At 42.1% G+C, this 144,179-nt stretch overlaps 1 protein-coding gene and 2 pseudogenes across 5 annotated transcripts; 1 reads left to right on the top strand and 2 right to left on the bottom strand.

The window, feature by feature from the left end:
• Positions 1–31,582: 31,582 nt before the first annotated feature.
• Positions 31,583–46,757, bottom strand: LOC123351142 (kelch-like protein 5). 5 transcript variants are annotated; one of them, XM_044990347.1, is made up of 5 exons: positions 38,843–38,879; positions 36,930–37,856; positions 36,755–36,833; positions 35,336–35,563; positions 31,583–33,363 (listed from the first exon to the last, which is right to left on the bottom strand). In XM_044990347.1, the coding sequence occupies exons 3-5, from the start codon at positions 36,820–36,822 to the stop codon at positions 31,917–31,919; spliced, it is 1,743 nt and encodes a 580-aa protein (XP_044846282.1). In that variant the 5' UTR covers positions 36,823–36,833; positions 36,930–37,856; positions 38,843–38,879; the 3' UTR covers positions 31,583–31,916. The 5 variants fall into 5 exon arrangements, with proteins under 5 accessions (XP_044846282.1, XP_044846313.1, XP_044846289.1 ...); XM_044990378.1 differs by lacking the exon at positions 35,336–35,563 and having other exon boundaries at positions 36,930–36,998; positions 37,410–37,856; XM_044990354.1 differs by having other exon boundaries at positions 38,597–38,873.
• On the bottom strand, positions 42,272–44,434 carry LOC123357022 (annotated as a pseudogene).
• Positions 46,758–56,197: 9,440 nt separating the features above from the next.
• On the top strand, positions 56,198–66,976 carry LOC123356496 (annotated as a pseudogene).
• Positions 66,977–144,179: the final 77,203 nt, after the last annotated feature.

Below are 144,179 nucleotides of genomic sequence, written 5' to 3'. Positions count from 1 at the left end.
ACTTTGAGGTCAGTGTCACTAAAGCGACTACTTGACTACTCATATAATTCTTTGTAGGATTCAGAGTCCAAGTTATTAACTTGGGTGCAAGTTATTATCTAGTGCTTAGGAAAAATTATCTAGATTCCATTTGGTCAAAGTGCTGGTGGGTTAAAGTCAGTGAAGGACATAAGACTGAAGTTGAAAGTAGTAGGCTCTACTGGACTCCCTCTCTCTCTATAGGCCTAGCCTGAGTGATTGCAAGTTATACTAATGATCATTTCATTCCCTTGGAGACTAAACATATGAGGCCAAATGTCTCATTTTTAAATTGATTAAGAGACTTGCTTAGAAGAATGCTAAGAAGGCACAAGTGTTTCCTCCACCCCTTTCCTCCCACAAAGGGTCCTTCTGCTCATCCTCCCTCCTTTTGCCCCAGTCATTTCCATAACATTATTAAAAAAAAAATCAGACTATTGTGGCTGCTCCCAACTCCATCAGTAAATCCTCCTTGGGGAATCCATAATAATAGGAGATATACCTATCTCCTAGAACTGGAAGAGACGTTGAAAGGTAATTGAATCCAGCCCCCTGCCTTCACTAGCAGGACCAAGTACTGATTTTTGCCCCAGATCTCTAAGTGGACCTCTCAAGGATTAAACTCACAACTCTAGGTTTAGTAAGACAATGCTCAAACCAGTGAGCTATCCCTCCCAGGCAGCGCTGCTTTTCATATGTCCTTCAGACTAGTGTTAGGGCTTGTTTATACAGGGAAATTTACCAGTATACTTATTCCAGTATAGTTATACCCCTATATCTACCCATGTAGAGATTTAATCATGATGGGTGCCACTGTTATTCTGAATAAAAGTGTCCACATGGGGAGCTATACCACTCTTGTTATACGAGTATAATACTGGTATAGTAATGCTGGTAAACTTCCCCCAGTAGGCAAGCCTTTAGGTCTACTGCAGGCAGTTTGGAGAGTAGTAACTGCCATGATTTGAGTACTGGAGGAATTGATATCATGCCAGGGGAAAGATTAAAAGGGTATGTGTAGCTTTGGCAATGGTGAATGTGATTGCATGTCAAGGGTACACACACAAAGGTAAGAGAGGTTATTTAGAGAGGTTATTTAGAGCGGTAACTAGGAGTAATGGGATGAAACAGAGAAAAAGGAAAATTTGGGGGAATCAGGGAAAAAAATCCATTGAGATGTTTTAAGCTGCAGCATAGTCTCTCAAAGATAGCAAAAGGTCCCATCACTTGATACATATAAAACGAGAGGTCAAAGCACTAGAAACTATATTAGGCTTGATACACACCTGCTGGCACTGGGGAATGCCCATTTCTTAGTCATACCCTTGACCAGGGGGAACAATTACAGGCAGAGAAATTCACCTCTTGGGCAGGCAGCAAACAGTGTTTACACCACTGGCTTGGAACTAGGGTTACACAAAAGGAGTCCAGCCAGCAGAAGCCTCTTATGTTGAGACATCACATCTCCATGACTGACCCAGCTTCAACCCTTCCTTGGCAAGTGCCAAGCTGTGGGGCTTATTTAAGGCAGCAATAGCTGGCTCCCAACCCCTAGTACTTTGGGGGTTGTGAGTAACACACGATATTATGAGTCCCCTACCCACAGCCTGTAGACAGTGTTCAACTGGCTTATGCAGGTGGAAACTTGAGACTGAATCAAACCTGTCCTATGGCAGGGGAAGGGATTAAATGCATAAAAGATCTTAGTTCTTTCCTGTCTCATTACTCATTCTCTAATTCATTCACACTTCACTGTAAGATAATATATATTGTATACTTTGTGTACATATATACACACATATAATACAGAATGCAGGAAAGCTAGTTCTAAGGCAACCATTACTCATGCTAGAAAGCATAGGACGTTTATTTCTCCATATATTCACCAATGTTACATGAAAATACAAATTATTTAAAAGATGTTACTCTGCACGGCTAAATAAAAATGTAGCTGCAGCGTAATAAATCCCAGTGCAGACTCTGCAGATTCAGATATCTGGAACAATTATTTTGGAAAAAAAATTTTTTTGGCAGTGCTGCCTGATAGCTGGGTGTGGAACTTCCTGCTGTACAAAGCGCCACCTTTTTAGGACACTGGTCTATATTGAAAATAATATCAAGATGCACAATCAGCAATTCATATCATTTTGATTTTCATTACTGGTATTAGTTATAATTTAACATGTACAGTACAGTAGCACTCAGAGGCCCCTGTCAGGGTCAGATCTCCACTGTGCTAGGCATGCATACAGCAAGAGATTGCCTCTGCCCTGAGGATCTTTCAATCTAAATTCTTAGTGCAACAACGTGCTGAGTGCTCTGGCTCAATATAGTGAAGCACACTCTTAACTTTAGGCCTGTGAATAATGTTAATTATGGAGCTGCATGGGGATTTTTCCATCAAAATGATTTTTTTGACTGACAAGGCAGATTCTGCAAAATTGAACTTTTCTGTGGAAAAAATTCAATTTTGCTGAAGTTTTCTATTTTTGTCAAGAAAATCAAAACAAAGTGTTTCATTTCAGGTCAGCTAGATTTAGATTGGAATATTTCAATTTGTTAAACTTATCTGAAGTGTTTTCTTTGAAGTTAGTTCAACATTAAACTTTTTTTCCCTATTATCATAGAATCATAGAAGAATTAGGGTTGGAAGGGACCTCAGGAGGTCATCTAGTCCAACCCCCTGCTCAAAGCAGGACCAATCCCCAACTAAATCATCCCAGCCAGAGCTTTGTCAAGCCAGGCTTTAAAAACCTCTAAGGATGGAGATTCCACCACCTCCCTGGGGAACCCATTGTGGCACATTTCCTCATGGTAGCTGTAGTTCTAGCCCCCTGCTCCCTTACCAAACTACAGCTCCTACAATGAAACACAGTCTCCCCTCTGACCAATCTACATGATTTTTTGATCAAAATGAAACATTTCAATTGAAGGTTAGGCAGAAAATTCCAAAGTGAACTATTTATCCATTTCTGGATCCATTTTTTTTCAGAATTTCTGTTCCATGAGAAATTTTGATATTTCACATTTTCCTCCAAATTTCAGACAAAAACAAGTGCTGAAATATCAGAATTTCTCAGGGGATGGAAATTCTGATTTGCCCTCAGCTCTAGTTAGTTATTTATAGCACAGTAGTGCTCACAACGTCCATCATAAAGTAGGACCCCAATATGCTAGGTGCTGTACAAACACATAACAAAAGACAGTCTCTGTCCCAGTGAGTTTACAATCCTAGTAATAGTCCCATTAAAGCTGACATTGGATTGGGCCAAATTGCTCAGCACTTTGCAGGACTGAATCCTAAAGCCCTGGTATCACAAACAAACCTGTGCTTTGAATTCGTTGGGACTACTCATCTTAAGAAGAAAACTTCCATAAATAGTGACAGAGCAGGTCTGCAAAAGGGAAAGATTAAGGTTAGAAATATGTACAGGTTGCATATGTGTTATGTACACAGATAGATTACCAGACAGCAGTTGAATTGAATTTATATAGGTATGGAAGTTACAAGTAATTCCAATTTGTCCTGAGTAAAAGCAGAGAGTGTAGCAGGGACTTCACTGGTGAGGTTCAGGCCCATCTGCTGCCTCAGTTTCACTATTCAGATGGACGAGCATCATCTTCCCCCCAGTTGTCCTGCAGGTTTCCAAACAATTAGGTCATTGAGGTGACTTAGCCTTCCAGCTAAGTCACAGAAGTCCACCCCTCTTCCAGAGTTAATCAAAGTCCAAAGGAAAACACCAAAACCATCCACCCACCCAAGACTTTTTCCAGCCACAGCACTCTCTCCACAGATCTGTCCAATTCCCCATCAGTTTCTTCTCTCTTAGGGTATGCCTACACTGCAAATAAACACCTGCAGCTGGTCCACATCAGCTGACTCAGGCTCGCAGGGCTATAAAACTGCAATGTAGGTATCCGGGCTCCAGCTGGAGCCTGGGATCTGAGACCCCATGAGTTAGGAGGGTCCCAGAACCTGGGCTCCAAGCTGAGCCTGGATGTCTGCGCTGCAGTTTTATAGCCCCACAGCTTGAGCGCTGTGAGTGTGGGTCAGCTGACATGGTCCAGCTGTGGGTGTTTAATTGCAGTGTAGCCATATCCTTAGCTGCTCCAACTTTCAGCTCTCTTAAGTTCTAGTCAGTCCCTTCTTCCCTTTGTTGAGGGGTGGCCATACTATCTCACAAGGTAGCAGCATAAGGGGAACCCACAGCCTACTGTGTGTTCCCAACTCTGGAACCCTAAACAACTGGGCTCTCTGCCCCCTCAGCACAAACTGCCCCTTGGTTCTTTCCCGGGGCCTTTTCCTGTGTGCTCAGTTTAGGCCTCCACATGGCCTTTTCCTAGCTATTCCCCCGGGATCACGCCTGCCCTCACTGAAGTCTCTCTTCAATTTGCACAGGCTTCTCTTTTATCTCCCAGAACGTTCTCAGTCACATGATCCCGTTGTCACATGACCCCCAAACGCCTTCCCTCCACCTGAGGAAGTGGGTAATCCTGTCACAGATAAGCCTGAGGCCCGGCCTCCTTAAAGGGTCAGCTCACCCTGTGGCAGAGCAAGCATAGGCTGTGCTGAGCATTGATCCAATACTGCACTTCTGTGCTTTTTTCAAATAAGAAAAATATATATATATTTTTTTATTCTCCATGTTCTTCCCTATATTACTAATGGTAACTTAGAACATTAGGAGCAAATGACACATACAAGTGAATGCCATATACATTCTGGCTCTTTTTCTGCTTCACTTGTTCTTTAAGGCACTTCTCATCTAGACTAATGTGTTCAAAAACTCATTTCAATTATTTTTATTATGCCTGACTACAGCTTCCTGCCATTAAAAATATGAGTGTACAGTTCATTTAAGGATTCAATATCCCTGTTAAACAGTCATTCATGTCAGTTTCCCCATTAACACTCCAGCAACTCATGGGGTACAGTTGATTTATAGAAGTACTTGGAGTTGATTCCCCTGCTTCCTCTGTCCATTGAATACTGTTTTGTAGAAGGAATATTTCACACACTAAAGCTTAGCAATTAATAATGAAACATTTTCCATTTTGGTCAGCCGCTAATATTATGTTTCCTGAGCAGCTAAATGCAACTCTTTCTCCTTCCACTTCCACAAATATTTTAAAATTATTAATTTAGATACTAATCAGTGCCATTTGCTATCCAAGAAATATTGGCCCTTGGGACAGGAATGGAGGTGGGGATAAAGTGACTTTCAGTCACTTTTGTTCTTCCCATGTTTGGGGAAATAGAGCACATAGTCAGTCCTTGGTGTAAGTTAGAGCAGCCTACAGCCTGTTCTATCAAAGGCTGTGCCTACAAGGTAGGGGTGTGATTCCCCTGTTTGTGTAAAAATACTTGCACTAGATGTCATTGAGCTAGTGCAAGCATAAATAGCAGTGTAGATGCAGTAGGGTGGGTAGCAGCAGCAGAGGCCCAGCTTAGCTGTGCAGTATACGTACCCACTGGTTTCATGCAGCTGTGCCTCAGCTGTTGCTATGTATGCTGCCATACCTACACTGCTATATATACTCATGCTCTATGAGAGCTAGCAGGAGCATATATTCATCAGCAGGGGAATCACATGTCTACCTTGTAGTGTAGACATAGTCTTATACTCTCCTTCCCTTGGCCCACTCTAGGTTCAGGGCAGCAGAGAATAGCTTCAGAATAGTTTGCTGCAGCCTCTGCCCTCTATACCCCCAGCTCATTGTTACTTTGGAAACTGGACTTGCATAGAGCCCTTATCAGTTCTACACCAAAGGAGGAGGCTCCCTGTTCAGGGAGTATTTTCATGAAGCTGCTCCTGTCACCTTTGAGGCCTATTTACACTGCCAGAGTAGCATAAAGGGGATCACTGAATACAAATCAGGATATTTATAGTCCCTGTTGGGAGTTGGCTCTGTGCTCCACACTGGCAGTATTGCCTAATGGCAATATTCCAGGGCATAATGTCTAACAGTGAGAGTCCCAGGATCAGCCATAGATTGAGGTAGTGCCACCCCATGCAAGATTCCAAAGGCCACTTTGCCTAGCAGTGATAGCTCAGGGTAATGTCACCCACTGGCAAGAGTGGGGGATGTTAGGGGAACCCAGGCCCACCCTACTCCACTGGGTTCCAATCCAGGGCCCTTCAAAGCAGTAGCTCTTATACAGGGCCTAGAGACTGATCTCCCTAAACACATACCCTGGGTCACTTCCTACCCTTGTTCCAGTCCCTCCAGCATCATCTTGGGCTGGACTTGAGGTCCCTCCTGAGTTCCCGCTGGCTACAGCAAGTTGTCACCTTCAGCTCCTGTGGTTGATGGGCTCCCAGCATCTTGGCTACGAGGCTCTGTCCTGGCAATGTGGAGCCCTGGCAGCTTCCTGGCAGGAGACTGCTGCACCCAACTACTGTCCTCCAAGGTCAGCCCAGACTGAGATGAGTCAGTCTCTTTTTAATGCTCCACTGGGAATGTGCCCAGAAGAGATGAAAGGTGTGTGGACTCTTGGGCTCAGAGCAGCTCTTTAACCTTTGCTTCACCAGTGCAAGGTTGGTACACCTGTCACAACCCCTTTGTAGAGAGGGAGCCAAGCAACAGTGAGAGAGGGCTTGTGATATTGCTGTCTTGGGTAAAGGGTGACGGAGTCAGTCCACCATACTAAGGAGCAACTAGAAGTCTGGTGAGTTGTTCAGGATGGAACAACTGGAGGTCATAACATACAGGCTATTCATTAGAGATGAACAAAGAGTTCATAATAAATAATTTATTCTGAAAATATCATCTCATCTCCTGTTTGTGAAATGTTTCCAAGTAGTTCACAAATTCTCACATCTGTTTTTCAATAATTATTTGCAATTTTTTTCTTGATTATTTCCCCCTTATAGGAATAGTTTGTAAAGTCACATGATATTGGTTAGTTACCTACAAGTCTCATGACTTTTATTGCTATTCCATGACTGGATGACTTATGTAACTAACCAGTGCAGCATGAGTTGGAATTCTAAAATTATCAGTCAAATATGCAATTCTTAATTTACTTTTGGCCAATATTTGAGCATTCATGCTTATGTAAGCAGAGTCAGGATGAGATCTACCCTGACATCTGGTGGTACATTATGAGGAGTGGGCAAAGGAATTTTAGGAATGTGCATTTGCATTGGTAAATCCACTCCACTTAGCATAACACACAGCAGCATGGGATGGTTATTTTCACACTGTGGAATCCCCAATTTCTTTGTTATTGGGTCAGGAAGGAAAAAAAGTGCTGTTACCTTCATTATGTGAATGAGGAACTATGAGACTGCTTTATGACAGAAATGACTCAACCTACGTTAAATAGTACTTGCTAGACAAGGGACATGGGTTCCAAAACCCAGTGAAGGAAGAGAGGCTGGGGACTGGTGTGTGTACCTGATGGTATGGGCCCCTTTTGAGGGCCTGGAACACCAATTGCACATCCTCCTCTCTCCACTGTTAAAGAGCAGAGCTAATTTTAAATCCTTTAGAAGTCCATCTGGAGGCTGCTGACCTGAATTCACGTTGGGCCAAGGTGGCACTGGGGCTCCTGTACTACAAGTTGAAACCACTAAGAGCTGAAATCACTAAAAGAGCTAAGCTTACTGAGCTGAGATCACTGAGTGGGGGAGCCTGAAGATCGATCGCTAAGCAGCTGGCAGAGCGGAGCAGTCTGCAGCACGTTGGCGCAGCCCGTGGAACAGTGAGCAGCGTGGAGCGGTTTGCGGGGACGGCTGATGTGGTTCACGGGTTGGCTGGAGGAGCGGCACAGCTGATGGAGTGGAGCCAGTCGTGGTGAAGGCTACAGCAGAACTCCACGGAGAAGCGGGGCAGTCGACCCTGGCCCACGTAAGGTGTCCCTTAACACCCTGTGTGTGCCCCCCCCATTTCCACCCAGGCTGGGGGGGTAAAACTCGGCAGATAAACTTTTGAACTCTTGGGTGGCACTGACCAGAGACAGAGACTCTTGGGTTGTTGGACTTTGGGGTGATTGGACTTAAGACCCTAAGGGGGAAAGGACAGTGCCAAATGTACTTGGAGGTGGGGTTTTTGCTTATGGTTTGTGTATAGTCCTGTTTGTGGTGTCTCTCCAACGTGATGCCGCATTGTTTCCCTCCTTTATTAAAAGGATTTTGCTACACTCGGACTCTGTGCTTGCGAGTGGGGAAGTATTGCCTCCTAGAGGCGCCCGGGGGGGGGGTGGTAGGTAATTGTCCCAGGTCACTGGGTGGGGGCTCGAGCCGGTTTTGCATTGTGTTATTGAAACGGAACCCCTGGATACTGAACCCGGCCCTTGTTGCTGCCAACTCAGAGGGGCAGAAGGGTTACACTTAAAATTCAGTTTGAGGGGCTGATTTTCCTCTCAGTCGTACCAATGTAAAATAGAACTAGCTTGACTGAAGTCATGTTAACTAGCATAAGTATGAGGAGAATCAAACCCTGTGTGTATGCATTTGTGTTAATAAATATGGACTGTTCATGGAAAGTGATCATAAAAGAGTTCCAAGTTCAACTTGAAATTTGTTTTCAAACACAAATGAATACTCACAAAAATCACTATTACCTCAGCTCTGCTAATAATATGTAAATATTCCATACTTACTATAGGGGTAGCTGTAGTGATAGCAACCTCTACATTAAGGTAATCTAATACGTCCCACTACAACCATCTGTTATCAGTGGTTTATAACTTTGCCAAACCTTACCATTCAAACTGAAATTCTCCATATTTGGTCTCTGTCTCTGGGCAGACTTACTGTTTTTTAATGTTTCAGCAATAACAGTGCAGCTGTTTTTGAGAATGAGGTTAGGAATAAATCAGTAGATTTGCAATGTCTGATTTTTTTTCAAGTGATTTAGTGCTTCAGGAATTTGGAGCAGGCACATGAAATATGACAGTAGTCCTGAGGTCAGAGAGGTGTTGTTTTCTGTTCCCATGACAATCCATCCAGATTTAGCCAACTTATTAAGCACAGAAAATCACTATTTTTACTTGTTCAGCAGAACCTATTAGGAGTTCACTCCTTAATTCTCTGAACATCCCAACTACACTGTGCATGCTCCCCAGTCCCTTGTACTTGGTTCTGAAGCAGCCACATAGACTATAACTGCCAGATGGGATACATGTGGTTTTTCTTTTTAGCAAAAAAAATATGACTGTTCACAGAAGCAGCTCAAACTTCATAAAAAGGCAAATTTTGAGTAATATTAATTTCAAGTCAAATATTTTGCACAGCTCTATTTAGAACCCAAAAGGCTCTTTTCCATACCCTAATACAGGGGTCGGCAACCTCAGTAATGCGGCTCGCCAGGGTAAGCACGGCCAGTTTGTTTACCTGCCGCGTCGGCAGGTTCGGTTGATCATGGCTCCCGCTGGCTGCGGTTCACCATCCCAGGCCAATGGGGGTGGCGGGAAGTGCCGCGGGCTGAGGGATGTGCTGGTTGCCGCTTCCCACCACCCCCATTGGCCTGGGACAGTGAACCGCGGCCAGATGGAGCTGCAATCGGCCGAACCTGCTGACGTTGCAGGTAAACAAACTGGCCCAGCCTGCCGGGGTGCTTACCCTGGCGAGCCGCGTGACAGAGGTTGCTGACCTCTGCCCTAATACAAAAACAATGGTGCCAAAATAAGATGAATGAAAACATGGTAGTTCTTCAAAATACTTTGTTCAAGTCTCAACTAATTATTATTTATCAGAAAATACAATCTTCAGAATTATCTCCTCTTCTAGTATCCACTCTGTGACAGTCTGCAACCCATATTCACCATAGTAGTATTACTATGATATGATTATGACCTAATTATGCACCTTGTACAAAATGTGTTGTGTAAGGTGTCAATGGAAAAGTTATGATTTGCTGAATATGATTATCCTATTTGTATGCAGGTATCATTTTTGTATCTGGAGTTACAGGTACCAAAATGGAGTTCAGGATCATGTGGTTGAATGGCCCATCAAAGAACACTTACCTCACAATGGACCGTGGAATAAGACTATCCACACCTGATAGACCTTTCCAAGGATGTTCTATCTAGAATATGGGTAATGGCCCCTGCTATGACTCAGTGAAGCATGCAAGAGCACGTGACTAAACCACATGATCCTGAACTCCATTTTGGGTACCTGTATTTTTCCACAAACTGGGCTAGGAACTTGGAACAAAGGGTTCCCACCATATGGAATAAGCTTTAAAAGGGGGAAGTGACATCACCAAGGGGCCTCACTCCCCACAGAAGGGAACACCTGTAAACACCTAAGGAACACAGACTGAACTGAGGAAAGTACTGGTTCCAGGTGGGAAAGAAGGAAGCCTGCCTGTGTATGAAACTTTGGTGGATTGTTTATACTATCTACCAGAGTGAGACATTGCTTGATTCAAATCCTATCTAGCATATTAGGCTTAGATTGCCTTTTTGTTTATTTGCAAGGTAATCTTCTTTGATCTGTAGATCTATCACTTAAAATCTATCTTTCTGTAGTTAATAAATCTATTATATATTTTTACCTAAAACAGTATGGTTTGAGTGAAGTGCTTTGGGAAAAAGCTCAGGAACAAGAGTTGGTGCACATCCACTTTCCTATGTAGAAGTGGTAGACTGGGTTATAACTCATTTACTGGTCAGGCTTTTGACTAGGGCAGGATGGTATACCCCCGGGGTCCTAGGCTGGGGGTATTTTGGCTGGAGCTTCTCTATATTGACAGTTCTTGAGTGGCTTAGGAGAAGCATTCATGTAACCGCAGCTGGGTGTGTCTCTGCCTGTGTCAAGGTCTGTGTAATTGCAGGATCAGGAGCAATCTGCAGCTTGTCACAGCAGCACAGTGTGAGAGGGAGCCCAGGCTGGTGAGACAGAGGGCTCAGCAGTACCCCAATTCCAGGTTGCACCCCGGGGGGGGCACCCATCACACACTCATCTGTCTCTAGATCATTCTGCTGACACCTGCATCCTAGCTCAAGGTACAGATATACCTGAAGAAATAAGAGGAGAAAGATGAGAACAACATCAAATGTGAAACTGTTCTTAGTAAGGACGGGAAGCGCAATAAGTATGAGGTTCGGTGAGCTTCAAAATTGTTTGTCAATGTTTTGCAGAGGAATTCAAGTTTTGTAATTTTTTTCCTGTAAATGAAATCCATGTCACTGTCAAGGGAATTTCAATTAAAAACTATGTTTTTTTCTGACAAGGAAAGCCTGATGTATGCAAACAACGCCAAGAGCCATGAAAGCTGATAACTTTGCATACAATTGTTTTTTCCAGAGACATAAATAAGATCAGCCTGTTTACCAGTTGCTTTAGAAATGGAATAGCTAATGGATTGCAGAAGATGTTATCACTATGCTACACAAAGAATATATTGGAAACCATCACTAATGTAAGGGCCAGATCCTTGTCCTCTATTCCTGCTTCTTTGCCATGCTCATACAGCTGGGAATGCCCCTGAATAAGGAAATGCCCAGATGGAGTAAAGCTGGTATAGCATGTGGTGTAGAGAACACATTGGAAGAGGCAGGGGCCATGTTTGTTATGGGTAGGAGGGATTAGCCATATTCCAGAGCACATAGTACTCCAACAGATCCTTGGCCAGTGGAGTAGTCCCTATGGGACAGCAACATGGAGAGGGGTGTTTAGACTGCTCTGAGTTACATTCCTCCAGGATTTGGGGAGCAGAAAGAGCCTCCTTTCCTCCCTCCTCAGCTGTACTGAACATAAGGACTCACCCCACGGTATTCTGGGCAATGAGGTAATTCTAGTTTTAAGTCAAATATTTTGAACAGCTCTAATTAGAATGCAAAAGGCTCTTTTTTATACCCAAATACAAAACCATTTATGTAAAAATATGTCGGTGCCCTTCTTGATGAATGTGTATGTGAGGCTCCTAGGTGAGATACTGGCATGGTTTGGATGGCAGTGATGACATCCTTATGTCTCTTTTTTAATCAGGAACTGTTGATTAGCATTCCCAGTGTCTGGCCAAGAGTAAGGCCTGTCTGAGGGCTAGCTGGACGAAGCTCAATCTAGATGGGACAAAGATGAACTTGGTTGGCTGTAGAAGTCAGTTGGAAGCAATGGCAGTGGTGGTATCTGCCCCTCCAGCTAAGTGGATTTGTCTACCTGTTGTGTCCAATGTTCACCATCTAGGAGTCTTGGACACTTGGCTGACACTGGATGATTGAGGATTGTGCGGGATTTGAGAGATGTCTCTTTAAGAGTGTGTGAGGAAGGGAATTTTTGGTCATGCCTACCAGTTATCAGTCTCTATAAGATCAGAGCCAGTTTAAAGTAAGGCACATTGTGAGTTGTCCCTCACTGCTTTAGAAAGTAGCCTATTTTTTCTCTCTCTGGTAATGGGTTCTTGTGTGTTATTGTTCTGAATTCTAAATAGTAAAGTAGTCTTATGCTGCAACTGTCCATCAATCGTGTGGAAAATTGACCACACAATTGATTTTGGATCAGACAGCCCGAGGCGCCTTTATTTTATATGAGCATATATGCAAGGAGAGTCAGCATGGCCCAGGCAAGGTGGCAAACTGCTCTGCCTTCCATAAATTTCTAGCCAGCTTATAAAGGTTAAAACCACAGACAAATTATACATACTTCCATATTAATTACCTTATTTGGAATACATTGCAAAATTAATATAGGACAAAAGCAAAAACGAGCGTCTCGCCCCCGCCCCTTACTCACTGTCTGTTCTTTTGCGGTCAGCGACCTTTCGAACACTGTTGTGGTTATATATTTAATAAGCCTGGCTACTGCAAATTATGCTACTTGCGGACTTTATCACTCTGCCCCCTCATGCCCTTTATACACACAAAGCCATTGTTCCATTTTGGAAACTTTCCACTCTGAATCCTTTTACCTCTTGACACACAGAAACAACTTTCCATCACTCTTTCATCACTCTGTCCCCCTCCTCTCTGCCCCTTGTACACAGAGACAAGCTGAACCAAAGTTTAACACAGCCTAGAAACAAGCTTATCCAAAGTTTAGGCCTAAAAGCCTGGCCAAAGTTGTAAGCCCACTGTATTTTCCCTCACAAGAGTATGCTGTGAACATAACAACAAAGTCACAGCCATTTTATCCTGATATGGCCCTTCCCATTATTATTCATACCTTTGTCACCACCACATCTGATTATTGCAATGCACTCTAGAGCTATACTTGAAGCCCAGCCAGAGACAACAGGCAGTGTAGCATGCATCTGCTCACATACCTAATGTAGTATCTCAGATGTACTACTTTGCACTATGTTAGTTTGTAAATTCCATGGAATGTGTACAAAACTTTCTTATGGCTGGGTCCTATCAGCCTCAGCATCCCCAGTTTATATGGCCAATTGTCACTTGCAGAACATTTAAATGTGGGCAATTTTTCACATTGACCTACACAAGCAGCTTCTCCTTTAGCAGAAGGCTGACAATTGCACAAAAATGATCTTAGAATATCAGGGCTAGAAGAGACTTCAGGAGGTCATCTAGTCCAACACCACTGCTCAAAGCAGGACAAATCCCCAGACAGTTTTTTAACCCCAGTTCCCTAAATGGCCCCCTCAAGAACTAAATTCACAACCCTGAGTTCAGGAGGTCAATGCTCAAACCACTGGGCTATCCCCAACCTTTCCCAAAGTCTCAAATCTTTAACAATACAAATTAAGTTCTCTTCAGTGCAGCTTCTGCCCAAAAATTGAAACAAGAAAGTAATTCTAACTCACCCTCTAGTGATAGCATAGATCACTGAGACTTTTAACTGGTGGTTTATAATGTTGCTAGAAAGCTAAAAGTAGACTATATTCTATCTCTCACTGTACGTTCTATGTGATATTCTCTCTTTCTACTGAATTATATAATGTTTGGGATTTCAGAATATCAAGAGCCATGTGCTATATTACCAGTTTTTTAATCAAACCATTTAGAAATGGAAATATTTCCTTTCTGTCAACTGAGAACACTATAATTAATAGTCCATTATGATGAAATTGAAGAAGCTGGAACACTGGACTAGGAAATAAACAGCTGTTTATTTTTAATTTAATATTTAACCATTCTGCTCAGCAAATCTACTTGTATTGTGCATGTGAATCTGCTTTCTTCCTATTCCTTTTACGAAATTATTCAAAAATACGACTGCAATAAGAATGGTCTCTTACTTTCATCAGTACACCCATTTTTAATTTTGGTAGCACAATGGATTTGTCCTGTTCTGTTGTGAAACTACTGGGTTTGAAAACATCTTGTTAGATATTTACTAAAAATAATATAGAGACAAATGCTGCCTCCAGACTTTGCAGGGCTGAGAAAATCCTAAATGGAATGGAACCACCACAGTCATACCACATATCTGGAGGGGGTAGGCAATGGAAAGGACTTGCAGTAAGACTTACACCACTATGTGCGCTGAGTTCTGGTCTGTGATGCCCTTTTCAAGGTGTGGCACCTCTCTTGGAGACATGTAAGGCACAGACTAATGGCCAAAATTGATACTGCAGCCTAAGGAAATGCCAAACTACTGGATGTAAACAAACCCCTTCTTCAAACTTGAGTTTGCAATCTAATAGATACACACAAAAAGCCCTCAATGTTAAGCAGAATTTGTAAGCTGTACATAGTCAGATTCCCCAAATCATTACAGAAGTGCTCAGGTACTATTGTTTGGATACTATAGGCAATCCTGACTCCCTCTTAGATTCCACACACCAAGACCATTTATGGGGATTGATGGAAAAGGCAGCTTTAGCCCACAGGAATTTGCTAAATATATAAATTGTTGAAAGAGATAGACATACCAAAAAGTTACTAAGAATTTTTCACATATAGTGATTACTGTGTCTATTATATGTGTGTGCTTATACAATATACATGAAGGTGATACCAAACTATACACCAAAACTATACAAAAAGAGAAATCCCAAGTGAGTTTAGTTATATAAAATAAAAATAAATGTCATGTAGAGGATGGTATCAAAACAGGCTGGTTACAGCTGAATAGTTATTTATGTTTTTCCATTATTATATATAGTAGAAATCTGTAGGAACTGCTGTACTCAGAAGGTGCAATGAAAACCATGCACCCTTTTCAAACAAGTCTTTGTCAGGTGTAACATTTCTACACAGTAAAAGCCATTCAACTTTCAGATGTATGTAATCTTTCTTTTTTGAACTCATGAACTCATAGATGCTTAGTATTATTGTTATACATTAAACCCTCAGAGAGTGGGGGAAGAGTTTGGAAGTGAAGTTTGGAAGAGTTCCATAGGCAGTAAGTGTCATTCTGTAAAAGCATATTAGTTTCTCAGCTGGTGTAAATCAATTTACAGCCAACTAACACCAGCCAACGATCTGGATCTTAAACCTGAGACCTCAGTGAGGTATTATTACACCTTATCATGGCAAATCACGATCAATGTGTTGACTTTTTATTTTAAGAACAATAGTAGGTTTCTCAGATGAAATGAAAATCTTTGGATTTTTTCCAGGGAAGAGTATAAGGTCTTTCAAACTGGATTAGGTGTGATATTTTTGATTCTACATCCCTTTGATATAAGTAAAGGCAGATTAGCATATTTGTTAAAGTATTTATTCTGGATGATAAGTTTCCACAAGAAACAAAAACAATCTACATGGAGTCTCTGTGCCTACATGTCAGCTCTGAGTGAATCTTTGGCAACACCTTTTTCCTCTTACACCTTGGCAGCACAGATGCACTGGAGCGAAGCTCCCAGGACTTTCTAAGCCAGCAGTTGCCCCTGGAACCCTTCGTAAAGAGGGAATTATAGCATCTAGCTTTAATATGGTATTTTTCATCCATAGATCTCAAAGCACTTTACACAGGAGGCAAATATCATTATCCTCGTGTTATAGACTGAAAAACAGAGGCACAGAGTGGTGATTTACCTAAGGTCACCCAGCAAAACAGACCAGGAATAGAACCTGGAGTGAAATCCTGGCATTAGTGACTACAGTGGAGCCAGGATTCACCCCAGAAACCCAATCCAGTACTTTATATACTAGATAACTGTTACAAAGAGGGCATAGTAGAGGCAATACAGCCTGGGGCTTATAACTGAGGTCTCAACTCCCCATCCCATGCTTTTCCACAAGACCACTGGATGTATGGTTCTTTATGCACAGGAACTGTGCCTGTGTTTAGGAATAATAGAAGTATCTTTATTTTTAAAAAACCTACACAACTGCATAATAAAGGTACAAACGTGTTACTGTAACAGGTAAGAACCACATCTGTAGACTAAACTAGAAGGTTTTATTCATTTTTGTTGTTTGTTTGCTTTCTAACTATGGGGGTATGTTAAGAATACAACCTATCAATCTTGGACAATTTTGAACTCCCATAAATGCTATAAATATGAAATTTCAATATAAAATAAAACATGTATGGCTGGAATTTTTACTAGCTAGTGGGAGTGGAGAAGTTGGTGAGAGAATTAATGAGCTGCTCATTCATCCTCACTGTCTTGGGTGAATTATGTTGGAAATAGAAAATTGGGACCTATTTCTTAGTAAGATTAAATAAAAACCTAGCTGAAGAAATACTTTCTCACTGTAGTTTACTGCTGGGTTTGCTTATTTCTACAGGTTTATTTTAAAGTTTCTGAATTGACTTATTTAAAAAAAAACTAAACAACTTGCCAGGCCTTATCTGAAACTGGGGTAAAATGGCCATGTTAGATCACAGATTTTTCTTTCTTTCTTTCTTTCTTTCTTTCTTTCTTTAACTTAAAAATCCACCAAAGAACATATCTAAGAACAAGAAGTGAAATGATCTGATGTAACTGCCATTACAATTGGATGTCTCAAGTGTACTACTTTTCAAATATGATAAATAACAAGAAGATCCAGTGTACTAATATGGCACCATCTATCCAAAAGGGTATTTGCGTCAGAGGGAGTTTGCTTTTTTTAAAGACCACAGTATTTGGGTCTTGGTGTTTTAAAAACAATCAATAACTGTCTGTAAAACCTAAATTGGGAGCAATTTTATAAAGTAATCTTGTACAAAGGCTGCAACAAAAGCACAGAGTGATACAGTATGAACCACTTTATGGGACAAAGCCTGGACAAATAATAAGAGAGAAAATTATTAAATCCTCTTGTTATACTGACATTCCAATTCAGTTATTCTGTGGTCTTCCTTGGATACCAACGAAAGGAATCTGTAGAGTTCTAATCCTTTGGCCTCAACCTTCAATATTCCAGGTTAAAAAGAAAATTATCCTTATACCTTTTATTATATTGGTGGTATTTCTCAAAATGGTAGATAAGTTTTCATGCTTTCTTTCACTCACGAGTAAGTGTCATCTTCTTTCTCTTCATTTTTATACTTCTTTTCTTATTCCCTGCACCCTTAAACTAAAGGTATTAATATGCTATATCTATATCTATATATTAGCAAAATAACCTAGGGAGTAACCAGGGATGCTAGACCCCAGCATCCCTAGTTACTCTCTGTATTATTTTGCTAATTATAGTACAAAATGCTATTATCAAGGATCAGAAACAATGTTTTTTATTATCAGCCTTGATAGTCTTAATGATAAGCAGCACTGCTAAGAAGTGGCTGCAGGATGAGAAAGTTCAAGTACTGAGAGATAATGGGTGATGATATAAACGGCCCCTCAGCTTAACAAGAATTTTATCAGACTGTAACAGTCTTTTTCATGCACGATTTCTCTTGTAATCAAAGTGCCCGGAAGGAAACACAACATTTAGCTCCATACTAATAAAAAAAGTGATAATGAGAGTAAGAAGGAGCAAAAGGCAGAGGGGGAGGGCCTATGCAATCTTTGACTGATATATTATGTAAGAGACCATTGTTTCAGATAATCACCATTTAACTTTTGTCTGGGTGATGGAGACTTTCTTTTAGTTTCTCGGGAAGCATATCTGAAGCTTCTGGGATTACTCTGTCAGAAAGCAGTAAAACTTTGAGTGCATTGCTCCAGTTAGTAAACAACAATAAATTACCTCTCTTCCACAAGTTCTTTGAAACAGGGGCAAATTATAATTTACCCATTTTTTACTGCCTCTTTGAAGGATAATCAGCACTATGCTAGCACTGTGTGACTACCCCTTTAAGGGGGTTACTGAAATTTAGACATGCATGAGTTTTAGAGTTTTCATCATGAAAGCTCTTCTTTCACAATATCTTAGTCCCTTCTCTGTTTCACCTATTAAATGATACCATTCTGTTTTATCCTGTAGGGAGTGAGATGCAACTGAATCTGCCATCACATTATGGTTCATTTTGATGACCTAAAAGTACAGAATTTCTTTAAGATCTTTGTTTAATTTGTGAAGCTTTTGTGTAAACATTTTGTCCTCCTTTTCCAGGTCACATATATACCTGCAAGCAGGAAGAACTCTGCTTCATATAACTGTTACAAGCTAAAAACGTGAATCACTCTCTTTTACTGAATGCCAATAAACTTTTGATATTACATATTACTTTCAGCTCTGTTTACCCATGTACCCACAATCTAGTCACAGACACCTCTGTAACATGGGTCAGTTTTATCCTGACTCTCAAGAAGTTCATCTAAGATGACATGTTTTGTGCAGTGAATGTGCTAATGCTCCATTCTAAGTAAGACATATTAATATATGTTCTCTTTTGTCTATTGCTATTACAGCATGGTTAGGCATGAACATCTCAAAAGAATGGAGCATATCTACACTTCAAACCAGAGATGTAAATGCCAGCCATAGATGTACCTACCTTAACACTGGTGGAGATAGCATGCTAAAAATAGTGTCACTTTGGCAGCGTGAGTTGCAGGAAGTGTTAGCTGCTTTATATGTAATCCCGTTCAACATGGTAGGTATGTGAGGTTAGGCAGCTATACTCCATTTTAGTGTGATAGCTTGATGAGAGCTAGGCCCTGTATGTCTCCTTAGGCTATAATTAACACCTCCAGCTTGAAGTATAGACATACCCTGGAAGAAACATCATCACCTCTTTCAATGTCCATTGTGCAAAGGTCACTAGAAGTTTCATTATGAGTGAATGTCACAATGGACCACTCCTATAGCCACATTTAGAGTTATACATTTGCACAAAACTCATTAATGTATCTGTCAGTCCCCTCTTGTAAAAATTACTGGTTCATTTATCAAAACAGTCATCAGGTGTTTTTAATGCTGGGGATGACAAGAGAGCCTCATGACAGCTATAGGACCTTCAGTATGTTAAGGAATTCATCCACTGGTCAGTATAGGCTTTGCTTTTGAATTTATCTGGAGGTTATTCGACCTACTTTGGGACAGTGTCTTTATTGCAAGAGACTGCCCTGTGTGCACCAGCACTGAGGATCCCCCACTAACAGCTGAAATCACTGAGAGCTGTGTTAAGTGTGGGGGCCCTGAAGACATCTTGGTGAGCAGGCAGCTGGTGGAGTGGCGCGGCCAGCAGGGTGGCTGGCAGAGCGGTGTGGCAAGCAGCCAGCAGAGAAGCTGGTGGAGAGGGCCAAAGCAGATCCCTTCAGAGGCGTGGCAATCAGCCGTTGGGGCAATGAGCGAGTGCCCAAGAAGTACATGATATAAGGTGCCTCCTTAACACCAGCTTCCACACTCTTCAGATGAACCTCTGAACTCTGGGGCTGCACTGGCCAAGGACAACAACTGTGAGTAGGGTACAGAGAAGGAATGGGCACTTAAAAGGGACTTTTGGGTTGCTGGACTTAAGACTCTGAGGGGAAAAGGACACAGCCCAACTTACTTGGGGGTGGGTATATTGCCCAGGGTTTGTGTTTATGGACTCTAGTTGCAGTGTTTTTCCAAATTAATGCTGAGTTACTTCCCTCCTTTTATTAAAAGTTTTTGCTATACTCAGACTTTGTGCTTACGAGAGGAGAAGTATTGCCTCTTAGAGGAGCCCAGGGAGTGGTGTGTAATTGTCCCAGGTCACTGGGTGGGATCTCAAGCCAGTTTTGTGTTGTATTGTTGAAAAGGAATCCCTAGATACTGAACCCAGCCCTTGCTGCTGCTGGCTCCACCTGGCAGAAGGGTTACACAGAGATTAAGTGACTTGTCCCAAGTCATCCAGAAAATTACTGGCAGAGTAAGGGGTTGCAACCCACATCTCATGGTTCTCAAGTCAGTTCCTTAAACACAAGATCATCCTTCCTTTTTAAGGACAGCACATAAAACTTTCCAAAACATATGTGTATGTCTCTCTCTCTTCCTAGTAACTTTGAACACATGAGTTTGCACTTTGTGTAAATGGAATCTGTTGCAACATAAGAGGCAGGTCATTTCCATTTCAAACTGAACTTAGGATAATCTAGCTAGTTACCTGTGAGTACAGCTGTGAAAATAATCGATTTTTTTTTGTTTGGTGTCTGAAAAAAAAATTAATTACCCTGCACTGAATTTTTTCAGTTTTTCTCACTAAAACAAAAAAGTGAAAAACAAAATTGTTTTGGGTCAAATGAAACATTTTGTTCCAGCCAAAACAAAATATTTTTTCAGTTTTTTAATTTGTGTCATTCCATTTTTGTGTGGTTTTACTTTTTAAAAATAATTTATTAAACAATCCAACTAAATTTCAAAATAAAATTTAAAAAATGAAAAGTCAACACAAATTGTTTAAATTTTTTCTATTTGCCATCTGACTGAAAAATGTTGCCTAGCTCTAGCCATGAGTTCTTCCAGGGGCTGACAATGCACTTTCTTCTGACTGCTCATGTGGGCTCCTTCACATTGTTGAATATTTCAAACATGTCTTTGTTTTTTAAAAAACGAGGCAGGTGCACCAAATGGAATGGGGGAAGCTGGATTCCATATTTAGCCTCTTGACACCATCTTTAAGTGGTAATTTAAAAAGTGAAAACTGTATTCACCGGCCTGCTATGCTATTTTTTATCAGGTTTCCAAAGGCACTCTGCTAAATTTTATTGGATAGTTACTTTTTACATTGCCAGCAGTGGATAGTGTATGAAATATTACAATAAAGTGTGTTTCTTCAAGAAGCAGTAATGAAATAAAATGCATCACTAGTTTTTATTGCATTGATGGCTTGTAGGAATAAAAGTTCCTTTAGGGAGATGGGCTATCTGTTCATAAGCAACAGAGAAAACTCTTTTTTTGCAGGGAAGTAAATGCATTAAAACTGTGGGAGCCATTAGGTTTATATAATAAAATCTTGTAAACACAGATAGTTTTATGGCTGGACTTTTCAACAGCTGTTTTGTATAGGACACTATGGATGTTCTTAGCCAGTAATACTATTCAAAAGGAACACATTAGTTATTTATTAACTCAACTTATATTTCTCAGTCTCCTGGTTTCGACAGTCTTGAATAAAGTGTTCCAGTTTCAATCAATCAATTTCAATAAAAAATTATTTTCAATTGTCGGGTGATTTGAAATAATTTTTGGAGGAGTCATTAACTTTCAAGCATTGGTATTATTTTACAGTTAGGATCTACAGGCAGAGAGCTCTGCTGAAAGAAGTGATATGTGAAAAATACTTAGACAATGGAAAGGAAATTCAACTTAGCAAGGAAGAGGTTGCTGGTGACTTTACAGAATTGTTCAAGACAAGGGGATTGGTTTGGATTTACATCAGTGTAATGGAGATGAAAATCTGATTCAATGGATATGTAAAGTGCACCTGGGGATAGAAACTGAGGACAGAGGAATTGCCCAGATATTATTGTGGGCAGGATGTCTCCTACAGATTGTTTATTATTGATGCTGATCAACAAGCAGTTTGATTTTCAGATCCCAGGATGGCTGTTCAAAAACCACCACAAACAAAATCCTACTTTTCAACTGCACAGATGGGATAAAGAGTTAATGAGACAATAAACATGGAACCCCACTGTGAAGTATTTAGAATCATTCTTCAGAGAAGCACCACATTTTTGAGCCTGGACCAACTCTCGTTCAAGTCAATAGAGTAGGATTGAATCCTTTAAGCAGATAAGTATGTTTCTTCCCCGAAAGACCACTAAAAGAGAGAGATGTATTTATTATTTTCAGTTTATTATTCTAAAAGATATTCTGACTAACAGGCATCCATCCTGTGCTCCCTGCACCTTGGCATAAATTAAAACAAGCAATATCAAACCAGTACTGCATAGAAAAATAGGCTGCCTGTTCCACCAAAAGTAAATAAACAACTCATCCGTCACTGCTTCAGTGATGATTAAAAACATCCTCACTCAAACTATCTCATGTCCAAATACCCTAGGAGAATGCATAGTTTAGCATGATGACCAAAAGGTTAACAAATCCAGGCCCTGGTAAATCAAGGGGGAAGCAAGTTCAAGCATTGGCAAATACACTTGCAGGACTTCCCCCATTCACTGATCTCATCTGTGACCATATGGTACAAGGAGAGAGGCAATCTCCCAGAGAACTATCCAAACTTCAAAGAGGGCAGTAGTAAGGGCTCTGAGATAGAATGACAAAGACACCACCACATTTAACATTGGGAAATGCCAGAAGAGCTTTACAAATAATTCAAGGCCTTTTATAAATCTCTTTGTACTTCCTTCTCTTTTCCCTCTATCCCATGTAAGTCAAGGATTCTAATAATCAAAGAGTTTCTTTTTATATGTACTTTTTAAAAAAAAACCAGGAGATTAAATGAAAACACTTTGAGCATCTTTCGCTGATAAAGGAGGTTGGAAATCAAACAGAGAAGAAAAAAGACCTGGGGCATTTCTCTGTAGGCTGTGGTAGCAGTAACTCCTCCTTCATGTGAGAGAGTCTGTGATTGCAGTTCCATTGGAATCTCAAAAACTGCTGCTCACAGACACAGGGAGGAAAGAAAGCAGGGAAGGGGAGGAGAGTAACTAACTAAGATGTGAGCAGGTTCTCATGTGCCCATGGTGTAGTATTTTACCATCATTAGGTAAGAGTTATTTAAAATGTGACACATCATTACTTTTCAAATCATGGCTTTATTGGATTTTGTTTCAAGTAATACAAACAAACAAAACCTCAAAACCTGCCTCCCTGCCCAAACCTGTTCCTTTAAGACTCTAGTAATTTATTCTCATTGAGCAGTGTATTTGTTTTTTTAATGTGGCCTCATTTTAAAAGCTTGCATTTTTTCCTTGGGATTAATACCATCAAATAGATATGTCATGCAGCAAGGCCTAACATAATGCATTCACTCTATGTGGTGGTATTTCAAGCATTAAATTAATATTCTTGAAGTAGATTCATCAAGTCCCTAACCTGTAATTGGGATTCAGGCCATGCTGCCGATTAGACACTGAAAAGGAATCAGCCCATGGAGAAAGACAGCTTTTCATTTTAAATCCAATCAGGGAGAGCAAACACAATCCAAACAGGGTTTCTGTGGCAGATAGATATGGTTATTCTAAAGGCAAAGGCAAATAAGAACCTGGGACGTTATTGAACATGAAATAGTGTGTTTTAGCCTTGAGAACTCCCCCCGGCAGCATTACTTTCTTCAGTATCAATCCTATTGACCAAAACTTGGCAAAAGGAAACAAAAAGTTTTTTTTTCATTTTTTATTCAAACTGATCCATTATGTGCCAAGTTAAGATTGTGTGAGTTTCCTTATTACAGATTCCAAATGTATACAAAGGAAAGGTGATACAGTGTTTGCTTAGTTTGCATGCATCAGAGAGATTACCACAGACACCTAAGAAGGTTAACATTTTGTATTTTTATGAGGCTGAGGGATGTTTTTAGAATAGCAACCACTTTCACCCTTGTAGTTCAGGACTTGTCAACATTTTCATTGTAGAGTACAGAATGCTGAAATTTTGGATTTGCTGCAGAGAATTCAAGGAAAACTGCACTGGAACCACGTGGGCCAAATTTTGCTCTCAGTTAACACCCAGGTGATGCTATGGACTTCACTGGAAGCTGCTTGCTGCTCAACACTTTAGAAAATCAGATCACCTTAGATATCTAAATATGGATTTAGCAGCCTTACTTTAGGCATTTACTTTTGGAAGTATTGGCCAGAATGTCATAGTAAGTAGTGGACTCTTCTCAGCAGTTGTTACAGTTACTCTACAAATTATATCTTTTTGAAGAGTACCAACTGTACAGGCATTATTACGTTTTGCTAGAAAACATTAGTGGAGAATTTTAACATCAGCAGCCGATGAGGGCCAAATCTTCAGGCTAATGTCCAGCCCAAGTGGCTGACTTTTGCCTGCTAAGCCATGGAGTAACTCAGAACCCTCTCCATGAAGCTTCTTGATTTTACTGGCCCTTTGTGCACCTTGCACACTCCAAAAGTAAAACTTGTATGGTTCCACTGAACAGAGTGGGGGAAGTTTTTGAGAACGGGCATAGACCTCATATATGGAGCTTTGCCCTGGAAGCACCCCGTTGTGAGTATGTATGGAAAAGGTAGAGAAAGAGCATGTGTGACATGGTCAGGGGAATCCATTACAGCACAGAACCTTTGGTCCTCTGTTCTGTTTCATAGATTCATAGCTTATAAAGCCAGAAGGGATCATTGTGACCCAGACTGACCTCCTGTAGAACAAAGACCAAAGGATTTCCCTAAATTAATTCTTGCTTGAATTAGAGCATATATTTTAGGGGGAAAAAATCTTGATTTTTAAAATTACTAGTAATGGAGAATCATCCACGGCTCTTGGTAGGCTGCTCAAATGATTAATGGGCTAGGCTTCATGAAGTATTCTTTTAATGGTATTAATTCTAAGAAAAAATGCAAGCTTTAAAATTAGGCCACATTAATATAACCAAATACACAGCTTAAGCCTATATGAGAATAAATTGGTAGAGATTTAAAGGAACAAGATTTAATGGGAGTTTTGCCATTGACTTCGATAGGACCAGGATTTCACCCATAGATTTAAGGGCCAGAAGGGACCACTATGATCAGCTCTCTGGCCTTTTGTATAACATAGGGCATAGAATTCCATCCACTTCAGTGGGAACAGGCTTACCGTTGACATTATGACATAACTTTTTCAAGTACCACAATTTAGAACAAGGAGTGGCAACCTTTGCCACGTGGCCCATCAGGGAAATCTACTGGTGGGCCGGGACAGTTTGTTTACCTGCAGCGTCTGCAGGTTCAGCCAATCACAGCTCCTACTGGCTGCGGTTCACCGTTCCAGGCCCATGGGGGCTGTGGGAAGCAGTATGGGCTGACGGATGTGCTGGCCGCTGCTTCCCGCAGCCCCCATTGTCCTGCAACGTTGAACCACAGCCAGTGGGAGCTGTGATTGACCGAACCTGCAGATGCTGCAGGTAAACAAACCGTCCCGGCCCTCCAGTGGATTTCCCTGATGGGCCACATGCCAAAGGTTACTGATTCCTGCTTTAGAGACTGTGCATGTGGTATGGTTGCAAAGAATTATAACGTGACAGTTGGATGCTCCCATCAGTATGAAGGAAATATAAGGAACCATGGTGTTTCAATATCAGCTCATTTCTATATCAGTAGTATTTCTCAAATGTGAGTTACCCAGAATTGTAGTAATAATCCATGTACATCTCTCTGCAAGAGTGGAGGTAATAATTTATTGGTATAAAGAACAGAGATTACATCTGAAGTAATAACAGTCATTTATTTAAATAAGCTTTTTAGGATTAAATAGAATTCAGATGTGCCATGCAGTAAGTTTGCATGGAGTGTGTCTGCTTATAATAAAGGCTGTCAGACCATTACAAAGAGGCCGAGGTATATTGTTTTAAATCCACAATTAGTTTGGAATTGCAGGCTTTAAAATTCAAATATCAGCTTTGAACACTGCGCAGATCAGATTTGCACCATATATCTGATTCCACAGGTCTAGGGAGAAGAATACATTGGGCTAGAATGTGCTGTGATAATACAATATAATGGTCTGATCCTGCATTTCCCCCAATCCCCAAAACTATGATAAGAATCAAGAGGAATTTTGGGTTTCAAATAATGAAGGACTAGGTTGTCAATATATGCCATTTTACTTAAGGCTGATACGCTAAAGAGCCTAGGGTCAGGAGAGAAGGAAGCAAATGTAAGACATGATCCAAAGTTGTGCCTTGGAGGAGTGGAAAGTGCATCAGGAGAGAGAAGGGCAAAGGAGTTGAGGATGGAGGAGAGAATGGAGTTGAGGGAATCAATAACAGAGTTGATAGTGGTGAGGGCTTGGGAAGATTGGAAGTCACAAAAAGGATGGGAGGTAAGGTAAGGAGCCGCAGGAGAGTAGGTGTCAGAGAGAATGAGTGTCATGGGGGTGGGAATCCCTTACTATGGCTTTGGTAAGGTCGCACCTATAATTATAGTTGGTGCATGTAAGATCAGATAGACTCAAGATTTGACATGACAATGGAATTAATGGACCTAGCCTACCTATCGAAAAGAATGGTTAAAAAAGCAAAAGCCTTTTAGACCAATGAACTGTGACCTAGAGTTTAAAGAGAGCCTCATAGCCATAATGAAAGGCCTGTAATGTCAAGAAGGAACATGTTTTCCTGAACTTTTGAGTAGTGAGCTTTCAGACATGTTCCAAACTGTGCACAAAGTTGCTTATGAACTAAGATCATTTGGACTAAGAAGGCTATTGGAAAGCTCTGGAAAAGAGCTGCCATATATAGCCTGAGTAATATTCTGTGGCTTGAGAAAGAATGAAACCTCAAGTAACCCAAATGAGAGACATAGTATACACTATTTATTGATTTTGTTTTTGAGTCTGCTCTCTTATTTTATCTTGTGACCTCCAGTGGACCAGGGACTCTGCCTGTTTGAGGAAGTAGCCACAACGTTAGCACTGAGAAGATAACAGTCATCACCTACCACATTTCCCAGTCATTGCCTTTTTGAATGCACTTCTTATAGTGACAGAGAATCAAGTACAAGAAGAGCATTGGAAAACTGGAGGAAGTTCAGAGAAAAACAACAACAAAATTATTAGAGTCTGGAGAAATCAATATGTGAGTAAATATTCAAAAGGAGCCAAATATGTTGAAATTTCCTAAATGATGCCAAAGGGAAAGGGACATATGGTAACAACCTAACAATAATAGAAGAATGTAAACATCAAGATAGGAGAATAACTTTTCAAATTAAAGTTTGAAAAAAGGTAAGTAACTCAGAGAAATGGTATGCAATTACAGAAGGGCAAAGTGAAATTGGATATCAGAAATAACTTTTATATTTCCTCCCAAGGAGAGTGGCAGAAAACCCATTATTTGGGACATATAAAACTAGACTTGATGAAGTCCTAGGAAATAGGTGGTAGTCTGGTATCCTGCCCAGGCTGAGAGGGATAGACTGGATGGGACCTAACAGGTCTCTCCCATCTCCAGTTTCTAGGAATCGGTTATTCAATGGATCAGTTTTCTCCGTAGTTTAATTCCATTCCCATCTTTTATGGGAAGAGGGAATTTAAATCTCCATATTAAAGGCACAACTGCAAACTATTCCAATGCAAAGGAAAGATAGGACGAAGAGTAAGATACCAATATATCTCCATCTGAAGGTCTTTAATGACATGAAAATCAAAAAGGAATTCTATAAAAAGTGAAAGCATGGTCAAATTGATAAGGAGGAGTACAAAAGAACAGAACAAGTATGTAGGGACAAAATCAGACAGGCTAAGACACAAAATGAGTTACACCTGGCAAGGGACATAGAAACCAATAAGAAGAGGTTCTTTAAATACATTAGGAGCAAAAGAAAGATGAAGGAAAGTGTAGGTCCTCTACTTAGTAGGGAAGAAGAGCTAATAACTGATGATATCAAGAAAGCTGAGATGCTTAATGCCTATTTTGCTTCAATCTTCATTAAATAGGTTAATGATGACCAGATACACAACATAATTAATGCTGACAACTAGGGGGAAGGAATGCAATAAAAATATGGAAAGAACTGGTCAAAGAATATTTAGATAAGTTAGATGTATTCAAGTCAGCAGAGCCTAATGAAATTCATCCTAGGGTACTTAAAGAACTAGCTGAAGCAATCCCGGACCAATTAGCAATTATCTTTGAGAACCTCCAGAAGATAGTAAAAGGCCCAGAAGACTGGAGAAGGGCAAACATATTATCTATCTTTAAAATGGGTACCAAGGAAGACCTGGGGAATTATAGACCACTCAGCCTAACTTCAATACCTGGACAGATACTGGAGCAAATGATTATTATTAATAGGGTTATAAGGAATAGTCAGCATGGATTTGTCAAGAAAAAATTATGCCAAATCAACTTAATTTCTTTCTTTGATAGCATTATTGACCTAGTGTCTGGGGGGAAGTAGTAGACATGATATTCCTTCATTTTAGTAAGGCTTTTGACACAGTTCTGCATGACATTCTCATAAGTAAACTAGGGAAATGTGGCATAGATGAATTTACTATAATGTGGGTGTACAACTGGTTGAAAGAATAGTTATCGATGGTTTACTGTCAAATTGGGAAGGCATATCTAGTGGGGTCCTGCAGGCGTCAGTACTGGATGTATTCAATATTTTTGTTAATGACTTGGATAATGGAGTAAAGATTTTGTTTATAAAATCTACAGATAGCATCAAGCTAGAAGGGGTTGTGAGCATTTCAGAGGACATGTTTAAAATTCAAAATGACCTTGACAAATTGGAGAATTGGTCTGAATTCAATTAGATGAAATTCAGTAAAGACAAGTGCAAAGTCCTTCACTGAGAAAGGAAAAATTAAATGCACAACTACAAAATGGGGAGTAACTGTCTAGGTGGCAATACTGCTAAAAAGGATCTGGGGATTATAGTGGACCACAAACTGAATATGACTTCTCAATGTGATGCAGCTGCAAAAGAAGGCTAAGATGATTCTGGGGCGTATTAACAGGAATGTTGTATGAAAGACAAAGGAGATAATTGTCCTACTCTACTTGGCACCAGTGAGGTCCCAGCTGATGTACTGTGTCCAATTCTGGGCACCACAATTTAGGAAGGATGTGGACAAATCCAAAGGAGAGCAACAAAAATGATAAAGGGTTTAGAATACCTGACCAATGTGGAAAGATTGAACTGGGCATGGTTAGTCTTAAGAAAAGACAACTAAGGGGCGACCTGATAAAAGTCTTCCAATATGTTAAGGGCTGTTGAAAGAGGGTGGTGATCAGTTGTTCTTCATGTCCACTGAAGGTAGGATTAGAAGTAATGGGCTTAATCTGCAGCAAGGGAGATTTAGATTAGATATTAGGAAAAACTTTCTAACTAAAAGGGTAGTTATGGAATAGGCTTCGAAGGGAGGTTGTGGAGTCCCCATCACTCTTCTTCTTCTTTTTCTTCAGCCGTAGCTATCATTCGCCATTTGGTCCATACCTGTACAACCGTGAAGGCTTGATGGCCTGAGAGCAGGGGCGGCTCCAGGCCCCAGCACGCCAAGCGCGTGCTTGGGGCGGCATGCCACGGGGGGTGCTCTGCCGGTCGCCGGGAGGGCGGCAGGTGGCTCCGGTAGACCTCCTGCAGGCATCCCTGCGGGAGGTCAACTAAAGCCGCGGGACCAGCTGCTTGGGGCGGCGAAATGTCTAGAGCCGCCCCTGCCTGAGAGTCAAACATTGGAACAGACTTGATGAATCCATGTAATTGGGGTCTGCCTCTGGGCCACCTCCACCCCTCAATTGGTAGAATTTTATCCCAGATGTTACAAGACACCTGTAGAATGACGTTCACTGGAACATCTTGTGCATCCTTGCACATGTCCGAAAAGCATAAGGCAATGGCCTGTGGACAATGGCTCCAGTAGTCTGTAGACCCGAATAACCATAAACATCTGCATTACACATGAAGTCATTCCACTTTATGCCCAATATATGACATTGACTTTTTGTGTGGAAAGTCTTCAGCTTTGTCCAGTCTGCGTGATGTAATGTCCATGTTTCACAGCCATACAACAGTATGAGAAGGATACTGCTCAAATAAATCCTGAACTTGGTTGTCATACTAAGATGATGTTGATTCCATATTCATTGTAAACAGCCTGTGGCGGATGCTGTGATCCCAATCCAATGGAGAACCTCCATGTGAGAATTGGAGGAGCTGGTAAGTATAGAACCCAGATAGAAAAAGCTGGAAACTGATTCAACATTTTCATTGTTCAAAGAGATTGAAATCGAAGGTGGACCTTGTCCTAGATTTTGTAGTTTTGTCTTTGACTACAAAACATGGAAACCAATCTTTGCTGACTCCTCCTCCATGAGGCTGGAGTGCCTCATGAAACCTGTCGGGGCTCTGTACTACGTCATCAACATAGTCAAGGTCTGTGAGTGAGAGATCACCAGTCTCAATGCCTGTGGACCGGACGGAACCCTGCTTTATGAAATCCATTGCCTGACAAAAGAATGCAGGGGCCAGATCGCAGCCCTGCCTAACACCAGATATGAATTTAAAAGGAGCTGACATCTGGTTCCCAGACAAACACGGGCAGTGGTTCCATTATGCAGCTCTCTAATCAAGTCCAGCGGAGTGGTAGGGACTCCTACGCTCTTTAAGTCCTTCCATAATGCGACACAGTCTACTGAATCAAATGCAGCCTTAAGCTCATCATACGCTACATGCAGGGGCTTCCTGAACTCACGATGTATCTCCGACAACAAGCAAATGGTCACAATGACATCTAATGTGGACCTGTTCCTCGTAAAGCCTGACTGTTGGGGACGACACTTCCGATGTAGCACAGGCTCCTGTACACCCAGGATCATGAGATTATCATGTGGAGGGACTGTGCATACTAGATGTTCCAATTGATTGTATAAATGATCTTTAACTGAGTCAACAGATTCCTCTGTTGGCGCATAGACTACTAGGACAATGAGGTAACTGTGCCTATGGTTAAGATGTTTAAATAAGTAAATGAGGAGACATGGACGTCCAACATTGGAAGCTTTTAAAAACAAATTGGAGAAATACCTGTCAAGGATGGTTGAGGTTTACTTGGTACTGCCACACTGCAGGGGGCTGGACATACTTAATAGCTTCTCAAGGTCTCTTCCAGCCTTACATTTCTATGATTCCATAATTCTGTGAGTGATTCAATTCATAGCCTCTCTGCTTAGCTTGACAACAGAGTGACCCATGAAATCATTGGTCTTTCCTGCCCACTAGGAACTACACTGACACGTAGTGACTCTTTGCAGAGAAGTCACTAAATGGTATTGAGTAATGACTCGGGTTGGGTGTGAATCATTGAATAGGCTGGAAGTGAAAATCTTCATATTTTATTACCAAAACAAAGACCATATTAACATGATTTTTAATAACATTTTCTTTATTCAGCTTTATCATTGAGCCACGACACCTGCTGTGAGAGACAAACTCATGTGTGACCATTACAAGGAAAGGGCTTTAATAAGATCTTAAAACCATTACTGTTTACAGTGATCCATCGGAGCAACAGTTCACAAGCTTCACCAAGCAACCTCCATAAACAAATATTTTGAAACACAGCCACACTGATATGGGGAACAAAACTATTCTTCAGCTGAATACAATGAGCCAAATTAACCCCTGATTCCAGTGATGTTACCCTAGGTAAAAATTTGTTCCAGTGAATTTAATTTCAATAGCTGGGTAAAAGGAGGAGAGAAATGGACAGGAAAAGGAAGGCGGATTTGTGCCCTTTAACTGATGTCTAGCGGTGTTAAAATGATTTTAAGCCAAGTGATGCTGAGACTGAATTTAAACTAGCTCCTTGTGTGAACCAAGAATTTTCTCAAATGCAGCCTATTTGAATTCAATGGAATCCTGTGGAACATATTCTGATTTCATTGAAGTCAATCTTAAAACTACTACTGATTTCCAGGTGAGCATGAGTGAAGTAAACTGATGTTTTGGTACAGAGAGAGTTCTTCTGGAGGGGATATTTCAATGCTAGTTGCACTGTGAAGGGGTCAGGCACTAGCAAGTGTCTGAAAAGCAGCAATCTGTAACTCTGATGGTAGTAGGGGTTACAGATATTTCTTGGAGAAGGGGCAGAGTGTATTTTTTGGTATCTTCAGTGTCACACATTTAAATATTCTGATAAACCCCTTTATACTGGGGACATGTTCCTGGCACTCAGTCCAGCTGGAATCACCTGGTTCCCAGTAGAAAATCCTGTTGCATAATCGATAACAATTTACACCACCCATCAAGTAGATTCTCCTCTGCCAACAAACCACACCAGCAAAGGCAAATATTTCTGGTAATTCTGGAATAACAACTTCCTGGCTCACTTTGCCATCTTCGTTGAGGAAGAAACATTTTCTACTGGACAGAAAGGAGACTTCTGTAGTGCCTCTTGGAGTCAGCTGTCTACCTTTTTCTTCATAGAATCCACCAATAACACAGATCCCATTATTCATAGAGATAGCAGATGTTTCATAGGACTTAAAATCCAGAGGCATCTGAGTCCACATATCTAAGGTAATGTCATAGATCAGAATGCCGCTATAAACTAGCTTAGGTACTACTGCCAAAGCTTCTCCACCTATTGGGTACAACTTATTCTTCAACACTGTGGAAGCAAAATATATCAGCCGAAATGGCAAGTTGGAGATGGGAGTCCATGCCTTCTGCACCAAGTCAAAGCTCTCAGCAGAAGTGAGTCCATGTCTGTCATTTCGTCCCACAAGAGCATACAGCTTCAGGTTACAGGCTAGAAAGCCATGTGAATCCCGGGGCATAGACATGGAGGGGAGCTGTATCCATTGGCCAGTAAAAGAACTGTATTCATAAAGAGTGTCTGAACAAGAGCCATCTCGGTGTTTGCCTCCAGACAGGTAAAGCTTGTGCTCCACAGCTGTGCTGGCAGGATGTCGCAGGCATTTCAAACCTGGCAGCTTTTCCCACCTTCCTGTATAAGGATCAAAACAATCCATTCCAGAAAGCAAGTCAGAATCAATGTCAAACTCTGAATAGTCATTCTCCACATGTTGAATCCTGTACCTGTGCAGCTCCATGCACACAATACACTCATCATATATACCCTGCCTCAGTCCCTCACTCTCCCACAGCCTTTCTTCTCCAACCAGTTGTTTCCACCACATCTGAACATCCCCATAAAGTTCTGAGTCTGCCTGGATCTCTGCAAGTGCTTCATGGGTCAGGAAAGGAAGGCGTATGTGCCTCATGAGCATAGAAAGCAATGGGAGGCGCTTGTCTGGTTTAAACCTCACCCAGTGTTGCACAGCCTGGTAGACAACCAATTCAGAGGCCACTACAAGCTTGTCCGAGGAGATGATGCTAGTCAAAGTGCTGAGGTCTAGACACATGAAATCATAGTCCTCAGAGATGGACCCAAAATTCAAGCCGATGTGGTGCATTGCTGCATGAAGCAGATCTTTGTGGTTGTGGTTATATGCCAGTGCATAAATCCCAAGGCAGTTCTCCATGGAAATATTCTTCACAAAGAATCTGGAAGAAATAACAAAGGGAATAAATGTCACTGAGGAGCTCCCAAGAAAGCTCAGTTTCCTGATTGTGTCAGAGAATTGGTTGTCCCTGTATAGAGCATGGTGATTAATTGATTATTTGGAACTAGCAGTTCTGAAAATAATATTTAAAATTGCTTTAGGTTGAACCAAAACAAAAAATCTGAAAATTTCAGTGAATCAAAAAAAGTTGACAATTTTGGTTTGGTTGAACAAAATGTTTCATTCGTCTCAGGTTAGATTCACAAAATGGTGGGAGAAGGAAGCAACTCCTGTCTAACTTTCAGCCTAGGGGTAAGGACACACACTCAAGCTATGTTCTTCCTTCTCTGGGAAGGATTTGATCCTGGACAGAAAATTTGATCATTGGTCTTCTCTGTCTCAGGAGGGTGCTATAGCCACTGGCCTGTGGATGCTTTGGGGCAGGGTTCACTTAGTGTTTCCTGTTGAAGCTGTTCCACCTTGTATACATAATTAAATACTCCCTAGAGCAGTTGGGTTTCCCAAACAATTTTTTTTTTGGCGAATAAGGTATTTGTTGAACATATTTCACCCAGCTCTCTATGTATAACTCTGGGTTGCTAGCTGTCTTGATATCTGAGATTGCACAAATAATATTTGTCTATCTGCAGTACCCCAGGGAACTCAAGAACAAATATTTATTCATCAAATCTCACAACCTCTCTGTGAAGTCTGCCAGTGTTAGTATGAGCATTCTTTAATATGATAAACTGACATACAGAGGGGGAAGTGACCTAATCAGGTTACAGAGGGTAGCAGTAGCAGAGCTAGGAATAGAACCCAGGAGTCCCCCACCTAATAACTTCCCTTACTAGACCACATGCCCTCTCCCAAACCACACAAGCTTCTATTGGACTAGACATAAACAGTTCCCCATCTTCTAGAACAAATTGTTTCACTTGGGATAATTTATAGGATTCTTCACCGCCCACCTTTCTCACACACATGGGTGGCGGGTATTGCAGGCCAGGGGAGGCTAAGCCTACGCAAACAGCCTCACATGGCCCCACCCACACTCTGCCCTGAGGCCCCCTCCTGCTTGCCACTTCCCCTTTGACCTCCGCCCAGGCAGGCTGCTTCTCTTCTCGGAAGCGGGCTGTGGCTGGGACTTGGGGAAGATGGGGCCATCAGTGCTAGGGGGCCCCTTGGTGCTCAGGGTGCTGGAGGCACACCACCCAGTGCTCCAGGGCTGGGGGTGCTCAGGTGGGGCGGCCAGGGCTAGGGAGTGGAGGCCGGCAGCTGCTGGGGGAGGAGGGGAATCTCCGGTGGAGGAGAGGGAGTGGAAGAGGTAGGGGAGCGGGGTGGCAGGGCCTCGGGCAGAAGGTGTGGCGCCAGGGGCTAGCTGCCCATGCTTACACACTGTATAACATGGTCTCATGAGATTTTGGGGCAAGACAAAGTTCCTTGAAACTGTGACAAACCAGGCATGGCACCCTGTATTTAATCTACAAACTTTATACAACATGGGAAGGGGCAGGTCACACTTCCCCCACACATTTACTGCCCTTTTCCACTGTGCTTCAAACCCATTCCTGGATAGCGTCCTTCCAGATTTCACAGCACATGCAGGCTTTGGTTTCTCTTCTGCTTAACTGAAAACTGGTCTAATTGTTTTGTACGTTCTACTCAGAACTGAATTTGACTCAACAACCTAGAAGTCAAATCCTCTTTGATCCAATATTCTTATCACTGGGTTATTCAGCTCCCCGACAACAGAATTTTTCAAAATGTTTATGCAGGAATCAGGCCAGATGTGTTGATTTTTAAATGACATTTTATTGAAATGCTTGTGTTGCAGCTGTGAGATGTTTCTCCAATACATAAATAATGCACCCAATCTATACCCAAACAGCACATATAGACCCTCACAAACAATCTTACATCACACCCACCCTAAGTACAAGGAGGAGACCAGTGAGGTCATTGTGAGTTACCTGCTAATGATCTCCTCTAGTGGGAGGATCTGGAGCCTACAGGATGCGATAAACAACTCTTCAGCAGTCTCTGCAGTAAGTGATATCTCCTCTAAATAGAGATAATTCAGCATGCTTTGGATGATGGAGGGGGCTATAGCCTTGAGCAAAACTTCCCCATCCTGGGACTCTTTGAAGGAGCTGGTGAACATGACCCGGAAGTATGGGCTGACTGAGGCCAACAGCACCCTGAACCAAGAGACGCAACTGTGCTAAGAGATTACATGTGGTATTTGCAACCAGTTCACTTCTGGGGACTCTGATCTCATCAGCTCTCTCCTAGTTAAGCAGGGGAGGGCTTGTTTAGTATTTGGATGGGAGATCTCTGAGATAACTTAGGGTGCTTCAGGATATGGTGAAGGTTAACTCAATAGGAAGGTCTCAATCCAAAATCAGCATCGAAATTATTTTCTCCATATGGTGCTACTGGTAGTGGAAGTTGCTGTGCAGCAGGAGGTGCTATCCTTGGGATGGTACATGTTGTGATCACTTGTGGGGCACAGAAACCAGAAAAAATCCTACTCGACTTTGAGATCTTGGGGGGCAGTTTAGGGGAAATCCAGATTTTTTAAATGTAAATAGGGAAAATTTTATCTAAAAACATAACCCCTCAATAAATATGGCACATGATGGTGCATTTTTATATTCTGCTTAGAGGAGAGCTGTACTTTCTGTGGAGATCCCAAGGGATATAGGTAGATAGGATACTGTAAGAGTAGGGGGGTTGCCTTTGGGAAATTTTCCTCTCCCCCACCAGAGTTTTACTATGTCTTTTGCACCTGTTGGCTGCATTTCATTTCTAGGTGAAATGTTCCCTGTAGGATCTTTTGTGATGAAAGGTGTCATTTATACAGATTAGATATTGTCCTATTACAGGGGTAGGCAACCTATGGCACGGGTGCCAAAGGCGGCACGTGAGCTGATTTTCAGTGGCACTCACACTGCCCGGGTCCTGTCCACTGGTCCGGGGGGCTCTGCATTTTAATTTAGTTTTAAATGAAGTTTCTTAAACATTTTAAAAACCTTGTTTACTTTACTTTACTTTACTTTACATACTTTACATAAACCTTGTTTACTTTACATACAACAATAGTTTAGTTATAGTTAGTTATATATTATAGACTTATAGAAAGAGACCTTCTAAAAATGTTTAAATGTACTACTGGCATGTGAAACCTTAAATCAGAGTGAATAAATGAAGACTTGGCACACCACTTCTGAAAGGTTGCCAACCCCAGTTTTTTCATGGTGCTATGAGTTCTGCATACTAGATTAGCTTGCTTCATGTCCCCAAGTAAATAACTTCTTCTGTCCTGTTTCAACAGTATGTAGTTTCTGGTTCTTATATCCAGAAGCTACTAGCATGGAGCAGAAACCCACCTGTGACAAGGAAACCTCCTTCCTTCAACCACCAGTGTAGCATCACAGAACTGCTGGTCGAGATACATCTGCTTTAAACCTGCAGGAGTGGGAAAGACAAAGACAAAACCTTGATCAGAAATATGCGGATACAAAGAAATGACATCTTCTACTAGAAATATTTAAGGACTAATACCTTATCTCAGGGCAAATGAACTGACGAGGAGCCAACAGTCATTCAGATCTAATAACCATTTGGTGGCCTCTGTTGGGAATTAGTTTGATGGGTTTCAGTCCAATTGCAAGTCAACAGGGGTCAACATCACAAAAAACTGGAACTAGTCACCTGACCCCCCCTTGCTGGCAGGTACAGCAGAGAGCCCAAACTCTGAAAGAGCCCTCCAGAACAGGGGTGAAATGCAATGGCAGCACACAATATGTGTGAATCAAATCTTGCAATGTTGCAGATGTTGTGCCATAATTGCCGTGTGTGTAAACGACCTATAGAGCTGTCAGCCAGCACCTTTACCAGCATCGAATCCACGTGCAAAAAAAGAGAAATGGGAAAGATAGCTTCTATCCCAGTTCATTTTCTGGACACTGATGGCAGCCTCAGCCATTCAGTAGCCTCTGGATGTCACAGAATGTTACACTAAAGGGACCACTCCTAACTCACATCACTCATCAGAGCAGCAAACCTATCCTGACTCAGAAAGCTTCCCAGGGACTGAGGTGCATCTTGGGTGTCATCCTTTTCATTGTCCACATCCATTAGGGAATCCATTATTCCAACCACTGAAATGGATTTAGGAATCTATAAGATTGAAATATCCCCCTGGGATCCTCAGAATCACCAACCAGTCCTGCCAGGAGTTGAAATAGGAGAATAACCCTGATTCAATAACCCTGATTGTCACGCACAGAGTCAGCTCCTTAAACAGCCTTTCTGTGAAGACATAATGTCAGGGGCAGTAGCCTGTTTGAAGTAGAGAGGATGGGTGGTCCGGTAGTTAGGTCATTATGCAGGGACTTCAAAGGCCTTGGTTCAATGACTTTCTCCACCACAGACTTCCTGCATAAGTTCAGGGAAATTATTTAAATTGTTTGTGCCTCAGTTCCGCATCTGCAAACAAACAGGGAAATAACAAATAGGGATAATAGGGTTGTTATGAGGATAAATACATTAAAGAGTGTATGGTGCTCTGATACTACAATAATGGGGAACATTTAAGTACCATAAATAGAATAACCTAATATATCTCCTGTTCTACCATCTTAGTCAGCGCTTCCAGCTCTATTGCCACTTCCCAAGGGCATAGTGAGGGACTGTTCCTTTGATCCAGCCTCAATTCATACTGCAACCACCTCCTTAATCAGGACAAATTCCTAACTATAGACTGTTGGTTAGTCCTTGGCTTGGTATAAATCAAAATCCTTATTGTGCTTTTAGTCATTCCTTACTCAGCAAATTCCTATTGAGACAGTGCAAAAGGGGACTGAGTCCAGACTGAGTCAGAATCTCAGTGTTTGGCACATCGGGATACGGCATGACAGAGAGACGATACCACCATGAGAGCTGGACAAATGCTGCAAAAAATTATCAGGAATATCTGTTTACATTCTTAAATTCTCTTTGCAGGTGTTTGTGTTTCTTGTGTTCGCTTCCCACAAACATTCAGTTGATTGATTTTGACTAGTCCAAAAGCTCCTGGGAATTTATAGCTCAAATTTCAAATTAAGCTCAAATTTTAAATCGGAAAAGCAGAGTCACGCCTACTGAAATAGGGAACAGTATCATTTCTCAACATTTGAATATCAAAGGATAGACCAAAGGAAATTTGAGGAAAAAATTAGAAAATTCACCAATCTGTGAACAGAAAGAGGCAAAATGTACAGAATACTTTATCCGTTACAAATTATTCATTCAACTCTAGTCATAACATATAGCTGCCCTCTCAGCATTGTCTCCGTTGCTTCCTAGACTTCGCCTTTCCACACATGAATCCAAGCCCCTCAGCCTCTCTGCTACAGTTCTGTTGTGTCTGTCTTTCCACCCCAGAAAACTAATGGCTGAATCCAAACAAATTAAAACAGAGCAGATGTAACAACCCAGCTAGAGCCTGGTCTCAACTGCCCCTCGCAGAACCCAGAGCCGCACATTCCATTGGGTTGGCTTTAAAGTGGCAGGAGCCTCACAGCAGAAACAGCACAAATTCCATTTCCTCTCCCTGCAGGATATGTTACCTTGCAGTGAAACCCTGGAACTGCTTGGCTATTGCAGAAACATCTAAGGCCTCGGGTAGTGCAATTCAGTTTGGATGGCCTGATGCCTGTGGCTCTCTTATGCCATTCTTGAGTCCAATGGACCTTGTTTCAGGAAACAGCTGTGTTGAAACCTTGACAAGGATAAAACTCATTATTATTTGTGCTGTGGTAGTCCCCAAAAGTTCCAGCTCCATAATGTTAGGTACTTGCAGCTAGGTCCACAAAGTGACTTAAATGCCTAACTGCCACTTTAGGTGCCTAAATCCAACATTTAAGCACTACTGAGAGCCTCAAACCCCAACCCAGCTGCCACCTAACACTGTAGATGCCTACATTCCCTAGGCACCTAAGTTTCCGCCAGTTAAGTTCCTTAGGTGGCTAAGTTTCTGCCAGTGGGCATACACAAAGCTGCCTAATTCCTGACACTGCTGAGCCATTTCTTTCCCTAGCACACACCTACACTCTGGTGGGATTCTCAAACTAGGCATTCCCCCACATATCTTGTCAATGAAGTCAAAGAAGGAAAGAGAGAGAGATTGATTCTATAATTCGGTGTCTAGGGCTTTCACATGGAATGTGGAAGAACCAAGGTCAAGTCCCTGCTCTAATTAATATTTAATTATTTATACAAAGTGGAACAGCTTAAACATTGTATCAGTTCAAGACAAGTATGTAGCAAAGGAACAGACAAAACAGGGTTGCCACAGATGTGGCTTGCATCATGCAAAGCAGTAAGGAAGATATTGACAAAGTACCACAAAATGCACCACTTTTCACCAGGGCCAGTGCAAGGAAGTTTCACACCCTAGGCGAAACTTCCACATTGCGCCACCCCCCCCCAGCTAACCCCACCCCTCCATGGCAGCTAACCCAGCCCCCCCGCCCACGCAGCCCCCCCCTCACCCTCCGCAGGAACTATTCCCCCCCCCGCATCTAACCCTGCCCACGGAGACACCCTACATCACAGAAGCTAACTCCACCCGGGGAGCCCGCCTCCATGGCAGCTAACTCCGCCTGGGGAGCCCTCCTGCAGCAGCTAATCCCGCCTGGGGAGCCTGCCCCAGTTTACCTCGGCTCCGCCTCCTCCAATGAGCACGCTGGCGTTGCTCTAATTCTCCTCCCCTCCCAGGCTTGCGGCGCCGATTGGAGAATTAGAGCGGGGGCTGTGTGCTCAGCGGAGGAGGCAGAGTGGCGGTGATCTGGGGTGGGGAGCAGTTCTCCTGTGCCCCCCCCATTACTGCGGGCAGCCCTCCCTGCTCCCCCCCTGCCCCAGCTCACCTCCACTCCACCTCCTCGCCTGAGGGGACTTTTAGGTGCCCCCAACCACTAGGCGCCCTAGGTGGCCGCCTAGTTTGCCTAAATGGTTGCACCGGCCCTGCTTTTCACCAATGTGCCACACTGGCAAACAGAAAAGCACAGGGCATACAATGTATGAAATTGGAGAATATCTCACGGGAGAGGAGTTTCACAAGGACACAGTGTGCATTTGGGCTACAATACAGAATTAGGACAAGGATAGTGATGAATAGAGCCTGGCACCTGGTACACAGGGTCACAAAGCCACTCGCTCAGCTTTGGCCCGGCTACCTCCCATCATCATGACAGAGGGGAGGCCAGGCCAAACCTGAGAAGTGCTGTGACCCCTGTGACAGGTCACAATGTCTAGAGCAGGGACCCCATCATGGTCCCCATGAGACAAGGCAGGCACATTCTTCACCCCCCCTTCACCACAAGGCCTACCACACACCTCACCTGGGACCAAGACCCAACCTGCCTCAGAACCCCCCCACCCTGAGCAGGGCCTGACTCCCCTGCGGGTGGGTGGAGGGATGGATAAAACAAAATAACAAGAAATGCCCAAAAACTAAATGAAAATTATAAAAAATAAAAAGATTTTCCTGGGGCTCTAATGTTGAAGCATATGTAACTATTTTTTATGACTCCAGAAGAAATAGACATGAAATTGGAAATTGACACTGGGACTCAAGTAAACTTCATCCCTGAGACAGTATATAGGAAGAATTTATCACCCACTATGACACTAATATTACCTATGTCAGTGCAACTAGCAGTATATGGAGGGCATCCACTCCACATAGTGGGGATATGCAATGTTAAATGCAAGTACAAGGAAAAAATGTTAGAATCTTGATTTCTGTATAATAAATATGACAGCAAAACCAGTATTAGGACAGACAGTTTTAAAATCATTACACCTGATAAAAATCCTAATGTCAGTGGAATCCATACAAGGACATCTCAAAGCGGAGGAAATTAAGAAAAGATTTCCTGGTGTGTTTGAAGGCAAGGAATGTCTACCAGGATATTGCATAATTAATCTATCTACAAATGCAGTGCCAGTAGTGCATGCATCATGATGTCTGCCATTAACCATAGGGTCCAAAGTGAAGAAGGAACCGCTAGATATAATTGAAAAGGAGGAGGAACCATCAGACTGGGTTAGGTTGATGGTTGCAGTAGAAAAGAAAAAAACACGGGGGTGATCCAGGTTTGCACATACTTGCAAGATCTGACCAAAGCAATAATGCAGGAACACTACAGCCTACAATCCTAAATGACATCACTCACAAACTGTTTGCAGGAAGTGTATTCAATGTACTAGATCTGGATACTGGCAGATCAGACTGGACAAGCAAATTAACCACTTTCAACACTTTGTGTGGAAGGTGGTGCTTCAAAAGTAATGTCCTCTGCACCATATTCAGAAAAAAGGTGCCTGAAACATTCCAAAGACTGACAGGAGTTACAATCATAATCAATGACATTCCTGTATGTGGCAGCACCAGAGAGAAGAGACAACAGAGTTACAACCAACACAATCACAATCACATGATAACACTATGCAGTGATGAGCTACCAAAATCTTAACAACCAGTTCCTTATAAAAAGTTCTGATTTAAGGGATGTTCGTCCACAGTATGTATTTTTTGTACCTTTCTCCATAAGAAATGGCAATGCATTGAATCATTGGGAGTCATACTTAACAAAAAAAAAGAACATTTTTACATGTTTATTACAATAGAAACAAAGTATTGTTTTATTACACGAATTTAAAATACATTTGAAAAGAAGAAAATATAAAGAGATGTATGAGTAAGCAAACAATAATAAAGAATGAAATGCCTGTTATTCTTGTATATTAAAATATTACATGTGAACTACTTAAGTTATTAAAAAAAGTAATATATTCATGTTGAAGTATACAATGCAACAACAAACAACATTTAAAAGAATATTTAAGTACATTTATTACTAATTAGGTAGTAATTTTGAAATGGCTTCTTGATCTTCTCCATAATCTTTGGTGTTGGATACACGAACTCTGGTATCTAATGCAGATCAATGACTTCTCATCCATGATTTAACATATGCTATTGGGTTCCAGGAACTTCGTGGTTTTCCCAACAAATTGATGGTCATATAGCTTGAGATATGTTTAATTGTTAAATTCGCCCTTTTATCACTACAAATAATATTCATCAACAAAAAAGCTCTTTCTGCTTCTGCAGAACTAATTGCAATTGTGTTCATAATTTGCTTTGCTTTCCTTATTGTTTCCAGATCAGGAAGATTTTTTGATTGAATGTTATTGTCTACATAGTCACGAGAATCATTTAAATCGACTACAAATTTTATGAATTTACTTAATTCATGCACTTTTTTTTCCTCCTGATTTCCAAGGTAACCTGACTTCTTCAATATTCCATGAAGTGGGATCCATAACATTGAATAAATCAACTATTTTAGGTGTATTACGAGAATTACCTAAATTATCTTCTTTATATTTAATGTGCTTTTCGTTTAATAATCTTGCCTTAATTTTTTCAATAATGCGCTCTATTACTTTGTCTCGTGGCAGTGATTTAAACCTTACATTATCTTCAAACTCTATGCATTTAAAAGCATCACTTTCTATCATTTCATTAATTTTATTTTCGTGTATACCAAAACTATCTTTTCATTGTATGAAAAAAACAATCGTTCTTTTGATTAGTTTATCTGCCTTTGTTAAACTCAATTGTCTCGCTTGCAGTGCATTTGATAATAATGCAAGTTCATCCAAAATGTCAATCATTAATGCCAAGTCTTTTAAAAATTATTTATTTTTCAATCTTTTTGCCATGCCAGAAAATTTCTGATTTTTGGAAAAGTAAATATAAAGTGCTGGATAAGCTCTCCAGACCGCTTTGACAGCTCTAAGGCTACAAGAAGCCCATCGTGGACCAAAAACACGGCCTATTTTGATGATTTCAATATACAGTTCTTCAGAAACTTGTTTAAGTTCAAACTGACTTTTATTTGACTGATGAAAAATTGCATAAATCTTGTCCAAAAAAATCTTGAAATGGCTTATTTCATTTATATCATTTATAGCATAATCTAAAGTCAGTTGTAGCCAATGATTCAAACAATGCCAAATTATAATGTTTGGAAAATCTTCAATCAGTCTTGTAGCAACTCCAGATTTATGTCCAAGCATGGTGCTCGCGCCATCAGAACAAAATCTGATTAAATTTTTCTTTAAATATTCTGTGTCAAATCCTGTATCAGTTAACGTATGTCTCAAAGCATTATAAATATTTTCTGCTTTTGTTGATTCTAATTCCACTAAATCGAGAAAAATTGTTGGCGAAGAATCTTGTAATTCACATTTTAGAAGAATTACAAGCACAGTTTTACTTGAAATTGTAGAAGCTTCATCAATAATAATACAAATCTTTGAATAGTTTTCGATGATTTTATAAAAAATTTGTTTTCTTATTAATTCAGCAATATGTTCTACAATTCTGATGGCCAAAAATCGAAAATGTAGGCAGTTCCCTAAATCAGTTTCATTCTTAATTTGTAGCTCTACTTCATCCTCCATATCTGACATTGGTCGATTTCTTTTTACTAAGCTGTTGAAAGTTTTGCTGGTTATTGCAATTTTTTTTCAGTAAGTTTATCAATCACTGTAGTGAGAGGTTCTTTGTTAGATTCATTTAAAATATTTATAACTCTCAACTGAGAGCTTGATTCGAAATGTTCCTTCATTTTTTTTCTTAATGAAGCTTGCTGAACTTTTTTATCAGTTCCAGGTGCTTTAATAGTACACTTTTGCCATTCTGAAGAAATGTGTAAAGATTTTCCTCCAAGGACCCCCAAATGTGACGTCTTTGCACAGTGGGAACAGCCAAGTTTTTTGCCTTCAATTATCAAGCCATTATATTTCTTTAAAAAATATTGTGCCTGCTCGGAAGTCCAACAATCGGGTACTACTTTTTCACAATCATGTAAATCCTTTTCCATTGTGGACACATTTTCAGATGATTCAACATTTAAGATATTTTCATCACCAAAATTATTGTCATTGGCATTTTCAGTAATTAAATCATTATTTTCACTACTCGAACTACTGACTAATGATTTTGTCATTTTACTGGAAAACCAATCACTAATGCTTTTCTGGTGTTTCATTATGAAGAGTAAATAATATTGAATAGAAAACTTTAATCTTCTAATAACAGTCCAGTTAGTATTACACACTGAAATATCACACGCAATTTACTAGAAACAAACAGACCAACTATGACTGGTCGTGTTGAATTGTATAGAAAACAGTTGCACAAGTGCACGAACAAGGCAAGTGCGACTTCAATTAATTAACACAAGAAATGAGATGTTGTCTCTCTCTCTCAACAAGACGAACTTTGGGAGCGATGACATTTGACTCACATGCGATATCAACATAACGAACGAGGCAAGTGTTAATAAAATAATAAACTAGACTGGGAGCAAACATTGTCAGGGCCAGCTTTAGGACAATTCCACCAATTCCCCCGAATCGGGCCCCGTGCCCAGTGAGAATCCCTTCCCTGTCTAGAGGCGCCTTTTTAATTTTTACTTACCTGGCGGCGCTCCGGGTCTTTGGTGGGTTCTTTGGAGTCCGCTTGGGGCTCTGAGAACTACAACAGGCAGCTTGTTTGCAGAAAGTGACCTAGATAGAATGTGTGTGCAGATACTTGGACGGCTGCAGCAACTGTCTGCAAACTCCACAGCTAGTTGCTGCCAGCCAGCCCCAGACGGCCGCTGGGCACAGCACTGCCAAGTGCTACCCAGGCACAAGCTGCTCCATTTGGCTTACCCGGGGTAGGATGACCAGACGGCAAATGTGAAAAATCGGGACAGGGGTGGAAGGTAATAGGAGCTTATATAAGGAAAAAACCCAAAAAATCGGGACATCTGGTCACCCTAACCTGGGACCACAGACCCTGCCCCGCTAGCCACCGCTCGCCTTACCAAATGCTACTGCAGGAGAGATCTGAACCCACCCAGAGGCAGAACTGGGGGCTGACTCTCCCCTGGAGGATAAAAGGAGCCCCCCCCCACACACCCTGTCCTGGGTCCATCCTTCCCTCCTGCCCTCATCACACAGGCTCCTCCAGTAGCTGCATTCGGAGGTTTATAAATTACAGCTCAGCAAACAAGCTGCTGGCTGCCAGGAGCCCTAGGCAGCCAACCCAAGGCACACCAGCTACACAACCACTGCACAACAGCCCTGATCTACACCACACTCAACAAATAATCCATTGTGCAGCAAGAACTCTGTGCAGGCCCAGCAGAGCATATAGCACCTCATCCCCAGCAACACAACCACAACACACTCTTCCTCCCATACACACCATAAGTGACCTGAACTGCACAACTCCAAGTATTATACATCCCTCCCCAGTGCACAACCCCCAGCCCTCACACCCACCACTGTGCAGACCCTCTCCCAGCCGCACAACTCCCCTGCTACACAGCCACCCTGCAACACACAACTCTGTCTGGCACACACACTATACACACGTCTCCACTACAGCACTCCCCAAAATAAAAAAAGGCACAATGCTCTGAGCGGGGGATGGGGGAAGGTGGAGTCGGGGCCGGGGGGGGGGACATCATCCTCGTGGGGTAGGGGGCCCCTGCAGGGCCCAGGGAAAATTGCCCCACTTGCTCCCCGGGCGGCCCTGGAGCTTGCAGTCTCCCCCCTTTGCCGGCCGCTCAAAGCAGCAGGACAAGCTGGAGCTCAGCTGAGCTGCCTAGCTGCCGGCGGCTGACCACGCTGCGGCTCTGCGGGGGGTGGGGAACAGGGAATCCTGGGAGCTCAGGTGGGGGATAGGGCGGTCCCATGGGCCACATCCGGCCCGCGGACCAGAGTTGTTCTCCTACCTGCCTGGCTCTTTAACAGCCGGTTCTCTACCGGCATCTAATTCTGGCGAACTGGTGCGAACGTCTGCAGCTCACCACTGAGCCTACAAATACAACAAGCAACACTCACTCCAGATAAGGGAGAAGATTTAAACCCAAAGAGTGTAGGGACGATAATACCTCCTAATGCTGTTATTGAGCAGGAATATTTGTAATGGCATGTCTGAATTTCTTTTGTTTACGAGGCTGGTGTGTGTGTGTGTGGGGGGGGAGTATTGTACTCTTGCACAGATAGATACACTGCCCCTTTAAGAGAGGCACAGAAAGTGACTGTTAAACTGTGTGTGTGTGTGTACACTGAACTATGCTGCTGAGAGCAGTGTGTTTTGGCAAAGCCTTGTTAATAACAGCCTGGTTAGTTTACCCTGTCCTGTGTGGATCTTCATTCCTGGGAGCAGTCCAACTGAAAGCAGTACAGCTTCACCAGGAGAGGCTGAGAGACACCTACCCAAGAACAGCGAATAGCCTGGTGATTGGTGCACTCACATGGGGTGTGAGACACTTGTTTCAAAGCAGGCAGAGCAGAGTTTTGAAAACAGGTATCCTTGATCATAGGCGAGTGACCTAATCACGGTGGATCTCTCTCTCTCTAGCTTTTTTGTGAGAAAGGGCTGACCTGGCCAAATCCCAGGAGAGAGTTCATGGCTGAGAATTTAGAGTGGAGAGGTGTGCTCAGAAGCCACCTACTGGATCCCATTCAAACTCTGGTCAGAGGAGGACTTGTAGCCCAGTCCTGTGAAAGACCCAATTTCAATCCCCCCCTCTGCCTGAGCGAGGCAAGTTTTGAACAAGGGTCTCTCATCTCCCTTAGGAGCATGCTGTCACCACTGAGCTAGGGATCTCAATCTCTCCTGTTAAAGCTGTTCCACTGGGTATAATCAAAAAGTCATTGAAGTAGGGGTATTTGTCCCTGGCTCTTCTAGTGAGTGCCATAACCACCAGACTACAAAATCATTCACATGCTCAGTGTCTTTTTTGGCCCAATGACTCTTTAAGTATTTGTACACAGTGGAGCAGCTTCAACAGGACAAAATTGAGAGAGCGACACATCAGACTATTCCACAGCTCAGTAGTATGTGCACTGCCCTGTAAGCTAGGTCTCCAGGCAAGGGCTCTAATCAGTACTAAGGCAGATAGCTCCAGCTGCTTTTGTATGGAGTGAGACCAGTGCCTAACTCATTCTCACAAGAAACATTTAGGTGCCTAAACTTCCTGACTCCAGGAGAGGGGCTTCTGGTTGTGGGTCACATGCTGAGATAGGAGTCTCCCTGCAGCCTGGACTTAGGCACCTATCTCCAGGAGCGGGATCGGGCTTAGCATTTCAACATGGGCTAGCTTAGGTTGCTGCCTGCCTAGAGTACTGTCTTTTGTGGATTGCATTCTTAGGTGCTGCTATCTCCCCATGCAATGTATAGGGGGCCTAACTCAGGCTTTGTAGATTACCTTAATGTTCCAGTGATTTTTGTAGTGCCTAAAAGTTAGGTTTTGCAACACTGAGCATTGCAACATTTAAATCCCATTGTGGATCTAGGCCTTAGCATCTCTGTGGCTCAGTCCCTCGTCTGCAAAAAGAAGATAATGGTACTTCCCTACCCCTTCCCTCGTGTTGTGAGGATAAATGCATGAAACACAGGAAGGTGCGCAGATGCCACAGGGCTATGGCATACAAGATACAGAGAGCTTTGACAGAGTGAGTGCATATAGTGCAGGATATGGAACTATATTAATAAAATAATCCTGTAGCATCTCAAATTGTTAGATTATTTATCAGAAGGGAAATGAATGCATGGAAGCCTGGTGTATTGGTTTGTTTTTCAGGGAATTGTGACAGTCTGCTGAAGACATGCTTTGCTAGAGAAATACCTTACTGCAGCTTCCTGACCTTTTCAATAGTCTGTATTTTCATTGCCTGGCCTGTTTATATATTCCAGACATGTTTGTTGGGCATTCACTGCTTTACTTGAGGTTTTTGATAATAGAAAATGCTTTGTTTCTCACAACAAACACTTTTATGTCCCTAAAAGTATGTTAGTTTAGGCTGAACCAGTCAATCAAAATTTAACATTCTGGAAAGGTCAGATTTCTGCCATTATTCACAGAATATATTTAGCACTCATATTCTGGGATAAATTGCTTGAGTGACAAGGACAATAAACTATATAAAAAGGAGACAAATGAATTCAATGTAGCCTTTGATGTGAATACAGAGCAAAATGTGACTATTTTTTACATAGACTTATAGAAGTGCAATTGTGGAGGCTGTGCAAGCATGGTCTTGGACAAATACAAACCCCAGAGCTCAGTCTTAGTAGCTGGGCTGGGTACTGGGGAGATAAATGGGGGGACAGGATGATGAAACCTTAACTTTAGTAAATCATGATTTTAGCAAAGCTTTTGATATGGTCTCACATGACCTTCTCATAAATAAACTAGGGAAATGCAACCTAGATGGAGCTCCTATATGGTGGGTGAAAACTGATTGGAAAACTGTTCCCAGAGAGTAGTTATCAGTGGTTCACAGTCATGCTGGAAGGGCATAACGAGTGGGGGTCCCGCAGGGATCAGTTCTGGGTCCAGTTCTGTTCAATATCTTCATTAATGATTGAGATAATGGCATAGAAAATACACTTATAAAGTTTGTGAATGATACCAAGCTGGGAGGGGGTGCAAGTGCTTTTGAGGATACGATTAAAATTCAAAATGATCTGGACATGGTCTGAAGTAAATAGGCTGAAATTCAATAAGGACAAATGCAAAGTACTCCATTTAGGAAAGAACAATCAGCTGCACAAATACAAAATAGGAAATAACTGCCTATGATGGAGTACTGTAGAAAGGGATCTGGGGGTCATAGTGGACCATAAGCTAAATATGAGTCAACAGTGTAACACTTTTGTCAAAAAAGCAGACATCATTCTGGGATATATTAGGAGGAGTGTTGTAAGAAGACATGATAAGTAGTTCTTCTGCTCTACTCCATGCTGATTAGGCCTCAGCTGGAGTATTGTGTCCAGTTCTGGGTGCCACATTTCAGGAAAGATGTGGAGAAATTGGAAAAGTCCAGAGAAGAGCAACAAAAATGATTAAAGGTCTAGAAAACATGACCTGTGAGGGAAGATTGAAAAAAATGGGTTTGTTTAGTCTGGAAAAGAGAAGATTGAGAGGGGACATGATAACAGTTTTCAAGTACATAAAGGTTTATTACAACGAGGAGGGAGAAGAATCGTTCTTCTTAACCTCTGAAGATAGGACAAGAAGCAAAGGGCTTAAATTGCAGCAAGGGAGGTTTAGGTTGGACATTAGGAAAAACTTCCTAACTGTCAGGGTGGTTAAGCACTGGAATAAATTGCCTAGGGAGGTTGTGGAATCTCTATCATTGGAGATTTTTAAGAGCAGTTTGGACAATCACCTGTCTGGAATGGTCTAGTTCGTGCTGGGCAACCTGCGGCTAGGGTGACCAAATGTCCTGATTTTATAGGGACAGTCCCAATTTTGAGGTCTTTTTCTTATATACGTTCCTATTACCCCCCCACCCATGTCCTGATTTTTCACATTTGCTGTCTGGTCACCCTACCTGTGGCTCGAGGGCCACATGTGTCCCATCCGGGTAAGCTGATTGTGGGCCGCAAGACATTTTGTGGACGTTGACCGTCTGCAGGCACAGCCCCCTGCAGCTCCCAGTCACCATGGTTTGCCGTTCCCGACCAATGGGAGCTGTGAGAAGCGGCGGGCTACAGGGATGTTCTGGCCGCTGCTTTCTGCAGCTCCCATTGGCCAGGAATGGTGAATCATGGCCCCTAGGAGCTGCCTGCAGATGGTCAATGTCCGCAAAATGTCTCACGGCCAACAATCAGCTTACCCTGATGGGCCACATGTAGCCCATGGGCCACAGGTTGCCCGTCAGTGGTCTAGTTAATACCTAGTCTTTGCATGAGTGCAGGGGACTGGACTAGATGACCTCTTGAGGTCCCTTCCAGTCCTATAATTCTATGATAAACCTACCCCAGTGCTGAATTAGTATTCCCCTGCCCTTCCCTCCAGTGGAAGAGGATGGAAGAATCCACACAGAGGCAGATCCCCCATCCTGCCCTGCTCTACCTTCCTGAGAGCTGCAGAATGCCTACTTTCTGGGCTCTCCATGATGCAGTGGGTTTGCATCTCTTGATTGGCTCCCTCATGCAGTGGTTCTGCTTCACAGGTCCCTCCACAAACCATTTATATTCAGAGAAGCCTTCCCTATGGGAAAGTTTTGCAGAAACTTAAATCCAAGCCCTTTTGTTGATCAATAATATAGTCCCTTGATAGTGAAACATGGAGCAACTGAAACCTTCTCAGGGAGCGCATTGTGTAAAATATTCGAGAAAAGTATGATGCAATATATACTCCTGTTAAAGACATATATCCAATGTAAACACTGTCTGATAAAATATGAGAGAGAATTTTGACCACTTCAGAATTTAAAATGGGCACTAAAAATCAGTGCATAGCTAGAAAAAATATGTATGAAGATAATTGACTGATATTAAGAGCATATAATTTTCTTAAGTATACTTAAGACCAAATCAATAATACATATATAAAGGGAAATGTAATTATTTTGTATTTTCCATATACTCGCCCCATCAATATTCAGTATATCATCTTGTGACTGACCTCTTATTCTGTGTTTGGCACAGATAGGAAAATTCATGAATAATGATTGAATGTCATAAAGATCCATCATCATGTACTCATCATCCGCTTATCATTTACCTGTATGTCAAGTCCATGCCCTGTGATTTGCAGGGCCACATTTTAAAAATGACATTCATATTGCTTCTAAGATTATACCAGGTCACCACACAGGTACTTCTGCAGCCACATGAGTGCATGTTCACTACTCCTATATCATAAGAAATACTAAAGAAATTTAATTCTCAGTTTTTAAGAGTCGGCAGTTCAAAAGGTTAGTTAGCTTAGATTTCACATTCAGCCACACATTAACAAAATGAGGATTTGCAGCAAAATTTGCCATGAGATGATATGTTAGCCAGACAAATAACCTTTCTGGAGCCTTTGGTACTTTTACCGGAGAAGTGGGGTAGAAATTTGGTCTGCTTTCCACCTTCACGCTCCAACTTTAATTGCTTTTCTTCAAAAGATTCCTATAGGCCTGCTTCAAAAGAATAGAGATTGGTGTTCTTCCTTTGATCTTGTTTTCCCTTCTGATTCCTGGTATATTCAGCTGCTTTATTCATCTGTTCACTCTCAATGGAGGTCTTTGTTTCAAACAACAGATTTGCCTTCTGATTTAGTGCTTAATTTATCTCATTTATGTTTTCTTCTTCTTTTTTTGGCTATACATTTACAGTTCAGAGATTTTTTAAAAACTTTTATCCAGGTGTGGGAGTGGCACATAAAATATTCTATCACAATCTTAAAGTACCACACAGCCACAATATTAAGACACTCTTAAATATATGTTATATTTAAAAAGAAGATGTACATGTTTGAGAAAAAAAGGATTGGAAGGAATTAGAAGCCAAATAACATTTTTGATTAGTAGATCTATTAAACTAGAATGAAAGTACTTTTGGCTGGCTAGGTTGAAATATTTTGTTGTATTGTATAGTCCCATGAATAAAACAAAATCAGGGGGGTTTATGTATGTATTGTTTTCTTACCCTTCACTCTCAAGGTTACAACAAAAACTGAGGGCTTATCCACATGGAGAAAATGACTGACAGAACCTTAGTGGAATAGCTTATTCAGCTATAGCTATGCTAGTCAGCTTCCCCATGGAGACAAGATCTCAGGGTTGCAGTATTTATGTTCTTTGCACTAAGGTTTTTCAAGCCCTGATAACAACTGCAGAGGGGCTAACATCACACGTAGTAATGGCCATCTTTTCTCTTTATCAGACACATTTATAATCTCAGACAGGAATAATTTGTCCAAATTACTGATCATTGATCTATTGAGTGAAACCTATTGTATTAACAGTAGTCAAGAAACTGCTGCACTGTGCTTATTTATTCCATACAAAAGTCTATATTGAAACAACTTTGATGCTGGAAAGTCAAGTGCTCAGAAGATCAGAAATGCTAAAACTGAGGTGACCTGTGAAACCTTAATTCAACCTCCTTGTGCATATGCATTATGACACACTACCTAATTGTATGATCTCATGCTATTTGTTCCACAGAACCATAACTCATTAGTACTCAGGAAGAAGAAGATTCCTTCCCACATGCAACTATAATAGAGCTGAATGTGTAAATAGTGTTTTGGTTTGGTGGTTGAACTGAAAATTCAGAAGGGAGGGGGATTTAATTGGACTGACTGAAATTGATCTTTTTTCCCACTAAAAGAAAAGAGCCAAAAACATTTTGTTTGGGTCAAATGAAATGTTTCATCATTTCAAAATGTTATTGTGAAATGAAATGTCCATTTGAAATGACACAGTTCATTTTGAAATAAAATATCCAGACAAACTGTTTTGACTTTCTCTAATTTTTTCCCCATTTTTTTATACATCTGAAATGCTTCAACAAATTCGACTTTGTGTTTTAGTCACTCCCAAACTGTGGGGGGGGAGGGGGCAAATTTACGGTTCATCCAGTAAATTTCATCCAGCTCAAAGCTATACTATTGCTCTGTGTGGGTGTTCTGAAACCCTGTGAGGATCAGTGGAGTTTGGGAGCGCGTGCAGTGCTGTGAGGCAGGAGTTGGAAGATACCGTTTAAAATTTCTGGCTCATTCAGATTCTGTCATAGTATTTTCTGTAGTTTGTGTCAGCCAAAACTGGACTGATTTTCACAAATACTTACATCAAAAGGCACTTATCTGACCTTAGAACTAGTCCGCCACCAAATGTTAACTTCCAGTTTCCCCCATTCCTGCCATAACCTTGGCAAATATTTTACATCTAAATTTTGGCCACATGTATCTGTTGCTAATACTCAACAGTTTGAAACTGGTGAAATATAATGTTTACCCTGGTTTTCCTAAAACTTAAAATAATAAATAATTATAATAACAAACAAATAGATTAGATTTTTATCTGCATCACATAAAGACAAAAAAAATGTGAAAAGTCAAAAACATCACTGACCAAATTCATACCATATCAGCTTTGATTGACACCTGATGGGCTTTGTCTATGTAGTGAGGCGGCGTGGTTCCCCGCTGCCCTGGAGAGAGATGAGTCCCTCCAGACACCAGAGTGGGCAGAGCCAGGGAGCTCTGAGCCCGCCCCCCACAGGGTCAGGTGTGGCACTGGAAGTATAAAGGCCAGACCCCAGAGCTCATGGAGAGAGCAGCCATCAGGGAGGCCAGATACTCTGGCTTAGCTCACGACTGGGAAACCCCAGTGGCCTGCGGTAAACCCAAGGACTGGCCCGACCTGCCTCTCGCCAGCTACCAGGAGGAGTTGCTGAGTCTGCTCCTCACCAGCTATCCCGAGGAACCCATGGTGCTGGACACCCCTGAGGACACCACACTGACCCAGGTATCTCAAGAGGGGGAGTCTGGAAGTAGCCCGGGGGCAGCCGATCCTGGTCTGGCTGCAGCAGGGCCAGAACCCGTGTCAGCGTGTTGCAGCCAGGATCCCCACTGACACAGCAGGGGGTCTTCTATTGCTGCTAGGGCCCTGGGCTGAGATGCAGTGAAGTGGGTGGTCCTGCGTCCCCCATGCCACCCCACTCACAGGTGGCAGGCTCCTCCTCTCCCAGGTCCTTTGGAACCTAGGGCCTGGACTTGCTATTATATACTGTTATTGCTCAGCCCCTGCCTGAGGGCCCGAGCGCCTGACTCCCCATTGCCCCACCCTGACCTAGGGCCTGGGTTTATTGTGTTTATTTCTACCTTCACAAAGGCCGTAGAGGAAGACTCCCATGGCTGAACTAGTTTCCCACAAGACCTATTCCCAAATTTAGTGAGGCGGTGCGGTTCCCCACCACACCAGAGGGAGATGAACCCCGGCTAACCTCTCTACACATGGTGGAAAATGTGGGCACGATCCCTTGACCCCTGTGAGAAGGGATCTGTAGGGGGGACATACCCCGGTAAGATCCAGGGATATGGACAAATTTATCAACCTCCTGACCAAGAGCCAGGAGCGGCAGCAAGCGGCCCAGCTCCAGCAGCAGCAGCAGCAGCAGCAGCAGTAGGTGGCCCAGCTCCAGCAGCAGCAGCTCATCCAGCAGCTGGGAGCACAGCAGCAGCAGCTGATTCTGGACCCAGGGATTCAGAACTAGGAAGAACAGCTGGGAGACACGGCCAGGTCACCCCACACCACTGCGCCGGTGCGGCTGACCAAGATGGGACTTGATGACGACCCTGAAGCCTTTTTGGTAACTTTTGAAAGAGTGGCGCTGGTTGCGGGGTGGGCTCCTGACCAATGGGCCACTCTCTTGTCTCCGTACTTGACTGGGACAGCCCAAACAGTGTATAGAGGGCTGTCTACGGAGGATTCAAGGGACTATAGCCAGGTAAAGGCAGAGATCCTGGACGCTTTGGACATCAGCCTGGAAACCTTCCGGCAGCGGTTCCAGAGCCAGACCTACCCCACAAGCACCAGACCCTGGTTGGTGACCCAAGAGCTGAAGGAAGCGTGCAAGCGGTGGCTACAGCCGGAGAGGAGGACTGCGGATGAGGTCATGGAGCAAATTATTTTAGAACAGTTCGTATATATCCTCCCAGCGCGAGGAAGGGCCTGGGTGCTTCACCATTGGCCAGCAATGCTAGCCACCGCAGTTGCATTGATGGAAGACTTTCTCGTGGCTGAAGCGCCGCTGGGGCCAGCTACCAGAGTGCACCCCCCAGGGCCAGAGCGCCCTAACCCCAAAAAGAAAGGAGGCACTCAGACTGAAGTGCAGAGCCTCCCCTGTGGACAAGACGGTCACTCAAGGCTTTGGGCCAGACGCCCCGAACTCCCACCTTGACAAGGATCTGCACACCCCGCCCCGTGTTGAGTGTCCCGAGGACCAATCAGAGTCCCCCCAGGAGCCCAATGGGAGCCCCCACCTGGAATCATTGCCCAGAACTCAGGCCCTGTTTTGTATGTGGGAAATATGGACACTTGCAGTGTGACTGCACTGAGATGGACTGCAGCTTCGGCCACGTCTGTGTGGGAGAGACCCAGGCCCGGCTGCCACAGGTCCCCAAGATCACTGTTCCGGTAGTTGTCGGGGACCACCCCAACCCTGGCCCTGATCAATTCGGGCTGTGGCCAGACGCTAATCTGGCAGACCTTGGGGTCACCTGGGAATGATCTGGCTGCAATGCATCCAGAGCGACGTGTGGCCATACCCCAGTGCCCAGGTCCTGCTAACGGTGGCCAGGGTCACAAGACAGATGGTTGTCGACCTGGCTCCTCGACAAGCCTACCCAGTGATTCTGGGTATGACTGGCTGGCATTTGAGGAGATCCTCCACTCAATCCCTGTGCTGGAAGGAGAATGCCGCGAGGCCCAACCGGAGGAGGAGGAGGAGACCCCGGATCCTGAGGGAGGGACCGAGGAACCCTGGACTGGCTATCAAACCCCGACTTAGCATCGACTTTTTCCACAATCAAAGAGCAGACCGCACCCTTAGTCGGGCCTATGAACAACTAGCCGCTGTCGATAGGGCAGTGATCAACCGCATTGCGCAAATCAGTGGCCCCGTTTTGAGCTACGCCATGACTGTCTTCACTGGGTGGAACGGGATCCCCGCACGGAAGAACCACAGATCCAGCTGCTGGTGCCTCGGTGCCATCGACGAGCAGAAATGAAGCTCGCACATGACATACTTGCTGCAGGGCACTTGGGCCATGAAAAGACCCTCGCCCAGATTTTGATGTGGTTCTTTTGACCCAGCATTTACCAGGAGGTGAAGAACTATTGTAGCTCCTGCCCTGAGTGCCAATTAGCAGCTCCCCAACAGGTACGCCAAGGTCCCCTTGGTTCCCATGCTCATAGTGGAGATGCCATTTGAGTGGGTGGCCATGGACCTGGTGGGCCCACTCCCAAGAAGTGCCGTGGGATTCCAGTATGTGCTGGTCATCGTTGATTATGCCACCCATTTTCCCGAGGCCATGCCATTGTGGAGCACCACTGCCCGAACCATCTCCAGCAAACTAGTGAAGGTCTTTGCTCAAGTGGGCCTACCCCAGGAAATCCTAATGGACCAGGGCACCAACTTCACCTCCCGGCTGTTGCAGCAGGTATGCGACTCCTGGGAGTTAAACAGTTACGCACCTCCGTCTACCACCCACAGACTGACGGGACCAGCTACTCCCACCCTTACTGCTGGCAATCCGTGAGGTACCCCAGTCATCAACAACATTTTCCCCGTTTGAGCTACAATAGGGCTGCCGCCCGTTGGGCCTATTAGACTTAATGCGGGAGACATGGGAGCAGTCTCCATCTCCAACCCAGGGCCTCATGAAGTATGTTCTCCAGCTCCAGGAGCACCTCGCTTAGACCAGAGCCCTAGCAAGTGAAAACTTAAAAGCCGTGCAGGAAGCCTAGGCACGAACCTATAGGCAGGAAGCGCAGGCTCATGCCTTTGAGCCAGGTGATTGGGTCCTGCTCCTCCTACCGTCGAGCAAATCGAAGCTGCTGGCCCATTGGCAGGGACCTTATAAGGTGGCCCAGAAGGTCAGGCCCGTCACCTATGAGGTACACCAGCCCGACCAGCGAAAGAAGACCCAGTGATATCATATGAATCTATTGAAACCATGGCGGGAGCAACAGGGCCTATTAATTCATTCTTATCCGTCAGAACCAGAGTTGGGTCCCCACACGCCCCTGACAGAGGACCCCGCAGGCCCCCAGCTTGGTGACACGCTAACAGAGGAGCAGCAAAAGCAGGCCCAATATCTCCTGCAGGTTTTCAGGAGAACCTTTATGGTCCTACCCGGTTACACGATCCTGGTCCATCATGCCATCCAGACCAAACTGGGGAAGGTAATTCAGGAGACGATCAGGCCCCTTCTGCACCAAATGTGGCAGTTCGTCGAGGAGGAAGTACAGGCCATGCTAGCCCTAGGAGTCATCAAGCTGTCACAGAGTGAGTGGCACAGTCCAGTGGTCTTGGTACCCAAGCCTGATGGAACATGGTGCTTCTGTATAGACTTCCAGTGGGTCAACGCGATCTTGAGGTTCAATGCATATCCTATGCCCCATGTGGATGAACTGCTTGGTCGCCTATGGGAGGCCTGTTTCATCACCCTCGACCTCGACCTCAGTAAGGGGTATTGGCAGATCCCGCTTGACCCCATCTCTAAGGAGAAGACAGCGTTCACCACCACAATGGGATTTTACTAATTTACACAGATGCCCTTCGGCCTCCATGGGGCGACGTTCCAGTGATTAATGGATCGCCTTCTATGGCCCCCATCAAGACTATGCAGTGGCATATTTGGATGACGTTGTAGTCTACAGCCGTGGGTGGACTACCTGGAACACGTAGCCAAGGTCCTGAGATCCCTGCGAAAGGTGGGACTAACAGCCAATCCAAAAAAGTGTTGCATTGGATGGCAAGAGGCAATGTATCTTGGATACAACATAGGGGAGGACGAGTGAAACCCCTCATGGGGAAGGTTCAAGCACTGGCAACCTGCCCACCACCTATCACGAAATGCCAAGTGTAACAATTCCTGGGGCTCAGTCTGAGCTCCTGACTCACTGTTGCCCCACCCTGACCTAGGGCCTGGGCTTGCTTCTCTTTGTACTGTTGTTGCTCAGCCCCTGCCTGAGGGCCTGAGAGCCTGACTCACCATTGCCCCGCCCTGACCTAGGGCCTGGGCTCACTGTGTTTATTTGTACCTTCACAAAGGCCACAGAGGAAGACTCCCGCGGCCAGACTAGTTCCGTGCAAGACCTATTCCCAAATTTAGTGAGGCGGTGTGGTTCCCTGCTACCCGAGAGAGAGAGACGAGCCCCGGCTAACCTCTCTATAGTCTGCATTAGACTTTTTTAGGAAATCTCCCAGTACCATAAGTGAACTCTAACCATTGGAGCAATGGAGTATCAGTATAGATAGGACACCTGCATCTTTACCATATCATCAAACACTCCTCAGAACAGGTTTAGATGATGCAGTTTTAAAAGAGATTTTGGAGGGATCAAAATCTTGTGTAGACACAGCCATGGGATACTTGATTCGTATTCTCTTCAGGGAATATTGGATTTAGTGGCGGTGTAGAGTGTGACACTGCACCCCATATTCTGCATTGTGATATTATTATGATATGATTATAGCATAATTATGATGCATTTTATCCAAGATGGGTCATGTGAGATGTCATTAGAAAGGCTATGATTTGCTGAATATGATGATCCTATGTTTATGCATGTATCATTTTTGTATCTAAAGTTATAAATATTGACTATGTATCTGTATTTCAAATGTAGTTATACCTTGGTAATGTCCACTAAGCAAGATGCTTTTAGTCTAGATAGAGGGTGGGCAAGGGCCTATTCAGGGCAATGGAACATTAGGAAAAACAATAGGCCTTAGGAAAAGTTTATCCCCCACCTCAGGAGCCTTCCTGAGAACACTACAGACAGACTGTAAGTAATGGCTGCTATTGCTCCACAAGGTCATGTGACCAGACCACGTGACTTTGGACTCCATCTTGGGATATCAATGTTTTTCCACAAACTGAGTTTGGAACAAAAGGGTTCCTGCCATATGCTAAAGCTATACAAGGCAGGGAGTGACAGCATCTGTTGTTCTTCACTCCCCACACAAGAAGACTCCTGGAAACACCTGAGGAACAAAGACTGAACTGGGGGAAGTGCTGGACCCAGGCTAAAAGCCTGTGTATGAAAGACCTGGGAATTCCAAGCTGTAAAGCAAGTGCAGCTTGCCCCTTAAGAATCTGCAGGGTTGTACCATCTCCCAGGGTGAGAAACTGCCAATTCATATCCAATCTATCTAGTATGTTAATCTTAGTTTGTGTTTTTGTTTATTTACTAGGTAATCTGCTTTGATCTGTTTGCTATCACTTATAGTCACTTAAAATCTTTTGTAGTTAATAAATCTGTTTTATGTTTTAAATTACATGAATGTACCTTTAAGAGAAATGTCTCAGGAAAAATCTCAGCTTGATTTAACACAGGCTTATTGTATTTCTCTTCACATTGAGGGAGGGACGAACTCTATGAGCTTATGCTGTACAGTTCCCAATGCAGCGCAAAAGGATATAATTTGGGGTTTATGCTCCAGAGGGGGTGTGTGCTTGGGGAGCTGAGAGTTACCTTCGTTGTAGCCTTTCTATTGTTGGTTCATGCAGTGGCTGGTCAGAGAGCCTGCATGTAACTGCAGCTGGGTGTGTTCCTACCTGTGTGAATGCTGGTGGAAGTGTAGGAGTGGGTCTTCAGTTTGTCACAGCAGCACAGTGAGAGAGGGAGCCCACTATGGGTCAGAGGGCTCAGATGTACCCCAGTCCCAGGTGCAAGGTACCTGCTTTGCCCGCCCCTCCCCTAAAGCTTAAGCATCTAAAGGCAAATTCCAACCAGATCCTTGGAGCTATTGTAGCATCCCTGCTTCAATCAGCATAACTTGGCTGCTCCTTGGTTCTGCTAACCCATTATCCCAACATGTTTATCATAAAGCCCAGTTGTGTACTCTTCATAGGAATAACAGTAGCCATTGTGCTCGCTAGCTAGATACTAACCCCTGTCATATGATTATAGATGGGACATGTAGCAATACCTATTATTAAGGTTGCCCAACACATCCCATTATAAGACACTGTTTTCAGTTGCTTATAATGGTGCCAAATTTTAACAATTTGGACTGCAATTTTTCATGCCAAGTGTCTTGCTCAAACTATTATTTACTTACTTTAATTTCAGCCATTTTTGAGAACAAGGCTAGAGAAAAATATATTTTGCTCGTTAAAATATATGATCTTTTCTTTAAACAGCTTTAGTGCCCCCATTCTTTGGAACTGGGACTTGAAATTTGATAATGTGACTTTTACGTCAGGAATGTGCTTTTTGCCTTCCCCGTGAAAATCTGCGTAACCATGGCCACATTATAAGCCTTTGAATAATCACAGCTCACATAAGTAGAGATTTGTTCAATTTTAGCTGCTAAACTGTCCAAAGATTCCATCCTCACTGAGTATATTCCATTCCCTCACAGCTCCAGTGTGTGACCAGACTGTGCAAGTGTGAAGAATTGGGGCTGTCTGTACAAATTATGAAATCTGATTGATTTTGTGAAATTGTATTAAGAAAAAACTGCTGTGTCATGACTGCCTATGAATGTGTGGATCTACCATTGCTGGCAGGTCCTGTAGCCAGATACATACCAGACTGGGACAATGGGAAATAGTTAAGGTTAACAATAGTAATTACCCCTCACAAAGGTTATACTAAGCAGTAACTTGAGCCTTGGAAATCCAATCTTGTTTACCCCTTTGAAAGGAGGAAAGATAGACATAGTGGAAACTTACCAGGAGTAGAACAAAAGAGGCCAGGTGACCAGGAGAGGTTTAAATTAAAAAAAACACACAGGAACTGGGGCCACACAGGAACCAGAAGTATGGTGCAGGAGACAGCAAGGTCATAGAAGCAGGATAAGGGGCTCCATGAGGGAGAGAGACTGGACAGTATGAAACAACCTATCCTGCCGGAACCTAGATAGTTCCCCAAGGACTCACATGGGAAGGGTGAGCTAGAAAATGATGGACACTGCTATTGCAGATGTTTGTTTTGCATGATCTGTACTTTCCTGTGCTTTACATGATTAAATATAAAAGAGCACAAAGGCATTGGACTGTACATATTATGTGTGTGCTGACTGCTTCATAACTATTGCATGCCCCTAAGAGAGTTAAACTGCAACTAGAAGCTTCAAAACTTTTTGGTGGACTTTTGGGAGAGGGGCATGTTTAAGTAATGGGGGTATTTTGGGGGTCAGCGTTGGTCTTGGTGCCTATGGCAGGTGGGCTGAGGAGTCCCATTTGAGGAGACGTAACAGACTGAGAGTCAGTACAGGTTGGGATGGGGCACAGGAACTGAGAGCAGAGGACCTCTCTCTCCGTGCTCTCAGTGATGCCCCAGTGGTTGCCTAGGTAGCATTGAGAAGGATGAGGTCTGATGCAAATACAGAGAAGACAAGAGTCAGACCAGGGAGAGGGGAAAGGAATAGATTGGATGTGACCTTAAGCACCCCTGTATTCACACTCTGCACACAATTGTAATAAACTTTGTACAAAATATGCCTTGTGAGGTATCATTTCAAAACTAACAACTTGCTGGTCAATAACATCATGGCAAAATGTATGTACCAACATTATATGTAAAGTTACGAGTTCCACTGGTAGGATGTCACTAGCATATGTTCAATGTCAGATACCTTTGCCTAAGTAGAGTTGTTAAACAGGTCTACCACAGACAAACAAATGTAATTTCCCCACCTGGGAGTTACTTTCAAAGTACGTTGAAAGACAAGGAAAATGTAAGTACCTATCTTGTAAGCAGACCCACCAAGCTAACAAGACGTGGAGGCAAACCTCACAGAATCATTCAAAAATCATGAGTCCCATTCCCCCCCCAACAGTCATGGGTCTGTCTGAAAAATCATGAGATTTAAAAAAAATATATATATATATCTGGGATTCTTCTTCTTTACCTTCTGGTTGCTGCACCTCCAGAGTTTACTTTGGGTCGTAGTTACCAATTTTTTTCAGCTAGAAACCTTAATTTCTTAATGAAAGCTTAGATTGTCAAAATTCCAGGAACCTGAACTTTAAGAAAAACAGCAAATATCACAAGACTTGTGATAAAATCATGGAAGCTGACCATGCTGTGTGACTGGGGTCAAGAAATAAAGATCAGTCTCTTATCCGCACACCAGAATGACAGATGCTTGGGGTGTGGGTGTCGTGCTGTTCTGTCTGTATAGGTCTAATAGAAAATGTGCAAGTAGAAGATGCGTAAGAATATGTAGTATTGTTTATGGGTTTTATAGTACCAGTGAAGATCTTGGCTTCCTCTGTGCAGCTATTTATATCAGTTCTTAACTGAGGAAAGGGGTAACATGTAATATTGGTGGTTTCCTTTCTGAAAGCACCAGCACCATTTGTTTGTTATTTGCAAGACTGTGCACCCTTAATAATAATGCCTATTTTTTACACTGTACTCTTCATCAGTAGATCTCAAAGTGCTTCACAATTTTTAATGTCTTTATTTTCAGTACACCCCAGTGAGGTAGAGAAACATTTTTATTCCCATTTTACAAAGGGGGAACTGAGGCACAGAGAGGCTAAGTGACTTGCCCAATGTCACACAGAAAATCCATTACAGCCCATGAAATTGAACCTAGATCTCTTATAGTGTAGGCTAGGGCCCTAATGCCTGAACTATCCTCTCCCCTGCAAGCAGCACAGGGGAATATGTGTACCTTTATTATTTGTATGTATAGTCCCAATAATTCTGCCTCTTCTGTGTGAGAAAGCAAATAACTCAGCATGCTGTAAATCTTGGGAGCAGTAGACAGCTGTCACAGTTTATTAAAAATATAAACTTAACTCAACTGGAAAAACTTGATGCTCTTTGTACTATATGATTTGGAAGGTTGATTTTTGTCTGTAAGCCTAGAAATAATTCTTTAGCCTGCCCCCTTAAGAGGCTTTCAGAACAGGGAGATCAGTGAAGCTACACATGGAGTTTGAAGCTGTAACCACCACAGCCTGCTCCAGGACCTTAGTTATTTTTGCTGATCTACCTTTAAGAGAGGTAAGAAATGTGTGGTAAACAGTTTTTTTTCCCTCTGAGTGATTTTGTTCATTTAACCAGGTGGGCTAAATTAGCAAGTGTAAAAACAATTCAATGGGTAAATATTTCTGGTGGATTTACTCTGATTTATTCTGGAAAAAATGGTGGGTCTTACAGCAAAACTGACTCTGAATTATTTTAGATGAGTTTAGCAAAAATAGGCTTCTGTATTCCACCCTAGGAGGAAAATCATGAAGATTTTCCAGAAGACTTGCTTCTTTCCTTTAAATAGATTTTTTTTTCTTAACCCACACAGCCCTAAGGATGAGATAAGATTTCTAAGGACAATGACCAGAAATAAATGAGCTCTTCTCTTAAAAAAATGACCTTGAAAAGACTTAAAAATACAGGCTTGTGCTTTCTTTTCCTGATTGTTTCTTTGGGTTTTTTAACTTTAGAAAAGTCAGACATGTCAAGTCTGGCTTTCTCAATTTTTTCCTGAGGATCTTGTGGTTTTTATTGTGATTTCTAACTACGCAACTGAAGGGGTGGGGATATTGAATCTTTAGCAAAGATGCCCTTTATCCAAAATGTTAGCTAATGTTTTTAAATAGGTGATAGCAAAAACAAATACATTTGAGGCATCTGATTAAATATCCCTCCCCTTCTTGGTTGGTCAGATTTCACTCTTCTAGTCCTCCCTCCCCCGCACCTCCTCCCTCCACTTCTCTTGACATAAGAATATTCTAGTCTAGACAGGACCAGGATTTTCATTTTTTTTCTAACATCTTTTTTTTGGAGGAAGGACAAATTGAGGCCCTCTTTATATATCTCCCAAAAGGGGCACCAGTCAAAAGTATTCCTTTTTATAGGTGATTTTTAAAATAAGCCCACTTACAGATCCTGCTGTGGACTTCAAAAGTGCTCTTCTCTCAATGGTCAGAGAGCTACTTGCTTTTATATTCCAAGCTGTTTCTTGAACATAGAACTGCTCTGGTGTCAGTATCAGTCCTGGAGTGTGAGTGGCGTCACCTGTGAGTCCATACCTGGTTCTATACTGCCTCCCAAAAGCCCAGCTAGACACCATCAAGGTCTGAAGACCTAGACTTTCCAGTGTCCTAAAGGGTAAGGGTGAACTGAACAACTATTTCAAATATAAACAAACATATCCTAAATTATTTGTAATTAAGGACGCTGCAAATACTTTATGAATAAACTTGAAAAATAAACTAAAAGTTTTGTTCTTTTTTAAATCTCCCACAGTTTGGGGTCCTGTGTTTCTCCTGCTGGAACTGATGGCATCACTAACAGATCTAGAAGGGCATTATTGCTCCTGGTTTTGTATTTATTTTCAAGTATGTTTTTTTAAGAATGATTATTAAATAAATGGATCCCCAAAGATCTGTTCCCTGTGTGTGTTTTTAGAGTCTGTAGCAGAGCTGGATTAAGGCATAAGTACTATATGACTGTTTCTATGATACAGCTCCTAGAGTTACTTAAGAATCCAGTTTTCATATTAGTTTGTCTTTAAGTTCCAGGCACTAATAGTTACAAAGAAAAGCATGAACACATAACTGAGCCAATGAAATCTGTCGGGTCTGCAGACAGAATGGAAACAATAGCTCTGAGAGAGGTGAACTGCCCTATGCATCTCAATGGGGTGTTTCCAAAACCTACACCTCCAGGGGACCATGTCAATAGCACCCCAGCAGAGAACTATGTGTGATAGGAGAAAAGTACGATCTCCTAGATTAGCCATGACATAGTGGGAAAACTAAGGCAAGGGCAATGGTAGTGGGGTGGGATTCAAAGCATGGGCCTGATTTTTAGAGGTATTTAGAAGCCAAAACTCCTGTTGAATTAAATGTCAGCACTTCTGAAAATTAAACAACACTATTTAACTTACTATACTAGTTAAATTTTTTCAGCATCCTGTGCATTGTACTGCATTCACACCACTGTCAGCGTTTGTGTGGAGACCATTGATTTTGACTGTGCATGGTGTTAGTTTAACTCGTTTTTTGTGCATTCACAGAATAAAATTGATATTTCTAGCACTTGTGTTATACTGAATTATGTTTTTTCCCCAAGTACAAAGTGTGTGTATAAAGCAGGGGTCGGCAACCTTTCAGAAGTGGTGTGCCAAGTCTTCATTTATTCACTCTAATTTAAGGTTTCACGTGCCAGTAAAAATTTTAGTGTTTTTAGAAGGTCTCTTTCTATAAGTCTATAATATATAACTAAACTATTGTTGTGTGTAAAGTAAATAAGGCTTTAAAAATGTTTAAGAAGCTTCATTTAAAATTAAATTAAAATGCGGAGCCCCCCGGACTGGTGGCCAGGACCTGGGCAGTGTGAGTGCCACTGAAAATCAGCTTGTATGCCACCTTCGGCACTCGTGCCATAGGTTGCCTACCCCTGGTATAAAGCCAACTACTCTTGAACTTAGTATAGACTCCCACAGACTTCAACCGGCGTTGGTTCAAGCCTGTATAGCACAGTAGTATTCATTTAATTGAACTGTAATTCTTATGGTTGTTACTGGCCAATCAGATCCTCTGTCATAACAATGGTTACATAAAGGTATCCAGCACCAATGTTTTATTTATATACTGTAGATAAGATAGCTAATAAAGATAACCTTTAATAACTAAATGACTATATCTTTTTTGTATGCAGTTGGTAGAGCTCACAATAGAATCCTTCATCAATATTTCTGATATTTAATTGCAAGTTACTTTTCTCTATGGCAGCGTATTTGGGCTTCCATTTGCCCCTCATCCCAGCTGTGAAGGGCAGAGTAGTGTCCATTCCCTGAGATCGAGGAAAGAGCCAGCATCCCCAAAGCAGTTCCTGAACATTCTTAAACTCCTCTAAGACAGTGGGCAGATTGAAGCTCCTCAGCAAAGATACTGAGAAGGACAGTGAAGGTCAGGTGACACTGACTCCAGAACAGCCTGAAGACATGTGGCACACCTACAATCTTCTGCAAGTAGGAGACAGCCTGCAGGCCTCTGCAGTCAGGAAGGTGCAGGCAGGCAACCTAGGCATTCACACCACTCACCATCTGTGTACAAACAATTGATTTTGACTCCCAGGCATGCCAGCTGCAAGTCAAGGGGACAAACATCCAGAAGAATTAATAGATCAATATGAAGGCCTTCCACACCATTGAGCCAGAACTCAACTGCAAGTTCACTTTGGCCAGGAAGAACTGGGACAATGTGGATCTAGAGAAGATAGAGAAAACAGTGCATGTTGGGTCACAGGCTGATGTGGCAGCAGTAGTGATGCAGGAAGGCCTTGCTCACACCTGCCTGGTAACTCCCAGCATGAGGCTCCTGCGAGCCAAGATTGAAATGAACATTCACAGGAAGAGGAGGGGCAACTGCTCCCTACACAACAAGGCCTTAGAGGGGTTCTATGAGAATGTCATTCAAGGGATCTAATGGCACATTAACTTTGCTGTGGTGAAGTGTGTGCTTATTGCCAGGCTGGGCTTTGTGAGAGAGCAGTTCTGTTACTACATGTTTTAATAGGCAAAGAAGATATAAAACAAGCTTCTGCTGGACCACAGACCCAAGTTCTTGCAGGTCCATTCATCTTCTGGACACAAATATACCCTGAAAGAAGTATTCTGTGATCCACCAGTAACTAGTTTCCTCTCTGATACTAGAGCAGCTGGCGAGGTTAAACCTTTGGAAGACTTTTATTAGATGTTTCAGCATGAACCAGATCAAGGCTTTTATGGGATCAAGCATGTGGAGAAGACCAATGAAGCAATGGCGATTGATACTTTACTGATCAGTGACGAGCTTCTCTGGCACCAGGATGTCCCTACAAGAAGTAGATATGTATGGCTTGTGGAGAGTGTATGCGATAACACAGGGATTGTCACGATATTTTTCAATCTACATGTTTTCAGAGAACAACTGGGCCAGCTGACTGGGGTGGCTGCCATTTTGCAATTCCCAATACCAGACCTTTCTGACCAGGAAGATGATTCTTACCTGGATGAGAACTAAGTATTAAATTCATGTCTAGAAGGGGAGATTAATAAAACCAGAGTCCCATTGGCTCCTGAAAGCCAGTTGTTTTATTTAGATTACAGTAACCAAAATAATAAAAGTTTCCTGTAATATGTGTGCACACCATACACTTCCCATTTCATCAGCAAAACCATCTCTTTGCAATTGCTCATATGCAGTTTTTCCTTCACACAGGTTGCCATGAACTCTTTGAATATTACTATAAATTGTTTAATGCAGAGATGACTTGAGGCTCCAGTTTAGAGCACTAGATTAGGTGCTTTATGTTTTACAGCCTGCTTACTGTACCTAGTTTAACATTCCTCAGTGCGGGAATATAGAGGATGCCTGAGTGTTAGTTGAATCTGGACTTGATGTCACTTTGAAAAAATCTGGTTATGGAGAGAATATTTCAAATGATGGAGAGATTAAAGATTGATTTAGTGGAACAGGCAACCTTTTCTCCCTTATTGGAGGAATAATTGTATATCTACAGATATATATTCAGACCTTGATTTAGGGCTTTTGACCAAATGAGTTTGGTGGTTTCATTTTGTGTCCCTGCTTATTTACAAAACTGCTACATAACGGCAAAGCAGTGGTCTCTGCTCAAGAGAAGTCTATGTCAATAAGTGCAGGGGAAAATACAAATACCAGCTTGCATAGAAAAGCTGGAACTTCTTGATTTTTTTCCTGTTTGGTTTATTTGGATGGTTTCTGGATTCCTGCCTTAATGTTGCTCTTAGATTATCCTGCTGGGTAACTAACCAAGTGGTGCTCAGCTGCCTCTGTTTGCCTGAAATGGTCAAGTGGAGGTAGCTCAGCAGTGCCACACTACTTGTGGACTCCTCAATCGCTGGAGTTACAGTTTCTCATTCTCCCACCCTTTTTCTCTCTTTATTTCCCACTTCTTGCATCCTCGTTTCCTTGTTGTTGTTTTCTGTGTTCTTGATTTGCTTCCCCAGTGGTCCCTTTTAAATCTCTTTTCTCTCTCTCCTCATAAACTGTTATTTACTTACACTCCTCTCTTTCCTCATCCTAGTAGGCACACAAACTGTAGTGGAGTAACAGTTTGCTATGATAGCAAGGAGCAGCTGGACTGAAGGAGAACCTGACCAATCTTTTCCCATGCCCTCCTTCCCCGATGGTTTGTGTAGGAAGGCTAAGAGGTTAGCAAAGATGTGCCTGCTTTCTTCCCTCTTGCAGTGATGGTATGTGAAAGTGAAGTGGCACATCCCTGCTCTTGGACACAGTGCATGGGTATGTGAAGAGCTGAGAGAATAAAATGTGTGGTCCCTTCTCATTGTCTGGTAGGGGGAACGCCAACAGATTTTTTTCTCTCATGTACCCCACAGCTACAAGTAGCAGTGTGGAAATGGGGAGTTTGCATCGAATTTGTATCAGACTGTTCTAGGCTACTCATTCACTGCTCCTTCCCCTATTCCTACAAGCCACATGCTATTACTGCCATTTAAGTCCCTGTGGCACAGCCTATGCACCAGCCAGGTGCTGAGGAACCAGATGAGTGAACAAATGCATCTGGAAGTGGCTGGTCACTAAGGCTGTATTAGCTGTTCTAATGGCACCAGTTGAACAGAGTTCAGCAGCTTTTATTATTAGTTGTTTGCTAGGCTTTAGTCATATATGACACAATCACTTCCTTAAAGACCTTGCAATCTGCAAAGCCACAACAGAGGCAGAGAGAGAAAAGGGGTGTGTTGTATCCTATTCAAGCAAAGTGACCAGGGCCATGGTAAGCTCACAATCTGTTAGGCACTATGCAGCAACAGGCTTGAATTTCAGTTTCAAAGAAATGTGAAATTAACAAACTCACTGATGCTTTAATGTTGATTAAGCATTCACAAGGTTGGGTTGTCCGGGGAGAAGGCACAGCACTTTTATTAACTGCATCAACACCTAGCTCACTATAAGACTGCTCAGGCTTGTGGAAACATCTGGTTCTCATTAGTCATGCTCAGAGGCATAACACAATATTAGCATAATCACTTCCATCTTAATACTGTATATTATATTAGGATAGTCACTCCCTATTAGTATCGTAAGTTGAAATTGATGTGGTGCCTATCCTCACAGTTCCCAGAACGGTGTTGTATTCCCATTTTTTTTTCAGTTTTAAGGGATTTCTGATAAACCTCTACTAGGAAATTGATGAAGTTAAAAATAAGCATATGCTTTAGTGATTGATTGATTACATTGGGCCTTATACATAAATCTCCATGGCTTACCTTTTTTTCCCTTTATATAGACATATTTTAGAAGCCACCATCTCAAAAGGATCAGTTGATACATTGTATATGCAATGCTTATTTAAAGCCAAACTGATGGAGCCAATCTGAACCCTATTTTAGTTATTCCAATAGCATAAATATTAAATTAGCTTTAAATATTGGTTCTGATTAATTGAAATATCTGGTCTGTTTATTTTCTTACTATCACTTGCCAGAAATAAAACTATGCTATCAAAGATCAAATGTGAAGTTTCAGCCAACCTCCAAAACCATAAAATCCTTGATTAAGGGGTTTGTGTCTGCCTTCTGTATTTTGACAGGGCAGTTCTCTGTATTACGACAGATCCCAGGAAGCACATCAGGTTTGTAGATCTGCCACTTGTTTATTACCAGACATTTGTAGCCAAAAGAGGTCAGTTCAATCACTTAAAATGGCAGTAATGGCTGGTGTTTCTAGAAACGTTATCAAAATTGTCACACAACAAAATCTTGGGATCTAGATACACATAGCATCCTTCTCTTTACTTGGATCTTTCATCGGGTATTGTGAACCACCTGTTCTTCAAAAAGTTACAGGGTTTTTCTTTGACATTCTCTAAAATTAGATTCAGCTTTATTTTCATTCATTTAATTTATTTGAGAGATTGGGACTACAGTCTGAAAATTAGGATAACAAAATGTGAAACCTTAGATGCCTATGGACATATATCAGAATATTTTTTTCTTAGCCAGGAGTTTCTTTAGCTCAGGAGTGACTTGCAGACTCCTGCTTGCTTGGTTAGTTTAAATCTCATGCATGTAGAAGGTAACACGAATTGGGTTTTTTCCTCCCCTCCTTCCTTCTCCCACTATTTAGAACCCCGCATAGAGTCTATTGGTAGAGGGATATGAACTTCAGTGTCTGAAGGATGTGTGCAATCTGCCTTTTGACTAAAGGAAAACAACTTTTCCAGAAAAGAGAAGGAGGATCTGGAAATATATGTTGGATAAAATAAAATGCAAGAGGCAGATTTTGCACATTGTTGCATACTTGTGAGCTCCCAAAGTATATATCTCTAACCTATTTTGAATTTGCTAAAAGTATTTCTAAAGTTACATTAAAATTACCAGGAGATTAACTACATGAGTGTAAGCACAATTATAACACATTTTAATGAGTTTTAGCATAAATATACCCAATTGTCCATTCAGATTTTACAGTAATGTTTTCTAAATATTTCAGGGAAAGAGATTCACAACCTAGTACTTATTTTAAAGAGAGCAAAGGGATATGACTAGAATTGTTTGAAAAGCCATACAGAAACAATATAAATTAAACATTATTTCTCAAGGGAATGATGAATAGAACAAATAAGTTACTCTATACTCCTCAATGCAGCAAAGTATATTTAGCCTGTGTCTAACTTGAAGCACACTGAGTCAATGGAACTACATGGGTGGTTCACTTTGGGCACATGTTTAAGTACTTTGCTGGATCAGGACCTAAATGAGGTTACAAAAATACTTCCTATGTACAACAAAACAGGAAAATAATATTTGCCATTCTGCTACACGTACAGGCCCTGATTTTTCAAATACACGTGTATAACTTTACTCATGTAAGTAGTTCCATTGAACTCAATGGGGCTTATGTGAGTAAAGTTAAGCATGTGCATAAATATTTAAAGGATCCGTCAGCCCATGCCACTTCCCACAGCCCCCATTGGCCTGGAGCAGCAAATCGGGACCAGTGGGAATCGCGATCAGCAGAACCTGCGGACGCGGCAGGTAAACAAACCAGCCTGGCCTGCCAGAGGCCTTACCCTGGCGGGCCACGTGCCAAAGGTTGCCAATCATTAATCTAAATCTTTCTTCCCCCAGCTCCTCTCTTTCCTTTTTTTCTGCTTCTCCTCCCTATTCAATTCATAACCCCTCGCTTCCTAACCCCCAGCAATTCTTCTCTTCATAGAATTTTAGAACTGGAAGGAACCTCGAGAGGTCATCTAGTCCAGTCCCCTGCACTCAAGGCAGGACTAAGTATTATCTACGGTAGACCTTTCCTGACAGGTGTTTGTCTAACCTGCTCTTAAAAATCTCCAAAAATGGATATTCTACAACCTCCCTAGGCAATTTATTCCAGTGCTTAACCACCCTGACAGTTAGGAAGTTTTTCCTAATGTCCAAACTAAACTTCCCTTGCTTCAATTTAAGAGCATTGCTTCTTTTCCTATCCTCAGAGGTTAAGAAAAATAATTTTTCTTCCTCCTCCTTGTAACAACCTTTTATATATTTGAAAACTGTATCATGTCCCTTCTCAGTCTTCTCTTTTCCAGACTAAACAAACCCAGTATTTTTCAGTCTTCCCCCATAAGTCATGTTTTCTAGATCTTTAATCATTTTTGTTGCTCTTCCCTAGACTTTCTCCAATTTGTCCACATCCTTTCTGAAATGTGGCACCCAGAACTGGACACAATACTCCAGTTGAGGCCTAATCAGTGCAGAGTAGAGTGGAAGAATTACTTCTCATGTCTTGCTTACAACATTTCTGCTAATACATCCCAGAAGGATGTTCGCCTTTTTTGCAACATCATTATACTGTTGATTCATATTGAGCTTGTGGTCCACTATGATCCACAGATGCCTTTCTGCAGTACTCCTCCCTAGGCAGTCATTTCCCATTTTGTATGTGTGCAACTGATTGTTCCTTCCTAAATGGAGTACTTTGCATTGTTATTGAATTTCATCCTGTTTACTTCAGACCATTTCTCCAGTTTGTCCAGATCATTTTGAACTTTAATCCTATCCTCCAAAGCACTTGCAACCTCTCCCAGCTTGGTATCATCTGCAAACTTTATAAGTGTACTCTATATGCCATTATCTAAATCATTGATGAAGATATTGAACAGAACCGGACCCCAAACTGATCCCTGTGGGACTCCACTTGTTATGCCCTTCCAGTATAACTGTGAACCACTGATAACTACTTTCTGGGAACAGTTTTCCAACCAGTTTTGAACCCACCTTATAGTAGCTCCATCTAGGTTGCATTTCCCTAGTTTGTTTATCTTTATGTTAGGTACATTTCACCAAAGAAACCTTTTAGCCAGGCTCCTTCCTCTACATTCTGTCCCTTAGACCTTGACTTATTTTTTCAGATGTAAAACTGAAAATGTCCATCTGAATCTCTCCTCCTCCTTCCTTCCTTCTCCTTCCCTAACTGAAATCAAAGATCTCTCTTCTGTCTGCCCCTTCCCCTCCCCTGTCTCTTGTTCTCCAAAACTTGCTCTTTTTTATTCATTCTTTTTCTCATTCTCAACTTTCCTCTCCTGTAACACTTGGGGAAATGCACTTCTGCTGCCACATCTGTTACTTATCAGGCATCATGTAAAGCCATATTACAGTTGCTAATGTAGTACTGCAGGCAGTCTTTGCAATATTGCAGACTTGTCTTTCTCTCCTAATAGCAGGTGGCGATTCTGCGTTTCTATAGTTACTTGGTAAGCTTCGGCCAGGTCTACATTAGTAGCACCTCACTAATGTAGCTATGCCAATATTCTGTACTGGCAAAGTGCTCCTAGTATGGATACAGTTGACACCAGCAGCCCCTGGAAGCTATATTGACAAAAATACAGTTTTGCTGGGATATCTGCATCTACACTAGGGGCTCCAGTCAGCACAGCTAAGGTGGCTAGAGATCACACCTTTTCAACCCCTGACTGACATAGGTATGCTGGCACAAGTCTGTAGATCTGGCCTTAGCAAGTCATAGTATGGACATATGAAGGGGAAAACCTTTAGATCCTGTAGGCTACTGTTCAGGCAAAGAGATAGATCAGAATAGAAAAGTAACTTTACCAAGTATGTGCTTCTTCTTTGATTGTAGGGATGCTTATCTCTTAATAATAAAGGACAGCTATAAGTAAAAGGATTGTAATGCTAACATCCAGTGGAACCTGTTACAGTCTAATTATATTATACTTATATTCTCTTAAAAAGTGATTCTGGTTCTCTGATAATTAATCCTCAGAAGTTTTTCTCCTTTTGTTTCAAATCACTGCATGTTTCAAATCAGGACTGAGATGATCTTGAAAAAGGGATTCATTTTACTGCACCATCGATTATTTTTTATCTTTCATTTCAATTGTACAAAAATACTCCCCACCACCTTGCTTTAGCCACAAACCAAAGTAAAGTCTTAACACTGGAATAATTCTAATGGTGTTCTGAGCAAGGACTGCAAAAATGAATGATTTGGCCAGGGCTAGCTATAGGTTTTTTGCCGCCCCAAGCAAAACAAAATTTGGCCGCTCCTCCCCCTGCCCCTTTTTTTGTCTTTTATACATTTGCACTTTGCAATGGTTTTGTTTTGGACTGTTTAAAATAAAAAAAAATGAAAAAAGAGAATTGGTAGTTAGTGAAATAAAACAATTTCCGACTAGAGTACTCATTTACTCACTGGGCCGGCCAAGGAGTGAGCTGGGCTGTGTCTGCCTGGGCAGAGCCAGGGCTGCCTCTGCGCCAGAGGCCTTGACATAGGCAGGACATCAGCGCCAACCCCAGGGGCTCATGTGGTCCGTGCTGGTCGGACCAAGTCACGCTGCTGGCGGGCTACCCAGCCTGGCTGTCACTGCTGAGTAGCCAGAGGGGCCTGGAGCAGCGTGGGAGACACCAAACAGCTCTGCCTCCTGTCTCTCCTTCCCCGTGAGCATGCCTGGGGGCTTGGCGCTGCCCTCCGGAGCTGGGCATCGCAGCCCTGTGCCGGCAGGAGCAAGCAGCGGGCGTGCGGGCCTGGGATGCCTGGTCCCTCCAGCCTGGGCACAATCACCTCTGCTCCCCCAGCGCCAATCCCAATCTGAAATGGCTGTAGCAGCCCTGCCCATGGTCCCACGTCTTGCTATGCAGCATGGGGAGGGGAGGAGGCTCTGAGAGCAGGGCTGCGGCCTGGCTCCGACACTGGCCTAGGGCCCCCATGGCTGGAGGGGCAGCGGACCCCGGGAGCCTGGCTTGGGGCAGCCTCAGCAACACCCCTGAGTCCCGGGCGGTCACCCCGCGGTGTGGCCAGGGACAGAGCTGGGCGGGGGGCACCACCTGTAATGCTCATGTGGAGCGAGCTGGGGCGGCTGCAGGATTCAGCTGCTGGGGCCCGGGACAGAGCAGCCAGCAGCTGGTGATCTCAGGGCAGCGTGCCCAGGCCTCCCGTTCCCCGGGACCTCTGCGAGCTGGCCGTGGGCTCGGCCTGCGCAGTGGCACGAATTTGGCTCAGCCCGGGCTGCCGCTCCCCTCCCCGGCAGGAGGTGGCACAGGGGGGAGGAGGAGGAGGCGGAGGCGGAGGCAGAGACAAGCCAAGGAGGAGCGCTGGAGGAGTGGTCCGCCCGGCCGCCATGTTCCACCGCCACTCCCTGCGCTTTGCGACCGGGGCAAGGCTGTGCTACCGGCTCCTGCCTGACGGGGGCTGGCCGCTGCCTGTGGGAGAGCGGCAGGGACACGCTCCCCACTGAGCCAGCTCCCCCCGTCCCACCACACAGCCCTGGTGGCACCTGGTCAGAGAACAACAAGGTGGTCAGGATCCAGCGCAGGACACTGCCTCAAGTCAGAGCTGGGGCCCCAGTATTATGCTGCCCCTGGTAATTTGCTGCCCCACACACCTGCTTGTTTTGCTGGTGCCTAGAGCGACCCCTGGATTTGGCTCATCCAAATGCCATCAGCTCATGCTCATTTCTTTGAGATTATCCCATATGCAGAAAAAAAAATCCATAGAGAGGACAGAAACTCCAGCAGTTTCTACACATGGAGTTTTTACTGCATTGATCTAATACAAGGAAAGCAAACTTTCCTCCCCATTCCTGTAGAAATGACATGGAGTTTGGTTTCCAATACATGTGGTCTCTTGAGAGTCATAGTGGCATTGATTATCTGTACAGGGGGCATTTACCTGTGCTCTGCTTTTCGGGCCTCTGGACTTCCATGACATCCGTCTGTCTTTTTATCTATCCTGACCCTATCACAAGACCTGTTTTCATGGTGCTGTAGCCAGTGCTTCTGCTAAGTCCCACTAGGATGGTGTTCCCCAATGTGATTGGAGAACCAGCGTAAATTAGTAATTAGATCAGCGTTAATTTGCATTGGGATTCTCTTCAGGGTTGAAGGGAAACACCATGGGGAGGAGTCATTGTGTCTCACTCCTTGTCTACCTGTAGACCACAATTCTCTCAGAGCTTCTGTAGGGCTGGGGTTAGGGAGGAAAAGCTGCAGACTGGTTGCTTATTATTTAGTGTGATTAGTAGAGCTGGTTGAATTTTTCACTGAAAATAAATGAGCTTCTGAATTTAGGTAATTTTTCTGTTTGTTTGCAAACCAATCTGGCTTCCTGTGAATGCAGCCATTATTGATAAATATTAGCCCGATAGTTTGGATGATTGGTTTTCAGCCTTTAGGTTGTTTGCAGACAGTTCATTTTGACAGTTCATTATTCATTCTTTGACATTTGTGAGTGGTCAACTAACTCACTTGATATTTTTCTGCTCTCTGATTGGATGTCTGAATTAGCCATTCCTAAATATTTGTGACTAAACTTTCTTGTGGAAATGTGTGCAACCAGTGACTAAAAAGGGCATGGATATAGATGTGTATAATGAGTACAAAATGGGCACTGACAGCTGTTCAGGATCCGAATGAATCTGTTAATTAGTTACACAAAGTTGAATGGAAGTAATACAGGGTTTTGGTCCTTTTCAAGTTTGTTGTGTTTGATTTTATCCCAGTTTCATCTCAGTGATATTCCTGAGGTTTGATTGAAAAGACTACACTGACGTGAGGAAGGTAAAACTGACTGACCTCAGTAAGGCTTATCAAGAATGGGAGAATAACTGTCTCCTGAACAGCTTTGCTTTCAAGTAAGGAGCTTCCAGGATTGCATTTGCAAGTAATTGAACTGAGAGGCTTTCCAATTAAAATTTTCTTTTGTGGTGGTGAGGAGAGGAAGAGATACTCACAGGAATTATTCCAGCCTTTGTTGATTGTTTCCAGTTTAGGGTTTTGTTTGTTTGTTTGATTTTGGTCTGTTTTCTGATAGCAAAAATTGTGCAATTCTGTAGAGAATTAAGTTGCACCAAAGAAGTAGAACTACTTGGATTTAATTAATCATCAAGCTTTGTTTCCTATACTGCATTCTGGAATTTGATTCCATGGCCAAAGGCTTGAGGAGTAGGTTAAGAAACAGAATGTGTGTTACACAGTTCTCTTTGCAAATAGTCATTGCCTCATGAGCTAACTTTGATCAAGTTTTATATACTATTCCCTAAAGGCCAATGTCTACTGTGCTATGTCCACTACCATCTGATTACTTTGAAAATCATTAGATTTGGGGTATCGAGTACAAATAAAACCCTAATAGTTTACCCATTATCACAGATGTTTCTCAGTTTGTGGGATACAGAGATAGATTGGATGCCATCTAAAGGGAAATTATGTGATATCCATAAATAAAGATTTAACAATATCTGGGGGTGCCACACTTTAATTAAGACTTGGGGGCAGAAAATGTTAATCCAGTCTGGTAGACTCCACTACTAGGGAACTCGTATTTCAGAGCCTACAAAGCCTAGTCAATCATATAAAAAACCTAGACAAGATAAGATGGGAGGCAGCTAGAATTGGATGGCTGAGATGTAGAGGTACTACCAGAATGTGACACAAATAGAAGATCTCTAAAGATGCCAGCATTTTAGTTTTTTACTTATCTCTACTGCAAGTAATGCTTGGACTTACTAGGCTAGTCTTGTAGAAATTCATTGGGGTCCAGTCTTGAAAATAAGGTACTCATCCCAAGTAGCATCTTAATACCTGAATAAGGGAGTACGAATTTGAACAAAGGTATTAGAAATAGTCCCCTAGTCTTTAAAAGTGGAAAATGGGTTTCAATTTGAATTCTGTTCCCTATGGAGTCCATCACCCTCACAGTGCAGGATCATTCTCTACAAAGACATGTTTCACAATGCTAAGAAACAATTGTATTTTATGTATATATTTAAAAAGCAAGAAAAGATCCATTGCAACTGGTTGTTTTAAACTATTAACTTTTCCCAACAGTTTAGAACGCATCTTTCTCCCTAAAATGAGAAAAAAAAGTTTAAAAATTTAAGCATGAATTTGGTAGAGTGCCAATTTGGGAATTATTTCTGCTTCATTGTTACTGTTCACTGAGTTAGACAGAACTATAATGCCATAAAATAATATATTTCAAGATTTAAATATGTGAGATATTAAATGATGACAAATGTACAATATACCTAAAAATATATTAAATCCTCATTCTGATTTTTAAATGATATTTTGTAAGGCTGTAAAGAACTCTGAAACGATAGGTTGACTTCTTTTCAAACCTACAAAATAAGCATACGTAACCAGATTTCCAAGAATGAAAGTAGGAAGTGGGAGCCGCGATTGGCCAGACCTGCGAATGGGGCAGGTAAACACACCGGCTGGCCCGCCAGGGGCTTTCCCTACACAAGCTGTCACCCCTGTTTGAGAAACACTGCTCTAGTTGTTACATATCTTTAGATATTCTATCCACAGTGTGTTTATATCCATGACCATGAGGATTGCAGTGATTGCCAATGCTTTCCCGCATGCTGCCAGACAGAACTTTGAAAATGGCACTGAAGCTGTCATAAACAGATAGTTAAGGGCTAATGTCTCTTTTACCTGTAAAGTGTTAAGAAGCTCAGTAAACCTGGCTGACACCTGACCAAAGGACCAATAAGGGGACAAGATACTTTCAAATCTTGGTAGAGGGAAGTCTTTTGTTTGTGCTCTTTTTTGGAGGTTGTTCGCTCTTGGGACTAAGAGGGACCAGACATCAATCCAGGCTCTCCAAATCTTTCTGAATCAGTCTCTCATGTTTCAAACTTGTAAGTAACAGCCAGGCAAGGCGTGTTAGTCTTATTTTTGTTTTCTCAACTTGTAAATGTTCCTTTTTACTGAGAGGATTTTACCTCTGTTTGCTGTAACTTTAAACCTAAGACTAGAGGGGGTTCCTCTGGGCTATATGAATCTGATTACCCTGTAAAGTATTTTCCATCCTGATTTTACAGAGATAATTTTTATCTTTCTTTCTTTAATTAAAAGCTTTCTTTTTAAGAACTTGATTGATTTTTTTTCCTTGTGTTAAGATCCAAGGGGATTGGATCTGGACTCACCAGGAATTGGTGGGGGAAGGGAGGGGGATGGTTAAATTCTCCTTGTGTTAAGATCTAAGCGGTTGCATCGGTGTTCACCAAAAACTTGGTGAAAAAGCCTCTCAAGGCTGCCCAGGGAGGGGAAGGTTTTGCAGGGACAGAAAGTGATCCAGACACTGAAATTTCTGGATGGTGGCAGTGTTACCAGATCTAAGCTAGTAATTAAGCTTAGAAGTGTCCATGCAGGTCCCCACATCTGTACCCTAAAGTTCAGAGTGGGGGAGGAACCTTGACAGAAGCAAAAAAAATTATGGGGTGTATGGAGGGACATGCTCTCACCCTGGTGGAGAGAAGACTAACCAGCTCCTCTGGGCCTGTTCAACACTAACAAGGTGCACGTGCAAGGCTTGTTCTGCCTGGGGTGGAGAAGCTTAAAAGGGAAAAGCTGCCACATGAAGGAGAGTGCCCTGTCTCAGGTACTAGAGGTAGGCCTGCTGAGAGTGAGACAGAGGAAGGCCTCACCATTTCCAAAGCTGCATGACCCAGCCTCAAAGCAGTATGCTGCAAGAGAAGGGGTTAGATGTAGACCCCATTTTAGACTAAGCCCACAGGTCTGACCCCAGAGGACTGCCTGATATTCAGGTCACCCTTGCCTTTTTCTGTTTTCCCACAGAATCCCTTCTCTCATAAGGGAAAAAAGAGGGGGAGGACTTTGTTTGTTTGTTTGCTCAATGAATGCCCCTGGGGCATCTGCTGGGCAGGGAGAAAGATGTTATAAAGGACTGGAAGTGGGGTCTGGAGGGGCCTTGAGGGAGCCCATGCCTTCTATAGGAAATCATGGGAATTGTTCTGTCTGACCCCCAATCTGAGAATTACATTGCCTTCTAGTCTAAATCCCAGAATGCAGATCATGAAAAATTCCAGAAGGCATGAAGCCCAGCGGTGGAACAATGCACTATGGGATGTCTGCTCAGAATGTTGAGTGCTCAACACAAACCAGCGCTGTTTTGTATGGCCACAAAGATATGAAGCAACATTAACTTGATCACAAGATAATGCAGTGTGTATGAACTGATCACGCAACAGTTGTGGCAGATCACTTAACATGGATATCCCATGCCCCCACCAAGTTAAAAGTGTAGACATGCCCTAAGAGCAGTGTTTCTCAACCTTTTTGATACCAGGGACCGGCTTGCTGGCTTCCTAAACTGTGGAAGCGGCGCGGGCCGAGGGATGTACTGGCCACCGCTTCCCACAGCTCCCATTGGCCTGGAGCGGCGAACCGCGGCCAGTGGGAGCCGCAATCAGCTGAACCTGCGGACGCAGCAGGTAAACAAACCGGCCCAGCCCACCAGGGGGCTTACCCTGGTGGGCCACATGCTAAAGGTTGCTGATCCCTGGCTTAGCTTTTTCAGCTGCAGGTGTGAGGGGAGAACTTTTGCTCTTTCTCCCAAAGGGAGCATTCCAGAGAAACTGCGATTTGAAACTTGTAGAATTTACATTTTATTTGAAATAACTTGTGGTATGGAGTATGCACACTAGAAATTTTGCTCCCTGAAAAATGCTTGGTTGTTCTAACTGATTTTCTGCCCCCTCCCCAGTGATTAGGTACTTCATGCTTTCTTACTTAAGACTGATATTTTAAGTCATCTGTATCCTATATAATTTATTGGAACTGGGTTTGAGCTTCAATTCTTTTGTTTTGTAATTTGTCAAAAAAATGTATTTCTGTGTATATCTTAATGGTTTGATCTTGGTTTAGAGGGAGAATAAAACTGGAATTTAGTTCTGTTTTTTTGTTTTTCAGAACCAGTTAGCCTACTGCTAACCTATTCAACTAGCTGGATGAAATTCAAGGCAAACAGTAAACTTTTAAAAGTACAAGAAAGCATGACAATATAAGTAAATCTGAATGGTGGAAACTGAAAAGGTTAACGGGATCAAAATTTGACTTGCTTTTTCCTTTTATTTTTCTCATTTTTCTGTCTGTTTGCTAGTTCCATGAATATTTATATTTTTCCTCCAGGAGAATGCTTCAGTACTATTTTTTCCTTTTTATGAAAATGAATGCTAACAAGTTCAGCAGTTACTGGTAAAATCAACCTTACAGTAACAAGCCAGTGCCTGCATGAAATAAAAGGAGGAAAATTGATTATGACATGGATTTTACTTTAAGCTACTCCATGTGTGTGTGTGCAGACAGTGAGTAAAAACAAAATAATGAATTATAATGTTTGTTTCTATATACATAAGAACCTAGGTTTTAGGGGACTGGATGGCTCAGGGAATTAGTAATGAAATATAGACACTTTCACTTCATAGTCAATACAATAAAAGCTTCCAATCTGATGGCTCTTTAGTGGCTTAGGTGAAGAGATTTCAGTGGTCACAGTACAGCTAGTGGACTGATATCCATTGCGCATAGATTGTGAATACAGTCGGCACTAATTAGCATACATACTGACTGTCTCAGTAGATCAAGGACTGAATAAGCATGAGGACTGAACTACTGTATGTTACCACTAGAAGTACCCATGTAGTTCAATCTCTGCCAGTGTTGGGAAATTTGCAATGTTGCTGCCTCAGCTGGATCTCTTCTATGGATTGACTCATTCTGACTTTGACTCAGTACAGCCAGTTCAGCTGTTTGATCATCAGCTGTAGGTGGCTGTTGACCCAGTGTCTGCTTTAGTGTCTGCACCATACTGTGACAGGGAAAGGGGGACAAATGGGATCCTGTCTGGGAAAAAGGGGGACCAGAGAAGAGAGTGGATAGTGTGGCAGAGAGAGAAATGGAGAAAGAGAAGGAACGTGGATTGAAAACATTATGAAACAGAGAAGATGGAAAGGGGGGGGCTGGGAGAAAACCAGTCCTACAAAATGGAAAAAAAAACAGAAAATAGAGATGAAGTACAGTAGGAAGAGAGTGTATGTGGTGGTTTTCATATGGCACACATCACATTGTTTCCTTTTTTTATCCTTGTGACTTTATTGTGCTGGTGTGGGATTGTGCATCATTGTCAGAGAGATAGTGGGAAGCAGAATAGTCTGAAATTTGAGATGTGAAATTGTTGAGATACACTGGCTGTACTGACCTTCCACCAATGAAAAAGAATAAAATAAATGTGATAAACATTTTATTTTTTTAAATTAAAATATTATCACTACTAGGAACTTTATGAATGTAGCACCATTAAAACTAAGTTTTAGCACAAATTCTAGTTTTAAGTAAATAATGATTTAAGATAAAATTAACTACTATGTTAATTATGTGCCTCCAGGCCCATAACATTATTTTAACATAGTGGTTGTGTGTGGATAAATTTAGCAAGATCTCCTTTTCTCAACTGCCCAGTCAAAGGTAATGTTCATAGCTATTCAAGACAGAGCTGAGTGGAACAGTGGCATACTTTATCTCAATTAGGCTAGGGCAATATTTTTCTCATGTTTATAATTAGTGATGTGTAAAATTCAAAAAGCTCAGAGATTTGTTTCAGGTCAAGTAAGTATCCAAAAGCCCAGATGTTAATCTAAAGCTTGTATTTATGCAACCCCATGTGGTCTGCACTCATCAAAACTGCTTTTTTTAAAAAAAAATCCACTACTACTTAGTTTGGCAAGTACATCAAGCACAGCCTCTCCCAAGATACTCCATACCTCTGCCTCTGATTCCAGTTGAGGCCAAAAAGTGCAGAGGGAAAGTAAAAAATGTCAAATCCAGAGCAAACCAAAAGTATTTGAAACTTTAAAGTTCCAGTTTCATTCAGTTTGAGTAGTTTCTTGTTTTATCAGAAGTTGTTTTATCTGTCTTTCTTTCTGCTAATTGGTATCCTTCGTATGTCTTGAAGTCTATATGGTCATTAAGATTTTAAATAACCTTCCACCAGCTAGTCTCTTTTTCACTCTACCTTATTGGCTTTAGACAGCACGTTTATAAATTGTTTAGAATGGACAATGAAACAGGCTTATCCCAAAACAAAGGCTAAATGATGGATCCCATCAGTGGGTCAAGGAGTTAATAAGAGCGTTTGTGCTAATGAATCTAATCATATTGTACCCACTATAAACATGTAACTTTATCATCACATATAAACATGTAATCGTGCTGGATTCTTTTGAGTGTCAAGTCAGAAAAAATGTATACTTCTCAGCCTGTGCAGTACCATTTGGACAAGATCAAGGACATCATTAAGAATGTCCACATGTCTGAAAAACCACTGGGGCTTTTGCAAGTTCCTATGCTTTATGCGTCACTTGTTTTCTCTTTGCATAAGAACAGTGTTTAGCGCTCTGAAGAAAATATGATATAGAGTACCTTATTCTGAAACATCCAAAATTACAACTGAACAGTGTTCTGTTCATTTGCTTCATTCCTCATATGACCTTTTTACTCTTTTAACTTGTTGAGCTATGAGGCGATATCTTGACCCAATGGAAGTCAATTGCAAAACTCCGATTGACACCAATAGAGTCAGAATTTCACACATGAAACTGTGTAGCTCGGAAAACAACCTCTCCCACACTGAACATCACCAACAGATTAAGATTATTGTTAAGAAACAAGAAATACACATGCATTTATTCAGTGAGAGAGACAAAACAGCCAAGAGACACGTTTGATGTCAGTGCTCTAGCACCAATCCCTTTACCCATTTTTCTTCAGCTTGGTCTCACCTACAGGAACATCCACCACACTATCTATCCAGTTGCTTAGTAACTGGAGCTGGTTGGGAATTTTTCAATTTTTTTAATGCCAATTTTTCAAAACTGTAACTGTTTGCAAAACGGGGCTGGATTTCATGAATTTCCTAAATCAAAAAACGTTGAGAAAAACATTTTGTTCTGATATTTTTTAAATGAAAAAAATCCAGTTCATAATGCCATTTTGGTTTGAAATTTAAGATAATTAGACTGAAAAAAGGTCAAAATCAACCTTTGAAATATTTTTAAATGATCAAAACAAAACATTTCGATTTACTCCCTAAATGAAAAAAAGAAACAAAACCAGACAGTTTTTCAGTTTGCAAATGTTACTGATGTCTTGACTTTTTATCATGATTTGAGATGGGCAAAAATTTTGAACTGTCAAAAATATTCTAGGGATGGAAAAACTGTTTGTTGTGCATCACCATTGGTGATGCATCTGGGCCTAACTACAGATAAATACACGAGATCTCTAGGTAATCATTCTGTTCTCTAGGCAGTTATTTAACCACAATAGTTTAATATAATCTCTTTTAATTAAAATTAATGCCAAATTTTGTTAGTTTTCCATTTAATATAAGTTTTTATTTCCTTTTTGTAACAGTGCATGATACAGCGAAAGAAAAAAAGTTTTATTTACATCCATTTTAGATGCTCTATCATTTGTGATACATCGATCATTGCAAAAATTTTATATTTTGATGTATTTTCAGTAGCAATTCAGTTACTGTAATAACTGGTGTTTTTTAGACTATCAATAGTAGCCATACATAATTTTTTATGGGAGTTCAAATAACAAGTGACTGAGTAATGGGGATTGTGCTGTCTAAGACCTTATATTTATTGTACTACTTGAACAATGTGAATAAATACTGTCACCAGTGATTGAATGTTATTTGATGGAACTAAGTAGAATGAGAGGCATAGCGGGATAGTTCACATACTAGAAAGGTCAAGAATTCTTTGTGAATGGGAGAGGTCAAGGGGGACTGATAGAATGATTAGATTTTGCCAAATCACCACAATTGTATTTTATTATCTTAAGTTATAATAAGATATCCCTCAAAACAAACTGTCACAGTGTCAGCAAATTGGGAGTGATGGTGAGGAGTCAACAGTTGCCTTAGTAATCACCTGCCTACCTGTCCGAATGTTGATGCTCAAATCCAGAAAAGTCTAGCTGTCCTTTACCACCACCCAATAATTCAACATTGTACCATTATCATTTGGAAGCACTGTATTAAACTTATGAATGGCTTATGTAAGATTGTGTTCTACTTCATGAGGTTGGGTTACAACAGCTCCCCCAAGAACAAAAAACAGTAGGGAGTGATTAAGTGTAGTTGGTGAAGCTGTAAACAACTCCAGAGAGGTACCATCCCCTGAGGTGATTTGCATAAGATTGAGTTTTCCAGATTCCATGAAATAAACAAAGGTGGTTTTGGTATACAAATCTGAGCTTGAACTGACACAGGGTCTACATTTAAATGGGCAAGACCTTCCGCCCAAGGGGTGGGATGCAGCCCAGGCCACAAAACTTGTGGAAAGGTGGGAATGGATCTTGGCCTACCAGGGTCCCATAAGGAAGATGGGCAATTCCTGGCATGTTTATTAGTAAGCCTGTAGGAACTTTTATGTAAATATGTATTTATTTGCTCTCTCTCATACTTTTACCTTAAGAATAAATGTGCTTGCTTAGAAAAAGCTGTTTGGATTATTGGTAAATTATCAAATAACATTGGTGTTAGGCATACTTGTTTTCTGAGGCTATCACAGTGTACTGAAGAGGGCTAGACAGCCTTAAACCCCCCAGACACAAGAGAATAGGACACAGGACCTGCACAGAGACAGGTGATAGCTGGACACCTGAGACCTGACTGGGCACTCCTGGAGTGGAACATGGGGGATGAATCTCTCTGAAACTGTGACACCTATCTTGGTGAAAGGTCATCATCATGTAATTTCCACACTCAGTATGTTTCTATAATCTAAGCTGTTATGGCCATTGTGCTTTTTGTGGACCTCTGGTGATTCCCGTATCATAGTTTTAATTACTATGTGTGTACATAAGTAATAATATTTTAATAAACAGTTATCTGAAGCTTGGCTCCACTCTGAGCCATGCCTGCAAAGAGACACTCTATAGATGCCAACCTTATAGGAGATTTACTCCTAGTTTTTCATCAAACAATACCACAATGGTTCACTGAATGCAATGTAACTGCATGAATATTAAAAAAAACAAGTTTTACTAAAATAGTGTTAGAGACGCTTTGACTCTTAAGCATACTCATGATTATTTTGCATTTTGGTGTACCTCAAGTATGGCTAAAAACACTGGTGTGGCTAAAAAAAAAAAAACCTCTCAGCTGACAAATATTTTCTCTGTTGTCCTGCACTTCATAGAGTTTGCTGGAAAAGAAACAACCAATCAAAAAGGAAAATACCATTTTCTATTTATATTACCTGTAACCAATATCACTGGACTTAAAAACTATTTGGTGGTGCATAGTTACTGTAGGGAAAATTGAAATTTGCTGCTACCTCCAGGAAGAAATGAAATGTAGCTATTCCACTTGCCAGCACTATGAGACCTTCAGCACCCCAGAAGTACGGTTATCCCACAACCATTATGCACCCTAATGTGCATTTTTCTTCCTTCCTTAATTAGTACTAAAATATCTTAAAATGATAGGTGAAATTTTCACTATGGCTCTGCATTCACTCCTTATTGTGGACAGGCTCATTGCATTGCTGATGGATACAGACCTTGTTGGCTCTGATGCAGAACAAGAGAGTGTAGTTAGCCCAAACCATTATCCTGACTGCGATATGTTGTTTCCAAGACACAGACACTGGTTGGGAGATTGTTTTGAATTGTTACATTATAATGGTGTCTTTCTCAAGGAATTAATTAGATGCAAATAGAGCAGTGATAATATGTAACAGTGTGGCTGCTGCTATGCGCTCCATTACATCTTGTTTACAGCAGTGAACATGAATTGTATTTGTGCCAGTTACTCTTTGAGGCATGAAATGCTGGCCTTGGCAGTGGGAATATCTTGCATTCTTTTAAATAAAACTCAGGGCTTTTGATCATCCTGGAGTTTAGAGAGCTTTGAAGAACCTGAGATTCCCTTAGTTCTGGCAATAGGAAACACATCCGATGCCCCTCCATAACCTGGGTCAGTGGCAGTGGGACATCTACATTTACAAAACCCATTTTATTTTTAATTAAGAGAGGAAGGATGGTCTTGTGGCAAAGGCACTGGGTTATAATTTAAGAGATCTGAGTTCAATTCTAAGGCACTAAGGTGATAGGGAATAGCCAGCATGGATTTGTAAAGAACAAATCATGTCCAACCAATCTGATAGCTTTCTTTGATATGATAACAAGTCTTGTGGATAAGGGAGAAGCAGTGGATGTGGTATATCTAGACTTTAGTAAAGCATTTGATACGGTCTCGCATGATATTCTTATCAATAAACTAGGCAAATACAACTTAGATGGGGCTACTATAAAGTGGGTGCATAACTAGCTGGATAACCGTACTCAGAGAGTAGTTATTAATGGTTCCCAATCCTGCTGGAAAGGTATAACAAGTAGGATTCCGCAGGGGTCTGTTTTGGGACGGGCTCTGTTTAATATCTTCATCAATGACTTAGATATTGGCATAGAAAATACGCTTATTAAGTTTGCAGATGATACCAAACTGGGAGGGATTGCAACTGTTTTGGAAGATAGGGTCATAATTCAAAATGATCTGGACAAATTGGAGAAATGGTCTCAGGTAAACAGGATGAAGTTTAATAAAGACAAATGCAAAGTGCTCCACTTAGGAAGGAACAATCAGTTTCACACATACAGAATGGGAAGAGACTTTCTAGGAAGGCGTATGGCAGAAAGGGATCTAGAGTTTATAGTGGACCACAAGCTAAATATGAGTCAACAGTGTGATGATGTTGCAAAAAAAACAACCAAAACATGATTCTGGGATGCATTAACAGGTGTGTGGTGAGCAACACAAGAGAAGTCATTCTTCCGCTCTACTCTTCACTGGTTAGGCCTCAACTGGAGTATTGTGTCCAGTTCTGGACACTGCATTTCAAGAAAGATGTGGAGAAATTGGAGAGGGTCCAGAGAAGAGCAACAAGAATGATTAAAGGTCTAGAGAACATGACCTATGAAGGAAGGCTGAAAGCATTGGGTTTGTTTACTTTGGAAAAGAGAAGACTGAGAGGGGACATGATAGCAAATTTCAGGTATCTAAAAGAGTGTCAGAGGGAGGAGGCAGAAATCTTGTTCATCTTAGCCTCTAAGGATATAACAAGAAGCAATGGACTTAAACTGCAGCAAGGGAGATTTAGGTTGGACATTAGGAAAAAGTTCCTGACTGTCAGGGTGGTTAAACACTGGAATAAATTTCCTAGGGAGGTTGTGGAATCTCCATCTCTGTAAATATTTAAGAGTAGGTTAGATAAATGTCTATCAGGGATGATCTAGACAGTATTTGGTCCTGCCATGAGGGCAGGGGGCTGGACTCAATGACCTCTTGAGGTCCCTTCCAGTCCTAGAATCTATGAATCTTCCCTAGACTTCCTGTATGACCTTAGCCAAATCACTTCATATCTTTGTGCTTCAGTACCTCATCTGTTTTCACTAAGGTTTTGGGGGCTGGAACTGTCCCTCACTATATGTTTGTACAGCACCTAGCAAGGTGGGGCCCCGAGCTCAGTTGGTCCTTCTAGGTGTTACTATAGTGCAACTAATAACAAAGTTGTAATAATAATAAATATTTTTGTAAAATATAAGGAATTTATGTATTTATAATTCTATGTCCCTTTTTAAAAACAAATAAAATAATGGTATTGTGTTGTCAGAGGAGAAAATTCTCTGTGATTATTAATGATTTATTGTGGGGTAGAAGGGAGTAAAAGAGCAGGGGAGAAGGGTATAGACAATTTCAGCATAACACTGGGAGTTTTATTGGCGAATTTCAAATTATGGCTTTTCACAGGGAACTTGGGTAAATCAGAAGTCGGGATCTGTTTAAGTCAAGAGCCTTGGAATCTGATCCCAATGGTCTGAAGGAGCCCAGCTAAACCAGTGAATCAGAGGCAGAACAGCAATGTGATGCAGAACAGATTATTACCTGCTGGCATCCCTGATGGTTGGATCATGGGCTGTCTGACAGCCTTAACTGGGAAGAAGATTAAAAACTCAGGAATAAGAGACGAAAACTGTTCAGCTGCCAAGGATGGGCTGCGGTAAACTATCTATCTGCGAAGGGTGGCAAAGTTTCAGGAGCCTCAAAGTTTTGATGGATCTGAACCTGTTTAGCCTTTTCCAGGAATAAAAAGTGAAAACTGAATTCTGCTGGCTGGAGTGTTCTTAAGGTTGCCATGACACAGCATTGGAATTCAGTTTCAATGGGCCGCATTGACATGAGTACAGTGGTCCCCAAACTGTGGAGTGCACCTCCTTTAGGGGGGGCATGGAGGAATTTTTGGGGGGGCATGGCAGGAGCCTGGGCCAGCCCTCATGGAGGGTGGGGAGGGAGCACCATCCTGCCCCGCTCTGCCCCCAGCTTTTCTCTGGCCCCTACTCCTGGTCACAGCTCTGTTCCCATTCTGGTCCCACTCTCGGCCACAGACCCGTCCCAAGCTGCGGCCCCAGTCTTAGCCCCTGGCCCTGACCCCAGCCCTGGCTCCCAGCTGAGACTCCTGGTGGGGAGGGGTGTGCGGACAAGGATAAGGGGGGGGCGTGAGGATAAAAAGTTTGCGGACAACTGCATTAATAGGTCAAATAAAACAAAGGAGGAAATTCACTTTTTTAGATTAAACGTCATTGAGCCTCAGTTGACTCTTGCCTGTGGATTTTATTTATTGGAAAAATTTGGGGCCAAGTCGTCTGCCAATGTAAATCAGCATGACACCAATGGATTCAGTGGAGCACCCCTGATTTACCTCTGCTGGCAAGCCTGCCTAAAGTGGAAAAAAGACTTTCTGCTACTCTGGAGTGAAAATGACATAGGAGTTACCACTGGAATTTCCATGAGAATATACAGAAACACAAAAGAGTGAGATACCTTGTAGTAACCAACTGTACAATCAAAGGAACAAACAGAGTTTTCGCAGTACTGGAGAGGTGCAGCAACTGTAGTAAGAGCAGGTCACTACAAACGCGCACTTTCTACAAGAGGAACATTGAAACCTAGGGCATTCTGGAGGGAATCTACCTTATTTTATTCCTAATGGAGGCACATATCTACCCACTCTACAAATTTCAATTTAAAAATAAATACATTTCACAACCATCTGCTATTCCACTCTGCAGCGGTGATGTTACTTTTTTTTTTCTTTTGGTGGGGAAGAGGCATTGCAAGTTAAACTCTTTTTTCCTTTTCATTTTATCTTAACTTTTATTCAGTTATCTCCATTTTTTACTAGAGGGATCACTGGAACATTGTTCTTTTCACAAAGAAGGAAATTTTTGAAAGAAACATCTGTGAGTAAGAGGAAAGATCCCCTTATTTAATAACAATGGAACAGAACCTAAAGATATATTTTCTGAGTTCCCAGATAAAAGGAGTCTGGTGTTTGAGAAGGATGAACTACATGACAAAGGGAGAGCCTTACCTGGAGAGTTTGTGTCATAAAAGGGAAGGAGGACCTGGGAAAAGATGAACTATAATAATCTAGGTCCCTATAGTGGAGCAATGTCTTCTGACATCCTCCAACACAGAGAAAACCTAGAGAAAACCTACCTGGCTTCACGACTGGACTTGATAAGTTTATGGAGGGGATGGACTGCCTGTGGTAGCACATGGTCCATTGGTGACTGCCAGTAGCAAAAATCCTCAACTGCTGGAGATAGGACACTAGATGGAGAAGACTGTCAGTTACTACAGAGAATTATTTCCCAGGTATTTGCCTGGTGGGTCCTTGATCACCATGTCTGGGGTCAGGAAGGAATTTTCCCCTGGGTCAGATTGGCAGAGACCCTGTGGGTTTTTCATCTTCCTCTGTAGCATGGGGCATGGGTCACTTGCAGGTTTAAAGTAGCGTAAATGGTGAATTCTCTGTAACTTGATGTCTTTAAACCATGATTTGAGGACTTCAGTAACTCAGCCAGACATTAGGGGTTTATTTCAGGAGTGGTTCAGGTGAGGTTCTGTGGCCTGCAATGTGCAGGAGGTCAGACTAGATGATCACTATGATCATTAGATGATCACACAGAAGGTCCCTTCTGCGCTTAGAGTCTATGAGTCTATAAGACTGAAGTCAGGACTTTCTGTTTACCCAGTTCAGACTTTCAGTGAGTGTGTTCCAAATACAGTGGTTAAAGGAGGTAAAATGGGCTTCAGAGTGGGAGACTACTTCATTTCTTCAAACAATGTGCAGGCTCTGTTTATTTGAGCATGAATATTGTGAAACTGCAAATGAATAGTGAGAGAGTATGTATATATTATCCTGTAAACGGGGAGTGTAGATGGACGGCTGAAGTCTTGGCTTTTCAGATCATGCCTTTGATAGTTATGTAGCAATTTGGATTAAAAGTAAATATAATTAAGATAAGCAATTAAAAAAATACTGCTATGGAAAACAGACCAATTATTATTCTATTAAAATATGCTAGGAGGAATATTCTATATTAAATATGTGCGGACTATCTTAAACATGTAGAACCCAATTGTTCCCAATATTCACTATTCCTGCTTCTTACCTTTACTGAGGTGCTGATGAACGGGACAAGGGAGAATTTGAAGAGGATGTGTGAGGGGTCTAAATCGCTATGTGGTGTGGAGATCGATCTCTCTGAGTCCTCCTCCCTGCTTTTGGCAAGAAGAGTTTAAGGAGGTGCCAAGGTAGGCCAGAGGAGGGAAAAGGTGGAACTGCAGGATCTGCTGTTTTGCTGGTTCACCAGTCCTTCCTTCAGTGGAAGGGGGTGTGCAACCCTGCAATGGCTGTGGAGGAGCTCTGTTCCCGAAGTGTTCCTTCCTTTCCCCCAGCCCATTTACTTGATATCTGTACTTGCTATGGGAGTGCTTTGTTCCAGGTGGGCCTTGAGTGGGCCTGACTGCTATAAAAAGGCAGTCAGCAGCGAACCACCTGAGTGGCGAACAGCAGAGGCTAACAGAGGGAGTTTGCCTGGGAGTTTGCCTGGGGAGAGCCCACTGAGGCTTTCATCTCGTGGGCTTCTGTGACTTGCTGCAACAGTGGAGGAAGCTCTTAGAAGCAAGAAATTATGGAAGGTGAGCATTCAGCTGTTGTAACCTGCACAGGTTGTGCCATGTTTGTCTTTCTTCCACAGGACAGAAGTGACTTTGTCTGTACAAAGTGCAAGCTAGTCTCCATATTGGAAGAGAAGGTTCGAGGTCTGGAGCAACAAGTATCGACCCTGTGTAGCATAAGAGAAAATGAAGATTTCCTGGACAGACACCAGGATATGCTTCTACCGGCACAATGTCCTGAAGAATTGGAACAGGCTGTGCAGAGGGAAGAGAGGGATGGTGAAGAAATTTGGCAGCATGTGACCTCCAGAAGAAGAAAGAGGAGAGTCCATGTACCAGCAATAGAGATACAGATGAGCAACCATTTTCATGTTCTTTCCACAGGTACTAATGCGGAGAGTGAACTAGATGGTACATCTGAGAGAAGGGAGCAGAAGGAGACTCCACCGATTGAAAGGCATGAGATGCACTGTCCTAGGGATGGGGGTTCCACAACCACCGCTGCCAAGAGAAGGAGGAGGGTGGTAGTGGTTGGGTACTCCCTCCTCAGGGGGACTGAGTCATCTATCTGCCGCCCCAACCGAGAAAACTGAGAGGTCTGCTGCTTGCCAGGAACTAGGATTCACGATGTGACGGAGAGACTGCCGAGACTCATCAAGCCCTTGGATTGCTACCCCTTCCTGCTTCTCCACGTGGGCACCAATGATACTGCCAAGAATGAGCTTGAGCGGATCACTGCAGACTACGTGGCTCTAGGAAGAAGGATAAAGAAGTTTGAGGCGCAAGTGTTGTTCTCGTCCATCCTCCCTGTGCAGGGAAAAGGCTTGGGTAGGAAGCGTTGAATTGTGGAAGTCAACGAATGGCTACGCAGGTGGTGTTGGAGAGAAGGCTTTGGATTCTTTGACCATGGGATGGTGTTCCAAAAAGGAGGAGTGCTAGGCTCCACCTAACGAAGAGAGGGAAGAGCATCTTCGCAAGCAGGCTGGCTAACCTAGTGAGGAGGGCTTTAAACTAGGTTCACCGGGGGAAGGAGACCAAAGCCCTGAGGTAAGTGGGGAAATGGGATACCGGGAGGAAGCACGAGCAGGAGAGTGCAAGAGGGGAGGACTCCTGTCTCAGATCGAGAAAGCGGGACAATCAGTGAGTTATCTTAAGTGCCTATACACAAATGCAAGAAGCATGGGAAACAAGCAGGGAGAACTGGAAGTCCTGGCACAGTCAAGGAACTATGATGTGATTGGAATAACAGAGACTTGGTGGGATAAATCACATGACTGGAGTTCTGTCATGGATGGATATAAACTGTTCAGGAAGGACAGGCAGGGCAGAAAAGGTGGAGGAGTTGCATTGTATGTAAGAGAGCAGTATGACTGCTCAGAGCTCCGGTATGAAACGGCAGAAAAACCTGAGAGTCTCTGAATTAAGTTTAGAAGTGTGAGCAACAAGGGTGATGTCGTGGTGGGAGTCTGCTATAGACCACCAGACCAGGCGGATGAGGTGGACGAGGCTTTCTTCCGGCAACTAGCTGACGTTACTAGATCGCAGGCCCTGGTTCTCATGGGAGACTTTAATCACCCTGATATCTGCTGGAAGAGCAATACAGCGGTGCACAGACAATCCAGGAAGTTTTTGGAAAGTGTAGGGGACAATTTCCTGGTGCAAGTGCTGGAGGAACCAACTAGAGGCAGAGCTCTTCTTGACCTGCTGCTCACAAACAGAGAAGAGTTAGTAGGGGAAGCAAAAGTAGATGGGAACCTGGGAGGCAGTGACCATGAGATGGTCGAGTTCAGGATCCTGACACAAGGAAAAAAGGAGAGCAGCAGAATACAGACCCTGGATTTCAGAAAAGCAGACTTTGACTCCCTCAGGGAGCTGATGGGCAGGATCCTCTGGGAAAATAACATGAGGGGGAAAGGAGTCCAGGAGAGCTGGCTGTATTTTAAAGAATCCTTATTGAGGTTGCAGGAAAAAAAACATCCTGATGTGTAGGAAGAATATTAAATATGGCAGGCGACCAGCTTGGCTTAACAGTGAAATCCTTGCTGATCTTAAACGCAAAAAAGAAGCTTACAAGAAGTGGAAGATTGGACAAATGACCAGGGAGGAGTATAAAAATATTGCTCAGGCACGCAGGAGTGAAATCAGGAAGGCCAAATCACACTTGGAGTTGCAGCTAGCAAGAGATGTTAAGAGTAACAAGAAGGGTTTCTTCAGGTATGTTAGCAACAAGAAGAAAGTCAAGGAAAGTGTGGGCCCCTTACTGAATGAGGGAGGCAACCTAGTGACAGAGGATGTGGAAAAAGCTAATGTACTCAATGATTTTTTTGCTCTCAAAACTAGTCCACAGATCCTCAGTGTGGGATTTGCTCAGTAGAGGCAAAATCCAAGGGCAGGAACAAAATAACATCACTGAGAGAAAACATTCCCTTACTCTAAGGAGTCACTGCAGCATGCGGGCTGCGTCAGCTGAAGGCTGAATGTCTATTATATTACAAAAGTATGAATATTGTTGCCCTCCAGTTCTAGAAAATGTCCTTTGAGTCACTGACTTTTAAGAGAACACTCCCTATCCTTCCAGACTCATGTCTGTTGTTATGACAGACCTCTCTGGTTTCACCATGTCCTTTCCTCTCTGGAATCTCTCCAACTCATCCACCAATCCAAGTAATTCAACACAAGTGATGGAACATTCACTTTTCAAGATGGAAAAATCAGAAAATGGAGGGAAGGAGTCAGCGGGAAGCCCTTGAGAGTCTGCATATGCCTTTTTTCCCAAGGCACTATTCCTGTGCAGGACACAATCATTCCTAGAATACTCATTTGAGTGCTTACTGATGTCCTTGCACTCCTCCTCAAGAGGGTAATCACTGATCTGATCTTATCTTGTCTTTTGGTTGACAGCAATTTTTTTGTGGGACTGTCTCTATCAATACTCCCAGATGAACTAGGCATTGAGGTGGTTGAAGATAATGCTTTTCTAAATTTACTTTAAATCCGTGCTGTTGCAATATTTGGACTGAAGTCTGAGTTGCTTGATTGGAGCCCTCCTTGGATGGGCTTTTGGTAGAATGTCGTTCAGAAAAGGGCATGTCTGTATCCCATTCTGCCAGAGGGAACAGAACAACACAGACTTTAGTGAGCACTTGAGGAGTGGATGACATTCTGAAACACAGCAATTTGTATTGAAAATGATCAGTCCCATGAATAAATTGCAGGAATCTCCTCTGAGCCTGGTGAATGGCCTCCTTTTGGGATCTGCGGATAATGGGGAAAGGAGAAAATGATGATTCATAATCTTTGAAAATTCTGTGACATACCCTTGTCAAACCACATCCAGGATACATCTGTCCTACATTGAGAGAAGGCATTGGTCCTTGAATTTCAATAGTCTCCCTTCCAAGTGCTGCTTGTTGGATCTCTCCTGACAATGGTGAAAGGCTGTTTCTAGTGTTGGAATCTGAAATGTAGTAAGACTGGTGTCTCCCTTTTCCAGGCTTACACTTGTTCCATATGTATTTTCTGTGGTCTCACCTTCCATGCTTGGACACGTAGCCACAAAAAGGACACTTAGGTCTGTAATTCCCTTTCATGGATTTAGAATCAGGAATATTCTATAACGAGAATAGCGTAGCTGAAGTTGACGTATATTAGATCGACTTAGAATCACTTACTTCGCGTCCTCGCGGCGCGGGATCAATGGCTGCTGCTCCCCCATCGACTCCGTTTCCACCTCTTGCTGTGGTGGAGTTCCGGAGTCGACGGCAGAGCGATCGAGGATCGATTTATCTGCGTCTACACTAGACGTGATAAATCAATCCCAAATAGATCGATCACTAGCCGCCAATCCGGAGGGTAGTGTAGACGTACCTTTAGAGATAAGGTTGCTATTCTGGATATCTCACCAATGCAAACCCTATACAGAAAGGAAATAAGTGAAGTCACTCAGTGCTCAGACCTGGTTCTTCATTGTTTGCACCTTGCACAGATTTTTTGCACCTGTGCCAAGTGAGTGTCAAACATTACCAAATCAGAATGCATTTTACACATTACACTCACTTGGCATAGATGCAAATGGCAACCCGAGGTACAAGGCAGTAGAATCTACAATCCATTCATCAGTTCCCCTTCACAATCTCATATTTTTCTTCCACTGCCCACAGCCCACATATCTTCACCCTACAGTCTGACAAAACAATGGGCACCCAAGACCTCCAATCATGTTTAGGTATGTTAATATATTTTAATGAGACAAGAGGGGTGAGGTATTATCTTTTTATTGGACCAACTCCTGTTGGTGAAAGAGACAAGCTTTTGAGCTACACACAGTGGCAAAATAGTCACTGGGCCGAGAGAGCCCATGTCCAGGGGCACCAGTCAATTGGGGGGCCCCAGAAAAATGGGCACCCCTGTACCTCGACCCCACTCCCCAGCAGGAGCACCAGGCAGGAGAATGCCACCCCCATGCCCTGACCCCGCTCCCTGGCTCTGCACACCCTAGGAAGGGGGAAGAGAGCTTTGTCATTCCAATGCTGGCCCCCCGGCATGTTTTGGCTCGTGGGGAGCAGACAGAGCAGGACAGAGGGACTCCAGCTCCTGCCTCAGCATCTGGACGCCACCTCCTGGGTCCTAGTGCCCACCTGTATCCTATACAACCATGAAGAAGTGGGAGGGATGGGGAAGAGAAGGGGATACAGGAATGGGGACAGGGAGAGGGGAGCAGGAGCCCAGCATGTGGTGTTATCTGGGCGGTAGCAGCCCCAGAAGGGAGGTAGCCGCAGCAGCACCAGAACAGCAACATCACTGCAGCAGCTGGTGCTGAAGTGGCCACCAGCAGTAGCTGGGACTCCCCCATTATGCCATCCTGTCTCCCATTAGCACCGGCACCTCAGGTACCACTGCAGGCTGGGGAATGAGCCAGTGAACCAAGGGACTGGCTTCAGCATGCACATGTACTTGTGTGCATGTGCATGGGTGTGCTTTCTCCCTCCAAATATAACAATCAAACTACGGCTATGGCTCCGGCACTGGAGGAGCTCTAGCTCCCTGCTGCAGCCTCAAGGCTGGGGGAGCTCTCACTCCGCACTGCGGCCCAGGGCCATGCTGGGGAAGAGCTTCTCCGGTCTTGTGGCTGTAGGTGGCGGGGGGTGTGTGTGTCAGAAAGGAGCAAGGTTGCGGCACCATAGTGGGGGTGGCAGAATGGGGCTGACCGTGGTTGGAAAAGGGATAGGGCTGTGGGAGAAGGGGCGGAATGGGGTGGGGCCACAGGCAGAAGGGGCAGAACAGGGGAAGGACTGCAAGCAGAAGGGGTGGGGAGGGGTCCCCCACTTGCTTTGACCCAGGGCCCCACGAAACCTTAATCCGCCTCTGAATACACAGAGCTCTTCTTCAGGTCTCATATGTTTTCATGGTTAATTTACAGTCAGTGTGGTTTCCATAAATAACTTTGTATGGTGTCCCGTGTGTGGTTTTGCACTAGTTTGTGTAGATAAGGATGGGATGATGTCAAAATCCAAATGGTGGCTGAGAGATATGTTGGTTTTTTTTCTGGAAACGAATTTAATTATATTGATTCTACTCAATGTAGAGTTAAATGTGTGTGTTTAATACTAATTGAATTAGTCTGTTCAGCCTTTCCTATCTGAGCAAATTAAATTTTCAACTGATATGTTCCAGTGCAAAAATGGATAATATTGTTGCTGCCTTGTCATATGAGAGGAAAGTAGATTATACTGCTGTGTGGAGAGGGATCCTTATTCAGCAGGATACCTGATCAAATAACTGAATTTCCTTAGGCACCCGTTTCTTGTATTCACTGCATTTTAACTAGAAGTATATAGAGCTAATTAGTCAGAGGGGAAGTGTAATCAATAATGATTTATGAATATCTCAAACGTAACAACACTCGTTTGGTTAGAATAAATGGCTCTTTGTATATTTTAATCTCAGAAGTGAGTTTTTAGTTCTCTCTTTCTCTACTTAAAAAAAAGGGGGGGTGATTTCACTGGGAATGGAAGTTAGTAACCATGATTATCCCTGAAAAACACAGTTATTCACACATCGTCTACAGACACCCAGTGCTGGCCTTTGTGGTCCATGAAACTCTAGGCTCTGGTTCCCTGCATGCCTAAAAGGACTGACCCCAGAACAATTCATAGCTGTGACGCAGTTGCGGCCAGCCAGTTTTGCTGTGATAGTATGAGAATTACCACAAGCTTCTAGGTGGCTGCTAGCTAGTTGCTTGCAGGGGCGGCTCCAGGCCCCAGCATGCCAAGCGCATGCTTGGGGTGGCATGCCGCGGGGGGTGCTCTGCTGGTCACTGGGAGGGCAGCAGGCAGACAGCCTTAGGCGGCATGCCTGCGGAGGGTCCGCTGGTCCACCGGAGCCACGGGACCGGCGACCGGCAGAGTGCCCCCCGCAGCATGCCACCATGTTTGGGGCGGCGAAATGTCTAGAGACGCCCCTGGTTGCTTGTAGTTCAGTTACTCCTATCCTGATTAGATTGTGTTGCCTCTGGCCACAAGTAGTGAAGTTCTGCATTTGAAAGGCAGCATGATCTAGTAGCCTAAGCATCAGTCTGTGAGTGAGAAACTTCTAAATTTTTAATTGTCTATTTAATTTTAATTGTCTTTCTCTTGATCTTTTCTGTTTTTGCTGTTCTGTCTTGAAGTAAAGTCACCAAAACTGAGTGCAATATTCCCTGTGCAATCACATCATCCTTTCATATTATGTCATCTTTTTATTGACAACATAATAACCTGATTTAGTCTTCTCCTTAAACTTGGCTCCCTTTATTACCATTGTCTGACTATGCTAGATTGACCTCAGAAGTCTAAATGATTTTTTTTTCTAATTTATCACCATCTCTGACTGATCTTACTGGGGTTCCAGGAAGAACAGAAAATCATTGAGCTGGAGTTCAGAAGATCATTTGAGATTACTATTTTTGGCTACATTTGAAGCATAGGGGAAATGTTATAGGGTTTATACTATATAACCCAATAAATAGACAATAGGAAATAGACAGTATACCGAAGAGTCCTTGATGTCTGCATGGTAGGGTGGAAGACAGTATTTTAAGATTTATTCTAAATACTTCAGCCCTATTGTTCATTGTGCTATCTATATCTGTATCTCCTTCACCACTTTTACATCATCTGTTACATCTCCTTCACCACTTTTACATCATCTGTTACATCTGTTACATCATCTGTTACATCTCCTTCACCACTTTTACATCATCTGTTACATCTGTTACATCATCTGTTACATCACTTTTACATCATCTGTTACATCATTATCTTAAATATATATATATATTTTAATATGTTGTCTTATTATCTTTGAATCCTCACTTTGGATCAGAAAACCCCGTTTCTCTATCACCCCTGAATCTTGGAGTTGGATAACAAAGAATCTCCTTAGAGAATTGTATCATTGCAGTTTGCACCAGTATGAGTGCAAGATGTAATGGTGCAAAATATCCACACTAAAAAATCCTGTTTTCGGCTTAGTGTCCACACAACACTGCCTACTAGAGTTACAATGTTTATGGATTCTTAAGGCTATCCCACAATCCCTGCAATATCTTCCAGGGTCAAGTATATATTGTCTATGACAGTGGTTCCCAAACTTGTTCCAGTGCTTGTGCAGGGAAAGCCCCTGCTGGGCTGGGCCGGGCCGGTTTGTTTACCTGCCGCAACCACAGGTTCAGCTGATTCGCTGCACCAGGCCAATGGGAGCTGCTGGAAGCGGTGCGGGCCGAGGGATGTACTGGCTGTTGCCGGGGCTGTCCCTGCACAAGTGGCGGAACAAGTCTGGGAACCACTGGTCTATGACATATGATGCCTATTTGAACTTGATATATTCTGTTCACAGCTTACACACACAGAAGTTAGATAAAAACATAAATAGTCTTGCTGGACGATTACAATATACCACTACTTTATTTCTTAGAATTCAGAATAACACACAAGAACTCAAAACCAGAGAGAAACAAAGCAGGCTGCTCCCTAAAAACAGAGGCACAACTCACCCCATCTTGCTTTAGGCTGTGTGTCTGCACAGTGACTGTGTTCCCACACTTCCATGCTTCCAAGCAGAACAAGAATACCCTTGAGCATTTTAAGTAATCACAATTTTACTTCAGTTTTCAATAGACCAGAGTTCACATTTTTGGTTTGGTCCATTTCCTGTTTTGAATGGTCTGCCCTGCATCTTTAGAAAGGCAGAGGGAAAGCCTTCTTAAATCCTCGCACATGCAGATATTGTTGTGGAGATTTGGCAGCACCCAGCATCTGCTGCCAACCTGCCTGTATGCCTGGTTCTTGGAGTATACTAGGACAAGCACCAAAAGCTTTAGTAGCTGGAGCTTGATGGGTTACAGAACTTGATTTTTTTAATTCATTTTTTCTTTCAGTTTTAATTATGTGGTTACTGTTGCTTTTACTTGTTTTATGCTTTGTATTTTTACTTCTTTTTGGCTAATCTCTTTTGCTTTTTTGTCTCCTGCTAGGAATCAGAGGTGGGAGGGGCTCAAGCTTACATTTGGAGGGAGGCCATCCCTCCAGTTCCTTCCATGCAGTCCACTGAATTCCACCCACACCACTCCCAACTACTATTGTGGGGACCTGAGAGATTTATTGCGCCTCATGGGGAATGAGGATGGGACAGGAAACAATGAGTGGATTCTGGAGCACCTTGCAGAGACAAGTGGCTTTACTTGGAAATATAATGGGGTTGGGGCAGCCTTGATGTGTGTCTTGATCTGACGATCTAATGATCGTCAGTGAGATTTTCAAGAGTACCTAAGTGATTTAGGAGCACAAGTACCATTGAAAGCCAATTGGACTCATGATACTTAGTCAGGATTTATCAAACTTCATTGCACCATAATCCCCTTCTAACTACAAAATTACTAGAAGACCCCGGGAAGAGGGACTGAAGCCTGACTCCCCTGCCCTCAGCGATGCCAAAGCTTGAGGGCTTCAGCACTGGGGAGTGGGGCTTGAACTTTGGCTTCAACCCCAGACCCCAGCAAGTTTAATGACAGCCCTAGCAATGCCATTACAATGTGGTCATGACCCACTTTTGGGTCCCGACCCAAGTCTGAGAACTGCTGTCCTAAGTCATGTAGATGCTCTTGAAAATTCCACTGCCTATTCTTTTTTTCTTCTTTGTTTTCAAATCAGGAATTTGCGAGATATGAATGGACAAGGGGTGTGTGTGTGTGTGTGTGTGTGTGTGTGTGTTTGCTCACATATCAATGAATGTTATCCTTTATGTTTATCAGAGGAATTCCTGAAGAAAAACATAAACACTGCAGTTTGCTTTTTTTTGTCCTTTGTTGTTGATGTGGAGGCTGGAGTGTGTGCATACAGGCTGGTTTGAGGCTGGCTGAGCTGAGAGCATGTTGCTCTTGGGAATTTGGGCAGAACAAGGAAGTTGAGAAAGGGCAGGCAAAACCTACAACAGCCAGGGATATTCTCAGTCTTCACGGAGTCAGCTTGACAGGTAATGTAGCCAATGCTCTACACTTTCCAAACTGTTTCTGGATGGTGCATCAGAGCATTCTGGGATTGCTCTGGAAAGATCGACAGTAAAGAAATTTTGCCATCACTTGCTGCCTACATTGGCTTGGCAATAATCCAGGGTGATGTGTTGGCAGATGACACGGTGGCTAGTCTTCTGTCAAGCAAGTGTAACATAAGAACATAAGAATGGCCCTACTGGGTCAGACGAAAGGTCCATCAAGCCCAGTATCCTGTCATCCAACAGTGGCCAGTGCCAGGTGCCCCAGAGAGAATGAACAGAGCAGGTAATCATCAAGTGATCCATCCCCTGTTGCACATTCCCAGCTTCTGGCAAACAGAGGCTAGGGATACCATTTCTGCCCATCCTGGCTAATAGCTATTGATGGACCTATCCACCATGAATTTATCTAGTTCTTTTTTGCACCCTGTTATGGTCTTGGACTTCACAACATCCTCTGGCAAGGAGTTCCACAAGTTGACTGTGGGTTGTGTGAAGAAATACTTCCTCTTATTTGTTTTAAACCTGCTGCCTATTAATTTCATTTGGTGATCTCTAGTTCTTGTGTTATGAGAAGTAGTAAACAATACTACCTTACCTACTTTCTCTACACCAGACATGATTTTATAGACCTCAATCATATCTCCCCTTAGCTATCTCTTTTCCAAGCTGAAAAGTCCAAGTCTTATTAATCTCTCTTCATATGGAAGCTGTTCCATACCCCTAATTGTTTTTGTTGCCCTTTTCTGAACCTTTTCCAATTCCAATATATCTTTTTTGAGATGGAGCGACCACTTCTGCACACAGTATTCAAGATGTGGCCATACCAAGGATTTATATAGAGGCAACATGATATTTTCTGTCCTATTATCTATCCATTTCTTAATTATTCCCAGCATTCTGTTTGCTTTTTTGACTGCTGCTGCATATTGAGTAGATATTTTCAGAGAACTATCCGCAATGACTCCAAAATTTCTTTCTTGAGTGGTAACAGCTAATTTAGACCCCATCATTTTATATATATAGTTGGGATTATGCTTTCCAATGTCCATTGCTTTGTATTTATCTACATTAAATTTCATCTGCCATTTTGTTGCCCGGTCACCCAGGTTTGAGAATCCTTTTGTAGCTCTTCGCAGTCTGCCTGAGTCTTAACTATCTTTAGTAATTTTGTATCATTTGAAAATTTTGCCACCTCGCTATTTACCCCTTTTTCTTGATCATTTATGAATACGTTGAATAGGACTGGTCCCAGAACAGACTCCTGGGGGATACCACTATTTACCTCCCTCCATTCTGAAAACTGACCATTTATACCTACCTTTTGTTTCCTATCTTTTAACCAGTTACCAATCCATGACAGCACCTTCCTTCTTATCCCTTGACAGCTTACTTTGCGTACGAGCCTTTGGTGAGGGATCTTGTCAAAGGCTTTCTGAAAATCTAAGTACACTATATCTACTGGATCTCCTTGGTCCACCTGCTTGTTGACCCCCCTCAAAGAATTCTAGTAGATTGTTAAGGAGTGATTTCCCTTTACTAAAACCATGTTGACTCTTCCTCAACAAATTATGTTCATCTATATGTCTGACAATATTATTCTTTATTATAGTTGTAACCAATTTGCCAGGTACTGAAGTCAGGCTTACAGGCCTGTAATTGCCGGGATCACCCCCAAAGGTGTTGTGAATGCCTATGCACCGCTGCTAGAAATTTTGCATCTGGATGTATGATGTGTTCTGGGGGCTTGTGGCAGTTGTTGTAATGCCAGAATTCTCCAGTGCAGTCTGATTGCTTTCAGAAGTATCACTATCAAGTATCAAGGAAGGTTAGAAGGAGTTATGTCCAGTATCCTGTATAGGTCATAAGGATTGACGTAGAGCTGGGTGAAACTTTCCAGACATAGTTTATTCACCAAAAGATGCAGTTTCAGTTGGCTCAAAACGATTTGTGAATTTGACCTGATAGTTTCAGCTCGGCAAAAGTTTTTCAGTCAGCTGAAGGAGTGAGTGTGTGTTCTCCCCTTTATAGTCTCCTAAGCCATTGGCTGAAGCATCTGCCTGGGATATGGAAAACTCAGATTTGAATGCCCATTCTGGAACAGGGCCTCAAACATGGGTCTCTCCCCTTCTATGTGAGTGTTGTAACCATCGGGCTGTAAGGAGTTATGGAGTGGGGCACTCTGAGGCCAGGTCTACACTACAGAGTTAGGTCAACACAAGGCAGCTTATGTCAACCTAATTCTGTAAATGTCTACAGTACAGCGTTGCTCCAGGCAATGTAAGTCCCCCACTACACCAACCTAATAACTCCACCTCCACAAGAGACGTAGTGCTTAGGTTGATGTAGTTCGGGCAACTCAGTGTCTGCATAGACACTGCATTACTTACATCGGCTGCCAGCTCCCTGCCAAGCTCCCAGCTGGGCGCTCTGGCTTTCAGTGCCAGGCAGACGGGTTCCCAGCTGTGAGTTCTGCATGGATCAGAATGCCGAGGCTTTCAGCCCCCGACACTGTCCCCCTTAAATTAGTGCAAGTGCTCCTGGTGAGGATGCACGCCACCAGCAAAAGGAGGGTAGTGTGACATGAAAAACCACAGTAATTACTGCAGTGGCTGTACATTGACCTAACCAAGGTTGATTTATTTATGTAGTGTAGACAAGGTCTGAATCTCTGCTATTGAAGCTCTTACACTTGGTATAACTACTTATATATTCATTGGGCTAAAGAGAACAAGTGAGAATGACCCTGTAGCCTGGTAATTAAGCCACTCACATAGAAGGTAGGAGATATGTATTCAAATCTTCTCTCTGCCTGACTCAGAGGAGGGTTCGTGGCTGAACCTAAAAATCTGTTATTTATCTGCTGCTAGACAGATGCAAACAGAGTCCTGGAAACAAGAGATTAAGAAGAAAGCAACATGAGAATCAACCAAGACCAAGAAATCAATGGCAAGACTAGACAGAAATATATACATATATATAAGCTCAGAAAGAGATATCAGTCCAGTTGACCCTGGCCTTCATGACATTTGCACATTGTACATTCTTCAACCTTCTCGGATGATTAGTGAAGTTCATTATATGCTGTCCAAAAATCTTTCCATCTATTGTCCTTTAAACTCAGAACCTTTTTAAAGCTTCCTTTGAATCAAAAACATTCAGTCTAGATAATTTTAAAAGACTAGATTTCACAAGACATCTTTATAGCAAAAATAAATCTGGGCAATGTTCAGTACACCTATAAATCATTACAAAATATTCCTACATTTGTCTTGGGGAAGAAACCTTTTAAAATGGAAAGTAATGATTTTTCAACATCCGGTAGCTCGAAGAACATTGAACAATGTCACTGAAGCATATAGTTCCTCTCCTGAGAACATTAGATGTGAGGTTTCTGATTTATTTAGATTACTTTGATTGTTGTTCCTTCCCCAGAGACTTCCTTTTCCTTTTATATTTGAAGTGTATCACCCATCTCCTTTTGGCTTAAATTTAGTTGTAAATTACAGCAAATCCATTTTAACTGCAGCTCAAATAGTGCAGATCTTGATACATCTATCTGTCTTAAAAAGGCAAGGGGAAAAGTTTACGAAATAAGTTTTGATAATATTGAAAGAGAATTTCAAAGCCACTGGGATTCAGGAAATAGTTACATTTCTCTTGTGGCTCATTTGTTCCCCTGTGGCACTTTCTTTTTATGATTCATAATAGTGCTATACTTGAAGATATGTAGCACTTGTTGTGTCAGAGGATTGCAAAAAACATTAGAAACATTCAGCTTGGGATCTTCCATCCAGCGAAGTCAATGACAGTGGTGCAGCATCAGGCCCAGATAAACTAAGCCTTCCTATGAGTCAGATAGGTGTTTTTATGCTCATTTACAGAATGGAAATCTGAGACACAGCAAGATTAATTTAGGGCTAAATGTCCAACTGCCTTCATTTTGGGCATGCATCACATTAATGTACAACATAATTATTGCAGTTGAACTTGGAAAGTGCCCTGACCCTAAGGCTCTTGGAGAATTTTACAATACCATACCAAAAAAATAAAATGAAAATATAATAAACATGGAACCCTTTTAAAGTATTGAAATTCACACAGCAGAAAATAAATGACGTTCCAATAGAGAAAAAAGGGATGAGGAAACTAGTAAACAAAAAGTGGTCAATATAGGGCTAAGTGTGATCTTAACACAAAGCAACTCTGAAATGAAAAAAAAAAAGACAAAAAAGCCTGGACACGTTGTTTTTAAAGGTGAAGAGACAGGAACTGAGATAGACAGGAAGGAAAGTGAATTCCACATTCATGGATCTTCTACATGCCAGGTGCGATTGTCTGCTGAATGATGATGGGTAGGGAATTAGGTAATGCCCGAGCACAGGTACCCATCAAGGGAAGTCTCAAGAAGCAAGTTCTTGAATATAGCCAAAGCACTACATCATTTAAGGCTTTAAAAGCACATAGTACCAATTTAAAGTCAACCTGCCATTTTTAAGGCTGTAGGGCAAGCAAAATGTGATCATAATTGCTCAAATTGACAAGCAAATATTTTGTTTCACACTGAAGAAGCCACAAGCTGCCCCACTGAAAGCCTGCAAAGGGAATCTCAGTAATGTGACCTTTATGAACACAAGTGATGTATTTCTGTGGCAAGGTAATCATGGTGCAGCAAGTGCCAATTATACAACTGTAGAACCCCCTCCCCAACTTTCATACCATGTTCAAAACATGTCTTTCTATGGCGAGTAAATGGTCAAAAGTAGCACAGAAATTCTTAACCTGATTTATTATCTCTGAACAAATCTTCTTTTCAAGTGGGAAGAAGAAAGTGTGTCTGGACACAATCCTTATTATAAATCTAGCACTACCTACCTGAAAGGAAACACAAAGCTCCCATCTCATATGCCAGCACATCTGACCAAGAGTGGAGAGAAGCACTCACTGTACCCCTTGAAATGGTAGAACAGCTGCTGCTCCTGCATACTATCCCTGGAAACTCCCAAATACCCAGTCCAGCACAACTTAGACCTACAGGATAGTCTCATAATTCACTCTTTATCTCTGTAGTACTCACTGAATGCCCCAATGAATGAGAGGCTCATTATCAGGCTTTATGTGTCATGAATGTGTACTCTTGTGGGAAATTTCTGATTTCAGCAAGTACATTTCTGCTATAAAGAAAGTCAAATTATCACCAAATTAGATAAGGGATCTGCAATTCTGGTGGCATTACATTTTGATCGCCACTGAATAAATCAATGGAATCCAAATGATTTGCAAAGTGAAGAATAGATTCATAAGGAAATATATCCTCTTGAATCTCAGATCAAGAAACCCATGTTTCTGTGAAATTAATTGATTTTAAATGAACTTCCTACTTGTCAAATTATGCAGTATATTTTATTGCTGGATCATTTGGCAGCATCTGACAGAAGGTTTTTCCCCAAACCAGCAAAGTAGTACTCAAATGTTTGAAGTTGAGCATGCAGTCAAGTGTTTTTTCTGGAGCAGAGTCTTTATTTGGAAATACACTAGAAGGATGAAAGGATCTTAGAAAAAATTTATTTTCTCCAGTTTAGAGAAAGATTTCAACCCTTCCTGGAGAATATAATTGACTGAAATTATCTCATTTGATTTTCTTAGATTCCCAAAAGGAAAATAATCACAGAAAATTAGAGTTCAGTGAACATAATAATAAAATTTAATTATGTAAATAATATATATTCCTTTTTGCTGAAGTATTTGTTTTTATGGACTACAAACAGCTGAGCTTTTAATTATTTAGATAATTTTAAACAGTCAAAATATGTTGCTATTGATATATCTTGTATATGGAAATGTGTTACAGGCTCAGCATTAGCTTGAATGTATGTCTTTTATTTTTCCAAATGGAATGAAGATTTTCAATTGAGATGCATCATTGCAATATATACCTTTCATGCTCTCCCACATACAACTGTGAGGAAAGCATACACTGATGAAGATTAATGAGCCCAACAAGGTATATACATATACAGTCCTGGCTATTTGTAATCATAACACTCTGTAGATCATTTTGCTTCTATGAAGAAGCATTGTGCCTTAAATGAGCATCACTTGCTGAATATCACTTTTTAACAGTGAAACAGGAAAGTCTTTAGAAAGACATGATCATTTAACTTGCTGAAGGAACATATGTCTTGTGGTCAGTCTGAAGATTACCATCTTAGTAGTGGAGCAGGAACTCAGCTTCAGCTATGTGAAGCTTCCATGAGAACTGAATATTTGACAAATCCAGAAAGCCAGTAGAACAAGCTATCAAAGGCCCTGATTGAGTGAAGCATCTGCTTAACATTAGACATGAATCATGGAAGTAACTGATGTTACAAATGTGCTTAAAACTAAGCACGTATTTAAGTGCTTTGCTCAATCCTGGCCAAAACTTCCAAGAGGTTAGGAGATATATCATATTTCTGAATCTCATATCCACAGGAAAAAAAAAGATGCCAGTGGAGGATGGTATAGTCTCATATTTCTAAATAGACACAGTAACAGGTACATTATCATATAAGAAGAAGATGTACTAGAAATCTATATGTCACCATGAGAAAACATACTAATATTATGAACAGTTTGAAGTGGAGTGCAGGGTGCTCTGATGATCTAGGATCAGTGTTTCCTTTGGGATCATTGGACTCTGAGCCGTGGCATGGATAGTGGCGACATGAAATGATGGAGGCCCAGAGAGGTGTCAATATGGTGTATGGGTGTGTGCTGGCCATGTCTGAACCCTCATACAGCCAATGAAATTTAGAGCAGCATTTAGTCTCATCTAAGTTATACCAGGTGTATTTCAGCCACTAGCTGACCCAGTCTGGAGGACAATAAACAATTATTTACAGCCACCTTTTCCCCTCTGCTCTTTTCAGTTGTTATGGGTCCAAAATTGGCATAGCTGAGAACCCAGCCTTTATTCAATCCCCTCTTTTGTTTGTTTATGCTCTTCTTGTCTGTTAATAAAGTTGCAGCCTGTAGCAGACTGCTGACCAACAACAGCTGTCCCAGCACTCTGATCACTGAATCACCAATTAAATTACCCCAGAGTAAACTTGAGGGGCAAAGCTGTGCCTAACCGATAGATAGCTCTTAAGAGAGCTAACAGGCTAATTAACCCATTAGTCCAAAAAGTGGAAAAGGCCCAAGAAGAAAGGGTTGCACAAGTTTGTAAGGGCGGTGGGAACAATACTGTCAATAAATTACACCAGGTGTTTGACCAGAGGTCTCTGAGCTGTTTGTGGCTAGACAAGAGATAGGAGCAGGATGACACCCTGTCACACAGCCTTTGTACAATATATTAATATTAGCTTGTGAGCAGGGGGCGGCTTCAGGCACCAGCATAGCAAGCGCGTGCCTGGGGCGGCAAGCCGCAGGGAGCGGCTTGCCAGTCACTGTGAGGGCGGCAGGCAGGCGGCTTTCGGTGGCGCGCCTGTGGGAGGTCTGCCGGTCCCGTGGCTTCGGTGGCAATTTGGCGGTGGAGACGCCGATGGCACGGCACCGGCGGACCTCCTGCAGGCATGCTGTCGAATCTGCGTGACCAGTGGACCTCCCACAGGCGCACCACTGAAAGCCGCCTGCCTGCCATGCTTGGGGCAGCAAAAAACATAGAGTCGCTCCTGCTTGTGAGGAACATTTTTGGAGGTCCCCTGAGCAAAGCACCACATAAATGTGTTTCTCTTTTGCTTACATTCTCAAGAATGATACTTATCATTATTTGACTAAACAAGGTCTGAACACAATAACACTCTTACTTTACATGCAGTGAAACTCGGAATATTCAGATATTGTAGGTGTCATATCAACAGAAACTTCAGTAAGAATATACAAGAAAACATCTTCATTTTAATCATATTTATATTAATTTGTTCATGGTTTCCTGTTTAATAAGGTGCTTTAAAATACAGTTTCATTAACGTTTTTAGTAACTATCATGAATATGTACCTTACTAGAAATGATACACAGATTAAGGTGCCATGTTCTTTTGGGATTGTGGGATATGGAGGAAAAATCCCCAAAAACCTTTGAAGTCTGTCAGTGATGACACATTTTGTTAGCTTGATATCTGTGTCTGAAAATCAAAGTCCCACTGGATGAAGGTAAAAGTCACTTAACTGACAATATTCCTGAGTGACTAAGAGCTAGCATCTGTTCTTTCAAGGTTCATCTTTGAGGATTCTCACTAGAAAACAGCAGCTGAAAAGATTATCTTACAGCAGTGCTAAATAATAGAGTGTTCTTCGGCATTCAAAGGTCTGGAGTTCCCTGTGGTACTAATGACATTTGTACAGCAAGTTAGACTTCTTCAACAAAGGAGCCTGGTGGAAATGTGAAATTGATGGATTTTTGACAGAATGTTAACCCTGTGTTGCCATCTTTTCTGGGAGATAATCAAAAATTAGTGGACCATAGCATAGATTATTCTAGAATATACTTTTGTAGAGACAAGAGGCTAGATCCTCAGCTGCTGTAAATTGGTATACTAGCTCCATCGACTTCCCTGGTAGTACACTGATGTATACCAATTGAAGCTCTGGCCCTGAAACTTTAGGTAGAGGAAATAAATGTTGTGGTGTTGTTTTATGGTTGCACAGCCATTAAGTATTCCTTCAGCCACTGTTACATGGCATTCCATAGAGACTGCCGTTAATGCTGCTGCAACATTTGAAAAGAGTATTCTTATTCTGAAACAGTTTTCCTGCCCTTTTCACTAGGAAAGTTTCTCCAGTGTCTTTAAAATAAATATGGCTAGCTCAGCTAGTGAGCAGGGTCACTGGCTCCAGATGAGAAGTTTTATCATCACTATTTATTTAGCAAGACTAGTAAAAAAAAATCACATAGATGGGAAAAAACTGTTAATGAATTCTCAGGTATGAAGAGTGAGGGTAGTGGGAGAAAAAGTGATATGCAGGAAGTCTTTATTCATCACGTGTAAACATTTTGTCTTTGTGTATCTCCCTTTCCATGTACACTGTCCAACCCAGGAGCCACTCAGCAATGTGAGGGTCAAGATTCTGGGGAAGTTGAGGCCACTTGGTTGGGGGAATTACTTCACCTGTGTGTAAGGGGAAAGTCTTTGTTATCTTTAGCTACAGAATAAGGTCTTAGTATCTTTACTGCCTTGGTTATAATTTGCTAGTGTAGCTGCTGTCACAGTGTGAGGCAGCTCCAGAATACATGGTCTCGATATTGTTAGCCATTGGGTGCTCGCTCTTTCTACAGCTGATCCACATATTGTTGTACTTGAGTCAAAATATTACACTATCTTAAAGTAGACAGCAATTTTGTCTAACATACAGTCCATGGGCTAGATCCAGCCTGCAGAAACCTTTATTTTGGCCTGCAGCTCCCTCTGCAATTGACAGGGGGATCTAACACACAGCTGCCTGCCTACTGCAGCCCAAAAGAGCTGGGAGAGAGCAGGACCCTGGGCAGAAAGAGCAGAAGAGAAAATCCCATGCTTGACTGGACACTGGCACTGAGCCCCCTCTTCCTTCTTACTGTCCCTAGTCTGAGCAGCTGCCACCAATGAACCCCAAAGACTGGGCTCAAGGGAGACTCCTTTCTAGTTTCCCTCCACTTCCTGTTTCTGGTAGGATTGGGCTCAGGGGAGCAACTATTTCTCTTCCCCCGGGCTGCAGCTCCTTCTCTTTAAACCTTCCCCTTCTTTTATACACTCACGCACCCACCATAGTTCCTGCTGCTCCCAGGCTCAGGGAAGTGGATCCTCCTCTGACCCATCCTGCTGCCACCACTGACTTTAGTTGGAAAATTTTAAAAAAAAAAAGATCCTGCTGTATAATGGGGCAGGGGGTGGAGGGGAAGAAGAGGAGTGGAAAGCAAAATGTCTCCACTGCTGGGGGGGAAAGAAAAAAATATAAAACTGTCCTTGGGGGTGGGAGAAGAGAGTGAGAGAAGGTAAATTCCCACAGTGCCTGGGTGGGAAATGCCCTGGGAAGTGGTGATGTTGGGAAGCAAAATGACCCTGCTGTGTGCACTAGTGATGAAAGTTCACTGTGGTAAGGGGTGAGGGAAGGAAAATCCCTGTGTAAACAGAGAAGGGAAAAAAAGCAGCAGGGGGCAGAGAAAGAGGGAAAAGGTTTTGGAAAAGGAGATGGAAAGTGCCGATGTGGCATGTGGGAGTGGGGTGGAGAAACGGGGAGAATTCAGCAAATGACATGATAGGGAAGAATGGTCAGTTAATGGATGGAGGAAAGGAAGCTGCATAAATGCATTTACTTTCAAAATTCTCTTTAGATGTAGTAGTCCATTTAATTGGCATATTAAGGTGGCCACTTTCCCAAAGCCAAAAATCCGTATGATCAAAATCGATTAGGAGGAAAAGTTTAAACAGAGAAGTGTGAATGTAAATTGGAAGTTGTTTAAGGATACTGACATGATTCCCAAAAAAGCTACAATTCCTCCCTCATGAAAAAAGGATTCTTGGATTAAAAATAACACCACCACCACTGTGGTTGAGATAGATAATGAAAACAGCAATAAGTAATAAGATAAGATTATATATAATAATGAGGGAATAGGTAAGTAGGTGGCAATGAATATGAATAAAAAATGAAGAAATGCAGACAATTGATAAGTGAACCAAAAGGTATCAAAGGAATATCTAGGGCCAAAAGGGTTACAGACAATACAAATTATTTTTTTTAAAGCATATCAAGAACAAAAGGAATTCTAGCAGTAGAACAGGTCAGTTACTAGAGGGAGATGATAAAATTGTCAGTTATGGTGTAGAGAAGGCAGAAGTACTCAATAAATAGTTCTGTCCTATATTTGGAAAGAAGGCCAATGATTTATGAATGTCATATAATAAAGAGATACTTTCTTTTCCATGTGTTATTAAGAAGGATGCTAAACTGCATCTACTACCCCTAAATATTTTAAATCTGCAGGCCTGGATAAACTGCACCCAAAAGCTTTAAAAGGGATGGCTGAAGAGTTGTTTGGACCACAGATTTTAATTTTTAATAAGTCTCGTAAAACTGAAAGAAAACCCATGTTTTCCAATATTTGAAAGGAGTGAACAGGATGACTTGAGTTACTATAATCTGGTTAGACCGAAAGCAATCTTAGGCAAAATAATTGAACCGCTGCTAAGACTCAATCATTAAAAAGTTAAAGGACAGAAATATAATACCAATCAACATGGTTTCACTAAAACAGAGCTTGTCAAACAAATCTGCAGGCCAAATCTTTGATAAGATTACAAGTCTGGCTGGTATGGGTAACTGTTGATGACAATATATTTGGACTTCTGTTAAGCATTTGACTTTAGTGTCATGTGATAGTCTGGTTTTTTTTAATTTATTTTTAAAAAGCCCTCATACTATATATAAGTATGGCACGTATTAAGTGGATTAAAGATGGCTAACAGATAACTCTCAAAATGTTGTTGTTAATAGGGAATTATTGACTATTAATAGTGTTTCTAGTTGAGTCCTAGAAAAATGAATTATTGCATGATCACTCTTAGATAGTTTTATTGATGACATGGAAGACAGTTTGCAGAGGACACAAAGATTAGTGGAGTTGTCTATGAGGATGAGAACAGGCCACTGATCCAGAATAATCCAGATTATTTGGTAATCTGGACACAATCAAACAACATGTGTTTTAATACAATGCTATATCACGTCAGACATAAAGGATAAAAAAATGTAGGACGTGTAGCATCAGGGGTGGGGGGAGGAGGGGCTCTATTGTGGAAAATAGTAACTCAGACAGGGAGCTGGGGTTATCCTAGCTAACCAGCTGAACATGAAATCCTGTGTGATGCTGTGGCAATAACGATTAACGTGATACTTGGATGTACTAACAGAAGAATAGTGCAGGAGTAATATTGCCTCTATATATGGCATTGGTGACACCATTACTTAAATGCTGTGTTCAGTTCTGGTGACCATGCTCTGAAAAAGAAATTGAAAAATTGGAGAAGATTTAGAGAAAACCTACAAGAATAGCTCAAGGTCCAGAAAACATGCCTTACTATGGAAGACTAAAGGGTCTCAATCTATTTAGAGTGGTAGCCATGTTAGTATGTATCAGCAAAAACTACGAGGAGTCCTTGTGGCACTTTACAGACTAACAAATTTATTTGGGCATAAGCTTATGTAGATGAAAAAGTACTCTGTATCAGACATTTTCTCTGTGCAGGTAACTATAGACTATTATACAGTCACCTATTAGCTTTCTATTTGATAAACTAAATAGATTGAAAAAAAAATCAACGAGGAGTCCTTGTGGCACCTTACAGACTAACACATTTATTTGGACATAAGTTTATAAATAAATTTGTTAGTCTGTAAGGTGCCACAAGGACTCCTCATTGTTGTTGTTGTTATTTCAATCTATTTAGTTTATCAAATAGAAAGCTAAGAGGAGACTGTATAATAGTCTATAGTTACCTGCACAGAGAAAATGTCTGATACAGAGTACTTTTTCATCTAACAGATGAAGAGATAACATGATCCAATAGTTGGAAGTTGAAGTTAGCAAAGTTCAAACTAGAAATAAACCACACTTTTTAAACAGTGAGTATAACCAACAGAGTATCAATGGATGGGTAAATTCTCCAACACCTCAAGTCTTTAAATCAAGCCTGTCTGTCTTGTCAAAAGATTTGTTCTAATCCAACCACAGGTTCTTAGGCTAGATGCAAGAATCACTGGATGAAATCTATGGCTTGTGTATGCAAGAAGTCAGGCAGGAATCATCAGATATGTGTTAAAAATATGTTCACCAATATATTGAAAATGTGGTTTTCCATATAGGCCGTGATAGCTAAATTTAAGGAGAGAAGTTTGTGATAGATAAAACTAGTTGATTCAAATTGGTGGATCTTTCACAAAAACTAAATCTTAGTGAAAGGCAATAGCTGTCACTAGGGTTTCATTTTCTCAATGTCTATGAGAAACATCTGTAGAAGGATAACATACTCGGTACAGAATTACATTTTTATAAAATACTGGAATTGCTAGATGGACACTAATAAATTGCCATACCAACCAGAATGAGAGTGGTTTTGTGGATAAACATGGGAATATAAACCATTTCCTCAGATTTTATCTTTCATTTAGATGAAAGCATTAAATGCCTATCACTTAAGGCCAGAAAAATTCTGATATCCTTTGATGCCACCAGCATCAAGACCTTTCATAGCATCTATTTTTTCAAGTTTTACCATTCTGTTCTTCTATTTTGTAGAACTAAACAAACCTGGGCTCATGATATAGAAATATGTGAGAGGCTGTCTTACCCAGGGCTCAATATACAGGATTTGTGAACTTGTGGACACCCTAGTTGATTGTTGTGCTTTCCTTAGGAAGTCCCCAATCTGTGATGCATTATTTGAATTGCTATAGAAACTGTATTACCTAATTAAGGCAAAATGACCAATTCTACAGTGGTCATTCTTAAAGTTGTGAATTGTTTTAGAAAACTCAGATATTAAATTCTTTCTATCTTTTATATTGCCTTATGTTACTCTTATGCCCTACTTGTAGCTGTACATTGGCTTTATTTTATATTAATATACTAGTTAGCAGCAATGGGTTGAATCGCTGTAAGATGATATCAGTACTAACGCTACAAATTTTCATTGATAACATATTTCTTTAAATGGCTGGTCCAATTCAACAATTTTGAGCAATATCATGTGTCTTCAAGGGGAAGAAAACTCCTAATCTTTTTGGAAGATGAACAATTTTCCTCATTTCATCTCTTCCATTCATGATTGTCAGGCCTTCTTTTGACATTTAGAAAATTAGAATTTCTCATCAACTAATAGCTTCAGAGCAATTGCCTTCCAAGTCTTAATAGATATAGTTTTCCTGAAATTATGTCACAACAAGAGTGATATTCACTGTCAAGTAAACAATGATTCTTCCAGTAAAAAACACCCATTTCAGGCTGCACTCTTATTTCCTGTGCACTTAAACTTTAGTCCATATCAAATACAAACACTTAAAGGAAAACTACAGAGATAACTGTTAATTATATAAACAAGCATTCGTTTAGGTTTCTTTTGCTTTTTTCAGGAACTGTATTCCATGACAGTAAGTACTGACCTCTGCCAAAGCAGACACAAATAAACTGATCCCACAAACCACAGGACCTGCCATAATGGTAAAATACTACTGGTTATAGAAGTGGCTAAAAAACAAATAGAACTCAGATTGTGCCCTGAAGTTCAACAAAGTTGAGCCCAAAGGAAGCGGTGGAAAAAAGTTTCCACAGAACTTAGACCATTAGCTCTTTCGGGCAGGAACTGTGTCTTTCTCTCTATGTGGAGATTTCTAGCACACTGTGAACAAATAGTTGGTGAGTGACATCAACTCACAATGCCTTGCTGACAGTCCTAGAGAGGACAATTCTAGGAACGTACAGAGGAAGTGACCCAGAAAATCTTTACTGAAATGACAAGACACAGGCAGAAATGCGAACAGTTAGGTAAGCTGGCCCCAGACCATTCAGGGTTTTAAAGACCATATATATCACTTTGGATTACACCTAGAAGTGAACCAGTATATGTAAGTATTTAATAAGAAATAAACTTGATTTTTAAAACCATTGTGAAGATACACCTTGCTCTAGTTTAAAAGTGCCGTTTCCATGACCCATTCAGTGGTCTGTCATTCTGCATAAAAAGTTTAGTGATTCTTCCAGTGTGGAAGTCTTTTGCTCAGGTCTAACCTAACACATAGGAAGTCTTGTCCAGCAGATGAATTCAGAGAGGAATTGCTAGAAACTCTAATAGTGATTTTAAGGTAATTTTTTGCTGCTGGGGCTGACCAGACTGTATTGGCTGCTCTTGGCACGTTGGCTGTTCTGGACTGGCCCTTTGTTGAGTTGAGCCTTGCACTGATAAAAAGGTTGTTGAGAGTAGAGAGGTTGAGACCCATTGGGTCTGGTGGCAGTGCCTGGCCAAGCAAAAGCCAGGCCGTGTGGTTGAGCTCCAGTTTTGGACAATAGATTTGCTGGGGCTGGGATCAGAGTCTATCTGGGAGCTGGGGCTCGGAGGAGGGACAGACTAGAGGTTATTTATTTTACTTTTTAGCTTCTTAATTTGTGTTACATTTTGTCACCACATCCCCAAGAGTATTGACAATAACGAAGAGAAAAGAATGGAGAAAAAGATACATCACATACACATTCTCCCTGTTTCCCTTTGTCCCCCATCATGTTTCCTGAATCTCCCTTTTGCCCTACTCCATCTTCTCACCCTATTATTCTCTATTCTCCCTCTCATTCTATCTCCACCTCTGGTGTCCATAGGCTCTCTTCTGCTTACATAAAGCAATACCTAAGATGAAGCATTTTATCAAGGAAATGCTAATAGGATCAAAGAGCCACACTGTATTAGTGTGGGTTACTGTAACATAGCCTGAGTCTATATTATTTTATTTACTTATTTATGGCTATGTTCTGCAGGACTGGAGGGAGGGAGGGATGATACATGTCCTCTCTGGCCAATCCTCATCTTGTATGCACAGTAGACCACAAGATCCACAGGATGGGTTATATTGCTACAAATGTGGCTGACACATCCCTTTGGCATGTGAGGAGACCTCCAAGTAGACAGAAGCCTCCGTATGTAGTTCTAGTGGACACAATCTGGGTCAATGTAAGTAGTTTATTTACAATGCAGTATCTCAGTAATGTACAATGAGGGCAAAGGAATACAAATAGTACACAAGAGGTTGGAGCATTTTTGTAATAGTATTTAGAAAAAGATATTATTCGATTTTGGAAGGTGCCCTTTAATACTTGTAAATTCACTGAAAAAGGATTTAAATTCTACTGAATATTACCTTAATTTGAAATCAGCAAATCTGTTTTGACTGTACTATATTTTTATTCAGGCAAACGCTATTTTTCTTCAGCTTCATAGTGGTTACTGCTATATTAAATCAGTACAGATGTAAGAGAATAAGGCACATATGGGTCATAAAATATCCAGATCAAATCTGGTTGGGATTATCAAATTATCTGAAGATTACCTTAGAAGGGCAACAGTTTACCTTGTCATAAAAAAGTGGGCTTTGTTTCTTGTCTCTCTGGGATGACATGCTGACAGGAGAGTCACTGGCCACTCAGTGCGTGAGAAGAAAATATCAGTGTTCAAGGACAGTTTGCTTTCACCAGGCAGGAGCTGGCAAGATGATTCACAAATTGCAGTCGTGTGATGTAGTCCACTGTCAACATATCTGGCACTGCAGGGGACTTGACAGTGATTCCTGGAGAAGGAAATGTCACCCAAATGAGCTTTCCTCATATACATGCAATTGGAACATATATAATTTTTCTTTTTGTTGTGCCTTCTCGGAAAGCAGACACGAACAAAGGTTGAGGGAGCAGAAATGGATATTCCTTTCCAGTCACTTTGCTTTGCCTTTGAAAGCAGAGCCTCATTTAAGTTCCTGAGGCCCAGCTGGGCCTTAAGGAGTCACAAATATTTGAGTATTGTCTTTTTTTATTACTCTTGAAGCCATTAATGAGCACTGTTTCGACATTTGTTTCCTGAGGCACTTAACGTTAACCTCATAGAGTCACTGTGAGCCAAACACCACCACACTCCTCCGGCCACATGTTTAGAGAAAGCAGCAAAGAGTCCTGTAGCACCTTATAGACTAACAGACGTTTTGGAGCATGAGCTTTCGTGGGTGAATACCCACTTTGTTGGATGCATCTGACGAAGTCTATAAGGTGCCACAGGACTCTTTGCTGCTTTTACAGATCCAGACTAACACAGCTACCCCTCTGATGTTTAGAGAAGAACCCCCTACATTCACAGAGGACAGTGAGAATAAGCCCTTCTTTCTATCAATTTTCATTCATTAACACCCTGAGATATAGAAGCATAAAGATGACAGCCTGGGATCTGCATATCAGGCCTTTTTCCACAGTACTATTTAAAGCCCCCACAAGCTTAATATATTATCTTATTAGTGAGATTTTAGTTGGAATATACAGACGCTAGAATTGCCACGCTCTACCTTTTGATGGATACTGATGTAAAGACGTATATAGTAGTTCTGACTAAAGAAGAATTGCAATCAATCTAAATCATACTTTGAGAACTGGATGTCAGTAGTGAATGAGATCAGTGATAATCTAATGAGAAGTGATAATGTCAAAGATATGCTTTATGCCTGCAAAATACTCAGAGGGTAGAGTTTGCAAGGGTGACTTAGAGGCTGCAATGATGGTCTATAGGGAATTCCGGGATGGAGCACTCTGTTTCTCTTGTGGAAGCTGCTCCACTACATATAAATAATTAAGTGTTTACTGGTCCAGAAAGAGAGTGAGACTGACTCTGTAGCCCAGTGGTTAAAGCACTCAACTGGGGATGGGAGACTCCAGTTCCTGCTGATCCAATCAATATTTAATTGTTATACTCATTGGAAGGAGATCCCCCAGGAGCACTTGAGAGCATCTTACCTTCTACCCCACTGGCTAGGGTGCTGTCCTGGGATGTGAGAGACCCAAGTTCAACCCCGTGCTTCACATCAGACAGAAGGGCTAACTGAAGTTGGGTCTTCCACATCCTGGATGAACACTCTATCCACTGGGCTAGAAGATGTAAGGGAGAGGCCACCACATCCTCCAGCTGTTTTGTGTTTGTTTTAGATCAGGCTCTGCAGGTGAGGTAGGTGAGGGAATGCTTAGTTTGTGAATCCCACTAAGGCTTTGGTGTGAATTGGCAATGAACAGCTAGCTGATGTCAAGATCAAGGTCGCTGTGCACAAGCTCAGTTGATGAATTAGGCACCTTGCAGACTTTAATGGCAGAAATTTAGGCACTGAAGGACTTTTGGTACGTACAGGGTTAGGCAGCAGTTGAGCCCTTTTTTTGTGAATGCCAGTGGTGCCTAAATATTGGACTTAGATGCCTAAAGTGGCAGTTAGGTACCTCAGTCTCCCTTGTGAGTCCTATCCAGGGAGTTCAATTGTGTTACAATAGGGATGAATTTGACTCATGGTTTCTTAGGGGAGAGAACTTGCATACAACCGTCTGTTGTTAGAAAAGAAGTATGATAACAAGGACAGTATGTATAACACAACATGTCACCACAAGGGTTAGCAGCATCTGTGAGATATCATGTATAACACTGACCACCTAAAAGTATGAATAATGAAACTGCACGGGAGTGATACCAGATCCTAAGATGGTATAAATTGACAAAGCTCCACTGAGGTCATGACAGCTATACCAAGTTACAACAGCCCAGAGTACATTGCAGAGCTTTGTACAGGTTCTGATTTGATTTGCTCTCTTACACTTCCTTCTGGGTCCCTCATTGTCTGCCTGGTGCATATTCTGCTTTTTCCACTTTTCTCACAAGTAATCAGTCTCTATTGAAAAATGAGGTACGTTTTTATTCACTTGGTGGCCTCAGATTTCAATATTACTTTAATCTTATAATTAACACATTTTTTTAATGGGGTTATTTAATATGCTTCCTTGGAAGCAGTTGAGCACAGTTAAAAGCAGCAGTGGGCTGGCAGCAGTGATTATTTCTAATATTTTAATGGCCTGGCACAGTTAAAAGCTTCATTATATAAATAGGAAAAATAACCTCAAGTTTTCAAACACTTTTTTTAATTCTCACACACATTTCTCCCATTCACAATTCCACCCATGCCCCTCTCTGTCATTCAGTGACAAAGACAGAGCCAATCAAATCCAGTTTGAATGAAAAACACAAGCAAGAAATGAAGTGGCACACACAACAGGGGATACAAACACATTTTAAAAAATAATTTCCTCTTTGTTCTACACATTTAATTTGTTAAAGATGTTATAAAGACAACAATAATTTGTAGAGTCATAGATTCCAAGGCCAGAAGGGTCCTTTGTTATCATCTAGTCTGACCTTTCTGTATAACATAGGCCACAGAATTTCCCCAAAATAAATCCTAGAGCATAGTCCTAAAAACATCCAATCTTGATTTAAAAATGGTCGGTAATGAAGAATCCACCTTGGTAAATTGTTCCAATGGCTAATTACATGCACTGTGGAATATGTACACAGTATTTCTGAATTTATCTATCTTCAACTTCCAACCACAGAATCATGTTCTAGCTTTCTCTGGTAGATTGAAGAGACCATTATTAAATATTTGTTTTCCATGTAGTTACTTACAGGCTGTAAGCAAGATACCCCTTAACCTTCTCTTTGTTAAGCTAAATACATTGAGCTCTTTGAGTCTATCACTATAAGGCAGGTTTTCTAACCCTTTAATTATTCTTGTGGCTCTTCTCTGAACCCTCTCAAATTTATTAACATCCCTCTTGAATTGTGGCCACTGGAACTGGACACCGTATTCCAGCAGCAGTTGCACAAGTGCCAAATACAGAGGTAAAATAACCGTTGTACTCCTACTCAGCATTCCCCTGTTTATGCATCCCAGGATCACATTAGCTCTTTAGGCCGCAGTGTCATTTTCAGAGATCTTGTTCAGTGACTATCTGCCCCAACCCCTCAATTTTTTTCAGAATCACCACTTCCAAGGATAGAGTTCCCCATTCTGTAAGTATGGGCTCCATTCTTTGTTACTAGAGGTATACATTTACATTTAGTTCTACTAAAAACATGTTGTTTGCTTGTGCCCAGTTTACCAAATGATCACAATCACTCCGAATTAGTGATCTGTCCTCATTATTTACAACTCTCCCAATTTTGTGTCATCTGCACACTTTATCAGTAGTGATTTTTGTTTTCTTCCAGGTCATCGTTAAACATATTAAGTAGCATAGTGTCAAGAACTGATCTCTGAGGACCCCATTGGAAACACACCCATTTGATGACGATTCCCTGTTTACAATAACTTTTTGAGACTTATCAGTTAGCCATTTTTTAATCCATTTAATGGGTGCCATGCTAATATTATATCATTCTAATTGTTTACTCAAAATGTCATACTGTACCATGTCAACTGGCTTACAGAAGCCTAATTATATTACATCATACCTTTATCAAACAAATCTAATTAAAAATGTCCAGCTGGTTTTTCAGGATCTATTTTCCATAATCCCATGTTGATTTGCATTAATTACATTACCCTCATATAATTCTTTATTATTTGAGTCCTGTATGAGCCACCCCGTTCTCTTGCTAGGGATCAATGTCAGGCTGGCAGGTCTATAATTACCCCAGTCATCCTGCTTAACCTTTTGCTAAAAATTGTCACAAAATTAGCTTTCTTTCATTCTTATGGAATTTCCCCAGTTCTTCAAGACATATTGAAAACAGGGCTGGCTCCAGGGTTTTTGCCACCCCAAGCAGCAAAAAAAAAAAAAAAAAAAAAGCCGTGATCGCGATCTGCGGCACTTTGGCTGTGCCGCTGCCGCTTCATTGTTCGGCGGCCATTTGGCGGCAGGTCCTTCGCTCCAAGAGGGAGTGAGGGACCCGCCACCGAATTGCCACTGAAGAGCCGGACATGCTTCCCCTCTCCGTTAGCTGCCCCCAGCACCTGCTTGCTGCGCTGGTGCCTGGAGCCGGCCCTGATTGAAAAAGCAACATTAACAGTTCCGTGAGCTCCTCAGCCAGCTCTTTTAAAACTCTTGGATGCAAATTATCTGGATCTGCTGATTTAAAAACATGTCTAACTTTAGTAGCTTATGTTTGATATCCTCCAGAGACATTAGTAGAATGGAAAGAGTGTTATCATCACCATAATGATGAGACTATATCATCTTTTTTTTCCTCAAATACAGAACAGAAATATTTGTTGTCTTTCCTGCATTATTATTGACAATTCTACCATCTCCATCTACCAATGGACCAGTATCATTGTTAGGATTCTTTTTGTTCCTAATATACTTTAAAAATTCCTTTGTATTGTCTTTAACTCTCCAGACCTTACATTTCTTCTTGTGTCTTTCTATTTCCCTTATCAATTTTCTAGTTCCTAGCTTCTGATTTATATTCATTACTATCAGCTTCCCCTTTTTCCATTAATTATTCATATATTTTTATTTTTTATAGTTGCCTTCACTTCCCCTGTATACCAGATACAGCACAAACTTCTTCCTCAGTTGTGGGATTGGTTAACTAGTAACATGTTCTTAAATGATTCCCAATTACAATTCACATTTTTCTGATTAAATTCTTCCTCCCAACTGATTTGGCTCATAATAGTTTTCAGCTTTGTGAAACTGGCCCTATTAAATACCAAGTATGTACCTTACTGGTCTGGACTTTACACATTTGCACCTTATAAATGTGATCAGGTCATGTACCTGTGCTACCATTATTTTTTTTTCAGTTCTGTGATCAGTTCCTCTTTATCTGTTAGGACAAGGTCTTTAAAAAAATAAAAATTCCACTGCATTGGCTGCAACACTTTTCGAATTAGTACTGGCAGCATGAGACTCCTGTAAATGTCGTGGAAATTGAAGTTCCCTGTGATCATGCAGCATTTTTTTCCTACACATTATAGTTAGGTGTGGAAGAAGTCGGTCATCCTGTTCCCTAGTGTGATTTGGTGGTCAGTAGCATACACCAACTAATATCCCATCGTGTGCTTTCTCTGTTAGGGCATTGATCCATAAGCATTCAAGATTATTTTCTTTCAAGTTGTCAGCCATTTTTTGACTTAGAGTGCTGCTTCCCCTCCCCTTTTGCTCACTTGATCCTTCCTAAATAGGTTAAAATGATTGACAAAGGGAAAAGATGCTTCAGAGCAGCTGTCCATGGGATGTCACTGTGGCACTTTCTCAGGGAGCCCAGGATTCTGAGTAACCTTGTTTCCCTCCTGCCTCAGCAACAGTGAGTCTTGATGGTGCTAAACTGATTGTTCCCTATCATTCCAGACTGCTAGCCACCCAAACAATGTCCTCCGACTCTCTGTCAGCTTTTATTTTGCCTTAATGTTAGGTGTACCCCAGTCCCAGCCCCTGTCTTTGGACACTCACGGAAATTACCAAGTTTGCTGTCTCCAAAGTGACAGTGTTGATACCAGTCTGTTTGGTTCAGCTGAAGATTCACACTTAATATTGCAGCACTGAGATCAATTTACAATAAACCCAAGAATAAGTGTATTAATTAAGAACAGAGATTTACATGATATTGAGTGAGGATAGTGGAAATAGAATTGGGTATAAATAAAACAAAAGTATAACATGCTTCTAAGGCTATGGCCTTGTCTACAATACAGGACTATTTCGAATCTACTTAATTCGAATTTGTGGATTCGACCTTATGAAGTCGAATTTGTGTATCCATACTAAATACACTAATTCGAACTTCCGAGTCCACATTAACGGGGCCGGCGTCGACTTTCGAAGTGGTGCACTGTGGGAAGCTATCCCACAGTTCCCGCAGTCCCCGCTGCCCATTGGAATGCTGGGTAGAACCCCCAATGCCTGCTGGGGGAAAAAATGTGTCGAGGGTGGTTTTGGGTAACTGTCGTCATTGAACCGTCAATCACGCCCTCACTCCCTCCCTCCCTGAAAGCGCCTGCGGGCAATCTGTTCGTGCACTTTTCTGGTCAGTGACAGCGTGGACGCCACAGCACTGCAAGCATGGAGCCCGCTGCGATCCTCGCCGTTTTCTCCTCCTCGCACTTTATCGTCCACCTCTTCCACATTCAGCTGCTGAGAAATTGGGCTACTTTTCAATGGTTCTGCAAGCACTGGGGGACCATAGGGGCCTTTTTACCAACATGAACGTCGTATGGCCGGGCAAGGTTCCTGATGCGTGTGTTCTCAGGAACTGTGGGCTGCTCAGACGCCTGCTGGAAGGTAGTTTCTTCCCGTACCACGAAATAACTGTTGTGGATGTGCATTTGCCTATAGTGATCCTCGGTGACCCAGCCTGCCCGCTAATGCACTTGCTCATGAAGCCCTATACAGGCGCCTGGGACAGCGACAAGGAACTCTTTAAATACCAGCGAGCAGCGAGCAGCGTGACCTGTGACTGTTCAGTTTCTTTACAGAGAAGCTGAACCTGCCCCTGTTTCTTTACCCAGTTACTGTTGACTCTCCTCTTCGGTTAAATACCCCGTTCTCCCCGTTTCCTCCACTTCCAAGACACGTGTAAAAATAAAATACATGTCACACTGTTACTGAGGAGAGGTTTCTTTATTCATGACTTTTCGTTAAAGGGTCGAAACTGGAACGCAGACTGCGGTGGGTAGGGTGTGCGCTGATGTAAAGACCGCCTCTAAACTCAAGGAATGACAGGCTCCTGCTCCTACAGCGGTCCGCATTGCCGGACTGCTTGTTTCAACGGAGCCTGCCATCCCTCCTTTTTGGGATTCTGTGTGCGGGGGGCTATGTGGCCTTGTGGCGGAGGAGGACGGATACAGATTCCTCTGCTGCGTGACTCAGCGGTCCACGACAAGGACCGCTGTATAAGATCTGTACCTGCCCTCCCCCGCTAAAAAGTCACATCCCCACCGCCCACACAGAACCTGGAAACCACCTCCCATACCGACCACGGTGCCTGCTGACTGCACTGTGTGTGTTACCCGCTGCTGATCCGGCCCCCGTGTCTGTACCCTGCGAAAGGTGCCTGTCCTATGCAATTAGCAACGCACTTCCCCACGCACCCCATTCAAACACAGTCTTCAGTGAAGAAACATGATGGAAACAGTACTTAACAGCAAAGTATTTTTATTACTTAAGTACACAGTTATGGGATGGGACTGGGATTGGGACTTGTTTGAGTCCGGAAGGGAAGGACTTATGCAAACGTAGGGTATGAGAGCTTTTGGTTACTTGAGCACTCTGCTGGGGTGCAGTGACAGTATTCACGGCCCAGGGCGGGCATCCTCCTGGTTATTTGGGGTGAGGGGGGTATGTGACTTTGTGGCGGGGGAGGGCGGTTGCAGAGATACTGCCGGGGGCTCTGTCCTGCAGCGGTCCTGCAGAACATACACAAGTCGCCGGAGCGTGTCCGTTTGCTCCCTCAGTAGTACAAGCATTGCTTGAGTCGCCTGCTTGTGTTCCTCACGCCACCTCTCCTCCCATTCGCTGTGTGAGCGCTGGTACAGAGAGACTTTCTCCCTCCACTGCCTCTGCTGGTCCGCCTCGGCTAGGTAGCAGCCCACACATTCATCTAAAACCGTGTCCCTTGTCTTTTTCTTTCACTGCCTAATCTTCGCCAGCCTCTGCGAGGTGGATGCTGTGGAAGGTCTGGAGACAGTGGAAGCTGTGAGATGGGAAACAGTTAGTTAATTCCTTGCAATGATACTTTTTTGCGAACAATTAACTGAGTCTAGGCTGTCTCTGTGAATTTTTTGTTGAGACCCCTGTGCCTGCTGTTGCACAAATCATTTTCGCGGTGGATTCTGGGTAAATGTCGCCAGTCATTCCTTCCTCTGGGAAAGCAACGGCAGACAATCATTTCGAGCACGTTTTCCATGAAATGCCCTGGCACACGCCATAGCGTGGCAACAATGGACCCTATTTTGCCTTTTGTGTATGTCACCGTATGTGTACTGGATGCCGCTGACAGAGGCGGACCAGCAGCGCTACACAGCAGCATGCTTATGCTTTTGCATGACAGCAGCGATGGTTACCAGGCATACTGCACCGTCTACCATACCATGAACTGGTAAGAAGACGGTAATAAGATGGTCATGGTTACCTGTCCTTTTGCACTGCGCCATTTGGTGCTGTCATAAGTGCCCCTGGTCGATCAGCCAGGGGCGCAAAAGCAAAATTTGGGAATGACTCCCCGAGTCAATCCCTCCTTTCTGGGTATCTAAAAATAGAATCAGTCCTGCCTAGATTATGGGCAAGTGTACTAGAGAACCACTGTATCATACAACCAGAGACCACAGCTGCTCTCTGTCCAATCCTGCATAAATTTTGAGCTGAATGCTATTCACAGGGTGTGCTCCTGAAACAACCCCAGCTGTTCATTCCGTTCTTCCCCCAGCCTTCCTGGGTTCCAATACCATTGTCCCCCCACTTGTGTGATGAAGTAATATAGAATGCATGAATAAGACACAGGTAGTCGTTTGTGAGAAATGAGTGGAAGGAAGCCTCCAGCTGCAATGATAGTCCAGAGATGACATTAAGGGGTGTGGAGGAGGGAGCCACTCATCCCTCTGCTAGTCCAGGGGCAATTGAATCTTTTCTTTACAATGAAGGGTGGGGGCTGATGGAGCTCAGCCCCCTGTTGCAATGATGAGGACGGTTACCAGCCATACTGCACCATCTACCATGAAAAATTAGCAACAGGCAGCCTTGACCGACCGGTCCCAAGCAAGTTGGTATGGTTGTCATGGTTACCAGCCCTTTTGCACTGCCCCATGTGCCAATAGGCTGATGGTACAAAAAGATGGAAATGCATCCTCATCATCAGCCATCCATAGCGTGGGGGGAGCAAGGATGTTGGTGTTGAGTGCTGCACCATCGCGTCTATCTGCAGCATTCAGTACAGATACGGTGACATGTAAAAGAGTCAACAGAGGATTGTTTTCCCTTTAACTTCTGGGGGTCGGGGGGCTGCGTAAATTGCCGAGCTATGCCCCGACCCACCGCGGACACTGTGTTTGACCCTAGAAGCATTTGGAGATCAGCCAAGAATGCAAATGCTTTTCGGAGACAGCAGGAACTGTGGGATACCTTGCGTCCTCGTTCCCCCCTCCCTCCATGAGCGTCCATTTGATTCTTTGGCTTTCCGTTACACTCGTCACGCAGCTGCGTGCTGAGTCTGTGCTATGCCGTCTGTCCGTTTATTTATTAAAAATACTTTGGACCAGGCGTAACGTAACATTTCTTCCCCTACTTAGATGCAGGAGTCTCCGAGCGAGATCACCATGAGGACGGGCACTGAAGGAGATAGAGAGCGCATGCGGCGTGAAATCTATCACGAACCACGGACCTATGCAGCCATGCTCTGGGAGGCAGTGCTCCCTGAATACCGCATGAAAGCCTCGCGCGGAAAAGTGTGCTATCACGGAGCACCCAATAAGGCAGCTCTCCCCAGGAACCTCCTGCGGAGGCTTATCGATTAACGGCAGGAGAGCTTCGTGGAGTTCTCCCAGAAGGATTTCTGTTCTATCACCATATATACAGAGACCTCCTTTTCACACACTTCAGATTCCTGTTATATTAAGAATAAAAGTTAACATGGTTAAAGCACTTACCGACTGCTCCTACCCCTGATTCAGGATCCGGGTTCCTGGCCGGGGAGGGTTGGTAGGGGATCTCCGTGACGGTGATGAATAGATCCTGGCTGTCGGGGAAACCAGCGTTGTAAGCGCTATCGCCTGCCTCGTCCTCCACAAACCCTTCCTCATCTTCCCCGTCTGTGAACATCGTCGAGGAACTGTCCGTCGACACTGTCCCATCATCAGAGTCCATGGTCACTGGTGGGGCAGTGGTGGCAGACTCCGTAGCGTCCGTTGGCCGCTTTGATTTTTTGGTAGCCTTGTCTAGGGTCCTTGATTTTCACGCGGCGCTGCGTTGCATGACGGCTGTATCCTCTGTCTGTATCATGGCTTTGGAGACCTTCTCGTAGGTCTTTGCATTCCGTTCGTTGGAGCGCAGCTCCGAAAGCACAGACTACTCGCCCCCCACACCGATCAGATCGAAGAGTTCCCAGTCAGTCTATGCCGGGTCCCTCTTTCTATTCAGATATTACATGAACTCCTCTGCTGGAGAGCTCTGCATTGCTGCCGGTGCTGCGGAGCTCGCCCCGATGTGCAACCAGAACGTCAGATTCAAACCGCCCAGACAGGAAAATGAATTCAAATTTTCGCGGGTCATTTCCTGTGTGGCTGGGCAGAGAATCCAAGCTTGGGCTGCTGTCCAGAGCGTCAACAGAGTGGTGCAGTGTGGGATAGCTCCCGGAGCTACTAAGTTCGATTTCCATCCACACCTAGCCTAATTCGAACTAGCCATGTCGAATTTAGTGTTACTCCACCTGCCGGGGTGGAGTACCAAATTCGAACTAAAGAGCCCTCTAGTTCGAATTAAATGGCTTCCTGGTGTGGACGGTTGAGCGGTTAGTTCGAATTAACGCTGCTAAATTCGAATTAAAGTCCTAGTGTAGACCAGGCCTATGGTTACACTAGAGAGTTTACAGCAGCGGAGCTGCATCGGTGCAGCTGTGCCACTGTAAGCTCTCTTGTGTAGCTGCTGTGACAAGGCACCTTCTTGGTCTCCTCAGCCTCGGCTGCTTTTAGCCCTGGCGAGACAGGCTTGGGTAATATGGTCCCCCTTGGGACATAGGGGAAGTCTGTTCCTTCTCTCCACCAGTCCTTTTTAGTGTATTTTTCTCCCTTGTGGGAGAGAATACTGCCCCTCCTCCTGGTGAGGCTCGCTGTCTTGCTGCTCCTAACCTCCTGGCAGAAGGGCTCCTTCTCTCTCTCCTCTTCCCCCTTCTCACCGCCCCCCTCCCCCGGGAGGGTTTAAAAAAGTCTCAGGCAGCCCTTAGTTGGAATCAGCTGATCCTAATTAACCTCAGGTAGCTCCCTCTTAGCTGATTCTAATTGATACTTTGGTAGCCCCTTCTCAGCTGAACCTGATTGACCTGTAGTTACCCCTCAGCTGATAGGGAGGCAGGCCTTTTAACCCTGTGAGACTGATTTCTACCCCTCCCTTGCAGCTGTCTGTCCTGAGTTTATCACACTGCTCTAAACCAATGGAATAGAGCTTTCCCATCTACTTAATTAATCCACCCCCAACAAGCAGTGGTAGCTATGTTGGTGGGAGAAGCACTCCTGCCTACAAGCACTGTCCACCCCGGCACTTAGATTGGTGTAATTTACGTCACTCGGAGGGGTGGCTTATTCACACCCCTGAGTGACATAAATTATATGGACATAAGTGGTAGAGTAGACATAGCCTAAGAAACTAAACATAACTTTATCAGGCTACGCTACACTCCTTTGTCTCAAACAGTTTCTCGCCCTCAGAATCCCTTTTCAGAGCTTGCTGATTTTCAGTCAAATTGGGATCTTGATTTTTACTTCTCCATATATTTCCCCAAAACACATTGTATTGACCCCATTGACCCCTCTGTGGTTTTAGTCTCCTGTGTCTTTCCATGCTGATTTCACATCCTCCCTCACCTCCATCAATCTGGCTTTTACTGTTGACTTACATACAAATACAGCTCCCATCGTGTTTGGGCTTTTGCACTGATTTACTTCAGAGACATACATGGACAGATAAATCAGCATTGTCTAGGACAAACTTGTTTATCAACCCAGTCTAGTTACATGTATTAAACATCTTTTTAGAACACACATGGAACATCTTAATTATCACCCAGAGATATATTACACAATGCTTAAGCTGACCAGTATAATATAAGTTTTCATTAGATCTCATGTGACCTTCTTTCCAGACAAATACTATGACAACAATGTGTTAGGTGTAGTGAATTTGGCAGGCCTGATAGCAGTTGCAGGACAGTGAGGTCTTTGCCAGTTGGCATTGATGGGCTTTTAGGGTGACAGCCAATTTTGTCCTCCGTCGTTTAAGGGTAAGTGAAGGGTTTACAGATACAGGATATACAGTGTGTGGAGTAGATTGTTAAGCTTGTTTGCTTTTATTTTCAGAAGTTGTATTTGTTCTGGATGGAGAGGATGAAAAAGACTTAATATGGTTTTAATGTGTGTTTTGTGGGCATTCTGCAATTGTTGGGTAATATGAAAGCAATAAAAGGGAGCAATTCACTAAAATCTGTGCCTTCCTTGGGTCAGGCATCTCTGAACTGGTCAGTATATAGTAAATCCCAATGCCATGGTCATTAAGTTATCCCTTTCATCACTATGATGAAATCCCTTTCATCACTATGTACACAAATACTAGGCTAGAAAGACAAACCATGGATGTGAATGTCTTCATGAAGTCTGTTGTTTTCTACCAGCTGAACAACTGGGTTACAATGAGCACTGCACACCATGTCCCCACTAATCTTCCTCCTTGCCATCCAAAGAATAGAGTATTTTCCTGAGGATGGAGTCTGCCATCCTTCAGAAGGGTGGCTTGGTTTTCTGGGAAGGTTGAAAAGAAATATAAGAATAGAAAGATTCCTATCAGTTGAGTCTAAGCTTTCCCTTGTTATAAAAGGACCTCCTCTGGCATGAAAGTAGGCTCTCAAAAGATGCTGTCAAGGCTGTGTCACATCTTTTCTAGACCAGGGAAAATGGATAGTTATCAACCTTGACAACTGTACTCTAACCACATATTAGTTATGCTGAGGACGGTGCCCAAGCTGGGAAATAAGTTCTTTCCAAATTCCCTCAACAGTGGACTGAGGGCTTGTCAAGTGGAAATTAACCAAGCAGAACAAAGACACAGGTGACTAAGGTTATAAAAGGATTCACATGGGGAACACTTAGAGATAGACATACACACAAAGTGTGTGCAAGGGAGAGGAAGGGGATGGACTGGCAAACTTCAGAGAAGAGGAGTTGGGAGGAGAAGGCTCCTTGTTTCAGCACACAAGCAATGCACTGCAACAGATGGATGCTGGACAGTCCTGGACGACACTGACTTCATCCCAAAGAATGCTATGGAGTGGTGAGGAAACTGAGGCCAGGAAATGTATGTAGGATTTATTGGTTTAGATTTGTGTATTTCTTGTGTGTTTAAAGAAAACAATAATATGTTTGAATCCAGTGCAAAGTCTGTATGTTTTATGAGCTACATCTTATCACCTGGTCCCCAAGAGAGTTAAACTTGTAAGTCAGCACTGTAACCTTCAATGGGAGAGGGTGTGTTTCAGGTTTGGAAGGATTCTGTGGGGTTGGAGGCCCCTGGTTCTAGGTACTGGGCAAGAGGGCCTTGTGGTCTAAGCTTTCAGGAGGGGGCACTAGATAGAATATCAGCACTCTGCATAGGCACCCCAAGACAGGGACAGTGCTTGGACTCTGTTCAGATTCTGAGGCTTAAAAGCCATCCAGTGCCTGAGTCCCCTCACAGCAATCTGGTGAGTAGCTAATATGGGGCACTTGACTGGAACTGTGACAGCTTACAATGACATCAGTCATGGATATAATGCCATGTGTGGGTATGGTTGACTTTGAGAGAAGAGGTAGTCCTCCGTAGGGTGTAAAATAATCCTTTTCTGTTTCAATAAAATAGATGTGATATTTACAAACTGCCTTTTGGAACAGAAAATGTCAGTAAATCCTTTTAGAATAACGTCCCAAGAAGCACTATATAAAGGGGGAAATGACAGGTCTCTTTGCAGAAAGACTCTCTAAAACATTTTTATTCTCTTTTCTCTGCCATTGAAATGTCAATCTCCTAAGAGGTTAAGGATCAAGGGGAAAAAAATAGCTTCTTGGAATTTTAAGAAAGGAAGGGTGTCCCCCTTCATTCTCAGGCTCAATCTCCCATTCAGTTTCAGAGCTTGACACTTCAAGTTGAGTGGTTGACAGCTGAAAACAAATCCTACACATACCCCTATTGCCACTGTGACTTGTTGCTGACTGCTTTCAGGAAAGATGAAATGACCGAACATCAGAAACCCTCCTCAAACCAACAGAACAGCAATCAGAGTTCACAGCAGCTTGAGAGAGCCCTATTTACAGCACTGATTTAATGATTTATTACAGCTATTTCTATTAAGCTAAATCTTTTCTATCCCTTCCAACAGACAAGACACTTTACTAATTTAGCCAGCCCTAAGTCTGGATCCTGCATACATAGATAAATGAACAACTTTCTCCCTCTTTGACCTCGAGAGGTAGAACTGCTCTCATCCCCTGAAATACACAGACTGAAAAGGGGGATTGTCAAGGTCCTGTTGGTTTGGGGTGCAAATCCATACCAATGAGGGGTTGTGCCTGTAACCTGGGGTGCCTCACAATGCTTTGCTGCTGTAGATCCCAACCTGGGCCTCTTGTGACCAGCCTATCAGCATGCAGGTCACACCCTGAGTATCTCTATATTAGACAGCCCTGGTTCAGCAGCTCTGGCTGCAGCAGCCTGTCCACAGCCCCACTCTGGCTTCCACCAGCCTGGGTTACTATTTGCAGGGTGACCCCCACCCCAAATGTTCCCTACACTGTGTACTTTGCAACAGCCAACACTCTCCTGGATAGTTCAGAGAAATCATGTGGTTGGTTTGTTCCTCTAAAGACACAAAACACATCTCAGCTCATTAACTTAACAGGGGTGAATACACCTTTCTCTTTAAACACGGCACTGAGTTGGTTTATAGTAAAATAAAACAAATGTATTAACAATAGGGCATAGATTAAGTGATGCTAAGTAAAAGGAATAAAGTGAGAAAAGGTTACAAGGAAATAAAAGTGAAAACACACATCTAAACATCTAAATCTTAATCTAGCAAGATACAGACTTTTTTCAAGATGGTCTCTCTGACCAGTCATTTTTCTTCCCAGCCATGGCTGACTTTCCCTCAGTCAGGACCTTCCATAAAAGTACAAGGTGCTGGTTTCCCTTATCTTCTTAGGTAAAATATCTTTACGTAAGCAGGTTTCTCACCTATATTCAGTTCCAAAGAATTCAAACCTCCTCCCTCCTTGGTTGAAGGATCTTCCTCAGCTTGCAAGAGCTTGCAGCTTGCAAGAGCTCTGGCCTCTTGTGTCTGTCTAATGATGGAAGCCAGATATGGCTACTGTCCTTGTGTATATCTTCCAGAAATCAATGACCTTGCTTCAGGAGACAAGGAGCACTCCTGTATGCCCAGCTTGCTGTGTCCATAAGAAAGCTGACTTCATACTGTTCTTCCCTTCCTGTGGGCTTCGCATCTCCCGATATGTAAATGGGGCTTCTGTTGTTTTGATTCTACCAGGCTTAATTTACATAGGACTTAGGTAAATAGCTGCTCCGCCTCCTGTCTCGGTGGGAACTGTTCTTTCCTTTGTTCGGCCACGCATTTTAAAACATGATATCAGTGAGTGTTCAAAATCCACCTATACTGTTAATACACACATTTCACAGTGATATTAATTACCACCGTGTCATTAATTTTCAAAAAAGCGCTCACTCTATACACTTTTGTAATACAATAATATTGTATACAATCGGTTGAGTCAATGATTTATCACTTGTGGTTCAGCTGAGTGCAGACACCATGCTGTCTTCTCCCCCACTTGTTAGTGTGAGGTTTTCCTCCACCCCTTGTTAACTTGATGGGTCTGTTTACTACTTATATGTAAATTGAAGTAAACACCCATTCCTTTGTTAAGGATAGACTTTTTAACAACGCTCCTGCCATACTTGGTTAGAACCCATTTTAGTTCTCATTCCAATATATATCCATAACTCTTAACATCCACCACATACAGACATCATGCAAGATTATTAATGATCAGTGAGCTGTTAGTTTTCAAATAATACTTCACAAGGCCTGTTTTGTACAAAGATGATTACAACTATGTGTACAGTGTGAATTCAGGGATGCTTAGTGTCACAGGGAAAATCTGTAAGGGCAAAAGCACTGCATTCCAAAACAGAAACACTTTGGCTCATAGAAAGAGGGTCCTGGGGCTACATTTTCCTAGGCCTATGCAGGAATATTTACCTACACCCAGGGCCGGCTCCAGGGGTTTGGCCGCCCCAAGCAGCCAAAAAAAAAAAAAAGCCGCGATCACAATCGCGATCTGCGGCAATTCAGCGGGCGGTCCTTTGCTCCGAGCGGGAGTGAGGGACCCTCCGCCGAATTGCCGCCGAATCCCTGAAAGTGCCGCCCCACTCCCGAGTTGCCGCCCCAAGCACCTGCTTGATAAGCTGGTGCCTGGAGCCGGCCCTGCCTACACCACACCTTGGAACTTTATCAAAGCCCAGCAGTGTGTGATAGATTATAACATAACAATGAGCATAATTTGGTGCCTCAGATCACTAACTCTGTTAATCAAAACTTACCCTTCTCCCTTACCTTCCCAACTCTCCTTTGGACTTCTGCATTTCCCCATGGCAGTCATTTTGCCCCTCTTTCCCTTCCCCTGCAATTCTCAACACTCATTTTCTAATATAAAAGCTAAACTGCAAATAGAGATCTCTTACTCTCAATTATTTCCCCTCCCACACACACAGTGAGCACTGAAAAATGGCCACAAAGCCACAGACTGCTGCTCATTGAGCTAGAAAGAGAAAGACCAAATCCAAGGACAAAAGTCAGGATAAAAATCATTTAAAAGTATTTAAATACCAAAGTACAGCCTGATGACAAACCGCTGTGCTGAATACCTTATCCTTGCAGAAAAAGTGGTCACTCAATGCACATTTTTAGTAGTAGCTGTGAAACTGAAATAAAAATAATATAAGGTTGAAAGTTTTACTATTGTCATCTATCCTACAATAAAATAGTTTTCTTAGCAGAAGGCTATATTACAATAAACAAAATTCCTTTCTTTATAAAAGATAAGTGTACACAAAATTTAAAACAAACAAGTCACATATTTAAAGGAGTAGATCATGTATACCACGATTCTCTGTGCTAGAATAATATTTATTTAAGGACCTGAAAAAGAGCTTCACAATATCAATTACTAATACCTCACAATATCTTTATTATGTATTATCATATTCCTTTTACAGCCAGGCAAACTAAGAAACAAAGAGGGGAGGTGATTGCCCAAGTGGTAAATCAGTGGCAGAAGTGGGATTCAATTCCCAGAAACTTGACTCCCAGTTTCCCGCTTTAACCATTTGACAACAGTTCTTTTACTGAAAGACGTGTGTTCCTGGGACGTCAATTTCTGGGTGGCTGCTTTGGATTTTGTGTCTCACATTGCCCATGTTGTACTTAATTAGCTCACAAATTTACATCTCCTCTCGTTTATTTCTTAAATGATCAAGAAGAGAAAATTTAAAAAAAAATTTATACTCAGCTAGGGAAAGTAGTACTAGTACTGGAAACAAAATATGCATCATATGGGTAAATAATGAAATATATAGTTTAAAATGTTATTTGTTTTAATCATTTGTTTGTTTCAGCAATGAAAGATGTTAACTAAACCTAGCTAGAACATGACAGTTCCATTTTCTGACAGATTTTCATGGTTTTGAACTTTATTTTCATTCTACACTGAAATGAAAATAATACCTTTCAAATGTTTCCATAAAACAGAACTGTGTCAAAGACAGAAAAGGACAGATTTTTGATTCAGGTAATTTTCTCTCTCTCGCTGTCGCTGTAAATGACCATCTACCATGGCCCTCATAGAACTTCCTGTAGAAGGCTTTGTGGAATTCGATATGTCTTGGCAAAACATTTCAGCTTCAACAAAACATGGGTTTTAGACAAAAATTATTTTTTCAAAAATGTTCCAACCTGCTCCAATTTTAATAATAAGACATTTCAAATATAATTTCAGGTGAAATTATCTCAGAACTCTCTACAGAATAGGACAATTATAGGATTATTTATATTTCTTAATTACTTATATGGACCCTGTTATCACAGTATCTGAACTCCTCACAATCTTTAATGTATTTTTACTCACACAGCAGACAAGTGAGGTAGGAAAGTGCCATTATACTCATTTTACAGAAGGGGAACTGAGGCACAAAGAGGCTAAAAGACATATTTTTAAAGGTATTTAGGTGCCTAAAGATGCAGACAGGTGCCTAGTGGAAGTTTCTAAAGTCTATGATTGAGAGACTATCAACTCACTGCCCCAAGCAGCTTAAATAGACAATGAATTTCAAGTACTCTTGGCCTGGCCTGGATTTGAACCGATAAGACAGAAGTACTGTAGTGTAAATATTGGATTAATAATATAGTTCACAAAGAGGATCAGAAAGACACTGTGCTAACACCAATTTCCCAGTCACCGGTGTGTGTGTGTCTCTGTGTGTGTATGTGTACACGAGCATACATATGATTCCATACTTTTTCATTATGGTACATGTAGTGTAAATATTGGATTAATAATATAGTTCACAAAGAGGATCAGAAAGACACTGTGCTAACACCAATTTCCCAGTCACCGGTGTGTGTGTGTCTCTGTGTGTGTATGTGTACACGAGCATACATATGATTCCATACTTTTTCATTATGGTACATGTAGAATATGTTTATATATCTTTCTGGATGATTGAAGCAAGTTGTGAATAATAGATGAAATCCAAAATCTCAGGAAAGTGCCCATATAGTGCTATGCAGTTAGTGATGTACTGTTTGCTGTGTGCTGACTTGTATCGGATGTAATAAAATAAATCCCATTGAACAAAACCTGGGAGGCTATGGGGGAAACCTAGTCATCCAAGATGTTTTAAAAGGGACACAGTCAAGGTTACTAGCTCTAAATATTGATCTACCTTGACAGCATGTCTCACCCTGAAAGATCTTCCCTTCAGGAGTCCATCAATATATTTCTTTTTCAAAGTGATCATTCCCCGAACTGGAAAATGAGAAAGAAATGATATCCAGCATACAGATAACTTACTCCGAGGTGCTTAGTGAGCAAATTGCTTCACATACTACCTGCAACATACACACTATAGCCCTAATCCTGCAACTGAATCTGCACTCTTACATCGTTTTTGTGGTCTTAAAAATAAATGGGCTCTGCACAGGCACAGGAGTCTGCTAGCACAGATCTAGCTGCAGAATGGAGCTCTCTCTCTCTCTCTCTCTCTCTCTCTCTCTGAAGACAAATTTACTGGTATACTTTGCCACTGATCTCCCACACTGTCATTGACCTGTTAACATTTATTTCTCTGAAAAGGAATATTTTATCCTTTAAAAAGAAATGCAGTAATGGAACCTTTGACTGTAAATCTTTCCAGAAGGGATGACAAACATGGGGAAGTGATAGAAATGTCAAGGCAGTGTAAGCTAATAATTAGGCTTAACATTTTGTAAGTGTCCCTTTAATGCATCTCAGTGAGGGGATGACCTGAATTATTTATTTATTTATTTATTTATTTATTAAATTGGTGGTACTGAATATCTATTTGAGACTCCATATAGCAAGGAACGATTTTAGAAAATATCTTCTCCAAATTAATTTTTGTGACATAGGGGTTTTTTGCATGAGGGAAGGTGGAGAGAGGAGTTACAGATTTGGAGGGAAGCATTAGCCCTACCTGTAATAAATTACTTTTACAATAATTTAAAAAAAAACCCTCTGGCAACGTGATAATATAGCAGGAGGCCAATCATGCTGACTATTAATATTAGGAAGGATATGCCCTTTACAGTAGTTCAGAGCTCAGAGATTCAAATCCTTGTAATCCTTCTTGCTGTTTGTTCTTGGATTGTAATGATTCAGAATTTCTTAGTACCAGATCCTGCACTTCTTATTCAATGTCGTGGCTCAAAATTTGGAGTGCAATGAACACAATTTAGGAAAAGATGCGTGCAAAGATGTAATCCTAATCCCAGGCCATGCAGGTGCTGGTGCCAGATGTGAAGCAGAGACACTCTTAGGCTGTCATAATTTTGCCATCAGTCAATGACCCTTGGAAGTAGCTGGCTGTAAGAGTTCCATCCACATCCCTTTTCTCAGATCTGCAAAATGGGGATAATGATATTGACCTCCTTTCTAAAGTACTTTGAGATCTACTGATGCGAAGTGCTATATGAAGCTAGGCATTGCTATTATTAATTATTATCTTTATTATTTTTCTCATTCTATGGCAACACCTAGCGCTAAAGGGGATAAAGGGTGAACTTGCTGCTGTGGTAACTCTTCACCCCTGGAGAATCACTCAGGAGTGGAGTAATCCTTCAGTGGCTGCTAAAATGGCTTTAGGGTTTTAATGAATAAACAAGGTGCAATGGGAATCTGAAGGTTTGGGATAGTAAAATCCACATCTCCAGGCATGAAAGGTGCTTCAATCCATCAGCTTCTCTCATGGAACCAGGCACAACTTATTCCAAAAAAACACATGGAATGGGAGAAAGGACAGTAAGGAGAAACACCCAGACATTTTATAGTTTTACTTCCCATTGAAATCTTTATATTACATTTTCAGTTAGACCAGCATGTGTTTTAAAGTTTACACTTGGTGCAAAAGAGCACTAGGGAGAAAGGCTTTTCTTAGAGATGTTCAGGATGAGTTTGATCACAGTTCAAATACTGATGAACTAAGACTGTTTCTTGATTCACAAAGAGAATATTTTGGCATTCGCCCTGCTTGAAACAAGGAAAAACCCTTTGAGCCTAAATGGGACTGCAGCAAAGAGAGCAAACAAGATGCCAGTTTGTACTGCAAGAAGAACCTAACTTAAATCAAAAGTATCTTTAAATTATTTGGAAAAGACAGTGATTGAAGAAGTGCCAGAGTTTTTCCTACAGGATGTGTGTGCCACATTTTCTCTTTACACTCTGGGTAGTGTAGTGCTGTGATATACCTCTTTATACCCATAGTAATTACAACTGAGGCTTAGCAAGAGTCAGACCAGTTTGAAGTACAGTTCAAGAAGCATAGTATGTTTTTTTAATAATCATTATATTCCTGTTTTGTAGCATGATTTTATTGTTAATAAGGATATGAAGAATTTGAATACAATGCTAAAGACAAATCTTGGTGTTTGGTATTTCAGATACACACTATTGAATTCAGACAAACAACCCAGAGGTGCAGATGTCTAGCTGTAAACAAAGCATGTGTTCTACCCTTGTTAATAGTAGGTGGTTGTGAGCCTCATGAACTTTAAATATTTGTAGTGTTACTTTGTTATGAGTCAAGCAATGTGATGAGCTGTTCATACTGTGGTAGTGGAAGGCAAGATTTTTGAGTGCACAAATTGGAACCCTAAAGTTCACTTTGAAATAGATACATTATTAAGAGCAAGTTAGGAAGGAGCTAAAACAGCCTCACAAGCACACTTTTTATTATAATTGGTGTTTGTTTGTTTTATTTAGCTCCTGTGGTTTGTTTCCAGTGTGCTAGGTTAGAGGTTAGAAAATTCCTAGATTTAATGCTAGCCTTTCACCTTTGTTCCCCTATGTATTATTACACAGCTTTAAAATCAATTTGGCCCCCTTTTAACAAATGATTAACATGCACTGTAGGCCACAAAGAACAAAGACACTCATTGAAAAGTAAAGCGCCACCTTCTGTTTCTGATGATTGTTATATATATGACAATGATACCGAAATGCCCCACTATGCTAAGCACTGTTTATTCAAGTACCAAGAGATGGTCTTTACTCCAATGCACTTGCAATCTAAACAGATCAGCGAGGCAAAGGGTCTGAGAAAGGAATTATATGCAGAGCTAAAAAAATCACTTCCGTATTAAGTAAACTACTACAATCTTCAGTAAACCTCAATTTAATGTGCAGGAATCATGTATGCAGTTGTGATGGGTAGTCTGCTAACAATGCACACATACTTTTTAATGTTTCTGTCTATATCTATTCCAGCTCACTATACACAGCTGCTCTCTCTGTTCAGGTGAAAATGAGCTGAAAGTGCTGGAAAGGGGGACCTGAATGACTAAAAGAAAGTGTGTCCTTAATCCCATCATATGGGTCATATATGTGTGTATCTAGTTCCAAGAATAGGGAGACTGGCTTTTAAACAAATACAGTTTCTAGAAAAATATGGGGAGAAATGAGAGATAAGCCTTACATTTGATACAGATAGTTAAAAAAAATGCATTAGCATGAATCACAATAAATGGCAAACACTGTATATCTTATCAACATATTCATATACCATATTAATAGAGTGAGATATCTTTATTATGACCATTAATTTATTGTTTTCCATTGTATGTAAGTACACATTGATATATTTTTTGTTTCTAGTGATAAAACATGATTACTAGGGGCATGGGTGATGGTAAACCCTTTGCAATGCACTCTTTGGTTTTTGAGTACTAATGCCAAGTCCTTGGACTTCCTAAGGGAGATTCCTCAGTGGTTAGAGACAAGTGGAAACTTCCCCAAACCCCACAGACTGCAGAGTAGCATTGGAGTTGTCCATCCCTATGCCAGAGAAGGGTATGTGTGTGGAGTCATGTAATCCTTTCAGTGAATCTGGACTGTTTCAAATTGAAAATGGAACGGGCACAATTGAGATAATAACTGTGCCAGATGGAGCGTCATCTGTGAAAATTAATATTTAATACAGAGAAATTATCAAAAAATATGGGCCCTGTCTTTTTAAATTTAAGATCAAGGGAAATACTGACATTTGCCTCTGAACTTTAGCCAGGAGAGACAGTCATCCTGGGGGATATGGCGAAGACATCAAGAGCTATTTACATATTAACTGAATCAGTATCAGCAGAGGTCCTGCATTCAATGTGTACCAGTTGAAGTTCTCACGTAGGGTGACCAGACAGCAAGTGTGAAAAATCAGGATGGGGTGGGAGGTAATCGGAGCCTATATAAGAAAAAGACCCCAAAATCGGGACTGTCCCTATAAAATTGGTACATCTGGTAACCTTATTCTCATGTGAGCTTGTAAAAGGTCCATGTCTCAGAAATACAAAAGTGGAGAGGCATACAACTGAATAAACCTGAAACATGTATCTGTGTATTGGGATCAGAGAAGGAAATCAATGCATGTTGTTCAGTAAAGTATGCAACCTGCTCCTGGATATTACAACACTTCCAGGAGCCAGAAGCCTTTCTTCTCAAAGAATAGGCTAATGAACAACAGCAACAAATCAAAAGAAAAGAGAGCTAGCTAAAGGTATTAATCTTTGCTAAAGTAGCACATTCATAGACATCTATATGATGGCATTCAAAGACAGTAACAAAAGGCAAGTGAGCAGTCACAGTCTTCACTGTGCATTTAGCCCTTTATCTTCTCTAAAGCCTCTGCACATTGGCACTTCTCCTTTCCTATGCATGACCTCAGCTACAGTTAGTTTTCCTGCTTTATGCCTTTTCACATTTTGTTTTGGGGCCAGTCCCTTTCCTGCAAAGGTTCCTGAACAAAGGAAAACAGTAAAGCTGAGCAAAATTTGGAATTTCCATCCCATTGTAAATTCTGGCATTTTAACATTTATTTTTACCCCAAAGAGGGATGAGAAGTTGACATTGCAAAATATTTTGCAAAATAGAAATTCTGAAATATTACAATTTGCAAATGTCAGAACATTTTGTTTTGACATTTTTGATCTAAACAAAACATTTTGACATGCTTCAAACAAAAATATTTCATTTTGGTTTGTTGAACTGACCTGAAACACTTTATTTTGAGTCAGCTCAACATTAAACTGCATTTCCATATTGTGGTGCTTTGCTTCATGGGGGTTGTCGTTCAGGAGCCTTATGCTCCCTTTCTCCCCATTGGGCCGGGATCTCTGTCTGGTCAGACTGCATTTTCCATGTAGTCCTGGGACTTCCAAGATGCATCACACACCTTGATCACAGGAAAATCTGCATTGAATTATGGGAGATATAGTCCTTCAGGTATCAAAGCACATAGGAAAAAATGTGGGCCTGAAATACAACTTCCATAGAAATATGCGCTGATAGGGAAATTCAGGTTAATGTTTTGTTGAACTTATTCAAAACAAAACTTTTCAGGTCAGTTCAACAAAATGAAATATTCTATTTTAGGTCAAACTGAAATTGACACTTACCTGGGTGGCGGGCGGGAGTTCCCTGGCTCCCACTGGCATGTCCCTTCAGCTCCTAGGTGGAGGGGTCAGGGGGCTCTGCATACTGCCCATGCCCACAGGTGCTGCCCTCACAGCTCCCATTGTCCGGGAACTGCAGCCAATGGGAGCTGCAGAGCCAGCGCTCGTGGCAGGAGCAGCACATGGAGCCTCCTGGTGGCCCTCCCCCTAGGAGCTGCAGGGACATGCAAGTTGGAGCCAGATAGGGAGCCTGCCAGCTCCACCAACCCTCCCCCCACCAGCACCAGCAGGGGTTCTGGGACAGTACCCGCATTGCCCCCAGACCACCACCCCAGCACCCAAACTGCCCATGGACTGCCTCCCCCACAGAGTACCCATAGCCTCTCAGCCCAAGTTTTAGTTAGGGGTATATAGTAAAAGTCATGGACAGGTCACTGGCCATGAATTTTTGTTTACTTCCCATGACCTGTACATGATGTTTACTAAAAATACCCATGACTAAAATGTAGCCTTACACATAAGCAAGAGTCCTTGGTGGCAAATGGGACTGTGTCAAATAGTCACAATGGAATCAGAAAGCCTTGTCATTTGAAATGTTCACATTTATTTGGTGAGCCTTCATGGTATTATTAAAACATTGCAATATACTTCAAAGGCACTTATGTTTTACTGTACCTTTTACAATGGTATGGAAATACTGCCTACTAAGAATAGTTATATATCTTCCCATCTGAAATGCAACGTTCATATTTAATTCAAATCTCCTTCTGTCTTTTGGGCTCAGTTTGTTTTCAATAGTAGTATATCTTTCAGGAATGATATAAATGGGACAGGAGTTTCTTGAAGGTTTCAAAAATGATTAAAACCAAACTTATGGTTGTAATGTGTCTTTGATAGGAATTTAAAGTTTTTTCCCCTATAGTAACAAATAGGCCTGGAAAACCTGATAGTTCAAGTGTTTTGAATGATAGAAATGGTGGGCTAAATTTTGTCCTCCACTTCCTTAGGGGAGAAAATTGGGGGGAAGGCATAAGAAAGATCCTTTTCACCTTGTACTAGTAGAAGGGTATGATTCCTCCATGGACCCCAAGACAATACTAGGAGAGATGGGCTTCTAATGCCAATGCCTACTCACCACATAAGCAAATGGGAATGGACTAAGGGTTAGCGCCCTGTTTGGCACCCCGCTGTCTGGTACATATGGGACCTGATCCGAGGCCTTCTGAGGTCAAAGATAGTCTTTCTATTCATTTCAATGGGCTTTTGATTAGGAATTATGTTACAGAAAGCCGCAAGAGCTATGCAGTAAATGTTATTAGAAGAACAACAAGGTGAACTCCAATATTCATCACCTGTCCCATCATGAGGATGTCTGCCCTAGCCAACAGAAATCTTTTTTCAGAGAACATATTAAGGAGAGTCTCTGTTTACCTTGTTATGTTGGTTGGAGCAGGGTTTATCCCTATATAATTATTTATAATCTACCATCTGTGTCATTTTTTAAAAATACTGGTTTTAATTTCACAATATAATATATTATTAATACAATTCAACTGAGTACAATAAGGTACACAAACTATAATGATTGTTTATGTCAGTATTCTGTAACATTAAATGTAAAATTTATAAGACAAATATGGTTAATAACAGTAAAAAAAGTCTCTTTATTGATTGCCAGTAAATAATTCATCTTGAAATATCATTCCTCATTTCTTTTTATTATCCTTTTTCCCCCTCCGGTTACTCAGGAGATAGATTCTATATCTTTTTGAAATGTATAAAGTTGGTTAAAGAGGGAGCTGGGAGAATCAGCGATACATCTGTCTATAGGGAGGAGGGAGAGGCTGTCATGGATCTGTGTTCAGGGAACAGAGATGGATACATTAGGGAAGGGGAGAAATTATGTCTGAAGGCCTACAGAAAAAGGAGCTTCTAACACACATATTTACAATAACCTCTAGATTACCTTTACTAAAAGACTCCGAACTACTTTCTACCTCACAACATTTAAGTTTTCAGACCAGAAAGTGAAGAGAACTTTGTGTTTCTTGCCACACATGTGAAAACAAGTGAGGAAGAATAGCAACCAGAGGTAGAAAAGAAGAAGGAACAAAAAGAAGAGGAAAGATGGATGTAATTTCCTAGCAAAGCCAGGCCCAGAATGTGAATGAGCTGCATCACTGAGCCATCCAAGAAAAAAATTGTGAACCTGAATGTGACAGATCAAGTGGCACCCAACCACATGGGTGCCTTTGAAAAGTCTGGCAACCACACAGAATACAGAATTGGGAAAGAAGATGAGCCATTGAGATTTGGATTATTTTTTTTGGAGCAGGTGGAATAATTACATGGAACAGTCACTCTACTTCCAGAACCCTCTGGATCTTATAGTTCTAAGCACATCACTGTACTCTTCCAGCCATATTCATCTCAGTGTGGGGAGCCTGTAAATATGTCAGTCATTCTCCCAGTTGATGGGAGATAACCCAGGTGCCAAGTCCACCCACTTCCACTCCTCAATGGAAGTAAATAGAAGGAGTGTTGGAAGGGACCATCTTAATACTGATTCCAAATTCCTTTCCCTTCCCAATGAAGAGTAGGAGGAGGTGGATTTGGGGCTAGCTTATCTCCCTCAGCACTGGGAATGGGTACCCATTTTGACAGGCTAGGAGGTGGATTTGGGGCTAGCTTATCTCCCTCAGCACTGGGAATGGGTACCCATTTTGACAGGCTTCTGGGTAATCAATGAATTAATCACAGAAGTGCTGATGGTGACTGGAGAGAAGGGTACCATGGCTGCAGAAAATGGAACTGAACATAGATGTCCATAG

The sequence above is a fragment of the Mauremys mutica genome, chromosome 1 (assembly GCF_020497125.1).
Source record: "Mauremys mutica isolate MM-2020 ecotype Southern chromosome 1, ASM2049712v1, whole genome shotgun sequence".
Taxonomy (NCBI): Eukaryota; Metazoa; Chordata; order Testudines; family Geoemydidae; genus Mauremys; species Mauremys mutica.
Note: the sequence above shows the minus strand (reverse complement) of the source record. Positions and strands in the feature narration are given on the sequence as shown.

What these genes read in the sequence shown, in the direction of transcription:
- LOC123351142 (XM_044990363.1), bottom strand. Translation starts at nt 36,822, where the DNA reads ATGTATCTCGACCAGCAGTTCTGTGATGCTACACTGGTGGTTGAAGGA. An exon ending in AGGAGGTTTCCTTGTCACAG is followed by an intron (nt 35,564 to 36,754) that starts GTGGGTTTCTGC and finishes CTCTTGGTTCAG; the next exon opens with GGTGCTGTTGGCCTCAGTCA. An exon ending in CTAGAGGAGATCATTAGCAG is followed by an intron (nt 33,364 to 35,335) that starts GTAACTCACAAT and finishes TATTTCTTCCAG; the next exon opens with ATTCTTTGTGAAGAATATTT.